Below are 117263 nucleotides of genomic sequence, written 5' to 3' on the forward strand. Positions count from 1 at the left end.
GTACACCATTCGGACGGGTTGCGGCGAGATGTGGCAGAAAAAGACGGCCGGGCACGAGGAGGGCCGCTAGAGAACTGGGGAACGCTGGGCTGAGAAGTTGAACACACGGAGTTCAGACCCATGTTCTCAAATTCCTGTCTGACGACAGCCTGAATCATCGCAATTGTGGTTGCTGGTGGATCGGGAGGCGTCACTGAGAAAGCTGGCGAAAGGCGGCCTCGAGTTCGCGGCGAACAATAGGGGTTACGTCGTCACGGGTGGTAGTCTGACGCGGTCGACCCTCACATGTCGACGTAGCAGCAGTGTTGGGTAGCCGCGGGATGTGGGGTGAGATACGGCGGCTCTTAGCTTGCTCAAGGCGACGGCATTCTTTTATGATAGCGTCGATAGTCGAGACGTTGCCGAAAAAAAAGCGTCGTCGGCGATGCCTTTTAGCACATGCGCCACTTTATCTGCTTCAGACATAGCATGGTCAGCTTTGCGGCATAGAGCCAAGACGTCGAGGATATATGAAACGTATGGCTCTGTAGGTGTCTGAACACGAGACGCAAGAGCTTTCTCGCGGCAACCTTGCGCCCAATGGGGTCGCCGAACACTTCCTGTTGTTTTTCTTTGAAACTGTCCCAACTGGTTATCTCGTCGTCATGCGTTTGGTGCCACACGTGGGGGTGCCGCCGAGATAAAAGATGACATTGGTAAGCATAATGGTTGGGTCCCACCTGTTATTAGCGCTGACATGTTCATAGATCTTGATAAATCGTCAACATTCTGTCCCTCCAGGCCAGAGAACACACCAGGGTCGCGATGTTAGGCAACCGTGACGATTGGAGCAGTCGGACAAGCCGAAGCCGTTGCAGAGGCGGGCTCGTCACCGGAAGGCACGGTGACAAGCTCGATGTACCGACCACTTCGGAGTTCCGTGGCGAGGACGGGGATCGCTCACCTCCACCAGAATGTTACGTGTAGAAAGACACAGACGAAGGAGACTATTTATAGGCTATTTACACTGGAGCCAGAGCGCCAGGCCGACAATCGCTCGCGCCAAGAGCACAGACCCATCTTCGTCGTTCTCGCGGCGGCTGTCTCTTGAGCATCTCGCGATAATATCGTAATAGTATCATGCGGTTTTTGTTTTACCGTTGTTATTTCTTCTTGCATTCTGTCCTAACGGTTTATGCATTGCCGTTTCTTTTTTGTGCAACTTCGTATAACTTACCGTTCCTTTGTAACCCACTCCCTTATACAATTCATTTGCGTTTGAGAGTATTTGGAATAAATAAACAAACTAAATAAATATGTATTCGACTGCGTACGTCTCATATGGCTGAGTCATATACGGCATACGACACCGTCGTCGTCACACGACACGTACCACACAAGCGTGCAAACTCTTTATACACTTATCTTGTTGTAGCGCAAGCTGAACGACAAGGACAACAGAAAGGCACATCTGACACACACAGCGCTGTGTGTGTCTGATGTGCCTTTCTGTTGTCCTTGTCGTTCAGCTTGCGCTACAGCAAAATAAGATATGCCGTACCAACAAGCCCCTATAGCTATCCTCATCGGCTCTTTATACACCGCACGCGTTGTCTAGCCACCTTATATGCAAAAAGCGTTTCTTAATATTTGTGTCGCTAAACTGATTGTGTTTGACCGATTTTCTGTGCGCCGTAATCTGTCGTTTACCCGCCGTGGTGGCTCGGCGTATCACGTGTCGTTCTGCTGCCGAGCACGAAATCGCGCGCTCCATTCCAAGCGGCCACATTTCGGTGAGGGTGGAAAGCAGAAACGTTTCTGTATGTATTAGGTACGTTAAATGTATCTATGTACGTACGTATTTATGTATGCATGTAGGTTAAATGTATGTATGTACGTTAAATGACCCGCGAAAGTCGAAGTTAGGAGGTAGCACACACAACGAAGAGCTCGTCCTGCGTTCTTTCCTATAATTCATCCTCGTCCGTTTGCGCGTTGCTTAAAATAGGTCGAAATTAATCTGTGTGCTCAATGAACTGCCAATTTATGTAACATGAATTATGTGTCTTCTTCGATTTTTGAGTCCGTCTTGCCAAGCCAGCTAGTCATTCTACTGAGAAGAGAGTGTTTTCACTGGTATCCCACACATCGTCGTGCGTATACCAGCTAAACTCCCCCTTATAATGCCTCTTCGAGATTTATATACATGTGTTTAGATAGAGCCTAACCCTTCCGGAACGATGATAAGCGCCATTCATAAGCACTAAAACCATCAGCCTAAAAAATAATCGAAGGAAACGATAGAAATTCCGGCAGAATCCATATGTCACGATGAATGCATGGACGTTAATGTAATTACCATTGACGCAATGTAACCAGCGACATACCGTATTGCCGACGCCAAACCACGTCACGTATGAGGCGTGTGTGCAGCCGGGCTCCTCTCTCTCGCTTCCCACTGGTCACGCTGCGCCATCTAGCGGCGCCGCCGCGAAATCTGCGCGTTCCGCGTGTGTGAATATATACTCGGACAAGATTGTCTGAGTATATACGACGCGGATTCGATTCCGCCCAGCATCGAAGAAATTTTAAAGGGCTTTTTTTGTCATTGAAGAGCGGCATACACCCAGTGGCACGTACCCAGGAACCCAGATTAGAGTCTATGTGTGTGCGAATAGTGATTTTCGAGGCCGAAACGAATATGAATCGAACAGCGCCAGAAGCGAATCGAATACTTTCCGAATGGCTTTTGAATACTGAATAGCCGTTATCACAATTAACACAAAACGATGCTCATATCGCGGTATTTTTAAAATTGGCAAGTTTCTGCCATTACATAGTACGTTTGAAGCGTTGTTTAATACAAGCACAAATGGAGCATTAGGAGCCAACAAGTACTTTCTTCTCACGCACAGGGCTCTTCAGAGAGTGCGAATGATCGCTATACAGCCTGGAAAGGCCGGCAAAATAAGTGACGTAGCCTGCTCCATTACGCAAGTTCTCGTGTTTTATGTCTATACTACGCCCGCGGGAGTGAAAATTTACCGTACGTTTCCTCCAATTTTATGTTTACTTGGGCGCAGTTGACGATTTGAAATAATCGAAAATTATTCGAAAAATATTCGCATTTATGAGTAGTGACTATTCGCGATTCGAAGACCGAATCAAAAAGTACACTATTCGATTCGTTATTCGAAAGTTTCCTGTATTCGCACACCCCTAAAATGTCTTGGTCTTCAGCTAACCAACAGAATAACGAATACCACTATTTCTTCTTATTTTTATGTCTTCAGTTACCAAATCCTTACTAAGGAAATCCTAAGGACACAATTGCGGGAACATAAGATTTTACAAAGTATGACGCTAAAGGCGCGCTTTCTTAAAGAAAAAAGAAATTTCTGTAATAGTCGTCTAGTTCGCGCTCCATTATTAACACACTAAAAAGAAAGGCCTTTTCGAAATAGAGGCATCTTCGCAGAAACTCGTTTTTGCACACCACTATTAAAGTCAAAGATGTTCATTGAAGAGGATCACGTCTGAGCGGGGCCCACCAGCTCCCACCATGTATACATACAAATCGTGTGGACTCCGGAGCATGAGTCCTTACGCGGCAATCAGCAGGCACACGCGTATACGCGGCAGGGTTACGCGGGAGGCACACGCGGGAGCCGCGAGAGGGTTACGCCGAGCAGTTCCACCCCGAGCCCGTACCATTAACCTGCACGCACATCCTACAACACTATCGCCTTTCACGAAGAACACTACCGCCGCCTCATGATGCTCTGACGCGAGAGGAAGCCGGAACATGGCGGAAACTCCAAACAAACACATATCCACATTTGAGTCTCTACCACGCCACACACCCTGCGCTGTATTCCTATAAACGCCCACATTGCGATCAATGCGCAACGGTTTACCGCGTGATATGGGCTTGCGCAAGCACACCACAGCCCGCACCCATAACGCATCTCGCCACACGGCAATGGAAGGCGGTGTTGTCCACCTGCGACTCGACGGAGCAGCTCAACCTGGACAACCACCCAATGCAGAGCGGGGGAGCTACCTACGCTCATGTGCTCTTTTGTATAAAGTGTATTCTCTCTCTCTCTCTCCCTCTACCCAGTATCCCATAACCAATAACCCAAGTTGGTGTGACAGTTGGTTTCGAACCCGGTTCCCTCCGCACAGCAGCCCGATTCTCTACCCATTATACCGTGGACTACATGGCGTGGACTATATACGTGGACTATACCTGGCGTTCCTTCCGGACAAAAGGTGCTTCACCGGCGAGCGTGCAGCTATGGAATGCCATCGTTGGTTCACCGTCTGTTCGACGACCCAGAGCTGACAAACTAAATGAGTTCTGGAACCCCAAGCTGCAGTGGGTCATCGGTCATGTCACCACTCTAAATGGCAAACATATAAGCTCCCTTAAAGGTGACAGTAAACGCCGCCTTTTCTTTAAAGCGGTAGCGACTTTCAAGACGAAAGTCCTGAAATCACTACAAGCTGGCCATTATTGAGAGCCCACTAATGGCTGTATAGAGCCTACGCCAATGACTTTCGTGGGAACAGCATCAACGCCCGTTTCACATGCAATTGCCTCTCCATTGCATGATGGAATAAAACTGGTTAATGTGCCAGTATCCAGAACGAATGTGTACCAGCGGTATCCAGCAGAATGTGTGCTCGAACATGTAGAGACTCCGACATGTACTGTGGGCCCCGATAAACGTGGAGCCCTTCTTGTGAACCTAAACATGTAAATTTGTGCATAAAACATGATTTTCTAATCACTCGCCCGTCTCTCTGAACCGGAAAGTGGTTAAAGTATCCTCATCATCATCATCATCATAATCATGATCGGCCTGTTTTATATGCACTGCAGGACGAAGGCCTCTCCCTGCGATCTCCAATTACCCCTGTCCTGCGCCAACCGATTCCAACCATAGCGCCCGCGAATTTCCTAATTTCATCGCTCCACCTAGTCTTTTGCCGTCCTCGATTGCGTTTTCCTTCTCTTGGTACCATTCTGTAACCCTAATGGTCCAACAGTTATCTAACCGGCGCATTACATGACCTGTCCAGCTCCATTTTTTTCCTCTTGATGTAAATTAGGATATCGTCTATACCCGTTTGCTCTCTGATCCAAACCGCTCTCTTTCTGTCTCTTAACGTTATGCCTAGCAATCTTCGTTCCATCGCTCTTTGCGCGGTCCTTAACTTGTTCTCAAGCTTCTTTGTCAGTCTCCAAGTCTTTGCCCCATATGTCAGCACTGGTAAAATGCACTGATTGTACACCTTTCTTTTCAATGACAATGGTAAGCTTCCAGTCAGGAGCTGGCAATGTCTGCCGTATGCGATCCAAGCCATTTTTATTCTTCTGTGAATTTTCTTCTCATGATCAGGATTCCCTGTGATTAATTGACCTAGGTAAACGTACTCCTTCACATACTCTAGAGGCCGACTGGCGATCTTGAACTCTTGTTCCTTTGCCCGGCTATTTATCATTATCTTTATCTTGTGCATATTAATATTCAACCCCACTCTTACACTCTCTCTGTTAAGGTCCTCAATCATTTGTTGTAACTCCTCTCCAGTGTTGCTGAACAGAACAATGTCATCTGCGAATCGAAGGTTGCCGAGATATTCACTGTCGATCCTTACTACTAAGCCTTCCCAGTTTGATAGCTTGAATACTTCTTCCAAGCATGCAGTGAATAGCATTGGAGAGATTGTGTCTCCCTGTCTGACCCCTTTCTTTATATGTATCTTCCTGCTTTTCTTGTGTAGAGTTAAGGTAGCTGTAGAACCTCTGTAGGTATTTTCCAAGGTATTTACGTAAGCATTCTGTACTCCTTCATTATGTAATGCCTCTATGACTGCTGGTATCTCTACTGAATCAAATGCTTTTTCGTAATCTATGAATGCCATATAGAGAGGTTTATTGTACTCTGCGGATTTCTCGATAACCTGATTAATGACATGGATGTGATCCATTGTAAATAATCCCTTTCTGAAGCCCGCCTGTTCCCTTGGTTGACTAAAGTCCAGTGTTACCCTTATTCTATTGGAGATTATTTTGGTAAATATTTTATATAATACTGGGAGTAAGCTAATGGGCCTATAATTTTTCAATTCTTTAATGTCTCCCTTTTTGTGGATTAGTATAATGTTTGCATTCTTCCAGTTTTCTGGAACCCTTGCAGCCGATAGACACTTCGTATGCCAGTTTTTCAAGCATTATGTCTCCTCCATCTTTGATTAAATCGGCTGTTATTCCAGCTTCTCACTGCCGCTCTTCCCCGTTTCATGTCCAATTGCAAGGCCTTTCTGACCTCATCGCTAGTTATAGGAGGAGTTTCTGTATCCTGCTCAGTACTGTTTCGAATGGAGTTATCCTGACTCCTCTGGGTACTGTACAGGTCAATATAGAATTCTTCCGCTGTTTTTACTATATCTTCGAGATTGCTGGTGATATTACCCTGCTTATCTTTCAGTGCATACATTTTGATTTGTCCTATGCCAAGTTTCTTTCTCACTGATTTCAGGCTGCGTCCATTTTTTACGGCTTCTTCAGTCTTTCTCACGTTATGGTTTCGAATGTCACTTATTTTCGCCTTGTTGATCAGTTTTGACAGTTCGGCGAATTGTATCTTATCTCCTGAGTTGGACACTTAATTTTTTGTCGTTTCTTTATTAGGTCCTTTCTTACTTGGGAGAGTTTGCCTACTGGTTGCATTGGTACCTGGCCACCCACTTCAATTGCTGCCTCTGAAGCCAACCTAGTTACAGTTTGAATCATTACCTGTATTTCATTATCATCTCTCTGTTCTAAAGCCGCATATTTGTTTGCAAGTGCCAGCCAGAATTTGTCTGCTTTTACCCTTACTGCCTCAAGGTTGACCTCTTTCTTCTTGACCAATTTTCCTCTTTCTCTCTTCAAATTGAGGTGAATGCTAGCCCTCACTAACCTATGATCACTGCACTTTACCTTACCTATCACTTCTACATTCTGCACTATGCTGGGATCAGCAGAAAGTATGAAGTCAATATCATTTCTTGTTTCCCCATTAGGGCTTTTCCAGGTCCGCTTTTTGATGCTACGCTTCTTGAAGAAGGTGTTCATTATTCGAATCTTATTCCTTTCTGCGAATTCTACGATCATCTCTCCTCTAGCGTTCCTAGAATCGACGCCGTAGTTGCCAATTGCTTGTTCCCCAGCCTGCCTTTTCCCCACTTTTGCATTGAAGTCGCCTATTACTATAGTATACTGAGTTTGCACTTTTCTCATCGCTAATTCAACATCTTCATAAAACTGATCTACTTCCTCATCGTCGTGACTGGATGTTGAAGCGTAGGCTTGTACTACCTTTAATCTATACCTCTTATTAAGCTTGATTACGACTACAGCTATCCTCTCATTAATGCTGTAGAATTCTTCAATGTTGCCCGCTATGTCCTTATGGATTAGAAATCCTACCCCGCGTTGCTTCTTATCTAGGAGACCTCTATAGCAGAAGACATGTCCGTTATTCAGCAATGTATAAGCCCCACCAGTTCTTCTAATCTCACTAAGGCCGATGATATCCCCAACAATGTCTGATAATTCCTCAAAGAGTCCTTCCTGCTAAGCTAGCCTCACTCGAGAGGGTTCGGGTGTTAAGCGTTGCAAGGATCAGTTTCCATTGGCGGCCTGTCCGGATCCAGAGATTCTTAGCACCCTTTGCTGCGTTACAGGTCTGAACACCATCTTGGTCAGGTGCTCCGCAGCTGCTGGGGACTGAGGTCCATTGGGTAATTGAGTGAGCCATGTGGGAGGGGGTGGCCGAATACTGCACCAGGGAGGCCAATTCCTGTTCTGGTGAGGGAGTGTCTTGTTGAAGCTTAGTGGGCCTTCCTAATTTGGTTGTAACTGGATTAGTACAGCCCCACTCGCTCACGGCATCTTTTGCCGGTGGCAGGCGTCACTCCAAGCCTGCAGATGTTGTGCACTGGAGGAGGTGAATTTCAAGCTCACCATCGCAAAAAAGAACAACAAAAAAAACCTCTTATAGCGGGATTCGAACTTCCGACTAGAGCAACCGAGCATTCGACATAGCTCAGTCAGCGAATCGCACATGCGGCGAGGCTACCTTATCGCCGAAAAGTACAGCCCCGAAGGCCCTACGTGCCAAAAAAACTTCGATTTGTCCGCGATAGATTCATTTAGCTGATCGCGATGGGTAACTTTATATAGAACGATTTCTAAACGGTTCTGGCCTCGTAGTTCCGGAATTGCACGTGCGTAGCAGGCCGAGAACCCGGCTAGGTATAAGGCGTCTCGGCCGCCTTTGACAGCGCTTAGGACGTGGAGGGGTAAGATAATGGTGGAAAACTTGCCGTTTTTCTCACCGGAAAGGCGACTAGACACGGGGCACTTCCATCTTGCGCTCCTTTGAAGGCCGAGCCGAGGATAATAGATAAGCTGCTCAGTCGTATGCGCACATGCATATACACACCTGTATACACGAAAATTTTCGCTCACGGGCGAATCGGAAGACTGCGAACCCGGATTTTTCTACGACACGGACCTCATAACGCGCTACTCTCATTTAAAAATGATAATAACAGCAATAACGTCCACTATATGCTCGCTTTCACAACAAAAGGGGCGCATGCGTCTCAGTTGGCACGCCTCGGCAGCGCGTTTCAAGCGTTTCTGCTGCCTGTTTCGTGAATCTTACGTGCCTAAAAAATTCCTTGATTTGTCCGCGATAGATGCATTTAGCTCATCGCGATGGGTAACTTTATATAGAACGATTTCTAAACGGTTCTGGCCTCGTAGTTCCGGAATCGCATGAGCGTAGCAGGTCGAGAACCCGGCTATATGTATAAGGCGTCTCGGCCGCCTTTTCTGTAAGTAAAGTATCCTGTAAGAACGTAAATCGCATTGAAAGATCGTGCTATGTTACTCTAGCTAGATTACAATAGCTTGAGTGGTGCACGAACATTTTTGCATCGTGTCGCAGAATCGTGTCGCAGAAGGGCAGAACGCAAAATCGCTCGTGTGCCGTTCTTTGGATGCACGTTAAAGGGACCACAGGTGGCCGAAATTATCCCGGAGCCTCTGACGGTCACTATGCTGCTTAGCGACGTTAAGAGGGCACCAGAGAGGAACATTGAGTTTAGCTGTAATGGTAAATCACGCTTCTGCAAATGCAAAGCGGTCAATCTTGCCGAGAGACGAAGCTTGGCAAGTCAGAAAAAGAAGCAAGAAACGAAATAGGGCGGGAGACGTCGCTCTGATGTTCTTGCACCAGCTCCACGCTCGTCTAGATAATTGCTTATCGATAAAGAAGGGCCACATTGCATTTTAAAATAACGAAATTCACAACCTAGCATGGTTCAATAACTTTTTTTTTCTGCGCGAGAATGACCAAAACACGAGAAAAGGTTTTTGAAGTTCGGCGACGTCACATAGACGCGCGGGCGCTCAGGTTTCGGTGCCTTCGTTTTCTGCAGCATTATTCGACCTTTTCCAGATAGATGCACTAAAACAGAGTTATGAAATGTTACTAGTCTAAGCTGATTTAGTTCTGCATCGCGTTTATCCCATTAAACACCATGAATCAATCAGGGCGTCAACACAAAAGTTTACTTCAGTCGATTACAGCCGTCTGTGGCATACATTCCAGAAAACATAACAATCGACAGCGAATCGTCGTGGTCGGAACACCGGCTTGTTTTGGCCTTCTGTAAGCGATGCACACAACGCACTACGTCTGACGTACGCGCGGATATCGAGAGACGATTATGAACGCAAATGTCGAAGCTCTACTCTGCTTCATATTGACCTAAAATAGATTGCGATATTCCGCTAACGGTTAGCCATTCTGTGCAGACCGAAATAGTACTGGTCACTGCGTATAAATTGTGTTTATACATATGCGAGGTGTGTCAAATTAGATGCGCGAAGTTTCTACCCTTTACATTTCTACCTTTCTGTTAATATCTGTGGTAGGTAGCGCTATCTTATTCTTACAAATTTGGTGTTCGGGGGGGGGGGGGGGGGGAATCCGGTTTTCACTTAATAGAGAAAGCGCAATGCTCAATTAGAACATTAACATTTTCCGACTAGCCTTTTCGCTACCTACTAGGGGCACCAGATTATAAAATCAAACTTAAGTCAGGCAGCGCCCAAAGAATGTGAACTTTACTACATTCCTGACCCAGCAGTGCAGTAGTTAAGACATTTCCGTCATGAACAAATCTACTACTTTAAAAAATTAAATTGTGGTGTTTTACGTGCCGAAACCACTTTCTGATTATGAGGCACGCCGTAGTGGAGGACTCCGGAAATTTCGACCACCTGGGGTTCTTTAACGTGCACCTAAATCTAAGTACACGGGTGTTTTCGCATTTCGCCCCTATCGAAATGCGGCCGCCGTGGCCGGGATTCGATCCCGCGACCTCGTGCTCAGCAGCCTAACACCATAGCCACTGAGCAACCACGGCGGGTAAATCTACTACTTTGAACGCCAAGCACGGATATCTCGAAACTGACGCTATTCCAATGTGCCTTAAGCACGTGGCTAGCTTACATATCCTCTCGTATACCATGTGCTGTAAAGTAGCCAACTAGAAATTTAATTAGTGAGACTTTGCTAATGACTCGTGTACTGTGTGCTCTAATATAGCCAATTAGAAATTTAATTAGTGATACATTGCTAATGAGGCATATGGACATTGTGAGTTTTCGCGAAAGCATATGTGCTGGCCTCACCAGTAATCGAACTGTAGAGGTGTAATAACGCTGTCTGTCATGGAAAATATTGTTTTCTTTTTTGTGCAGCTCATTTAAAGCTCAGACAGAATATTATTACAGAAACATCTGCCGTGCAAATCCTTGCGTAAACGGAAATTGGCTTAACAGAAACAATGGCGACAAAGTAAACTGTCGGGTAGTTACCGTATATAGCTTTCGTCAGCCGGTGTCATCGCCTGAATTCCACAGGAACCACAGCACTATAGAAAATTAATACACAGTTTACATTGTGACCATAGTTATAGTAGGCAGCTTGAGAATACGAAAATCATGCTGGGTGTAGCCCCAGCTTCCTCACTAAGCCGCGACCCGCAACACCACTATACACACCGCAAAAGTCTCGGAGCACGGAATTCGCGAATAAAAATTAAAAAAAAACTTATTCCCCGCTATTTCACCAGCGTCGCGATAACTTGGTAGTACGGGACAGCATCCTCTCACCTTCGAAAAACAAGGGCGGAGGCCACTTGCAACCATGTATTCTTGCGGCTCGATGTGGCGTTTGGGCCAGGAATCCACCAAGCCCATTGGCGAGTACGTCCACTAGTAGGAATGAAGGAAAAAGAGTTTATTTGACACCATTTACGCTGGCTCCATATACGGAAGCCCACCCCATGTATAGGAGCATATTAAACGACCGAGTTCACATCAGGACACGTCAGCACCAGCTCACTGCACCAAAAGCCTCCGCTTTTAAAACCGTCGTCTTCCCTAGGAGACTAGAGGAAAGGGGGTAAACGAGGGGCCCGATCTTTATTAGTCATATCACATATCACGAGAAGCCAACAAACACTGACACCGAGGACAACATAGGGGAAATTACTTGTGCTTAATAAATGAAATAAAGAAGCGATAAATTAATGGCAATGAAAGTGAATGAAAAAACAACTTGCCGCATGTGGCGAACGATCCCACGATGCGAAGGTTGTGGGATCGTTCCCCACCTGCGGCAAGTTGTTTTTTCATTCACTTTCATTTCCATGAATTTACCGTTTATTTATTTCATTTATCAAGCACAAGTAATTCCCCTATGTTGTCCTTGGTGTCAGTGTTTGTTGGCTACTTGTGATATGACTAGGAGACTAGACTTCTTCTTCATGATTTGGGAGAGGGAAAGTACGCTTAATTGACCACTTGCAGAAGTACGACTGCGCATGCGCCAAAACCGGCCGCGGGGCGGCGCTTCGTGAGCGCCGTCTCCGTGGTTGGAAAGCAAACTGCACAGCTCGGGCGTGACGTGCTGGCGAACTGCGTCGCTTTCGGCTGCACGAGCTTATGGAAATGGAAATAAAATTTCTTCAGATTTCCACCTGCGAAGGTAATGTGGAGAGGAGAAGTTTGTGGACGGCTGCGGTGAAGCGGTCGAACCCGGACGGCACGCCGTGGCAGCTAACAGTGCATTCTAGGATCTGTGGCCTGTGCAGGCGACTTCCATTTCCTTGTCATCTTCTGCCAGTTCTGCAACGCTGAGCAGAAGGCCAGCGACGTGCTGGCAGGTCTCGCTAAGGCTGTAAAATATAAAGAATGCGGTTTTCCTTCGCACTCGTCACTGAGTGACTCTGAGTATATGCGAGTACGATTAAGCGATTTGTGAAAAACGGCGCTAACAGATGCGGCCAGTCTAGGTACTTCGTGTCATTTGTGAGTCTGCGCTCGTCTTCTTTTCTTCCGTACATTTCAGTTAAGTTGCGCTCTCTTCCACCATGACTTCGAACCAATTCCCCCAACTATCTGCCTTGATGAGTATTCGCGAGTGAGCGGGAACGTACTGGCCTGAGGACGCACGCGCTGCCCATATTTAAGCTAATATAACGTATAATAATGTAGGTTGACGTAAACTTTGAGGTCTTAGCGCTCGCAAAAACACAGTCAATAACCTACCGCGTACATATAGCGCATGCGAAATTTGGAATACGGCTTCGTACACCACGAGCATGCAACACAGCAGTTTGGCGAAACAGCACGAGACGAATACCAAATTTGCAAGCTAGAACGTGTACATCTACTGTTCTATGCAACAACTAAGAGTTCAGGGAATGTGACAGGCATAAAGTACTCATCCGGCCACACATTCACAGTGCTCTCCGGCAATGTCGCCAATAGCTTTTGTGAACCATGCTGTAACCACGTAGATGCCCTACTTCGTGGATGGCGTGTACGTAGCTCGTATGAGGCCAAGTGGAGGTTCCACGGTGTTTACGTTAAGTTTTATGTTCTTAACTTAACCTTCCTTTTTTAAAGCCCATCGGTGGTGTGCCTGACAAACGGACGCAGGGTTGGCATGAAGTTAACCCCACGCATTGTCGCTCGTTATCCGGCACTCTGAGAAGTCAGTTGACCGTCCCATTTGCAAAAACGGCAAGGGAATGAAGTCATCTTCAATCATATTTAAGGCAGGTCGTATGCAACTACAGAAGAACGTCGTCGCTTTCACAAAACGTGAAAGAAGCTCAGCAAACACAACGTCGCCACTCGATGCCGCCGTACCAAAGCAAGGCTGGAGCCGGGATGTTTTCCAACCAAGCGGCGAGGCGCAAGCTTCCCGTTTTTCGCGCTAGGTGGGCCTCCGACTTCTGCAAGTGGTCAATTCTGCAAGGAAATCTGATCACTGATGGCTGGCGGCCAACCACCATCGTCGAATCGGACGCAAAATCCCTGCAATGATGTTGCACCTTCGCCCCCGCATATGGCTCAAGCGTGTAGCAATCTGGGAATCCGAGGTCGACACTGTTCCCACGGTAGCCTTCCACGCTGGCCCGTTTCATCAAAGGTCAGATTCAGGTAGGGTGGATCTTCGCGGTAATCACCGATTCTACGAAGGGCGGCGGCTGTTGTCGCCTGGAAGTGAGCCCCTTTGTTAGCGCCTCACAGTCCATGTCGGCCCCTTCGTCTTCTGGTCGCGCGCTGATGACTAGACGGGCTCGTAGTAAACGTCTAAGGAATGCTCATCGCCATATTGAGACGCTACAGTGTTCTTTCTTTTTTTTCAGCGAAGCTTTCTTTGCCCCTTCCTTCGGCTTTACCACTGCTGCTGCTGCTGTGGGTTGCTGTGGCTGCTGCTGTTGCACACACTGCGTCAGGTGTGTGTGTGTGGGGGGGGGGGGGGGGACAGGCGTGAGTCAGAGAGGAAAGGAAACAGGAGAAACTCGCTCCCGCCCCACCGCGTCGAATGTGCACAATGCCCTCTGAAGCTCCCTGGCCGTCGCCACATTAGCCGCTTGGCAGCTGTAACTATCCGTGACTCCCCTCAGAAGCATTGCAGAAGCTGCAGGGCTCTCCCCTCACCCCTGATGCTGAGCCGTGCTCTCTCAAGGGTAGCAGGAAATAGCATCATTTTCCCCTTCCTCCGAATCACTATACCACAGCGGTTTCGGGAAAACAGGATAAGCTTAAGTTCAAGGTATGGTGCAGTACGTTGCTGCTATTTCTGAAAAATAAACCCCATGCGGGTATGTCAAGCGAGTAACGCGCAGGGCGTGCAGAAGCAGAGCCGCATCAATTAGAGCGCACCGCAGGTTCCAGGAGACACTACGGAAGCGGTCGACCGTCAAATCAACACTTCTGTGCCTGCCGCGTTAGCTTTGCGGCTATGGCATTGCTAGAGGTCGTGGATTTGATCCCAATCGCGGCAGCCGCATTTCGACGGGGGCGAAATAGAAAACGCATGTGCACTTAAATTTTGGGACACGTTAAAGAACATGACGGGGTCAAAATTAATCCGGGGTCCGCCACAACGGCATGCCTCATAATCCGAGGGTAGTTTTGGCACGTACAGCCCCATAATCCAATTCAAGTTTAATACTTCTGCCACAATGCGATGTGCCATGTCAGGAAATGACAACGCTCAACCCTCTCATAGGTTATAAAATATGGCGCAGAACAACGCCTCAAGCAAACACCTCTCCCTGTGTGTTCTGTGTACTACGCAGACAAACAGCGGTGGTGCACGTAAGGTAACGTTTAACATCAACTCACTGCTCTCGTGTTAGCCTAAACGTTGAAGAAATTAAGCTTTAGCCGTCAAGATTATCGCTGATTACCGTCAAACAAAGTATCCAGCATGGAAAGCTTCGCTTACATTGATTCCCGCAGTGCGTGGGATCTACATAATTTTTTCTTCCCCAGGGTTTCCTGTAGCGAAAAATTTTGCGGTAGAGGAAGCGCATATTGTGCGACATTTTATCGCTCGCGTGCTTGAGTTGATCAATTATTTTTTATGTTCAGGTTCATATTCAGGCCACTCCAATGTCACCAAGAGCTTGACAATGCACACGCGACGATCAAGGGCCAAATCCTGTCTTGCACTGCCAAGCTGGAGTTTGCGGTGATCCTGAGCGGATGCGGTACGGGAGAGCGGCATCAGTTCTGTACATTCTTTTATTCACACAATGTTGAAGCGGTACCGCACTCAAATTCAAGTGATATTTTGTTCCCGCGAGGACATTGGATATTTAGGAGAGAGGTGCTTCGGTTTCTTCTAAAGTTCCTCCGTGGTACAGGGATAGGAAGTGAATGGAAAGCCGTATGGGTCGTCGTTGTTTGGAAAACGCGCCACTTATTGGGCTACGAGTAAACTTATTTTTGGAACCTGGTGTTGCTAGTTGTACTGCGAAGTGTTTCAGACCGTATCGCTGTTGGTAAGTTCGTTCAGCCGGTGCAGTCACCAGCAACTTGTGCAAGGCTAGATCCGCCTGCAGCAAGCAACACCCCTCTTCCTCCTCCTCGCTTACGCGGTTAAATGAATACAGAAGAAAAAAAAATGTTGCAGACACCATCGGAGGATAATTGTGAAAGTCAAGAGATAGCTTCCCATTATAGATCAGCGCCATGCTGCTGGGGCACTTCACGGTTAGTTTTGTTGGTTAAATGCCATGAGGAGTCTAAGTGCTGTGACGTATATCGACATATATCGAAGTGCACTCGGCGGGCAGTCTTTAGCTTCGCCATGCGACGAGACGAGATACACGCTGATACAATTCAACGCTTTCTTAATTTGTTTGTTTTGTTATAATTTTTTCTGGTCCTGGTCAAAGAAAGGAGCAGCCTCGAAAAGCTACTACGCTGAGTAGCTTCACGAGGTGGCTGTCACCGCAAAATGACAGCTACGGACAGTTGACAGATCGAAAGTAGGGTAATGCACAGTAAAGGGGGAATTTTGCACAGACGACCTAAAATTTCTAGGACACAGAAATGGCTAGGCAACCATTGTGCCTAACAAGCGATTATTACCTAACTGGAACAGGTTTCTGCGCAAATAGTCAATAACGTGACAATGCAGTACGCTAGCACATGAAGACAAGGTCAACAATTAGAAAAGGAAGAAAAAATTATGCGGATCCCGCGCACTGTGGGAATCGATCCAGCGAAGCCTTCTCTGCTGTTTGCTTTCATTGACGATAATTAGCGGTGACATTGTCGGCGAATGTTTAATTTCTTCAACGTTTAGGCCAGCACGAGAGTGGTGAGTTGATATTAAACATTACCCTGCCTGCACCGCTGCTGTTTGTCTGCGCAGTACACAGAACACACAGGAAAAGATGTTTGCTTGAGGCGTTGGTGTGCGCCTTACTTCATGCCCTCTGAGACGGTTAAGCATATTCGTTGCCTTGCATGGCGCAGCTCACAAGTATTAAACTTTATTTGAAATATGGCTGCACGTGCCAAAACCACAATCGGATTATGAGGCACGTCATGGTGGCGGACTCCGGATTAATTATGACACCGAGTTGTTGAACGTGCACCTAAATCTAAGTACACTAGCGTTTTTTTTTTTTTTTTCGCCCTCGTCGAAATGCGGCTGCCGTGGTCGGGATAAAACCTGCGACCTCGAGCAATGCCATGGCCGCAAAGCTACGGCGGCGGACACAGAAGTGTTCATTTGACGTGTGACCGCTTCCGTAGTGTCGCCTAGACCCTACGGTGCGCTTTAATGCGGCTGTGCTTCTGCACGCCCTGGGTAAGTTGTCCGCTTGACAAATTTTATGGTGTTTATTTTTTAGAAATAGCAGAAACGTATCGAACCGTGCTTTGAACTTAAATTTATCCTGTTTGTCCGCAACCGCTGTCATGTCCTCCCGTCACCTTATCCCCTATACCCCCCCCCCCCTTGTACTCTATCTATTGTATACCATTCTTTCTAGCTTCCCTCTGGACTTGCGCGTTAGTAGAAACGTAAGCGCTGTCAGGATTGGGGGCTCAATCCCATCGCTCGAGATCCGTTGCCAAGATTGGAGTCCGGCATGAATTCGAAGGTAGCTGGCCCATGCCGTCGTCCAACTTAAACACGCTGAGGACGTTGATGAAGGGAAGAACTGCTTCTCATCGAGAATGAGGAAAATGGGTTTATTTACAGAAATTAAATCAGTCTAACATGACTGCTTAAGAAAAAGAGTGTCAGTCCAACATGACTGCTCAAGAGAAAGTGTGTCAGTCCAACCTGACTGCACGAGAGAAGTGTGTCGAGCCTCCGCCCAACAGCCGTTTTTAAACGCTCGGTCCTTCGGCGATACAAGGCCGCGAATGTTCGTTTCGTCATCGCAAAACTAGCCGCCTCCCGCGACAAGGTGATGCACACACACACGCAAACACACAGGTGCGAAGGACTGGAGCCGACGACCGAGGGGAGTCGTTCCGGGAAGCTCGGAGACATCCTGGGTAGCTCGTTGTCCCGCCGCGGCTTGCTCATGCGTAGCGAAATCAGGTTCGCACTGGGGACCTCGGGTACAATAGTTCGTCCGTCGAACCCGTTTCGTCACAACGGCGATGGGGCTGGTGTATGGGGGCGGTTTTCAGCACAAAGCCCGCTTCTTCGAACGCAGTCTTGCTGCAGCGACGGAGAGTGGGGGATGCGCGCCTTGTCCCCCAGTCGTAATTGGGTGGCAATTTTTCCTTGCAGCTCGCCATTCTTAACAGCGCTGAAGTTTCTGCAGTGCTTTTGAGGGGGGGTCAGGGATAATTACAGCTGCCAAGAGGCTACTGTGGCGACACCCAGGGAGCTCCAGAGCGCATTGCGCACATTCGAAGCGGTGCAAAGTTCCAAACAAGTTTCTCACGTCACCTTTTCTTACTGCCGCGCTCCTACATGTATGCCCAAGCTCTGAAACACCTCTCGACGTGCTCTGCCAGACAGCTACAGCAGCAGCACCAGCAGCAGTAGGAAAGTCGAATGAAGAGGCAAAGAAAGCTTCGCTTTAAAACTATGATATCGTGGCTCTACGAAACACGAAAAGAAATTTGTCACAAGAACATGCCACACATTTCTTGCAGTAATATGATTTCCAAGCCGATCATGTTGTTTTGATTCAAAACGTTTAGCAACGAAGACAGACGATATTCAATCATTTGTTTTCCATAGTTTATGCGAAAGAGTGGTCTTATGCGATTGTATTTCTTATATGATTGACAAAGTTTTCAAATTCAGTTTCTGTCTTTTTAGAACAATTTACAGCAGCGACAAAGCCTGAATTCATAACGATACTCCATGACTAATCGCTCGAATAATTCGGCTGTGTGATACACATAAGGCACTTTGCAGACTAATCGAATAAATTCGCTTTTGTGATAACAATACCTACTTAATATTGTCATTCGTAGTTGCCCGTCATACAAGAGCACCATAATTAATAATAGAAGAAAACAACGAGTTATATGACAAAACATTGACAGATACCGCGAGTAATGATTCTTTCCACGTAGTCATAGAACTGTGAGGCTCCGGGCTACGTGCGACTAGTAGCGTCCTGGGCTCTCACTCTCGTCAAGGTGTAGAACATTGAGGACCTGCCAAAGTTTGCGCAGTGCATGTAAATAGTTGGTACCCGCTGTAGAGGCTATGGTGTTGCGCTGCTAAGCACGAGGTCGCGAGCTCAAATCCCGGCCGCGGCGGCCGCATTTCGATGGGGGCGAAATGCAATAACGCCCGTGCCCCGTGCTTTGAGGGCACCTCAAAGATTCCCTGACGGTAAAAATTATCGCGGAGACCCCCTTCGGCGTGCCTCATAATGAAATCGTGGTTCTAACGCGTGAAAAAGCCAGAATTTAATTCGAATAGTTCGCCGGTAAGTAGAGTTCCCTGAAGTTGTTCAATGCCTCCTGTCTTCTACTTCACTCCTGCCGAGCTACATTGTAGGGAATTCGTCCCTGAGCACATGCACAAAAAAGTAACATACGGCACGTGTCTCGGGAAGCGTTGCCCCTGCCACGAATTGCTTTTTTAAACATGCTGAGCTCACACGCGCGCGCGCGTCTGTGTGCGGTCTCATGCGGGGTATAACACATAGAGGCAAGACCTATACGCCTCGTGCACCGCCTATAGAGGCGCCACTGAAAGCCACCTAGCGGACGCTTCCAACAGTACACGCGGGAGCAGTAGCAGACGACAACCCTTTGCAGCAAGGATGACTGAAGTTCGCGGCTGCGATTTCTCCTTTGTTCGGGTGCCAGGCTGCTTCCTCTGCGGTGACAGCTGTGGGGAAGATGCTTACCTCTGTGCGAGCGGGTATGAACACGATGTTACCGGTGTTCGGAACAGCATGGTCCACATACGTGCAAGGTGTGTCCCGCAGACAAACGCCATGAACCCCATTTACATGACGTGGAGCTCATGTTCACTAGCCGATAAATTTTGTTGAGTGATGCGATCTCTCGATGGTTTTTTTTATTCTGCCCTTGCCGCAATGATGCTTCTGTACCTGAATAATAAGCAACCGTCGTTAGTGCAGACTTATATCAAAGAAATCCGTACGGTGCAATCTCTGCATATGCCATTGTGATTTTTCTGCCGATGAATACATCTGGCATCACCGAATAAGTGCAGTCGAAGTCGCCTCAGGAAGAGTAATTGCCAATTTATTGATGGAAACGCGTACACTAGCCAACGAAGTCACCAAACACACGGGATAATAAAAGCGCGTGTTAGTGATGTACTGCCGATGCAATTCTGCTGCATACGCCGATGAACTAGCCTTCCCGCTGCAGTTTGTGCAATTTCAGATTCCCCAAGGGAGCTGCTTGGAAACGTACAAAGCTAAAGACTAACTAACTTTTCAGTACTTTATTATATTACTAGAGAGAGGTGCCACATGATATATTTAAAGGCAGAGCAGCGCCAGTCAAAGTAGATGAGTGCTGGCGGCAAGGCCCGGTTTAGTCGTCTGCAGCGTAAGTATAAAAAAGAATTCAGTTGAGTACAAAACTCACATGCAAGAAGGGACTACGTTGTGAAACAAATCACTTGGCGTGTTAAGTTTGCTCAGGCAGCATCGAGGTGTGATGACTTCCCAAACGGGACGCGAACTTTTCAGCGAGAAATGGAACAAAAATACCATATGCAGCTGCTATTAGCAATTATCGCCCTGAACTACCTATTTTCTAAACACATTTCCAAAAACGCAAACAATATCTAAGATGCCCTCGGGCGAAAAGAATAAAGCTCTTAAAGAAGCACTTCCTTGGTATCATTCCGATAAGACACAGCGTGATTTATACCCTTTACAAACAAGGCAGGGTGAAAACTTCGCAGCTCAAAAGAATCGACAAGAGTTATGCATGGAGCAACTAGCAACAGTTAAACATGTGCAAAGCCACGCATAAAATAGATGTAAAAACATGAAGTGCGCGACAGCTGGTGCAAGGATTTACCGCGCCACATGAAACCAACAATTTCAGTTCTTGCAAACTTCAGTAGCTTTAACATACAACGCAATGCGCTCGTGCAGTCGTGCTGCCTAGCTAGCGCAACGCGGTAAAGAAGCGGAAAACAATATAACCGGCAAACAGCATTCCGAACTTTAGCGAAATGCCTTTAAACCTCATGCTGCACTGCAGACGAACTTCGTTGCTCACGCGTCTAACTATGATCGAGTGGAAAAAAACACCGACGAGACAAAGGAAAGGATGAGAACAAGAAATTTCCCTTCGAAGCGACGATCCATTTTTGCTACCGTTGCTCCCGCTGATGAGGCTTTGCCGGGAATGATTAGAACCGTATCCCCGGCACGTTTTCACCGGTATTTGAGCCCCCCACCCTGCAACAATTCTTCTTCGACATTCCCTGAAGCTTTGGCCACCCCACACGTGCGAATGGTGTTGCCTATCTTGCTCTGAAAACGTGAATAAGACAGAGAAGCACGATCAACGACGCAACAAACTACGGCGCGCGCCAGGCTCCTCTCCCGCGTGTTCGGCGCAAGGCCGCCACCAGTGGCGCGTCCGTCGGCGTGCACGGCGCCTATAGAAACTGGATCAGCTTTAGGGGGTGAGTCACTCCTTGTCAAAGATAAAGGCCAGTCAGAAATAGAACAAATCATACACATGAGAGGGTAAGGTGGAAGCTTGGGCGAGTTGGTGATTCAATATCGACATGTGTGCACAGCGCAAAAGACAAGGACTGAAGGAAGAACACAACACAGGCGCTGACTTCAACTGATCTTTATTTGCGAGATCGCCAGAATCACCACGAGAAGGAAAGGAAAAACAAATATGAACAAAAAAATAAACAGAAAGAGAGAAAGCTCCGGGGCCATGTCCTCGGGATCCTCCTCTTCGTTCTTGCGATGCATCTTGGCGAGTTTGTGCGGACGCTAGCTTCCTTTTTTTCCGTGCATGATAAGCGTTTCATGTACGATCTGCATAATCGCACGCACTTGTTTGCAGATCGCACGCGATGACGACTCAGACAAAATTTTCCGCAAGCTCCGGTCAGAGCTCGCGCTGCAATTAGCGCGAGAAACGGCAGGATCTCGCGAAGCGAGAAAGAATTTGCAGTTTGTCGTCGAGAAGGAATACATTCACATCTTTATTACTTTCTTTTTTTAATGGAGTCGGCCACAAAAACTACTACTATTTGAAGCTTTGAATCCTGGGCTATATAGCCCAGACTTTGCGGGGATTCGCCGGTTTTTTTTTTTTCTTTTCTTTTCTTTCAAATCCTTTTTCCCCTACGTATTTGCTACGACTGTATACGTACGAAGCACCAGGCGCGATACAAGCATTCTGCAAAGTCGTGAACGGCAATATGCGTGCTCCCTATAAAGTGATAAGTTTAATAGACAATCAGATAATTATTCGCTTACGCATCTCGATTTCTCGTGTAAGTAAATGTCCCATAAACGCGTTGGAAAATGTTAGGCGTGCACACACGGTCGCAACTATAGTGTACTAGAATAATGTTTATTATTCTAGTACACTATATTCGCAACGAGGGAAGCGGACAAGACAAACGCCGCTAGATCACCTCGTGGGCGTGTCTGTACGCCTAATCTTTTCTAGCCTAACTGCCTGCCAACTAGCTCAACCTTCTGGTGTTCTACTATTCAGTATATAGTGGGGAAAAAAAGTCGTAACAATAGAATTTCCTCGACATTCACGTCTGCCATAATTCGCGGCGCGTCGGGACTACTGATAAGAAAATTTACTAATCTTTCTGCGTGATTTACTAATCTTTCTGGGTGTTCTCACTCGCGAAGTGGTACGTAAGCGTATACAGTCGAAAAAGAAAACGTTAAAAATAAATTAAGAAAAGCAAACGACCTCGGCTTGCTACCCTATAATACGCACGTCGAGTCGTCGTCAATATCTAAGGGCATCATAATTGCATTCTGCTAGCAGCTGCGTATCTTGCAGCGTAAGAACGCGCAGTTTAGATAACGAGATAACCTTCACAAAGCTTTTCGTTCTTAATATCTCCTCTTCGCTAGCCCACGCCTTGTATATATATCATAAATATTTTGCGAATATCACGACTGGATTGCACCCGCATGTGCTTGCGAATGAACTACTTCGTCAATCCCCTTCGCCCTTATTTTCATTTTTTTTTAAATATTTTTAGTCTTTATTGACACTTATCAGCTACTATGTGTATACGCATAGATGGCTATATTTCTCAACTCTATCCCGATTAATTCTACCAATGAAAGCGTGGGTTAAACAGTCGCGTACTGGCATTTCATTAGTGTCATAACGTAACGCGCCTTTCTCTCACTCAAACCAGCGAGGGAAAAAAAGATCTCACGAAATTAGCATGTACTTGCAACTCCTGAAATACTGAAAGGTTTAGTACAGGTATTGTTAAACCAATAACTGATATAAAGTACTTCGAGCTAACTTCTCGCAGTAATGATTGGCTAGTAAACGATTGCACAAGTACCGCACAGTGAACCTTACCGGGCTTAAAAGCAAGCAATATCAATGAAAAATTTATCTTTTGTTGCCAAATCATTCAAAATCAACTGGTATTTCCCTATTGTTCGGCATTGGTGCGAACACGTGTTGAGCTGCTCTCTTTCCCCGCTTTTTGAACTTGAATGTACGCAGCACGATGCCCCAGTAAAAGGTCCCTTTGTCTAAAAAATCAACGCGGAGCAGCGATGTAACCATATAGCTGCAATAAATCAATTGTTGAAAGTTAGCGCTCGTCCCGTGCTCCTGCTTGTCCCTGTGTCTTTCTTGCGCTATGTATCTCAGTTTGTATGCATTGTAATTGCCTCGAACAAATAGTCAGAGAAAATTAAGGCTAGAACCAGACAAAAAGAAAATGAGTCCTTTTTTGTATTTATTTTTTCGCAACGTACCATGAGAAGTATGGCAGAGGAAGCGTTTTATTTTTCTTCAGGGGAGCTGAGGCCACAAAAACTAATTCAGCCGGACCACTCTTGTTTAATAAAGTTTATTTTCTTCCGTGTCTACAGGGGATTGTCCGGAACACGAAGAGAGAGAAAAAATCGAAGTTTCCCCTCATCACATTCGTCGATCGAGTCGAGGAAAAAGCAAACACGATGGAACCCACCATTGCCAAGACAGACTCTGCAAGCCTCTGCGAGCGGGCGCACAGAATGCTGGCACGCAATCGTTCGTCGGACAGATAACTTTCGCGGTGCGCACACTATACCACGACCCACGCTTTCCGAGGCCCCTAGAGAAGGACGGCTTTGGGACGCTCCGTCGATTATAAAAAGACTGCTCGCGCTAATGACAACGAGGAGACGCGAGTCGTTCACTTCGTCACGGGCTTTGAAAACAAGACACACACATGCATAGAAAGTCAATCCCACACTGGACAAGCGCTTCAAAAGCATAGAGCCGGAGGAGACTACGCGGAGGTCGATCGGGAGGGGGGGAACGACTAAAAGCAAAGCCCCGAAGGCAAGAAGCAAAAGCGCCCACAGTGGGAAGAAGTGGTGGAGTCGCTCTCCCTGTCACAGCAGCAAGCAGCAGCGCCGAGCCGGACGCGGGACGGTGGAGAGGATAAGAGAGGCAAAGGGAACCACCTGGCAGACAGCATTCCTCCGCGAAGTCACGTGACAACCACTCGACGCCCAGGCGCAGTGTGCGCGCGAGGAAGTAGTGCGCGTGATTCGCGCTCTCAAAAGTTGTTTTTCGACCGAGAAACGAGCTGAACGAACGTATGAGCTTTCCAAAACCAAAGTTACTTACATTTTGTGCTAGTTGGGGTAAATGTAATGCAGCGGGTAAAGTTTTAGACACAAAGGGAGGAGTTCAAAAACCTTCTTGCGGAGGTGGTTCCCAGCATGGGACGTTTGCTCGGGCGCGGACGGGGCGCGGATTAGAGAGGTAGGAGAGGAGGAAGGCTCTGCTGTCGAGGGGGTCTTCTTCGAACAGGTCTGCACTCCGCATCCCCTCTCAGTGCTGTGTCGATGGTGCTGCGGAGCGGTATGAACGTGTTCGCATCCGAGCGCTCGCGGACGATGTTGGTTTGAGTGAACGGAAGGTGTCAGCCAGTGGACCGCTGAGACTGTGCGCGTGTGAGGAGAAGAGTATCGCGTTGATGCGTGCCGGCGCGCTCTGGATTACGTGCTGCTGGATTACTGTGGCAGCGAACACTCGGCAGACAATGACAGGCCGCTGGCGGTGACAGCGAACAGCGCAGCAGAGAGAACCTTGCGATCGGATTAACTGGCGGACGGTACCGACCATGAAGCCTCGGAAAAACGGGGTGACCATTGGCCTGTGGCTCGCACTGGTTGCAGCTACGATACCAGCCGCAGTGCAAGGTGAGCAACTGTTTGCTTTTTGGCAGTCTGTTGTGATGGTGTTCACCTAAATGTACGTGCAGCAGTATCACGACGGTGTTGCTTCCCTTTTCCGAGGTTCACTCAGCGCGTAACTGACGCTGGTTTTGCGGAAGGCACTGAGTAGATCTCATCTATAATGGTCACTCAGTTGGAAAACCGATATTTCCAGCTTTGACCCATCGTTCATATTTTCTGACAGTATTGTGGTCATTTCTCACTACCTGTCAGTGGGAAATGGCCGCAAGTGCTGCCTATGTGCACGCGGGAAGTGTTGCTATACTCCTAAAAATATTACGAGTCAGTCTGCCACGCTTGCTTGGTATGCCATGGTTCTTGCGATCAGCCGCATAAGATTTCTAAGGCCTGTTGAGCGCATGGTTTTCACCACTCTTCGATGTCGACTGCCTCGCTTCCAACCACCTATGTTATCGAGCAGTTGCCAATAAATAATGCCACCACAAGAAAAATGTCAGGTTCAGCCCGCCGGCGAAACAGCTAAGCTTTTCGAGAGGCGAAGGATAAAGGAGCGATTATATTCCGCGGACTACGCGCGGCATTGCTAAAGATTGGCGCGGCTTTCTTGTTGCTGCTTCTACCTCACGGCGCTCCCCTCTTATACCCCTAGATAAGGCTCACTACTTGAAAGATTGCGCCTATCGTCAAGAGTACGCGCAACATGCGAGCATTTTGACAAGAGCGCGCAGCTCTCCGGGGGGCTCTGTATTCCTACAAGTGTGCTCCACCATCTGGCGAACCTTGCGGTGGAGCTCGTGCCGTTCCGCGCCCGCGTTTACGAGCGAGTTCATCGAAAGGGAAAAGGAACAAAGTGGTCGCACAGCGCTAACTGCTGCCGACGTCGCTCTCTGCCCCTTCCTCTTGGACGCGTGTTTATTTTTGTCCGCGCTTTCCGAATCGCCAGTGGCGACCCACGAGGGTCGCCACTGGTGTGATTAGGCCTAGTCATCGTCTGCTCCGCTGGCTGCAGCGAGCTGAGCAGGGGGGGCATTGTTCGGGCGCGCGCTGCAAATGAGCCCTCGGAGTTACTTCGCTACACAGGCTAACTGCCTCCGCAAAATGGGTGATGGGCTTGATGGCGTATCATTGCTCTGCGGAGGAAACTGTTTACCTGGCTGGCGTCGCGCTCTCGCCGAGACGCTCATGCAGGGAGGCTTCCCCGCCATGGCTAAGCCTAACTCCGCTGAGAAGCCAGTGGTTCGTAGACAGAAGACGGGCGTTTCGCGGTCGGAAACTTCGCAGCGCGCGTGAGCTGCGGCTTCTGTCAACGAACCAGCTGCCGGCATTAATTTTCTTTGTTTACATTGTTGCTTGTTTAGAAGCCACTAAGTAATTTATGTTTTATACAATGAAGCGGGTAAGTTCAGTGATCGACGAGATGCGTTCGTTTATTGCTTACTTTAGTACTCAAAATTTCGGAGCATTTCGTTCACTTATGAATCATTTCGTGAAGTCGATTGTTTTAAAGGTATTTTGCACTGCTGAATGGGATGGATAATTTCCGACGCTTACGGAGATAAACAAGCGGAAAGGGTGCGTGTATGACGAAAGGGTTTGCTTATTACACAGTTCTGTAGATAACGCTGCCGCGTTCACGAGCAGTCTTCCGCGTTGGATAAAGTAACGGTTAACGGCCTATCTAAATCATGTTGTTTGCACTTTTAGTCGCTCTAAATGCCATTAACTGTTCGGGTTGAGGACTGACCAAAAAGTGTGCTTTCTCCGTTGTCAACTGCATACCCAAAGGGTTCTTAATTCGGTGCATTCAGGAGCCGGGGCTTCAGCCTAATGTACGACTCCTCCTTTCTCTCGCATGCTGCGCGACAAACTGAAACAGCAAAAATATTAATTGCATTGCTTCAGGCCCCACGCATTCCTACCTGTCGCGCGTTCAATGGCTGGCGCATGTGCCGACGTTCCATGAACGTGGTCGTTCTTCGGACGCTCAAGCGACAATGTACATTTGGTAACAAAGTCTCACACTGCCTTGAAATGGAAGAGGGCGACAAGTCGTGGCAAATTGCGCTCGTTAAGCCAATAAACACCCCACTTGTCCCTCAATTGGGCTGGTTCTCTTTACTTCGTACTTGTGAAGAGAAAGGTAATTGTATTTCTTTCTGCGCAATGAGTTAAGCTAGGGAGTGTCGCCAACATCTTCTAGATTGAAGACCATCATCGGCTTTCTGCCAGTTGCGCTGAGAAACATCTGTCAGTGGAGCGCCATTTTGTTGATTCAGTCCTTATTCGCTGCTTGCCGCTCACAAGCGGTCGTGCCCTCGACGCCAGCCGCATGCATGCGAACACTCCTGGCGCATGTTTTTCTCTCTGAGACTGACCACTACGGACGAACATTTATGTAGGTCTCGCAATATTTAGAAGCCCTCTCGCAACCGGCGGACTATCACGGCGCGTTGCGCCGACTCTTGCTTAAAATTCGATTTCCTTCATCGCTAAACGTCGATTGTCATTGCACGGGCACCTAGCATTACCTCTGAGTTGCTTAGTTTTGTCTTAGCATATCTCCTGCTTTGAGTGTTCAAACTGTTGACACGGTTTGGGAGTGACTACGGCTCAGTTTCGACTCGGAAGGCCTCAGTAATAATTTTTAAAGCCGATACGGATCTACCTAACGCGCCTCACAATAAGCACGTTTCTCTCGTGCTAAATTGATGCGTTCAGGTTATGCTGATTTGAATGTTTCTGAGGCGTTTCTTTCAAAAGTCGACTGCATTGTACGTCAGCGACCAAATCCCTAAATGTGTCCCAGTTATGCGGGCAAAAAAGGGAGGAGGGTGCGACTGGTGTCGAGAGAGGGACGACGGCTCCCCGTCCCGGAGGAGGAAGTGGCCGGGTTCGGGACCAGGCTGGCCGAGATGGCGCGCAGGTGCGCTCCGCCACTTCCCGCACAGACGCATGAGCGGCGGAAGGGCGAGGGAGGTTCACCCCCCGAGCAGCTGCTCCGGCCGGGGAGGAGGACAGGGGGGCCCGCGCGCGGCAGATGGCCGAGACCGTGTGAACTATGCGCGAGCCGGCCCGAGTTGCCCCCCCCCTCACCTTGCTCGTCTCCTCCTTGCACCACACCCTGTTTCGCCGACATCGCGAGGCTCGCGACCAGGGCGGAGTCGCCTGGGCCCTCGCATGATACCTCAAGACAAAACCTGACGTCACAGGCTCTGCGAGGGCCTGACGTAACGTGAAAAGGCTTTTTTTTTTTCTTCCCTAGCCGCGTATGTGGCTGCTCAGTTGAGCGACTCCGATCCCCACCCATTTTTCTTTTTCCTGGTCTTGTAGTAACAGTTATCTTTGCGACCGCCTGGGTCGAAATAAAATAACGACGCCAGTTTATCATTTTCTTTTTCCGACAATGGTAGCGCCAAAACGTCAGGAAGAGACGCATGTCACGAGCGCCTATGTTACACCCTCCTGTGTTATTATTTTTTTGTTGCGTTTCTTCATTGTGCGCTCATGCCGATAGCCCTGTTCCTAGTTTCACATCTCTTTCTTCTTCATTGCTGTCACTCATAAGTGGAGCAAAAATTAGGGACCGTACATTCTAACAGTACATTTCATTTTGCTTACTTTTTTGGGGGGTAGTGGGAGAAGGGTCCCTGATATTAGGCTCGCGAGCCGACGTTGTCGTCTGGATTGGCCACTCGTCGCTACGGATAAGAAAAAAAGGTTAATGGAAAATGAAACGAATCGTTACAAATTATGGCGCGAGCCTGCATTGTTAGGGAACTTTAGAAATGGCGGGTTAAAACTTGCGACAACGTCATCGGCCCTGCGTGCTAAAGTGTCCGAAGTCATTAAGCGCATGCGCAGTACTGGCACCGCTGCTTTTTGGGTGCGCTAAGATCCATTTAGCGTGCGCTAGCCGCCTGTGTTTGCTATTTCCAAAACTTTGTTCCCTTGTTGTCCCGGCGTGTGAGCATAGCTGTCACTCTGGCGTTTGGTATTCAGCTGCTCCACAATACCATGTTCTGAAACTTACGCCCCAACACTAAAACTGACTGTTGGCGTATCGCTGGCTCGTGTTCATTCTGACCTAAACACGAAGCAGCGGGCACTGTGTAGACTGATTTTTCGAACGTGCAGCGAGAGAGCAAGATGCAACAATGGAAAACAAGAGGCCGTTCGAAAATGGATGTTTTCTCACTCTCTTCCCAACGCAAGAAGCCAGTCACTTTGAGATATGACGGAGTGTAAAGAAAACAGGTATTATTAAAAAAAGTAAAAACACTGGGTTCAAAGAGGAGGAAGAATGAGTCGTGATAAAAAAGAGCACAAACCTTAATTCTTTTAGTAAATAAGTATTTTATTTACAGTAAGCAATATTCAAAGCTCACTGCAGGGGCAGAGGCTAAAGGCAATCAAGCCTGACAAAGCATGCAATCAAGCCTGCCAATTCAAAGCAACAGCCACACACTGCGCGCGGAATACAGCGCTAATAAAACAGCGCAGCGCCTATTTCCGCCATCAAAAGACCGCCAGCACGCTGTTTGCACTATGCATACGCTGCGTGTGCATGCCCGGGAAGTGTCGCCAGTGAAGCTGCATTATGTCACGGTGTAAGCCAGTGAGAGTCGGCCGTCGCCGCACGCCCAACTTTTCGATCCTCCCCCCCCCCCCCCCCCTGGTCATTCACACCCAGGCTCGTATTGATCCCGTCCTGAGAGTTACGTTCACGATATGCGCCAACCGTAGGCGGCGTCCAAGTATAGCGTCGCCCAAACCGGGCATCATCGCACGCAGAGGCGCCGACACGCGCTCGGCTACGCGCGGAGTGGTGGTGGTTGGCACAGTGGCGCAGCGGAGCGCGGCCAGAGCACACAAGCGGCGGCCACAAAGCCGCGCGCGGATTCTCCTTTTGTCTCGGCGCCGGCTCTCTCATTAGACGCGCACGCCTCGCGAGAGTCCCGCTAATGCGCTTCTCAGCACAAGCTGCCGGCTTTCTCCGAGCGCGCGCTTTTTCTGCCGCGACTCTCGTCCCGACGCGGGCTTTGTTCTATGCGAGCATCGCCGGCGCTTGGAGGCGCCCGCGGTGCAGCTCGAAGGACGTGCTATCCGAGCCGCGACTAGAGGCGCGTACGTCTGCACGCGCCTCTAGACGCACGATCGACGTAGGTGGCAGCTACAAAGCTGCAGGAGCGCGAGCTCCTCCGTGTACTCTCTCGGCCCTCAGCAGATGCGCTTTTCTCCCCCGACAACGAACATATCGATACGTTCGGGTCTCCTATTGTGTGCAGACCCCGACCGTTTTTCGCCTGATTACACCGGTTTTCTCGTGCACAAAAAACGTAACTTGCAATGACGTCATCCTGGCCGCGAAATTTGGGTACTAACACTTAGAGAAGCTGCGTTAAACATGAAAGGTGTCAGCGCGCCTCTTGCGCCGAGCGACAAATCGATCCGGCGAACAAACGGTCACCGTCGAAAAAGCAAAGCAACGTACGCGTAATAATATGTTGCACTGACGTCATCGGGGCCAGCATGTCCGGCTATTAGCACGGCGAGAAGTGTTTTCGTAACGTCCGTTAAAACTATTTGTTGCGTTAAAGAGACGTGGGACTAGGATGTATTGCGTCCCGATGTCCTGTAAGCTTCTCGTTCCGCGTATTTTAACGCTAATTAAATCTGTCTCAATTCTCGTAACTACAAAGCTTGTGTAGGTTTGCGACAAACTTATGTATGCAGTTGCGTAAGCATTACCGAATAACCGCATTAGCCTCTCCTAGCTGAGGTACAGTGTGTTACGATCACCTAATGTGCATGACACACAAGTCATGCTATCGTGGCAATGGTTTTTGTTTTCTTTAATGGCAGTGTCAAATATAGAGCCATGTTAATGCAGGGCAACCAGAACAGGGTGAGGGGGAACGGAGTGTTCAGTTCCCAAATAAGGGCACTTCTCTGGCGTCACACACCGACGTGCCAGCGAGCTTGCTATATTAAGCATTCTGGCTGGCTCTTGCGTCCACCGAGAGCGCAAAACAGCCGGAACCGGATACCACAGGTTCACCACAGGTCCTGCTTCCGCTCATTTCCGCAGAAACGCCCGTATGGTGCACGGCATATCGCATGTTTTCCTGCCCAGGCGTTCCGCTAGATATCGAGAGTCGTCAACGGCGCCAGTCTCATCCCGTGCGCCTCGCCTCCTTTCGGACCTCTGTTCCTCTCTTATACCGGAGTTCGACTGACAGGAGACATGATCACAGCAACTTTTGTTTTCCTTTCTCTTACGTCGCACAATCGCCTTACTGCGGACGCGCGAAACGGTGCCGGCTGCCAGAAGCCAATAAAAAAAAAAAAACGCATTCTCAGTGTTTCTTCGGAATAAAGTCGCGTGTCTAAATTCGTGACGTCACTAGGGGCCCGGCTGCCGTCGTTCAGTGACAGCCCGTGGGAAACGGCCGCACGGTTCGCGAGCGTGACGGTGGGAAATTGGGGTTACAGCGCCGCGGTGCAAACACATGCTAGGGAACCGGGAGCGAGCTGAGCGCGATGTGTGCGTGCCAACCCGGCACTTGGCCGCTGGACACGGCCAAACCCAGGGCGATGGCTTTTTGTTTGGACCAATCACCTGCGTCGCCTTACTTTCTTCTCAGTGTAAAAACTTGCTTTTTATAGTGAAATCAAGCCTGAGCAGTGCTCGATCACCCTAATGACGCCGCCGTTATTTACTTTCCAGAGTGGGTAACATAGCGCGGGGGCGTCCTTTTTTTTTTTTTTTTTTAGCAAATGACAATGTGCGAATGATCTGAGAAAACGGTAGTAAGCATTTCCTATATTGAATTTCTTGCCACAACCGCAGCGCCAGCACGTCAATATGACGTCCCGAATACAGACTGGTATTGGGCCATTTCTATGAAGAAATAGTTGGCAGAATTGTCGAGGATGTCTTTGATACCTTCAGTGTGCAAGTAAATGGCTCTTTTCTTTTTTTTTTTTGCTAAACAGTTAAATGTCCGCGCTGTCAATACCTATGACGTCACGAGCATCGCAAACGCAGGGGCGCTTGTACCGTTCCGCGCATTATCTACTGTATACCAGTTGCAGATAACGTGCGAAGTGTTGCGCCAGCAATCTGCTTTGAAGAACCGCAGCTTTTGTCTCTTACTTTCTCGCATTTTCTTCTCTCTGTCGGCTTCGCTTAACTTCCACCTCGGTTCTGAATTGGTATCGCCTAATGCTGCGTAGCGTGCGCCAGAGCTACTGCTTCGTGGCGCAGTTGGCTGCCTCCTTTCGCTCGAAGTTTTTTTTTTTTACTTTATCGTTTGAATTAGTTCGTGATGGTGACCGTTACAACAGTAGCAGCATATTACAACGGCATACGCCGCGAATGCCGCTGGAATATCCCTTATCACGGCCGTCGCTGCAAATGAGTTCAGCACAGGGTGCCTCAAAGACCGCATCGAGGATAAGCATGTGGATGTCTTGCCTAGATTCTGCGACTAATACAGAGCGCGCACTATGGCGACGTACTGGACGTAGCGACTTCGTGTGGTAGTGTATCTAACGCCCAAAAAGAACATATTACTGGCGGTCGCTTTAAAAGCTGTTCCGGGCACTAAAATACGCTCACGCCGAATTGTTCCGAAAAATCCCGCTCAAAAGCCTGTTTTGAGAGCGATAAAACCACTAAGCATTCTCAGAAATATCACGTGCAGTTGAGTGCGTTGTGTGATGAAAAAAAGAAAACGCTAAACGCGGCCCCGTGGAGGCGAGTCCGCGACAGCGGATTGAGGAGGGAGGCCTCGTCAAAAAGCAGTGCCGGACAGGAAGCCCCTTCTCTGTCCGCGTGGGCCGTGGAACCGGGGCGCGTACACCCCCTTGTGTTCGGCTTCCCGGAAACCGCGTTTGGCTGCTTTGTCTGCGCACGGGTAGGCGGACAGCTAGTTACGAAAAGCTGCCGAGAACACTCATATACGAGAGCGTGCCGGTTGCTCCAGGCGGTATAATATAAGGGGACCCGTGAACGCTGCACGTGTGGCGCTCGTGCTGATGCCCGAGATCGGCATTCGACTGCATTTCCCTAGAGAGACCAAATGCCAGCCTCTACAAGTTTACGTTGACTTGGTTACAGTTCAACCTCGATTCACAAGCTGTGTACAAACCTCACAAGTGGGTTGCTGGCAGCTGTTAGTAAAAGTTAGATGCAGTTCAGAAAAAAAAAAAAACATCTAGGTAAGGCGCGCGATCGCCCGGACCCACGGTGCCCAGGCTCTCGCAGCGCAGCCGCGTAACCTGCCGATGGAACGCACGGTGATCGGCAGGCGACGCCGCAAACTTCGAAAGCCACTTGCCTAGCCCAGCTGCAGGCAGCCGGTAGCTAAGCATTTCGGCGAGTGTGTGCGAACTGCGGATTTCGCTGCACTGTGTCGGTCCAGCCAACAGTGACGAGCCTTCGAGGCGTGCAGTGTCCGCCACCGCACACACCTGTGCGGCCCGAATCGCGGTCGCGCATCGACGGGCGCCGTGCGGAGCGCCCTCGTCAGCTTTCTTGAATGAAAGCGAACTCGGTGCCGGCAGAGCTCGGCGTTCGCTTTCAGCGGGCTGTCCCGGAGCCACGCTCCACGTCTCACCCACCGTCTACGCACGCGCTTCCGTTGTTTCACGGCCGTGCTTCGGATAATTTCGGCGCGGCGCACCACAGCACTTGTTGCGCGCACCTGTCGACCGCCGTCGTCATTGGCGCATATCACACCTCCACGGCGGCGTGTTCTGGCGGCTTGCCGTTACATCGGATGCGGTGCGAGCGAGGGTCTCTTACAGGCATTACGTTCTCCTGCCTCTGGATCCTATAGTTGCATGTCCTTAGCGCCTACGAAATTCCACTGTGCGCTTAAGAAGTGCACCGCAAGTTGACATAAGATCGTTAATGTACAGTGGATTTAGAAGTGCTTATTTGGGCTGGTTGGTACATACTGGAACGTGAGGAACACCTCGGGGATAGGACGAAGAAATGAGACGATCATCGCTTTTTCGTTCGTCCTTCGTCCCATCCCTGCGCTCGGGTTTAGGGAGAGTGTGCTTTTCCGCGTAGATGATTCGTTTCGCCGTGCTATTCGGGGCCAGAAACGCATTCGATGAGCTACGTTTTCGTGAACTTGACAAAGTCTGGGCGAGTCGTCTTGTCGGACCAAAATCCGGTTGTCGGTTTCATGGAAACACAGCGGGTCGGGCCGAGTCAACCCCATTTCGAGGGGGCGGGTCGACTCCCCCAACCCGCTTGGCGAAATGCATGCAAACGAGGACGGGTCGGATGCGGCCTGCGCGACTTATGATTCGACCCGTTCACGTTTACTTAATGTAAACTAAGCTAAGCACAAGGTGTACTTAGGGTGGGTGGCCACTCTGACGTCTGGCCAGAATGGAAGGTCAATCCACCTGGCCCAAATAGGCACTGAGCTATGGTTTTGATAATTAATATCCGCGCGCATCGTCTCACGTTAGTATACACCATGGCAAATCAGATCTGTGGAAGCAGCGCAAGGTAGAGGAAGGTTCAAGAAAGGGAAGAGTCCTCCGCCCGACTTAGCACGAAGCTACAACGGAAACCGAAACTGGTTTCTCTGAAACACTTCCTCGATAGCTTCGTGCTACAGTCGGGTGGATATTTTTTTTCCCTTTCCAGTATACGACATGTACTTGAACGAGTTGATAGTACAAACCACTATTGTACTGGCACAAAGCCAGTACAATAGTGGTACAGTAGGTACAAGGCTGGGATTATGAGAAGCAAGGTCGTGTGCATGAATCATTGCATCCAGCTCCAGATTACTCTGTTCCAACGAAGATTTGACGACGGTAAAAATTGGAGGACTCAACTCACTGCGAAGACACACCTGTTCAGTGAAGGCTGGTTGGTGCACGTAATGCGGGCCTCGAGCGTCGGTTTACATTATACTCTATCTGAACTGCCTTTACGCTCTCCCAGCACACGAAATGTGGGTCACACAACACTGTGACTTGGTTAGTCCTAACCTCGCATCGTCTCTAAGCTGTTATCAGCCTCAGCATACAAGCGACACGAGGAAGAAGCACGCTACACAGATCGTACGTCGTCGCAAGAATCTTCGCGCGCCCGATGGCCGCCTTGACAACAACGCGAGCTTTGACAGACCTCACGCAGTGCGACGTGGACTCGCACTACCATTCACAACGTCAGTTGGAGAGCAGAGAGTGCAAGCGATTCGAGAGAGCGTAGTGTCCCGTGTCAGTTGCGCGCGACTGTTATCGCTGCGCCACTGAAACCGCGAAGCTCAGTTGGCTCAGTGCAGCGCGACACGGCTGCGGTTGCCGAGTGTGTTGCTGGCGAAGAAGTGAGGGACGCCGAGACGCGCTGCACTCGGCAAAGAAAGGCTTTGATGCGCCCGCGAGTGGCGTTACTTGGGCCTCTTTCAGATTATCGTTTCTCTAGATACGTGCGGAGCGAGCAGTACGTGCCGAGGCGGCTTTGTGGCCAGCAGTATTTGGTCTTCCGTATTCATTCTGCGTTCACATCGAGCTTGCGCAAGCCCCCACCAAGTGAGCGACAGGCTCACTTCCGCTCGTGGGTTAGTCCGTTCTTATAATTACCGTCATAATAATCAGTGATTACTGTGAGTAAAAATAATAAAAGTAAGCACGCGGCTCTGATCGTGAGGTCACACAGGCGTTGAAACGCCATTCGCAACAGCTTCGACCATGCCCGTTTTTTTGAAATGTTGACTCCAGCTTTCCCTTGTTCGCCTATACTGTTAATCACGTCGGAGTTAGCGCCATCCTTATCGCGGTCTGGAGCAAGCTGGTGTAAATGTCATTGATTGGCTAAAGTGGTAGCCGACGTTCGTAATAAACAAGTTCACTACCAGATCAAACATAATACAGCGAATATTTTTACTCGCGGGCACTTTCGGTACTACAGTGATGACGTGATACTCGCGCGAGGTTTCCACTTCATTCAGCAGAATATTGGGAAAACCTTTTTCAGTGTGCGCTGAGAAAAGTTCGAAAGTATTTGGTTCGTTTCAAACCGTTAGCCTTACATGACGCTCGACGCACCTGGAGTTTTAGGTAGTTGGTGCGTCGGTTGCTTCATCGCACCAGCTAATCAGCGTGCGCAGACCCGTGTTAGAAATTTCCCCGCACTGTAGCATCTGTTGAGCATCACCGGAGAGAAGCGCAACGTTCTTTCTTTTTTTCTTTTTTTTTTTTTTGCCCGTTCGGCAGCGGCGTCGAGCAGGCGCCTTGCGTCATCGTCGATTCCCAAGCGAGTGCCTCGAAAAGCCTCTGTGGAGCGCCCGGATTTCCCCTGACACTGCCGTGACGCGCGCGCGCGCAGTTCCGTCGGCGGCGCGCATCTTGCGTTCCGCGGCCGTCGTCGCCAGATGCGCCATTCGGGGGCCAATTTTCCCACGTTACCCTCAGTGGCGTCTTCGCGTGCAGCCTCCGAGGCGCTCTTGGTTGGCGCGGGAACCTCGCGTGCGCGCCTCCGCTCTTCTCGACCCATTTGTTCATTACAATTTTTTTTTTTTGCCCCCTGAAACTCCACTCATCCCCAAGATGTTGCTCTGCTCTCCTGTTATATGTATTTTTAAGTTTTCATCTGCCCAGAAACCGTCAGCAAACACCATATGTCCGTGCGTTCGTTTGTGTTGTGTATATGTATATATTTTCTTTCCTAAATTACGCGGTCGTGATTCAGGTTTCTCGCTCCGCGAATACGGAAGCGCAAGTCCGACAGATACCCCCCCCCCCCCCCGACTTTCTTGTCTCCACCGTCGAAGGAAGTAGGCATAGTAGTAAAACCCCGGCAGCGGGGCCATGCCAGCAGTTGATGAGGGAGCTGCGGGCGGGTGGCGAGCTGCGGCTGGCGTTCCAAGCGCGACACACGACGCGCGCACATGTGGTCGCCAGTCCACGAATAAGAGCTTGCGCACTCGTCTCATCGGCAACAGCAGAGGCTGCCGGCAGTCCTGAAACACGACACCGCATCGCTCGGAAACATCTTGCGTCGCGCCTCTCGGGGCCCTCCCGTTGGTGCTGCCAGTGGTCCTAGCCTCCACCGTCCGTGGCAGTGGCATTAGACGAGAGAGAACTCGCGGGGAGTGGCACAGGGGAAAACAAGAATACAGAATCGTTGTAGGAGCTACTGCAGAGCGCACACTGTGTAGACCCCCTCCAAGCTACCCACCGCCCACGCACCCGCAAATTCCTTTCATTATTTTTTTTGTTTTTTTTTTTTCTGTCGCAGTAGCGTTAGTCACTGCAGCTCAATAACGACGGGACATGGAAGAGCTCCGTTTCGTTTTCTTCGAGCCCTTTGGAGCGCGGTCCCCGAACCAAACGCGCGTGCGCTCCTGAGAAGCAGTAATTAGGGCCTCCGGAGCAGCTTCTCTGCTGGCGGCGTGAGAAGGAAACGGTTGACGCACGGTGGCAAACATTTATATACACAGACCGCGTACAGTCAGCCGGCTTTAAGTGCGTGCGTGTGGTGGTGCGCGCGCATTGGCAGATGCCAAGGACGCTGAAATCCAACCCTGGGAAATTAAAGAAAGAAGAAAGGAGGGGGGGGTCTCCGTAGTGCGTTTTCGTCGTTCGAACGAGAGGGGAGCGCCCGATCGAGGAGGCCGAACGCGGTGCCAAGAAAACCCGCGCGCGCTTCCCACGGGGCTTCGATTGGGCATGCGCGTCTGATCACTAGAATCGCTCGCGCGCTTCCTCGCATGGCAGCGGCACTTCTTGCTTCCAGCGACACTGCGCGCACTCACGTCAGCCGGTTGGCACACTATTTCTTCATCTTTGTTCGTAGCGAAAGAGGAGAGAAATTTAATGGCCAGGGGGCGAGGGGACATTCTCATCGTTCTCAGCAGCGAGAAAAACTGATGAAATGTTTGTGATGCGGCTGCACGTTCTGGAGGAAAACCTGTTGCTCGGTTAGCGTGGGAAGATTCGTTAACCAGAAGGGCGGCCGTTGCGCAAGCTCCGTTCTTGAAGAACGCGACGCCAGCAAATCCGCCTCATGGGAATGTTTCGGCCACATAGCGGCACGTTTATAAGTGGACACGATACCAAGAAGCCTGAATCTACGCAGGTGTGTTCGGTGCACAGCAGTTGCAATAGTTAAATAACACGCGAGGAGAAGAAAAACGAAACAAGAAAGCAAAGCGAAGGAGAGCCGTCAAGGTTGACAACGACAACGCCGTTTCGCTACACCCTTCTGAAATCTGGAATAAAGAACTGAGCCCCAAAATCGTCAAAACAAAGGTCTGACCGCCGCGCTTTAATGTGACCAACGATGCGTATCAGAACCGCACTGCACGACCCGATTTTGACTTGTACGCGACATAACTGAATTTGTCTCTCGTTTGTGTTAGTTGTTTGCCGTTTACGGTAATAAACACACAGCAGAGCATGCTTGCGTGTCGAATGTCCGACGTGTTTGCATTCGACCGAATTCCCGCAACCACCGTTCTTTTTCCTTTTTTTTTTTGTTTGCTAAATCTTCGAAGAAATAGACTTGGTAGAATCCGAACCTCCGCGAAACGCACCAAGACAGCGAAGAAGAAGCATTAAAAATAAAATTAAGGGGGGTGGGAAGCAGACCGGCGGCGAACAAGTAACGCAGTTTCGGTCTCTCATTTGTCGCGTGGGAACAGTTCGCGTCGCCTCTGCAGAAGAACGGTCTTCCTTTGTCTTAGCAGTAGTCGATGCGGCGCTCTTTTGTCTCCAAGACGCGCACTGCGCCGACAGGGTGGGAAGAGGACCCCGGGCGTACAACTCGTCCGCTGTCGCCGCCGCACGTCATATCACCGGAACACAATGCTGGAACCATTTGCATGCGCCCGGGCGCCGAGCTTTCTCGCAGTTATTTAACGCCGCCGCGGTCGCCAGTTGAGGCCCGCCGTGCGGGCTCGGCCGAAGAACGGGTTTTGCGAACACGCCTCCTTTGTGGATCGCGTGCAAGCTTTGACCGTCCGCTCTTGCGCCGCGGAGCTTTTCTTCTTCACCTTTTACTCGCGAGGAACTACACACAGCTCAGTCGTTGCCTCCTTTTTATCTTTCCCGTTTTTCTTTTTCGTGGCGCTCTTAACGCAAGCTTTGAGTGAACGTACTACCTACACTCACTCCCGATGTTTGACCACTATACGTCTTTGTGTTCGCAAAAAAAAAGGAGCCTTTCACTTCTACCCCCATTTGTTTCACCACGTCGCACGCAGCCGCTTAGTGAAGAAGGGGTTGTTGAAAGGAGGTTGTAAACTAATGACGGCGACACAACGGGTGAAAAGCGCCGTATCTCAACGCGCTGCGTGCGTACGTCGAGGAGGAAATAAAGAGAGAAGGCAGAGATGTTAACCAGAAGTGTGCCTGGTTCGCTACCCTACCCTGGGAGACGGGAAAGAGGGAATAGAAAGATAAGACAGAGAGAGGGAGGGGAGGAAAGCCGAGAGTTACAAATCTTGGCCGAAACCAACCACGTAAATAAATTCCGTCCGCAAGCTTCTTTCGCAATGTGTACAGTACAAATTGCCAAGTAGGGGATGGGCTTGTGTTTGACAGTTCCTTTACCGTTACCGCTTCGAAGCCCTCGGATTGTGCCGTGTGCGGCGATTACCGCGCATGCGCAGTCGGTAAGGCTTTGTTGTGTTGGCCACTCCGAGACGTTGGGACAGCTGTTAAGTTCCAGAGTGGAGCAGTCACACAGTTAGGCAAACAGATCCGTTGACACGGTCCGTGCATGCTTTTCACAAAGCATGTGTGAAAAGCATGCACGGTATATACTATGCGTGCCGTATGCATATGCAGTCGCCTGACATTTGCACTTTGCACGGGAGAAGCGAATTCGCTCGATTGTGCGCAGACGGCGAATGAAAAAAAAAAAAAACGCAACGGGCCGCATCGAAGCGGCCGTTTCGTCGCTGGCGGGTCACGGAACGCGTTGCGACCTGGAAGGCGGACGACGTTCGTTCGGCTGCTGCGAGCGCTACTTACGGGGCTTTCGCTCCACGGCTTTGGTATGCGTGGGTATTGGCCCCCGGAGGTTTCGCAGCCTCACTTTCCTCGATTTCTCGCAGCCCTATGATCCGCCGATGAGCAGGCGTGGCGTATGAAGCGCTGTGGCCACTGCGCAAAGGGGCGGCCGACCGGTGGTCGCGGAGCACGGGCGATAAGATGGGGAAAAAAAAAGCAAGATAAACCATTGCGGAGCACTCATGGGAACCATGTCACGCGCAGAAGGACACACAGGATGAGCTCGTCCCCTGCACCGCGTGAGAAATTAGCCGGCGGGGAAGGAAGCGAGACGCGGCTGCCTCCTCTCCCAGCACTGGCGGCCGTCATTATGGCGGACAAAATGGCCGCCTGCGATGCCCTGAAGCCAGCCGGTCGGTACCTGCAGCAGTAGCGCGCCGTTGCCCTCATTGCTCGCCGCGGCCTCTTCGCCGACCGGGGCTCGGCTTGACCGAACTGCTGGGCTCGGCTAGAAAGCGGGCTTGTTTTGGGGCGGAGACACCAAGCTCTTCCGTACGCGCACACGAGGTGCAGGCGTGGCGGCGACTGTATTTCTGTGTTGACGGTTACCTATAATGCGGTCACCGGCTTCCACGAATGCATATGACCATCGGCGAGTCAATATACAGTGTCCTTAAGGAAGTAGGTAGTCTCGTCCGAAATGCCAAGCGATCGGATACCACTTGAATGTCATAACGCTGCCGTGATAAAGAGCGCCGGCAAAGGCGAGCAATCGCTTCGTGCTGCCTCTCGCTTCACCGTGTCTCCGAAATTTGACATTACTCAACATTCAACAACAGGCGCGCGAGAAGACAGCGTGCATGAAGTCATCTCGGCTCACCCGCAGGCTTTGCACCCGCCGCAGAATACCTCCAACATACGGCGCGCGGGACGCGTATGCGCCCAGCCCGCGCGACAGCCATGGGAGCCACAGCCGTGCTAGAGAAGGAGACGCACTCTCTCCAAACCTAGTGCGTCCTTGATCACGCGACCCTCCTACATTGGGTACGCAGGAATACGGCGTGCATCAAGCCACCATCCTTCTCGGCTCACACTCGCTTGCTTTCCCTTGCGCCCACAGTATACGCCGCACGGGGTGCAGTCTTATCGCACTTGGACATACGGAATATCACGGCAACGACGAAAATGACAGCAACCATTCGCATGGAGCGTCCATATGAACGCTGTCGCAATAAAATTTTAAATACTTTGCCTCGTCTATACACCGAGCACCCGCAGCGTACAGTGTACCAAACGGAGCGCTTGTCTTGACCTCCCTACCTTTTCTCTGCTGGCTTTCCCTCTATATAAATGCATCGAGCAGAGCGGCAGAAACATGGCTGCCACATGTGCTGGGGAGTCGCAGCATACTTTAGAACTTCCCTCTCGACTTACTTCGACCGAGGTCCGTAGTCAAGCTGACTGAATCAGCTTAGTACGCAATGCCAACGGCTTGACCCAGCGTAGCAGTTTTACCTAGGAAAGCTTTTCTCTCTCTCTCTCTCTCTCTCTCTTTATATATATATATATATATATATATATATATATATATATATATATATATATATATATATATATATATATAATCGACGACACCGGCTCCCATCTAAGGTCAGATTCTCTCAAGTGAACTCGCTTGCAGCATTTTTAGCAAACGCGCCGCGTCGACTGACCCGACCACGGCGCTGGCGTGGCGAAATCCCGCACCCGAAGGGCCGCACAGATCACGCATGGTGCGCGTGACACAGCGTGGCAGCACCTTGTTGCAGGTCGGCCCAAATTGCTGCTTCGTCATCGAACCAGCAGCGTCGCGCCCCAATGCACCTCGTGCAAGCGGCAGCGCCCGGATTAGAGGCACAGAAGAACGCAAGACCAGCGGACTAAGGACGGGACTCTCCCGTTGACGCCTGCGCGCGCAGGGGCACACGCATGAGCGCGCGGAAAATTCGGGCACTCCACAATTCTGGGGCCACTTTGCCGAGAGGCCTGCTGGTAGCCGCGTTTGGTTCCCAATCGAGGTCAGCGCCGGTCGCATCGGTGATTGCGCCAAAATGCGCTCGGAAGCGTCGCGCTGTGCTCCCACGGTCTTCGCGGCATGCGTGCAGCTGCTGCGACTCCGATGTTTCGCGGCGGTCGGCGACGCACAGTATAGGCAACGCGGCCGGCTCTGTGCTCTGGCGCATGTTCGCCTTCAGTTCTGAAACCTCGGGAGTTGCGGCTTGGCGAAGCTGTCTGTGATCCGAAAGTCCGTTGGTTACTTGTTTACTGAGTAAGCTCTATACGAGAAAGGTTTTACTACCGAAATGTTTGCCGATCAGGCGGTACCAGGTGTAAGCTAGTGAGCCTGAGAAGTGACAATACATGCGTATGCAAGGCGCTGAGAAATATGCCTCGCGATAGTCTTTTCTTGAGCGAGATGGAACGCTTAACTTTTTCCGTACCGCGCCCATTGGACATCGTTAGCCCGCTATCGATGGTTTTAAACGCCGCTTTCGAGATCTTCCGCGACGCTCACGTACACGCTGCGCTATCCCACGTGAAGGAGGAGAACAATATTTTGGTTTTCTAAGCAGATCGCTTTTATCCCCGGATGGTGAATTTTGAACGCGCTCCGAAGTTTTTGCGATCACCAACGTAGAAAGCAAAAATGGCCGCCTCTGGGAGCGGCGCGCGCGCTTCGAAAGACCGCAGATCTCGCGATCGCGCTGCGTCTGCGGTTTATTTTATCGATGGATCGAGCAGCAGCGAGTCTGACGATGCTGCCTTTTCGTCGGACTGACACTGAACGCGACGACGACGCAAGCCAGCCCCGAACACCGGCGACTGCAGCCCGGCACGCCAAACTGTAGCGCTTGCACTTAAATTTTTGTAGTGGAAAGCTGTTCAAAGAAAATTAGATTTTATCGGAGATAGTGCCTATTAGACGGCAGAACACTTTGTACATCGCAACTTTTTAAATTTTTTTTTCTTATTAGATACAAGCGTGTCTTTACAAACTTTGCTCAATTTTATCCAAAAATCTTGATTCTGGAAATTTATGACATAGATCTCGTTAATTAAACTTTAGTGGTTATATATATATATATATATATATATATATATATATATATATATATTCACCGTTGCAAATATTGGAGCTCGCAGGAGGTTTGAGTTGCAGCGAAAAACCCAAGCCGACTTTGAGTTCATAGGTACGCAAGCCGCTTGCATCCCCTAATCTAAATATCTATCTCTATTGTCGTAACGGTGCTATAGAAGTGGCGAAAGCAAGCTCTTGGGGAACACCGCTGAAGGGTCCCCATCGGCCAGCCACAGACAAAGTGACACCGCACAGACAGACAAGCCTCCAAGAAATAGCGATGAGAGCACTGCGCGTGCGCGCAACCAAAACTATATTGGGCGCAGGGCCTATAGCGTTTGGTTAGTGTGGGTCCGCTCTTTTTAAAGCTCCGCGTTGAAACAACCTTCGCAGCATCTTTGTGCGCCTAACAAACCGCGTTATACCCAGACGCCATCGCACTTCTCGGTCGGTGCGCCGAACGTAATTAGAACCGATTGCCAAAGCGACGCCTACACAGCGGTGTACGTCCGATGCGGGTGAGAAGTAGTATGGTAAAATTATGGCGACGGGCCGCAGATATTCTGTCGCTGTAGAAGTTCTGAGACGCCTGTATGCGTGCACGCGTCTGTCGCGTCATCCCTAATCGATCTCCTGCTTCTGCCGCGCACCTCGCTCGGGCGCCATCGCCCAGTGTGCTTGTTCACCGAGGGTCCGGTGCCCTTGCGGTGACACTAAGCTTCGTGCGTTGGTCTGCCCCTTGAATAGTGGTCCAGTGGCCCTCCCATTCTCCCCCTTCCAGCACGGCTTCCCCCCTCTCTCTCTATTCGCTGCCCTGGACACGTCGCCGAGACGCATTCGTTCTTCTCGCCTGGATAAAGCGCAGTGAGAATTTCTCAATATACGCGCACCGTTTGGCGTGCTCTGGGAGCCTCATTTCGTGAGAGCGATGCAAGAGAAATCACTCGCCCCGAGTAAGAAAAAAAAAAAAGTCCTGTTTCGTGGGAAAAGTGCAACCGCAAACTACGAGCTCCAATCAAACTCATCAAGTTGTTGACCTTGTGCAAAGACGGCTCCCTGCTGCGGAATCGAAAACGACTTTCGAGCCGGTTTGAAAAAGAAATAATAAGGAGAGAGAGAGTGAGTGAGACTGAAATTAAAACGTGTACCTCGTTAAGACTAGACATTTTGCATCCGCCGCCGTCCTTTCTGGCCAGATTACGCTGTCAGCATGTGGTACTTGGCTTTGAACAGCGAGAGCAACCGGTAACATATTCGGCTGCTTCGGATGTCGGAACGCCGCGTTCTACCGTTACCGAATTTGAATTTGTCTGACTGTACGAAGAAGGGCAATGTTCAACGATGCACTGTGTAAGGGGCTGGAAGTTTAGTGAGTGAAGACGTAGGAGGAAGGCACATAGGAGGTCTAGTATTCGCTGCTTGCACCCGCTGCTCTCTGGGAGAGCAGACCCAGAAACCAGAGCGCGCTGTTACCTTGCGCTATTGTTCGTAACAAACTTCCTCGGATGCATTTTGGCCGTTTGAAGCTGACGCGTGCATTGATGGGCCTGCCGCACAGTCACGCGAGTATGGAGAGTCGGCATTGCATTTGACGGCTGGTAAAGCATAGCGAACCGAAATATGGTTGGGATCCCAGCGGCCAGCCACGCACACAGGGTGACGCCGCACACAGAGACATGCGACAGAGGGAGCCGTCAGTAGCCGCCGGGAGAGTGGGGCCCAGGAACCGGAATCGAGGGAGAGAGGCTGGCGGCGACAGCCCGCGCGGTGCGCACCCCGCCACCGAGACGAGACCCGCCGGCTCCCCGATGGCGAGCGGGAAAGCCGAACAAAGAAGCAACGCGCTCGGGGACTTTTGCCTCATTCGCGAGCAAAAAACGCCGCTACGGGACGGTAAAGGTCGCATCTGATGCCACAAATGGTCCCTCGATTTTAATTAGGCGTGTTCGTAGAAACGCGCACCAAGCGGATCCAGTAAGAGTTTTTAGCGTTGTCACCTACCACCAACTTTTTTCCCCGAAGTAATGTTATCGGCGACGCACCTAAATAAAAGTAATGTGAAGGAAAACTTGACAGCTGGCTCGTTGGTTACACATACATTCGTGAGCAAGAATAGGCGTCACATGCGTGTGTGTGCTTTAGCGTGGTTCTCTCGTAATTTTTCTTTTTTTCGCGCATTTGTTCAGAAATGTAAGGTGAAACGATTGCACACCACCCTCGTCAAACTTTGTACGGAACCGCCCGGAGAAGGATCTAGACTACTCACCGACGCGAAAGTGCGAGTGAAGCGGAACACCGCGCCCCTCTGTGTCGCCTGGCAAGGGGATGACGCGCTTGCCCGGGCCCTCGCTCCCTCCCACCGATCGCGTCGCTCCATCGGCACTGCTGCTCTCTGTGGCGCCGCTCTTTTTCGTCTACGGCGCGGCCTGCTTTCTGTCAGCCGGACGTCTTCGCTATTTTCCACGTCGGGAGCTCGCGGGCCTCCGTGAGTGTGTGCTTGCCCCACTGGTGACTGGCACTTTGTTTCGAGCTCCCCGAGCTGCTGCTTCGTGGAAACAAGAAGCAGGGAAAGGAGCTTGGGAGGCAGTGCGAAGAACAAAAAAGCAAAAAATAAACATGAGCCGCGCTTTGTAGGAGAGTGACTGGCATACAGACGCGGCGAGCAGCAGATATGCAACGACAGACTTTTTATTTATTTATTTATTTATTTATTTATTTATTGTACCCTCAAGGCTTTACAGCATTTAAAGCGCGGTGCAAGCTCGCGCGGCGAGTGTTGCACGCAAGCGGTCGGGAGGGGAGCTCAAGGCCGTACTCATAAAGTAGAGCGTTTTAGTGCCGCGAAGTCGCCATACATGGGCGGCAATGCATCTGTGCGAAGATAGAGGCGAAAACAGGCAATGAGGTACTTTTCCGGCCTACTCGGCTTTGGACGGGCTTTCTGTCCGTTTCGAGGCATTATCAACAGGCACAACAATGTTGCAAAGAGCTGCGGATAATTAATCTGACTCAGTTTTACGCGATCCCGGACTGGGGACTGCCGTAAAGCTGCGTAATTCAAGCAAATGGAACCCCACTTCATTTTGCCGTGAGACACGTCTGTCGACACCGTTACTTGCGTTGAGTGAGCAAAACTGCGCTCTGCGCGAATCCATGTTTAGTGTACGCCATTGTCACTTGTTGTTCGCTCAGTTCGTGACACATTTCTTCCTTTATTTTTTCGTCCCTTCTCTGTCGCAGCTTTCGTGTCCTGCTCACCAAATCCGTGCAAGAATGGAGCCTCCTGCGTGTCGTCCAACCCAAGCGGCGAGTCTCATTGCAAGTGAGTATGCACGCAAAGCGTCTTCAGGGTGCGCACATTAAGTATGTATGATGGCTTGCCCAGGCTAGGAAATATGGTCAGATGTTACGCTGCTGTCTTGGAACTGTAACTCACAAATGCTAGCCTCAAACTATAATTGTTGGGCTCGAGACACGTCCTATAGGTTCAATGTTGTGGCGCTTCCCAGCGGCGGGGTGTAGTAGAGCTCAACACATATATGACAGCTAGCTTTGGGATCGGTGGTAAGACTGATGCCGGCGCGAGCCTTCACGCAGTAACTTTTCGAACAGCGCTGCGGGCTCCAGCTCGCACATTGAAAAATCACCATAAATATGGTACATCATTCAAGGGTTGAGATGGAGCCCGTGGCCAGAAAAGGTGGTGACAACATTGTTGAACAGGTGAAGCCTACTCAAAAACCAAATCGGCCGAGCACTGTTAGCAAAAAGGTGACAAAAAAAAAAAACGGAAGGAGAGGGAAGAGAAGGTAAGCTATACTTTTGTTCTCGTTAGGTTGTCGCCGAGTGTCGCGTCAAGCTGTAACGAAGTCTGAACGCGCTGAGAAAGAGCGTTGAGATTTGGTTGTCGCTTTCTCTTTTATCGTCGCGCGCATGCTCCGAGCACGCGCTCGCGAAGGCAGTGCACGTATACATGCTTGCAACGATTTGCTTTTCATTGCCCGTTGATATTCGAGCTTATTTCAAGATATTGGCGCGATTCCACAGCATCCAGACGTGTCAGAACGTTTCAGAGGATAGAGAGAACCGTGCCTCGCCAATGCTTCTTATTGTGTGAATCAGCCAGGGCGTCGGCAATACACTGGACAGCTGAACCAAAGCGCAGCAGGGGAAGCCAAATGCTGGAACAAACACAATGGACAAAAGACAAAGGAGAACGGCAATAATACGATGGTGTTTGTTTCGCTCTCGGTTTTCTCGGTCCCGTCGACTGCGTGATGGTTTAGCCAATCTTACGTGATGCTTGGAGTAGGTGTGTAGCTCCCATCACTCTCGCGAGTGAGCAATCTCTTGCTGAAGCGACGCCCGCTGCATTTCCTCCATGTGCGTGTCTGTTGCAACTGCATGTGTTTTTTTTTTTTTTTTCGTCCATGTTACGCACGCGTTACGTCGTTTATGAACTGCGTGGCGAAAGTGAACGCAGACCGCAAGCGCACACCTCGTACGCCGTGTCCCCTGAGCGAGCGCGTGCGGCTGCCGCATTGCGACCCGGCAGCGCCGCGCAGGTGAGGCGGCCTACGCTGCTGTTGCGCCACTTCCCGCTTCGTGGTTCCGCGCCCTCCACTGCCGCGGCTGTCTTGACTTCCTGAGCGCGCCCGCGACCTCGACGAAAGGGTGTCGCCGTCGCGTGCGTCAGAGGGCAGGGCAACCGCGGCCGTTCTCGGGATCAGTATCGCTGCGGGTACGGGAAATCCACGCTGCGATTCGGTATCGCCAGCCCGCGAACGTACCACGCTCGTTTGCTGCTTTGACCGAGTAAGTTGCGTCAAATGCGACACGGAATAGGTCCACGTGGAGATAATGTAACAAGGAATAGAAGGTTACACTTGGTTATGATCACTACTTAGAGCACGCAAGGAAAAAAGTAATCGAGGCTAATATAATAAATGAATGCCGGACATAGAACAGATTAAATTCGACGAGGGACTGCTATGGGAGCACGCGAAAAAAAAAAAGAAATCATAGGTGATGAGCTTCTTGCATAATGAAGGCGTTGCCATCCTTGTCTCCGCACGATAAGCAGTGTTACGAAGACGGGCTGATAGTGGGAAGAGAAGACAGAGACAATGCGGCCGGAAGGACTTTTCCTCGTTTCCTCTTACAAATAAACAACCATCTACTACCACTGCTTTAGGGCGCTCGCAAATGGTTTAAACTAAATAATAGATGGGCTTTAGTTTAGACATATTCTTGCCGTCAGCTTTCCTGATAATTAGCGCTAACTTGATCTGTAGGCTGCCGAGTAGTCACAGCTAACGAAAAGCACCTGTTAACTGCGTTTAGAATACTGCGATTTCGCATTAAATCCTGGAAGTAGCATCAACATACTAACTTACCCACGCGATGTTGCACCTTCATCTCTGAGTTTAGACAAAGAATAGCGTTTTTTTTTTTTTTACGGAAGAAACATGAAGACATTACTTTCTCCACGTACGTGTATAGATGTTGCATTCAACATCTAACCAGAGTATTAAAGAAGAAAGGAGGGGGAGGGCGGGGTCATGTTCGTAATATACCGGTCAGTAATAACAGACCTGAAGAGCGAGAACATCCCTTAGCTATCATGTTCGTGTCTGAGGAGATTAAAGGAACTCGGTAAAGCACTGTTTCAAGTTGGGTCGTCAGGTACGCAGATCTGCGCGGGCGAAACTCGGCTCGCGTTTATGAGTCGCGAGCACGGATACATTGATGTCGTTAGGTTTCAGCAGATTACGGTGCCAGGCATGAACAGTAGGCGAGTCGCTGTAACATAATGATAATAAGCATAACTGCACCAAATAAACAATAAAAAGCACCATTCTGACGGAGTGCTAAAATGAACTCGAATTCGCTGAGCTCGGCTTGCACTACTCTCGCCTTGCCCGACGAGCGCCGTCCCAGAACGGCAGTTTAAATGACTACAGCAGTTACGTGCGGTGCGGCACCCTCCAGGACGAATGCCTGGCTGCACAGGCAGACGACGCGAGGTGGCGCCTCCCGAAGTCGCGCCGAATTATACGATCGAGCGCCGTCGCGCGACAACAGCACCGAACTGGCACCTGGTGCGATACAACCGCCGCCGGGCGCCCGCGGCTCGTGGAGACGACGGAGCGAGCGAGTGGGACATTTAATGGTTAAAGACGCGCTGCCGCCGCATCGCGCTCGTTGAACATCTGTCGCTGGCTCGGGGCGCGATGCCGTTAGCGGTCACGTGACAGGGCAGGTGCGCTGCGCGGCGGTTGGCGTTTGCCGGCTGCCGACCGAGCGCGGATGGGGGGGCTCCAGCCGAGCCCTCCTCCTCCTTTCATGGCCGACCGGGGCACCGACCGTTGGCGGTGGGGAGCGACCACCCTCCCTTTACTGAAGACCCCATTTTCCCTCGCGCTGCTCCCCACCTTGACTTGGCTGGCAGGCAGGGAATGTCGGTTGCGCGGTGTCCGCCATAGACGTTGGACAACGCTCCCGACGTATCCCCATGGCGTTAACAACGAGCGTCTGGGCCACTGGCCCTTTCGCAGAGGCCCTACCGGCTCCGAGAGGCTCAATACGCCAGACCGGCTAGCATTTGGGCAGCCCACAAACAAAGTGGCCGGCCATTGAGCTAGGCATTGACCTAGGCATTGTGAGTGCTGACGTCACCGCTGGCACCGCCCGCCGTTCCGCGAGCCACGAGTGAAAACATAAGTATTTCCAGTGCTTTTGAGAAGGAAAACAGATGGAACGGGAGAGAAGGAAAGCTCAACTGTTGACCAGCGTTCATTCCTTCATGTTCCCTTACTTTTCTTAAGAGTGCCAAGAACATTCCATAATGTGAAGTTCCCAATTATCCGATTTTACTGCGTTAACGACACTGCTTAGACAGGCTTGACTGAGCGTCATCTGTCGGGGCTGTAATTTCAAGCAATGCTGCGTATACTACAGTCATAGTTCCTCAAATGGAACTACGCACGGTTTCGTGCGGCTCAACGTTATAGTTCCGCGAACGCCTCACACATGGAAGAGACACGTTAATCGCCTTCTGGTCAAATGAATGCACGGTGGGCCACCAGACAGTCCGCACGACGATTGCGGTCTTTAGTGCGCCGCCGTCGCTCTAACGACTTGCGAGGAGAGCGGACGGGAAAGAAGGCCGCGGGCGACGGCGGTGAAACAGGACCGCGACGAGTTATTTTCCCACTATCTGTGCGGTGGCGTCGCGGAAGACGTAAATGCCGCCTTGCGGCGGTCAAATTACTGTCGACGTCTGCGTGCATTAGGACGCGCAAAATTTCTCCAGGCAGTCGATTAGAAAATTGAGTCCAACCAAAGTTCGGCAAAGCCACGCTGTAGAAATAGTGCCGGACGCAGGCAAGACGCTCTTCCACATTAATATATATATATATATATATATATATATATGAACCGAGTCGAGTGGCTATGCGGCAACACCACTTCGAACAAAGCTTTCCTGCTTCACGCGATCATATTGTTGAGTGTGATACCAAGAGCTATTTATTCTTTTTGTCTATGTATAGCGCCTTGTGCCGAAAATATAGGTGACAAAAAATTTGGCACTCAATTATTTCATACTAGCTAATGGGCAGTAACGCGCGACTCTCGACACTGACTAATCGTACATCTTATATCGGAATCATAACGCAACACTGGCGTACCACAACTAGTTTTCCAGTGGGGGTATGTAAGCCGCAAGCACTCTAGCCCTCTCTCTCTCTCTCTCTCTCTCTCTCTCTCTCTCCAAATAACCCCACCCCATCCCCATATATATATGGCCTACTCGTAGAGGCGGACATCACTTGCAAAAAAATTGAAATACACAATAGACTAATTAATAAAAATTCACCAATTAAATGTTTAGCTAATTTCCTTATGGCACATATTGCAATTTACAAATTCTAGCGGGTGAGACTGCAAGGCATATCCATTTCCAAAGAATTGTGTGGACGACACCATTTACGAGATATGCGCCGTGAAACTTGCGGCAAAGAATACTGTCGTTTCACTTACTCTCTTAGGAAAATGTCGTTTTATGCATTGAAGCACAAAAGTAACTGGAATGCCAATATAATTATATCGGGAATTTATATAGGGAAACTGGTGTCACCCCGAGAATTCGTTCAAAGTGGATTCGCCTTGCGCACGCCCAGTCTAGATTTTTGTAAAATGGAATATGTGCCGTAAGGCGATTAGTTAAGAACTTAATTGGTGAATGTTTGTTAATTAGGCAATTATGCATTTCAATGTATTGTGTAAATTACCTCCGCCTCTTCGAGCAGACCAGCTCAGGGACTAGAACTGTGCTATCTGCGACTGGCAATTCTTTCTTTTTTTTTTGTATTTGAAGGTTTTCGCTGAAACACCCGGTATATTGTTTTGGCGGAAACTGTTCAGCGGCAGCCTCCTCGGCAATCCAGGTGTACCTTCATTACCCAGAAAATATATAGGTAATAAGGAAGTATTAGTTATGTGGGCTGCTATTCTGAAAGAAAACTTGGCATTAACTGTTCTGTTAAAGTTGCCGGTGTGTGACTCACACTACCCGCTTTCAAAAGTGAAGGAGGCGGGGGCAAATCGCATACTTTGCCTTCCCCCCTCCCTCGTTACTGACAGTTGAGGGAGGGGGGCAAGCACCCTCCTTGCCCCTCTGGTAAATACGCCTTTGTAACGCAACTAGGCGTAACTGAGCATGCTTTGCAGCGAGGTTTAAGGGCAGACAAAGGAAAATATTAAGTCGAGCTAGATTGAAAGATCAGGCTCATGTAATGTATTCGTCTATCTATTAAGTATTAGTTTTTTTCAGCTTACTGGGATGCCTGCGAAATACAAAAAACAAAAACAAAAAAACACGCCCCGCGGCATGCCCGCTTGCGCATCGTGATAGCACTGAACATAGCATTTAGCCGGGTGTGCTGCCGCTGCGCCTGGTTATCGCTATCGTGAACCGCCGCGAGGGAAGCACATCGCTGGCGTAAATCGCGCAGCCAACGCCTTCGTCACTGCCTTGTCGCCTTTTGAGCGGCAGCACGCCCTGCTAGATGCTACGTTCGTTTGTACGCGGACAGTTTTGGGAGCGCTGCAATCACGGCAATCACGGCGCGCAAGCGGGTATGTCACGTGGTATTTTTTTTTTTGTATATCGTGGGCATCCGTAGTAAGCTGAAAAACACTAATACTTAATAGATAGAAAGTTAGAAACTGTTTATTCAGACGTTTCGCAAAGCGCTCTACAACTTTCTAATTTGAATTTTTTTCCTAGCGTCGTTGCTTCAGAGGTTGGTTCAATTAATATGGCCTAATTATCTAATTGGAATCGGTTGCCGCAGCACAGGGATAATTGGAGATCGGAGGGAGAGCGAGAGAGAGGCCTTCGTCCTGCAGTGGACTGTTGATGATGATGATGAATTATCTAATTAAGCAGAATACAAAAATAACGTGACGCTACACACAAAAGTGAGCAACATGCATTCGGTCGCGCACTCGCCGTGGTTGCTCAGTGGCTATGTTGTTGGGCTGCTGAGCACGAGGTCGCGGGTTCGAATCCCGGCCACGGCGGCCGCATTTCGATGGGGGCGAAAATACCCGTGTACTTAGCTTTAGGTGCACGTTAAAGAACCCCAGGTGGTCGAAATTTCCGGAGTCCTCCACTACGGCATGCCTCATAATCAGGAAGTGGTTTTGGCACGTAAAGCCCCATAATTTATTTTTAAATTTGGTCGCGTCGTCTTAGAGTGCATCTGCATATTTTTTTAACTCTGGCTAAAGTTAGCTGGAACACCCTGTATAGCGCTGACCGCTCACTAAGTGCTGATATTTGTTTCTCTTTACGTGCGGCAGTACGAATATTTGCGCCACAGCACGGAGGAAACAAGGAACGGCGTTGGCGGAAGCGCGACCGAGCGTCTATAGGCACGCGAGCCGTTCAGGCTTGCGTCACTGATCTGTGCGAGCGATCTCCCACCGTTTAGACGCTGCGGGCGCTCCGCAATGCCCCGTGCGTGACCCCATCGCGGCGTGGAGCAGACGGCCGACCCACGCAGAGCGCGCGCGCGTAACATTTTGGCTGGCTCTCATCGCTGCCGATGCATCGGTAGGCGGCCGGGCGTCGAGCATCGCGAGAAGGTGCCGCGATGTTCCGGTCTTCGGCGGCGTTCCTGGAGCCAGCTTCGCAAGGACACACCGGCACAGGCTGACCCAATTAGTGCCGCGAACCGGCCGCGCGCTGCGGAGAGTAAATGTGCTGCGAGAGTCGACCGAGGTCAGGCCGCGAGCCAACGGCGCCCAGGCGCCGTTGGATCGCCGTCCCTTCGATGGGCGCTCGCACTCGCTGCAGGGATGGCAACGCAAATCGAGAGGACTGTGATGTCGTTGGACTAGGCTCTTGCATTTCTTCGAGTGTGGTGATCTTGCACATCCCATGTTATCTTGCGCCGTCGCTCTTTTCTATTTCCGTTCGGGGTAGGAGGTTATATAGAACTTGCGTGCTGAACTGCCACAGAAGCTTCGTTTTCATAACGCGAACTGGAATTGTACATCAGCGTTGCGTGACGCTTCGCGACGGGCCTTTCTGGTGTATGGCCAGAAAGTGCTGTTAGTACACCATTGTGGCGTTGTGCACAGAGCGTGGTGCTCGCAGAGGCGAAACCCTGGGAACTCCGGTGTCGGCTCCGCCCGACTGCCTTTCCTTTTTCATTTTCTTCCTTTCTCGGGGAACACACTCCCCAGGAAAACTCGCGGGGCGCCGCTGCAGGCACAGCTCCGGGCCGCAATCGAGTTTTTCCAATTCCTGCTCTGACCCCTATGCCACCACAGTCATCGTCGGCAAACGGAACGGCGTTTTCGGAAATGAATCCCGCCGTTGTACACGTTTTGAAAGGCAACGCACGCGCGCTTGAGTCCCGAGCCAAAACTCCCCGCTTCCCTCGGTCGCGTCTTGGAGTCGTGGCCTTGGGAACCGAGTGGGCATGGTGCGTTTGTGAACGGCCGTGCCCATGCGAGGCGACGTGAGGGGAACGGCGCACTCGCGCCCGATCTGCTTGGCTGACTTTGCCGTTTGGCCTTGGGGGCTCCACTCGCATTCATTTGTCCTGCTTTGATCCGCACGCTGTGCGACGGCGTCCTTTCTCCCCTCCATTCTTCCCCCCATGTCCCTGCATCGGAGAAGTAGGGACCACCAGGGGAAAAGAGAAAGCGGTGCCTCACTCCCTGCTTGCGAATATATATATATATATATATATATATATATATATTCAAGCCAACACGATTCTAACAGAACCAGGAGCTCTGCAAACCGCCTATAATTTGTGTCGTTGCGACTGCCAGGCTTGGTCGTTATCGAACTGCTCCCGGCAGGCACCTTTCACGTCAGGTCATGTGGTAGAATTTGTGACGACATTTCAAGCAACTGTCTCGACTACTAGACGTGTTGTCGCATCAACCCGTAAATCCTTCCTTTCATTATTAATTTTATTTTTAGTTTGCTTGTTTTTTTCCACCTCACTTTTACGAGTCGGCGGGCGCCGCATGCCGTGTACGATGGATATTGCCGCGACACGACGGCAAATGTAAAGCGTGCTGTCCCCTGCCGCACTCCGGACTCGCTTTTCCGATCTCCCAGGACTGGCGCGTGAGCGGCCCCGCCCGGCCGGCGAGGAGGAGCAAGCCTGACCGCGGTCGGCCCCTTTCGGCGCGGTCTTCGTTTCGGCCTCCATTGTTCGAGAGCGCCGCACATCTCCAGGAAGCTCGGCGCTGAAGCGCGCGCCTCGAAAGTTGGCCTCTGCCGCACGCGCTGTACAGCCGAGTCTAGCAATGAGCGACTCTGGGGTCTAAGGCCACCCGCGACGCCTCGCGATTAGGAAAGTGCCGCGGCTGTGAGGAGACTCCGCTGTCCCGTCCTGATCTATACAACGCCCCTGCTTGTGTACAATCTTTGGGGCATCGCTGGTTGTGGAATGGAGCTACAGCCGTTGCCTATAGACTCGATTAATCGATTGTGAATGTCATCTAGGAGATGCGCGGGAGCGTTCGTTATACTTTCTCTCGTTCATTATAGTTTCTCTTAACCCTCAGTGTGAAATTTCCGCGCATAACTCTTTCAAAGCAGCGGCGTCGTAAGCTTCTCTAACGATAGGCAGGCAAATTGTCGCCTCAATGGACGTTGGTATCTTACACGTTTATTCGTTTAATGCTGTTTTTTTATCCCCCGCCTCAAACCGCTCCGCGAAATTTTTTGCAATACCAGCACCTCGGATCCCCCGCCCTCGCTAGTGGACCGGGCGTCAAGTCTGCGCTTTATTAGCAGGCGCCGTCACTTCGGCAGATATCACACCCGTCATCCTCATTGAGACAAACAGTGTCTCTCGGTGCCCTACGGCTTTCGTGCTCCTTGACGAGGATCTTATTTTTGTTCGCCTTAAGGGCCTGTGTGACGGAAATGAAGCGCCCTCGCCAGGCCCTGCGGAAGCCGAGGGACTGCAGCCACAGAGAAGTGCAGCGTTTATTAGGACGGCAGAGTTAAGGGGGGCCACGGGAGCAGACGGAAGACCGAAAACAAGGTCTAGAGGACGAGGGGAACACTGGCGGATGAGCGAAACGAACAAACTGGACCGGGATGGCCCACCCGAGCGTCGACGGCGCGGACAGGATGGAAAGAGGGGTCCCTGCGTGACACGGCTACGCCAATGAAAGAGAGGAAGAGCGGCCGTCGGTCATGTTCCGGGGCGACGCAGGAAGGCGCCAATTAGGCGCAAACAAGGACGGACGGCCATTCGGCGCGCCTCCAGCCGACCTTTATTTTCTTATTCCTGTGCCTCGCCACGCTGCCTATCCCTCATGCACGACTCGACATCATGAACTCGAGCGGATCTTTTTGTTCATTTTATTTTAGTTACTTATTCTCCTATCGTTTGCATGCAACGCGAAGCTTTTTCGCCACCGGCGAAACGAAGTGCGATGACGACAGGTACAGTACTCATACGCAGACCGTTCTGTATGCGCTAAGCGTCCCCCCCCCCCCCCGCTTACTTCCTCCCCTCTCCCTGCAGACCTATCTTCTTTTTTACTTTTTTCACTGGAAACTTATAGCGTGTTGCGCAGTGCGTGCAAATGCAAGGACGGGGTGCAGGCGGAGACTCGACTTGGCTCGCACCGACTTGCGCCAATAAACAAAGACAGATTGGCGTCGTCCTGTGGGACACGGGAGACAACGCAGTGATACGGGAAAGCGGAAATGGAGCGCCCTGCCGCTGGTCAATCGCTGTTTGTGCAAACGGAAGAAGCGAAAGAAAAGGCTGCGCTAGCGCCCAGCCGTTGCACCGTGAGAAAACCGGAGAATGCGACTCGGGACACTCCATTGGTCAGCTTGCGTTGCTCGTTGTCGGAGAAGCCAACCGGATCCGCTCTCTCGCGCGCGCGAGAGCGCGCTCCGTAGCCGGAAGAATACGTGATCGAGCTGCTAATTTGCCTCGCAGCGACGCATTCGGCGATCCGCGACCGGCGAACGTCGTGTCTTGAGACCAGCCCTTGTGAGTGCGCGGAGCGGTCTATCGGCCGCCCCATCGTGTCGCGTAGCAGCGGAGGAGTCCCCGCGGTGCATCGCGATTCACTAGGAAAATTAAAATGAGACCGCGACACGGCTAGCCCGCGAAGCGGTTTGTTGCCGTCGACATTCAGCAAGGATGGCGCTCACGTATACACGGCGCCCCTGAAAGCAACGAAAAAAAAAAACATCGAATCCTCGAGGCGCGGGAAAGACACTTAGTTTGCGAGAGAAACAGGGAGTCTATGGCGCGCATCTAAGAGAACCATCTCGACATCTGCCGAACGCCGATCGAAACCAGCTGCGGTCTCAGAGCGAGAGGAAAAAAAAAAAAAGAAAACTCTGGATCTGTGCTTTAACCGCGACGATAAGAGCCCACCTCCTGTTCTTTCTCGTACTGTTGCGCAACCTGTTGAAGGCCACAAGGCGAGCACCCGGGTTCCGCACTTCCAGTAGGGAACTCGCATTGCATTGTGAGGCTTTAATGCATTAGGAAACATGACAACCAGGAAATGAATAACAGCAGACTAGAATGAATCGGAAGTCGCCGGAAAGCACTGCATGCGTTTTGTGCACTGCACAATACCGTTCGCTCACAAAAGTAAAAAAAAAATAAAGAAAGAAAAAACACATGATATGCCTCAAGGGTTTTTGCGTCCAGTGTCGTTGCACCATCGGGGAGACATATGCTGGGCGTGACGACTCCCCTGTATGCCAGGGCCCTTTCGAGACATTTCCGTAGCAAGGACTCGTGCAAGTACTCAAGGACATCGGGCGAGGCAGCCAACGGAACGACAGCCAGAAGTACTTTCCGCGGGGCACGGAAACAACATGCCTTCTGTTTGGCGGGAGGTAAAATGGGTGACCGGTGCCCTTTAATGTGCTCCGCGTCTGGTGATTGCAGACGAGCGGTATGGATAACTGGCATTGTCTCATCACCTAATAAGCGAAGAAGACACTTGCGAAAAATAACCACAATATTAACTGCCACCACCGCGGGCCAACACGTACAAGAGCAATGTAGCCCTGCCCTGGGAATAGTCTGGGTCGAAGCATGGTCTTGCGTCCGTTCAATGAGGCCTGCATCGCGAACACGATGCACGGATGATCCAATCGGAGCATGCCGCTGTGCAAAATCCCGCCGCGTTACGTGTTGCAGATGCCACGTAACAAGGAAGAAGCGGGCCTACGCTCGGAAAGTGGAGCAAAGATGGTTCTGCTTCTCATGAGCAGCTCACCCCCTTCGCATCTTGGGTCGCCCGGCGCGCGTCTCATTAGCAGCGGCGGGAAGCAGCTATCGGCGCCGATCGTCGCCACTGGTGGGAACGGCCGCCGATGCGCTCCTCGGCGCCGTCCATTTGCATGCGGTCCGCGAGGTCGTTCCGCTCGCCGGCTACCGCGGGCGCGCGAAGCGCCCCGGCGCGCTTCGAGATGATGGCGAAACCACGCTCGGCGGACGGACGGCCTCGCTGCGGCGATGGCGAGTGCCCGCCGACCTTACCGGCCCTGAGCCACAGCCGCTCCCGCTGTTCCTGACCTGTTCTTTTGGTAAAGGTCTTGGATGCGTCCTAAGCGATGGTTGCTCAGAGGTGCGCCGAGGCTTCTGCTGCTTGATGCTGCTGCGTCCGTGTGAAGCGCGGACGAAAGTTCCCGTTTGTTGTTCCATTCGACCATGCTCTGAGCAAGACTGTGAGGCGATGGAACCTCTTTTCCACGAGAAGATATAGCGTACGAAGTCATGGGCGGCAGGCTCTTCGCGAGGCTGAACGAGTGACGTCCCTCTCTGACCCGAGCCTTGAGAGACACTCGTACAGCTGCCGGAGCTTGTGCCGTGGCGCCATCCTGAGCTCCTTTACCACGGCTTTAACATGCAGCATGCTCATCTTTAATCAACCGGACAAGGAAGAAGAACAGAGAGAGAGGGAGAAAACAAAAATAAAGGCGAATAAGATCTGAGTCGATAGGTTCGTAACGTGACTGGCGTCTGTTGGAAACTCGTTATGGCGTCGTGACTCGTGAAAACACGTCGCGTGCAATAAGGCACGGCTTTAAAAGCTCGCACTTCCGGGCTCGCGGGTTACTTTCTTCCGGTCACGTGAGGACTCCTCCGAAGGCGCCACCGTGCCGACCGCACGCGCGTCGTGTAGTAATCGGCCACAACGCGCGCGCGCTCGTGAGCGGCGTCTGACGACGCACACAGTCCTTCGCGGTTCACCGGGGTGGGTCACGAACCGGATTCGGTGCGGCCCCCGCCGCCGCAGCCAGCAGCGGGACAGCCGAGCGAGAGCCTTCCGAGGAGGGGCCACGCACTGCACGCGGAGAACGAAATTATACGGGGCCAGCGTCGGGAGTGTGGCAACGGCGGGGTCACGTGGCCTGGCTGATGGACAGCATTCCGGGGAAGGAGGCTGCTCTTGCTGCTATTGCATTGTCTCGCTGCACACGTCCGGCGGCGACGAAGACCTCTGCCGGCCATCCGATACGCAACAAGAGGAGAGAAAGTGAACGCGTTCTGCAAAGATTTAAGGTGGGAGGGAAAGGAAGAAAGAAGGACAGGCTGCCATTGTAACGGACAAAAATATTCATTTTCTTGGGAGGGCTGCGTTTTTTGAACGCAGTTCTTGGAAGTCACTGCTGGCCCGTTGCGAGGCAGAAACTGATGTCGGGCGAAATATCGCGTGCGAAGCCTACATATTTTCTCTCACACACATACACACACGCGCGCGCGCAAGCACAAACATGCGCAATCCCTAGCTGTCCGCTGACTCGCTCACCATAGGCCTAGTTGCTGCTGCTTTTTCTTTGTTTTTTTTTTTTTTTTTCGTGCCACAACAGAGCGCGGTAAATCCAATACAAGCTGGGCGACACTGTTTTTGCTCGCCTGAAGTGCACGTGATTGGCGTCGGTTAGCTGCCTGCAGGCATATACTGGCACGGGAACGCCGTTCACCTCGACGAACGGCAGTGGCAGTGAGAAAGAAAGACCGGCGCTGAACCGGAGCGAGGTTCTCAACGGGAGGCGCTCATCGTCCTTTGTTGCTCTTTTGATGATGCCACGGGCCAGCAACGCGCCTTCTAAGGCACTTCAGCATTGCATCGTATAGTCCTATGCTCTGCCAGGTGACTTGGGGTAGCCAAATGCATATACAAGACCGCGAGCTGTCTTAATTGATCTTGATTACAACGAGCTGAGTATAATCAAGAGACTCTAATGAATAAATCAAACAAATCTTTAACTGCTAGGTACTTGTATGGCCGCGAATTTTGCGCCTATATCGAAGTGACAGCTATAACGAAATCGTGGCATTTGGTCTTCCGCGCCCGTCAAGTAGTGTCGACGTAGCGTTTATAATTCATAATGCAAAAAAGAGTAAGGCGTGCAGACACGGACACAAGAGAAGTAGACCACACGAACGCCGACTATCAACTGAAGGAAGCACTGAGGCGAAAAAAAGAAAGAAGACACAAAACTTATCTGCACATGCTCTGGAATGGTAGCACCACGTGTCAATCGGGTACACGTGGTACATCGGGTACACGGCTCGCCCAGTCGGCGTTCGTGTTGCCCACTTCTCTTGTATCCGTGTCTGCACGCCTTGCCCTTTTTTGCATTATGAATTCTTACCAAATAGCTCAGCTTTCTGTCGTTCTAAGCGTTTATAATGTTTGCTTATAACAAAACTCCCCTCCATTTCCCTCCAATTTTGTTATAACGAAGTTTGGCAAGTGTACGCTGTAGTTCTTTTATCGCGCCGTTGCCTGTTGAGGCCGAACATTCACGAAACCACGGACGCGCAGAGCGAAAAGCAGCGCACTTCTGTAGTCGTTCTCGAAGACGAGCGCAGTCATGTGCCAGCGGCCTCTCTGCGCGACGATCGGCGAGGCGAGCCGCGGGATGTGCCGGCGACCTCTCTAGCTGCGTTGCCGCCAAAGACAGATGCACCGCGGCATTCCAGCGGCGTGGAGACCGGTTGGCGAGGTGCGCTCCCGCTGACCGGCATCGCCGTCTCTGCATGGCGATCACGCGCGCCCTGGGCCGGGATGGACGCCACGGTCGTCTCCCCCGGCGGGTTTCTTCGTCGCGAGAGGAGCCGCCAGCCAGCCTGTTTGCTTCTTCGGCGGCCTGGGAGAGCGCGCGGGCCTTCGCTTATCTCCGCCGCCGTTCGGTCGGTTCGTGGTGGCTGCATGCAGTCGCGCCCTTCGGCGGCCGGGGGTGCCGCCGACGTGCGCCGCATCCCAATCGAGGCGACGCCTATTTGGGACGCGCGCGGATTTCGCACACGGCGGCGACGGGATCGGTGTCCTCGCGGCGGGCCACCGGTTCCCTATCTTGCGCCGTCGTGGTAGCGACTGTCCTCCGGCTCGATTGCCTGTGCGCGCCGCGTGCATGTGCTGGTGTTTCCCACCCAGCCTCCGCGACCGCCTCGTCGCTGACGGTTCTTCAGTGCGTTTCCGCTAGGTTAGCCGAGCGAAGTGCGGACAAACCTGCTACGAACAGGGCTACGCGATCGGCTGGGGGCGCGTGTTTATCTAAGCGTTGTCAATAGTTTATCGCTGCGAAGACTGTTTTTATGCGCTCCTCTGCGGAGAACAAAGCAAGTCTAGCAAACAGGTCGCGCCTCCTCGGCCTCGCGGGGAATTTTGGTAGTCGCGTGCGAAGCGGCACTTGTGCTTTCCGTCGTTGCTTCCGAGCCTTGCGCGGACATGCAGCACGGCGGGGGTCATCCCTGCGAGCAGCTCCTGGGAAACAATGAGCGGCCGCCTCGGTTGGAATCGGGTCGTTATACATCGGAGGCCGGCCAAATGGTCCCCGCCGCTCGGCATGATTCAAGCGGGCGCTGTCTCGGCCGCTCCGGTCGATCGTCGTGTTAGGCGCGGTCTCAGGTGGGCCTAATGCGTCCCTGTGACTGCCCACGGGAGGATTCCAGGACAATGGGGCTAAAAGAAACCGCGCTCCGGCTGCTCAGCGGTGCGCCGCCCCTGCGGCGTCCCTGGGAAGTCGCTTTGTTTGCGGAACCACTGAGGCGGCAGCGCAAGCACCGCGGTCATTTCGCGGAGAGGATCGGCTCGCCCAGAAACGACCGCCGCTTGCATTAAGTCGTCCGTCCATCCAGTAGCTTGACGGGACATGCGGATGCAGATTGTGGGTTCGACGTCTGCGGCGAAGCATCTCGGCATCGGCGTCTATCACCAGTGCTTGAATTCCGCCCACTCCATTAGACTTTATATACCATCCCTGTCCGAGCGCTAAAGCAAGATCCGCGCCAGAAACCAGTCTGACAGCGCTCGCACAACGCCGGAGGTGCGCATTCGGCCCTGCATAACTATATGCTTAACTCCTACTCAAGATATCACGCGAGGCTCGCAAATGCTTCGCCGTTACATACATGCAGTAAGTAACATCGACTGCGACTCTCGACAGCATTGCAGAATTGGCACGCCCGGCCTGTGAGAGCGGAAACACCGCCCCTTATTTCGCACAGCGCAGCGTGCCAGCGCGCACGTGTTTGGCGGCACTAGCTGGCTCGCAATGCGAGGTCGTCCGGCCCACTCTTGTGGCACGCCTATACGGCGCCCGCGTCGTGCAGCTCTTGACCGGTGACTGCCCATGAGCAGCGCTTTGGCGTCGCGCTGCCGTGGGCACACGTCTCCCGTCTTCAATCTGCGGGGCGTACTTCAGCGGCCAGCTCGCGCACGGGCACTTCTAGCGTGCCAATGCCGGAGAGATGGAGAACACTCATTACTCGCATTGATGCCGCATAAATACTCAGGCGTGTGCGAGAACTTAAGAAGCGTAAAAGTGAAACATCGATGCCCCGAAGAGTAAAGAAAATATCAAGCTGTTCGATCGAAAGTTCCCAGATTCTCGAAGGCCCGTATTCGCTGTTACGTTTGGATTGTTCGTAAGAGAGATCTTGAACTAATCCTGATGCCTTACATATGAGCGAATATGGCCAGCCAATGTCAAATAGCACTTAGGGATTAAAAGGCTTGTGAATTCGCGTTCTTAGCCCAGGCCCCATATTAATGAACGATGTTTGACAATTGGCTGCACAATGTTCGGAGAGGCAGTGTGCTCGTGGAAAAGAAGCAGTAACAAGAGAGTTAGCCGTGGGAGATGTCAGCCACCCCTCAGCCGAGCATAACTCGGAGAAAGCAAAACTAGCCCGTTCCACGAGGAGAATGCCCTAGAGGCGGCTCATGTGTTGCCGATTTTCGAGCCGTCCCGCACGGCCGCGACGTACTGCATCTTGCGTGCGCCCCCGGAGATAGCGATCGGAAAGTGATCGCCGAGCGCTCTTCCGTGCACGACTTAAGCGAAGCACACCTGGGGATGCGCCCCAGGGATGGCGAAGCACGAAACGCCCGACCGGGCCCTCCTTAACTCGGTGGGCATGTTTTGGAGCCCGGCATCATCTCGAGCCATGACGTGGGCAGCAGCGCGCGGAACGCGAGCCAGAGCCGCGCCAAGGCCGCCGCTTGCCAGCTATGCATGCGTTCCCCTCTCCCTCTGCCGCCCGGTGGCCAGGAGAAGGCAGCGCCCGCCCCGAGGCCTGTCATTAGGTTCGCCCGCAGCGGCCTCCCGGTCTTGTTCATTTGCCGCGAGGATGCTGGCATCTTTACGGCTCCCGGTTAGTTAGCCGACGGCATGCGAGTGCTGCTGGAATGCGCCTCCCCTGGGCCCTGCCCCTGCGGCCGAGCACGCATGCCGCCGTTCCCTTTTCCCCTCAGAGTGGCTGTTCTTCGCGGTACCATTCTTCGTTCAGTGGAGGCGTGCTCAGTGGAGCGCGGCAGCGAGCGCCAAGATGGCGCTCGACGGGATTCGGCGTTGCATGCCGCCGCAAAATTGCAGTGCCTGATCGGAGCCACATGACGTGGCGCACGGGCCGATTCAGCGCACTCCATGTATATAGCGGACGAAGCCCCCTTGCGGTGTTTAAACTCTCCCATACCAGTGGCCGATAGGAGTTAATAAGCTGATGCGGTAAGATAAGGTAGCACACGCACGGCTATGTGAGCGGCAACTCTGCCCACTAGAACGTGTGCCGTTTGAGGAACACCACCTTTTGGCGCCTACCTCCGTTTAGGTTGTTTTTGAAGGTGCTAGCCTCGCACGCGCTTCGCGTCTTCCGAACAGCAAATAGGGAGGGGGGCCGCCGCGTGCATTTCTTTCGTAGACGGCATCCCTGTAATAATGCCGAAGGATTGCGCTTGGCAGTGCATAAGTATACATCGCATGTGATGTTAGAACATGAGGTCACTGCTCCCTGCAAAATACAGTTCAAAAAAAGTTTACAACAGAGAACTGCACGACGTAGCCAACAGTATACGTACACCTTCCATTGCTCCGTTCCATATATTCGAGTTTCAATGAAGCCGCGGAACGCTACTTTCGTGGATGGCTAGAAAGCCGCCGCGCGGCTGGCACTCGCTTGAATCCGAACGTTGTTCTTCGACCGTAGCACGCAAGGCATACGTCAAAAGTAAAGGGCAATGCGTCGCTTGGGGCGCTGCCGGTGCCCCGGGGCACGCTTTCATTTCAGCCGAGACAGCCTGTTCCCAGCGCTTTGTGCGCTACCAGTGGGAGCGGAGCGTTCGGCGTGCGGGGCTCCTAAATGGCCCTTCGACTGCCGTCCCACGCGTTCCCGTCCGAATACTGTTCACTTTCCGCCCGCTCCGGAAAAAAAGAAAAAAAGGGCACAAAAAAAGCCGCTCGCTTCCCGCCTTCCTGATTGCCTTTCGTCGCCTCCCACCTTATGGCTCGTTTCTCGCTAAAATTGTCTCTCGCTTTGAAATTTATCGGTGGCAGCACTGCTGAAAGTTCAGGGGCGCTCTTTGTTTTGACTGCGGGCCGTGTGGGGGCGCTGAGCAGGTGTTTTTGTTTGTCGTTACGCGACCTCCGTCGTGCGTGTCGCGCCTCGGAACGGCGTCTTCAAAGCAACTTACCACTACCGCGATGCTCCTCTCCGACACTATCCCCCCCCCCTTTCTTTTTTCCACCTACCTCGTCCTTTGTGAGCTGCCAACGCGGCTGTAACATGCAAAGACAAGGGCCGCAAATGCGCGATTTGACCGTCAGGGCGTAAAATTTCTCACGATTCTCTTGCCGCTTTGGCTTCTGCCGAAACGCTCGGTGTGCAGTTTTCTGGTTGTGCACTGCGGTTCTCACAGTTCCCATGCCTCTACTTTTGTTTAGGGCCGCTTGTTTTGTCCGTTGTAGCGTTACGCGCTGGCGCCTGATTGTCTCCTGCGAAAGGGAGTACACGTGGTGCGAAAAGCGTTGAACGCAGCTGTCCCGCACAGAAGGTCGCCTGTGAAATGTCAGCTTCAGTATATATATTTTTTTATTCTGCTCATCGGTTGCTGTGTGTTGTCGTGATGGGAACAAAAGTAAGTGTCCGTTCCAGAGTCGAAGCAGGCATCCACCGACGCGGTCACAAAGAGGTCAAGCACGAGTAACAAACGCCCGCGGCCGGTATACTGACGTGTACAGTTTGAGTGACGTCGATGTCGAGCGGCGGCTCCAACTGTCTTCTTTTGTCTCCGCAACCCGTCTTTGCGTTCTCGTTGTTGTCATCGCCGCTTGGTTGGGCCAGTCCCAGCTGCGACTAGAAATCGAAGTGTGGCTCTACGGTCACGCTGAGCACGGCGCTTCGCTGTGCGATATAAAAAGACGCTCCGCGGTGGAGGAAGCGTGCTGCCTCGCGGCGAAAGAAGGGGGGTGACGGCGAGGAGAAAAGCTGCAGCGCAAGGCGCGCGTGCGCGCACCTAAATTGGCGCTGAAAAATTGCGGCCACAGCTGTGTCCGCCTGCGAAATTGCAACGGCGCGACGCACGCAACATCGCCGCGCCGGCAATAATGGGGATCCGGACTGCAGCGGAGAGCCGGGGCACACACACACAGTCGGCAACCTAACGGAACAAACAAAAGCGCGCTCGCAGAGCGCCGGGAGGAAGCAGGCATTCCTTCCGTCAGGACTGACAGATGGCGCAAAAGAAAGGGCGGCCAGAGACGACAAGGCGTCTTTTTGCGGACGATGACGGAGGGAGCTTCGCCCGAGCGCACGTTTTATTATGCGCGCACCCCTCGAGATGAGGCGGCCAGGAGCAGAGAGAGAGAGATGAAAAAGGAGCGCTCTGGACGACGGGCGAAAGGGGGATGAGCAAAATGAAAAGGGACGCGGCCATCGCTGGGCGCGCCTCGGCGGCAGCGCGCAGCCCGGGCCGGAATAAACGGTGCCGCCGCCGTGGCAGCAATCGAACGAGCAAGCTGGCCGCGTGGATTCGTCGACCTCGGCGGGCAGGGCAGCGGCGGCAAACATGCCTGGATGGGCGTCGCTCCTCTTCTGCGGCGAAGAACCCGTCCGACCGGTAGACCACACTCGCCTTCTCTTGTGCACGCCCTGGGACGGGCCTCGGCAGCCATAACTCGGGTCTGTCCTGCGCGAGGCCGCCGAGAGCATCGCGCTTGAAAATCTCTGTTCGCTCGCTATCCGAGCTGGCCTGCGCTTGAGCACACGCTACTCGTGGCGAACGGCTCAGAAATAAACCGGTCCCCGCGGTTTCTCTGATTTGCGTGCGGGGGAACACACTGAGCGTACGTGTCGTCGTGGTTGCTGTCTCACAGAGCTAGGCGGAGTAGCACTCGAATAAGCCATCAGCGTGCTTCTCGAGTGGTGCAGAAGCAGAGAGGGGTATGCCACTCGGTGGATTCGTGTACCCATCCCCTGACCCCCGCCGGCCGGGTAGCGCACGGCCGCGCCCTGGCCGGTCCAGCGACTGCACGGGTGGGGCTCGCGTATATACAAGGTGCAGCAGCATGCACGCCCAGCGGGCGCGGCGACCGGGCCCGGGCTGGCGATGCTTTAACGACCGACAGCCGTCGCCGCGAGAGCTGGCCGCTCGCGTGCCGCGTGGATCGCCCGTCGTTGTGCATGTCAAAGAGCCCTCTTCTTGGTCCCAAGCGCCTTTCGCGCAAGAAGCCACGGGTTCGCATGTGCCACGGCGAGATCTGACCACAGGACCTACTCAATTATCAACTACACGTAGCACGCCACACCTGTGCCGACCTCCGCAAAACCAGCTGCCGCCTGGCAGGTTACTGAAAAGCTTGGCAACCTCTCTCGAAAGCTGTCTCTCCATTGTGGCGCCGTCGATACCGTCGGGGTCAAGAACGGAGCAGGTCGCGGACGGTGTTGCATGAGCGCGCTCCTGGACAGCGGTGCCGGCAAGGACGACTGGCCGCTTCTTCGGCGGCTTCAAGGCTGGGAGCCTGGCTGCATGGCTCGGGCGCCTGGTCGCACATCTCGGCCGAGGACGCGCTGCGCGTGAGAGAATCGGCACACGCTCAAGGAGGGTCACGAGGGCACATTGCGACCAGGTGTCCATACGTCACGCGAACTGAAGCGGGCGCTTACTGCCGGGCTGCATGCGGTGGAAAACTATTCATAATGCGTGGGAACAGCATTGGCTTGACAGGTAGATGAGAGGGTATCAAAGGTCGCGCGGTCGATGCAGATGACCGTAAATGAGAATGGAGCGATGCAGAACACACATACTTTGTGATGACGCAACAGGAGGGAGCACTGAAGAAAACTGCGGCATGCAGCGGCTGCCTTAAGCTAATCACCGCACAGAATTACAGTTTGGCACACATGTGCATTGTTTAATCACCGTTAGACCTTAAGTAGTCTTCTTTAAGAGGGTTTGCGCTAATATAGTTCTGTCCTAATCATTGAATTTGGACTTTTCGTTAAGGAGCTTTCATGTAGCAGTACACGTGCACCCACCGGGCGTGTGTGATCGGGTGTGCGGAGGGGGCTCAAAACGCGACTCGAAAGGAAGTAGAGTTGGCGCCAGCGGATCCCGCTTTTGGCATGCTTGCTTTTACATTATTAAATGAAAAATCTAGACGTATGTTCATTTTCTATTGTGCACCAGGGCGTCGTCATCCTTGCATTTTTGTTTCGGTCTAATAGAAGCGACACGAGGTGTGCGCTTTTCCTATTTAGCCGCCTTGAAGGCAAAGAACGAGTTTAGAAAAAGTGGGCAGACTAGATACCGCCAAGATTGACGGCTGTAATGAGGAGATCCAAACATCAGAAGACACCGCCCGCAGGTAACCAGGCTTTGTTAGAACTTAGGTAATTGACAGCTAGCTCAGCTAATGCGCCAGGCTAGCTTTTGCGCTCCCATGTGTTGTACCATCGTCTGGGTCGGGAGAGCGCTCTTGTAAACGCGAAAGCAGCTCGTTTCCCCCTCATCTTCGAAGAAGGGCCACTGCTCTTGGCGGCTCTTGATGCTCAACGTCTTCCCCCTAACCACCAGGCGCTTTCCTGGCTGAAGGAAACGGAGCTGCCTGCGTCGTTCAGTCGTGCCCGGGAAAGAAAGGCGACCAGCTTCCCCCTGCGTTCCTCCGGCGAGCGCTCACTTCCCGGACGCGGGTGCGCCCCTCGGCCGCCGCTGCTGCCGCCCGCGGCCATGCAGTGAGATAAGAGCGACGTGGAACCGAGCATCGGCACTGTTCCCAAATTGTTTACCTACCCCCCCCCCCCCCCCCCCCCCCCCCACTACCACCACTGCTGAACGGCGGGGGTGCGATTCAGCGGACCTCCTCGTTTCCCTGTGTGTGCACAGTCTGCGGGACGCCGTTTCTTATTTTATTCATTTATTTTTTTGCCCGCACACCAAATAGGCTGCACTCTAGAACCCCATTCATGGGACCCCAGCGCCCACAAATTGTACGCACCATTGGCAGGCGGCTGCCCTGATTGGAGCCGCTGCTTTCTGCATGGGACAAGAACGTTGAGGCGCTACTGCAAGACATACGCGTCCGCACCGTTGTTGTAAGCACGTATCGTTAGCCCTACAAAAGAAGAGACTTCATGCCTTTATTGCTTCCAGCACACAACGTAGCTCATTCATTTAATCTGGGACTGTTCGCAACTACGACGCTAGTGGTACAAAGTCATGTACAGCTTGCCTGCCCACCACCTTCGAGGAATGGTCTAGACCGATAGGCGGGCACCAGCACCAAATGCAACCCTTGACTGTCTTCTCGACGACATCCAAGAGTTAAGACACACCGCTCCCTACCCGTATAGTGACAAGACGCTTGTCATTTTCGGAATACCGAAAGGTACGCGTGCTTGCCCACAGCTGCACATCTCTGCTGAAGCGTTTGCAACGTGCCCCGTAATGGCATGGACGCGCTGGCGGCACAGCGTCTATCTAGGCCGTCCGCCGTTGCCGGATGCTGACAAACCACGGTCTTTCCGCAAAACGGCAAAATTTTCCTGTAGGCGAGCGAGTGGGTATGAAAAAAAAAAAAAAAAAAGTCGGACTTGCACCTTTCGAACGAACGAGTTCAACATGGAACCAGTGCCCGACCACCTGTGCACTCAGAAACGGCCAGTGCTGTAGGCAACGAAATACGTTACTCTTTACGTTAAAATAAAAGGAACGCGTTACTGCCGTACTTTACCTACAAATTAAGGAAACCCGTTACCGTTACCAAATTAAAGCAACGCACTTACTTGGTCGTTACTCCATGCTAAGAAATTTTTCAGAATGGGTCATCGTTCCTGGAATCCGGAAGAAAAATTTTATAAAGGTCATATTTTACATACAGCAAGCTTTGACCCTCATCAGTGATTTAGCGAGAGAACATTGAACAAATCATTAGTATTTGAGTACAATTATTAGTCAAATGTTGCTGCGTGTAGTTACACCCGATGACTTCCCCCTCTGTGTCACGTGGTGGAGCCATTTCTTCAACGTGAAATTAAACACAAAGCAACGCTTCATCCTCAATGATAACTCTGAAAAAAAAAAAGACGACTTTGCAGATCACTCGGCAAATTTACAGTAGATGGGGAAAATGGCACGTTCAAAAATCTTGAACATGCTTCTTTCTACTCAAGAAATAAAAGCACAAATGATGTAGCATTAACGACAAGCATGAGTCGCGCGTGGCAGTCGTACCGAATGGTTCCCAAGGCCTTTCTAGTTCGCCGTTAAGCTTGCCCTCCAGGGCCGCTAGTGAGATGGGTACATGAGTGGGTTATTTCGCCAATGAAATGCAGGTTGCCATGTCAGTGTAGCAGGCAAGTCTTTTTAGCGAACAAATACATGTAAGACGCATTCGCACCGATGCCGTGACTGTGACAGCTCGCCGCAGGCGGGAGAAACGTTCCTGCAGGTGGTTACACCACGTCCTGGCCGACAATGACGGAACATGATTTCATGATCGCGGCGAGCGATTACAACAAAGCCAACGAATCGATGGCTTTGTTGGCCTTTCGGTCGTTTCTGCGTTAAAGTTTTTCGACGTTTTCCTCGGCGCGCTCCCAGTTCTAAAACTGAGAGCGCGCGTCATTAACGGAAACAACCTGCACGCGCGAGGCATTTCATAATTGATTAAGGATTGTCCATTTCCTGCCAATAAGGAGAACTGGCTATCTTATAATCGCCGTGCTCGATTTGGCGATAAACAGTGGTTGAACATCAACGTTTACTGCGACAGCAGTTGAAAGATCGAAAGTGAGTTTGCGGTGTCAGTCTGTCTTGTCTTTACCGTTACGCCGCCGTCATCAAGCCACCTCCTCAGCTCTATCTTCATCACAAAATGAAGAAATGGTTGCAGAAACCACCGAAGATGGTTGCCAAAGTAAGCGAATAGCTTATGCGGACCGCAGAAATCGATTGGGCACACTAGCAATACCAAGTATACTGCTGACGTTGATAAAGGTGTTTGATGATGGCGGCACAAATTGTCGTCGACATGTTCTGGTAGACCACGACAGCTTGACGGCGACGGAGGAATGATGACAACGCAATGAAGACAGCGAGACGAAGATGGCATGACAACGGCTGCGCACGTGAGCTTTCTTCTCCGCTTGTTCACTCTACGGAAGCCGGATACTCCTCCTTCGTCTATTCGCTTTGAAATCATGGAGATCCCACGCACTGAGGAAGTCGGGTCTGAAGCGAAGCTGTGGTGAGCCGGCAGGACGAAACGGCGTATCTCGACAAGCGAGGCGCAGCTGACTTAGGCGGTGAACGCGCCTTCATGCTGCGGCGAAACGCGCCACAGCGCCACCACCACCTACCACAGCATTACAACCTTTCACAAATCTCTCGTGCGACATCACGTGCGCCTCAAAGATCGAGTTGGCGTCCGGCGACGAACGTGCCTCCAACAGGTGCTCTTAGCATCGGCAGAGGAAGTCCGACCACGAAAACAGCAGAACGACAATGGCGCCTGACACCATCCTGTCTAATTAAACGGGATTGGCTGTGGCGTGAAGATCTATCAAGTCCTTTCTAATCGCGCAGCCACCATCGGCCTTGGTCAGACAAGATCTAACACAGTCGATATGCCGAACGAAGGCACACCGCAAGACGCAATATTAATATCCCTCCCATTCAATATAGGTATGAGGAGCCCGCAAATATACGTAAAACTGCCGCGCGACTGGCCGCTCGAGGCACTTCGCGTGTATTCGCGGGCTTCTCTCACGCTCGGGAACACGCTTTTATGTAGCACGTATCCAGCAACATAAAGCTGTAACGGGAAGTTTTTCACGTTGCTCGACAATCTTTTCATTGACATTTTTCATATAATTATAAAATTTGAGGAGTTGATTAATTAATTAAGACTAAATACCTAATTATGCGGTGTGCAAAAAAAATGAGTATCTCCAAGCGACGGCAAACAACATTACCTTAATTCTGTCCAGCTACGTGGGACACCCTCCGGTGCAACTGGGAGCCAGACGCGCCAACATTCGCGCATGACAATTAGTGCGAGGTTTTGTACGCCGCGCGTATTCTAAAAGTGGTGGTGACTGTGCATGTATTTTGTGGAGGTCACAGCGGGCGATAATGCAGGGATTAAGACGACGTTGTGCGCATCACAATATTGGCCTTGGAAAGATGACGGCGTCCCTTAAGACAGCCTGCTGGTGTTAAAGTAAATAAGTTCATAGCATAGAGCAATCGCTGAAGTCTGCTAAATTTCCGTCTGTCCGGCAGCATGGCCCAATGATTTGTTCGCCCAATTCGAAACAAAACAACGTTAGCATCAAAGATCCACGGGACAAAAAACAAACAGCACTCTTTGGGAAGTATCTCGCGGTGCATAGAAAAAAAAAAGATTTGAGCATGTCTACTGTATACTGCAAGGGCATCGCATTGTCGTCACACTCTGAAAACAGTTGCACCCTTTGGGGTGTATATTTGCCACACAACGACAATCGTCACCTGTCTTGCTTGCGTTTCCTTTCTTGAAAACTCTGCGCGCGTTACTTTGCTGTCGAGAATGCTCTGTCATGCTGATAACGCGCATGCCGTTCGTGACTTGGAAGTGCCGGGCTCGCAGCGTTAAAGAAAGGACATGTGGGCAAGACAGATGACGATTATCGTTCTGTGGCAAATATACACCCCAAAGGGTGCTACTGCTTCTACACCCTTAAGCAAAATTACACCCCTTTGCCACAACGATAATCGTCATCTGTCTTGTCCGCATTTCATTTCTTTAATGCTGCGAGCCCGGAACATTCCAGTAACGAACGGCATGCGCGTTATCAGCATGACATAGCATTCCCGCCAGGAAAGTAGCGGGCGCGGCGTTTTCATGAAAGGAAACGCAAGCAAGGCAGATGACGATTATCGTTGTGTGGCAGAGATACACCCCAAAGGGTGTAACTTTGCCTAATAGTGTAGAGTGCTGCAGGCAAAGCTTAAAGCAACCTTGCCACTTTCGCTCTTAAGCTCGCCCGCAATGGCACCGTTATGTAGAAAGTAGCAGACGGCATTCCTTTCCTCTCGTCACGCATGACGTAGTTGGGTTAGCATTGCCTCGGCTCGAGCAAAACGATCTTCAGAAGTTGCGAAACGGCTGTAGTTGAAACACGCTTACACGTGAACCAACCGCATTTCCGAAAGAATGCTATCAACAGCATCTAACAGCGACACGCATAAGTAAAGACAAACGGTTCCCGCGTCGGATGGGGCGCGGATGATCCACGGCGCACACCTGCTCCGCACATACTGAAGACGAAGCTTAGGCGAAGGAAACAAACGTAAATTAAAGGCGCTGTCTGGCGCACGAAGCAAATCTTATGGGAAAGCTAATCACCTGCTGGCGTCTCTGGTAATGACAGGAGATCTATGTGGATATGACGTTGTCCTGCGGACGCCATATATATCGCCCTAACTTCAGCTCTTTCGTGTCTGCTTGGCGGAAAGACCCCATGGACACAATCAGTGGCTGTGGGCTCGTGAAAGACGCTGCGCGACAGGACAACGAGACTTACAAGAGATATGAACAGCTTTCCAAAGTATCTCTGCGCGTTTGCTTTCTGCTCTATAAACGGTTCAGAATAATGCGACGAGCTTTTTGGGCACAAACGCAACGCAGGATCACAATCAATAACGAGAAATCTTTCCGTTATGCCAAAATTAATCGTCCTTCAACACGGGATGTCCGGTTGAAAATTTCCACTTCAGCACTAGTGGTTCATTGAACGATAATTATAATTATTTTACGTTAACAATTATAGTATAAGAGCTTTTGTTGTGAATACGGGCCTTCGTTGTTCGGACTGCTTAGCTGCTGGACACGAAGTTGACAGAAAAGCTGGGCTAGTTGGTCAACCCTTTTTCTATGCCTTACTCCCTTCCTCCAGTACTGCCAACCACGGAACCTTCTTTGGTTAGCGCCTCACCACTCGTAACTTGCTTTATCCTTCATCATGCCCTTGTATTGTCGTTTTTTTTTTGTAACGAAGGTGAGAGGCTGGTACCTGTAGCACCAATAACTGCAACGGAGAGCAAAGGGGCAACAGGCAAGACGCAAAGGCTATAATATGGTCAATGTGGCGGCCGAACGGCAGCTGCGGAGACGAGCGAGAAGAACACGGCCGATTGGCCGCGCCTCGCGCTGCTGCCCCCGCCACGTCTACCGGCTCTGGCGAACTGATCTAATCCCCTGGTGGATATCCATTTATTTCGGGGCCAGTCGAGGATTCCTGGCCGGATTAAGCAAGCAGCGGGGGACCCCCGCGGTGAGCTGCCACGCCCGACGGGGACGAGAAATCCGTCCTGCTACATCCCCCCATCCCGCATCGCGACTCGGCAGACGCGCAACGTTATTATTATTCCTGGGGTGGACGGCGGCTGAGGGCCGCCCTGTCCGAGGCGATTTAACGCTCGCTCGATCAGCGAAACGAATGCCTTTTGCTGCCTCCTCAGACGACACGCAGTGGGGTCTCCAGGCGCCACGAGACTCCTTAGCCGCCAGCCAGACGCTGATTAGTCAATCGTTGCGCGACGTCTACGCAGTGAGTCGAAACCATCGGTGGCGCAGCAGACGAGCATCCGGTTTCGTCGTGTTGCAGCACCAAATCACGCGGCGTGTGCAAGCTTAACTAGCACGAATAGCATTGCCATCTATTTTGCTACCGTTGTCACTGCGTAACACTAGGAACGCTTTTGAAGGCTGCGTGACAGTGCCCACAGAAACCGTTTGTGTGTACGTGTGTGTGTGTGTTTTCATTATCTTTTTCTTCATTTTTTTTATCCTTTTATCTCTCACCTATCGCATCCCTTTGCCCCTCCTCCACCACAGGGCAGCAATCTTTGTTTAACCTACCTGCCTTTCCTTTGCCACCCCCTCTCCCTCTCTCTCTCTCACTCTCTCTCTATCTATCCCTCTCGCTACCGTTGTATTCACGAAACAATGAACCGTGACATTGAATACATTTTGTTACCTTCATATATATCGTTTTGTGTCGTAAGTGCGCCTTATAGGGCTGCTAACTTTCGTTCACTTAAAAAAAATTAAATTCTGGGGTTTTACGTGCCAAAACCACTTTCTGATTATGAGGCACGCCGTAGTGGGGGACTCCGGAAATTTCGACCACTTGTGGTTCTTTAACGTGCACCTAAATCTAAGTACACGGGTGTTTTTGCATTTCGCCCCCATCGAAATGCGGCCGCCGTGGCCGGGATTCGATCCCGCGACCTCTTGCTCAGCAGCCTAACACCACAGCCACTGAGCACCCACAGCGGATATTCGTTCACTTCCGTCGCGCGCGATATGCGCCGGTGGAACGCTTGCTGCAAGCGAACGAAGGGCGAAAAGGCGGAGCGTCGGCGCGGGGTCCAATCCCAGAGCGAACGACCCCGCCTCGAGCCTTTTTCAACAAGTTGTCGGGACCATTCCCCCGCACATTCTCCCCCACTGGGCCGATTCCTAATCTATTGTGATCTTGCAAGCTCGGTCCTTCGCCAAGGTCTAGCAGCCGACTAGCCGAGTAAAACGGGCGGCGCCAACATTCAGGTGGCGGTTTGTGGTACCGCATGCTGGCTACTCTCGCAGGGTTCGACCCTCGTCAACGCCCGCCGCGTGCCCGCAGTTCGCGAATCGACAAGGCAGGCCGCGGACACTTCTAGGCGTCGGAGAGCTTTTCATAGTGTCTAAGTTTAGGGGGTGGGGGGAGGTATTGGTCCCGGTATGCGCGTTAAACACCTTGGTCGGAAAACGCGACAACACTAATACTCTCTATTAGCTAAGACGTCGGCAGCTATATGTATAGCTGAGAACAACAGTCTGCAGACGACCTCGCTACTGGCCCAGCGGTCAAGTGCGGATTGTATCTTTTATATGAGGCATCTGGAGACCGGTCGGGAAAGAGGCAGCTTGTGGTCAGGGAATTTTCTGACCACCACTTCTGAAATGGAAAAGACAGATCCCATTTTTTCTTAGCACAGGGAGGCAATGGCCAGGGCGTGCGCGCTTGTCACGTTTGTTGCGGTATGCAGCGCCGTGTTCAAAAGTTGCCTGGCTGCGCATTGTTCCTTGTAAGCACAGAAAGCGTCCAACATGATGATCGCATAGGAGATTCAACGGCGCACATCTCTCTTGCAGCTGTCCTCCGCTCTACGTTGGCGAGTACTGCCAGCACGCGAATCCGTGCCACACCGGAGGCCCGGGCTTCCGCTGCCAGAACGGCGGCACGTGCAACGTGGAGATGAGTGTCACAAACGGACCCAAGTTCTCGTGCACCTGTCCCGTGGGCTACACGGCCACCATGTGCGAGATCAAGGTGCCCAATGCCTGCGACACGCAGCCCTGCAATAACGGGGCCACGTGCCAGCTGCTCACGCTGCAAAACTACACATGCTTGTGCGCCAACGGCTTTCGAGGTGAGTGTCGCCAAATAGAAGACATGTAAAATAGTAGCAACTATTTACAGTTCGTGATTGTAGGGGCGCCACCTTCGCCTGCCACACAGTGACCGACTGATCCAATCATTGTGCATAGCTCATAAGCGCGTTCGTGCACTGTAAAAAAAAATAAAAAAATGCGCCGTTGTTTTTACTGGACGTTTCCCAGCAGCATCGGCTGTCAACTCTTTCCCGTAAAATGTACAGGCGTCTTCCACAGCACTGAAATAACGCGCCGTCATATCTACAGTAATTTCCCGTAAAAAATACAGACGGCTATGTGTTTTCATTCCACGGCACCGCAAAAGATACGCAGTCACATTTACAGGAATTTCCCGTAAGCAGTGCTGAAGAGGAAGCTTTAGCTGGGGCCCAACTGCGACGCGGCCTATTCAAATACATGTAAAACGCAAAAACGTTTTTCTGAGATAACCTGTGGACCGATTTTAATGAAATTTGTTGCATGTGAGAGAGAAAGTGAAATTCTAGTGACTGTTGGAAGCGGAATTTCGATTTAGGTCCTGAATTTTGTTAAAATAATTTTCAAATATTCGAAAGTATGAAAAAAATAGAAACACGAAGTTTACAAATTCATAGCTCTGCATCAAGAATAGATATCGCGGTTCTGTAAACGGCATCTATGAGATCATTGAAAGCGGACAAATTTGATATGTCATTTTCCAGCGTACGTGAATTTGTTACGTTGTGTACGAAGGTTTTGCAAAATCTGTATTTCCATATTGCTACTTTTTGTGAGATTCATGCGTAACATATCAATTTTGTCGGCTTTAAATGTACTGTTAGATGAAATTCACTGAATTGTATTATCATTTTTCGTTGCTGAGTTAGAATTGTAAACTTTATAGTTTCATTTTCTTTAAATTCCGATTTTTGCCAAATTATAATAAAAAGATCAGGACCTAAATTAAGAATTCGAAACCAACAGTCACTAGATTCTAAGTTTTTCTTTTAAATGGAACAAACCTCGTCAAATTTGGTGCAGTGGTTGTCGAGAAAAACGAATTCTCCTTTTACGTGTACTTAGATAGGAGCACCCGAGCTAAAGCTTCCTCTTGAAGTTGCGACTCAGGACTCGGTCAGACTCGGGGGAGGGGGCTCGATTATTTAGGGATGGGTTCGACCCCCCTCCCCTCTCCAGGTCAACAGTATCACTGCGGCATCCATTCGACAAGCGCTGGAGAGAGAGAGAGATGATGAAGAGGAAAGGCAGGGAGGTTAACCAGATATCAGTCTCCGGTTTGCTACCCTACACTGGGGATGGGAGATAGGGGTTAGAAAGAGGACAGAGAGGAAAGCGTAAAAAAAAAAAGCACGCACACACGGAGGTACACACACAAAAGGCATTCCAGTTAAAGATGTTCACAAAGGCCGGTAAAGCGCAGGGGTTGATTTTATTGCCAGTAGTGCTTCGTGCTGGACGATTCTAACTACAATTTTTTGATTAATGGTTTAATCCCGATTACTCGGTTGATGTGGCATGAGCAAAAGCAGATATTGCACTGCTGCACGCATTTTCCCGAGGCACTGCACAAGATGGTGACCACTCTTTTTCGACCAAGATTCTTGGCACAGCATACTGTTTCATGAGTCACCTGAGCATGGAGCTACCTGCTGGTGTATCAGTGAAGGTTAATCTTGGTGTATTTAGGTTAGCAGTTCATTTTCATTCGTTTAGTTGTATATTATGAGTGCTCCGTTATACCAGGGACGCATGCCTTTTGTCCACTTTTGTAGGTAAGTAGGTGTGAAACCATAAAATATATTGTTCTAGTTCCTGGGGTTGTCAATGAAGCAAAACAACTAATGTTCTGTGTTGGAGCTACACTTGTTTTCTCTGAGATCACATATCTAACCCTTTCCTTCCCGAATTATCTTGGGAAAAAAAATCCAATATGCCACTTTTTAAAGTGTTTCATTGAATCGGCAGATTAAATAAATGCCCGAGGTACACTCAGAATAATATATTTATTTGCAGAACACCCATAAAATTTGGTTAATCTACACCTGCTTGAAATTGGCTTTTTTCAGCACCAAATAAGTAAAGCAAAAATAAACGTCACAAACACAACTACTGTGGCCTATGAGAGTTGTGACGAAACCGACTGTCACTTAGAATCGCATTTAGTCATGCAGGAGGAAGGCCCTAGTGCGGCAGACACGAAAAATAACTTTCCTAACGTTTCGGCAGGTGGTCCTGCCTTCATCGGAGACGAAGGACCACCACGTGTGTGTGTGTGTGTGTGTGTGTGTGTGTGTGTGTGTGTGTGTGTGTGTGTGTGTGTGTGTGTGTGTGTGTGTGTGTGTGTGTGTGTGTGTGCGCGCGCGCTATACTAGTCGCCGCTCTATGAGAGCCCCCCCCCCCCCCCCCCCTTCCTCTGAAGGGAGACTTTGAGCCCTGTCCGTAAGAAATACAGACGTCTATGATTTCATTTAACGGCACCTTAAAAAACACGCCGTCACATTTACAGGAATATACTGTAAAAAATACAGCGAGGCTGTAATTTCATGCTATGAGACCGCAATGCATTACATGCCATAACTTTACGTAAGCTACCGCACGGTAACTGATCTGGGCACACCTATCGATCGATGCAGGCAAGTACTGCGACAAGGTGGACCACTGCGCCTCCCAGCCTTGTCTAAATTACGGCAGTTGTCAATCCAAGGAAGATTCGTATTCGTGCATCTGTGCGCCGGGATACAGCGGAGCCTCGTGCGCGGTCGACGTGGACGAGTGCCAAACAAGACCCTGCATCCATGGAAAATGCCTCAACAACCAGGGTTCCTTCAGGTAAGCCTCAGATTAAGCAAAATACGGCACGTGAATTATTCTAATTTTGGTGTTGAGGCAAACTTTCAGGGGGCATGGACAATAATGCTTGCTTCCTTGCAGTTGCACTTGTGAACCCGGCTACACGGGCCATCTCTGCGAATCCCAGTACATTCCGTGTGAGCCCAGCCCCTGCATGAATGGCGGAACCTGTCGACCCATCGACTCCCTCAACTACCAGTGTTCGTGTCCTCCTGGTAAGGCTCGCTCGACGAGCACGCGATTCTCCGTCGTGACATGGACGGCACTGACAGCTGTTTATTGCGCAGGCTTCACGGGGACCAACTGCGAGACGAACGTGGACGACTGTCCAGGCAACCTGTGCCAGAACGGCGCCACTTGTCTCGACGGCGTCAACTCGTACACGTGTCACTGTCCGCCCACGTACACGGGGCCGTACTGCACCAAGGACGTGGATGAGTGCGCCATGCGGCCCAGCGTGTGCAAGAATGGCGCCACGTGCACCAACACGGTAGGCGGCTACTCGTGCATCTGCGTCAATGGCTGGACGGGCGCCGACTGCTCGGAGAATATTGACGATTGCGCCGTGGCCGCGTGCTTCAACGGTGCCACGTGCCACGACCGAGTCGGCTCCTTCTACTGCCAGTGTGCGCCCGGCAAGACGGGCCTGCTGTGCCATTTGGACGACGCGTGTGCCAGCAATCCGTGCCACGCGGGTGCCATCTGCGACACAAGTCCCATCGACGGCACATACCTCTGCTCATGCCCCAATGGGTTCCAGGGCGTCGACTGCACCGAGGACGTGGACGAGTGCGCTCAGGGCTTCCCTTGCGAACACCAGGGCCTCTGCGTCAACACGCCTGGCTCGTTCCGTTGCAACTGCACCCGTGGTTTCGCCGGGCCCCGATGCGAGGTGAACATCAACGAATGCGACTCCAACCCCTGCCAGAACGAGGGCACCTGCCTGGACGAGCGTGGCGGCTTCCGCTGCGTCTGCATGCCCGGTAAGTGTGCCCCTGTCCACTGTAGAGTTGCTGCGAGTATTTACGGTGCCTGCAAGCGGTCTGAGCAGGAGCATTAACTACTGACCTTGCTCCTGCTCGGATGCTGAGGACTGACCCAATCAAAACAAAGCTTACGTTATGTATCTCAACCGTAACAGCCGTCATTTGCATACATACGCAAATATATTGAACATTCGACGCTGAGCTGCTCACTGCCTTTCTTCTCTTCTGGAGTTACACCGAGAGCATGTTTGCTAAAGCTCTGCTAAAATATGTATGAACAAGGTCATTTTTAAAGACATGGAGAGCATGAGGTTGATATTCTTGCTTAAAAAGAGCTTCGTAGTAGCGTGTTAGTTTACATACTAGCAAAGAGAATATGTCAGCTTCATAATACTAATCATGATGATGATGCTAAGGGCAGTTGGGTCTGTCTGTCTGGGACATTGAAGACGGAATCGCACCAAATTGTCTCCAGGCTTTTTTTTTTTTTTTGCAGCTGTAGGTAAGTTCATGTGCTCCTAGGTAATTTAACAGAGACACTGAAGGCAAAACGCTACGTTATGTACGTTATTCCCCTTTGCTCTCTCTCCCAACGTCTTCGCACGCGCGCTTTTGAAGGGCATTTCGCGAGAGGTATACACACACGGGCCCCACTTTCGATGGCTGTTGCTTTGCGGCGACCAATTTTCCTGCTTCAGTGTGGCGTACGAATCTTTCTTTCCCCCTCCTCCTCCAAATGTTGATCTAACAAAGCTTCAGTGTGCAGTGCCACACCAGCGTCGTCGGCCGGCGTTATAAAAGTCGGTCACAGCGCCCGCACTGCCCAGTAGTTAACCACGCGGCGAGCGCAAGTTCAAAGCGAAATGAGCAAGCCCACGATAGAGTCTGGGTTTTGCATAAATGCGCGGTCCCGGAAGTTTGAGTGCCGTTCTTCGGCGAGGCTGTCGGGCTGCAGCGCATGGTCCGGTACAGAGGAGGAGGTCGTGCCCCGGCGTCCTGTCAATCGGACCTCTGACATCGGCGGCACGCCGTCGCCAGGGCGGGCATGGTGTCGTTACCGTAAAGCAAAAGAAAAAGGCGCAAGATGACGCTGTACGTGTATGGCTTTAGGACAACTACCCACAGCGTGTCACCAAAGGCAGATCGTCCTTTCTGAGTATGAGTTGGCCAGCAAGTGGCAAGCGCGTCACGTGCCTTTGTCTTTTGAAACACCAGAAGATGAGGAGCTTGACTGGTACTTTCGTTCGCCGGGAGACTTTATTGTTGTTTAGTACAATAAGACTACATAAAAAAATACGAACAGGAGTGTGGTGCGTTGTGTAATCAGCTTACTCAAGTGCATAAATGTATAGTACCTGAAAACAGTGTGCAATAATGCGCGAATAAGTAACATGAAGGCTCGATATGGACTTTGCCGCACAACAACACAGAATAAAGATTTTCCTAATCGCGATCTCTCCCTCTCACCAAGAAATATTAGCACTAATCAGGAAATGCGTCATCAAGGGATCGTCGGCACAGAATGCAGAAGGAAAGTAAACGCATGCGCGCACACGTGCAAGCGTTACCCCCCTTCTGCTTTCACACACACATAACACACGCATGCAGTGAGCTCGAATGCTGGACGCGACTCGCAGCCAGGTACGACTAAGCCTTACGCTAAACAAACGTGCACGTGCGCGTCGCAGTTCCAGTAAAAAATTTTAGGAGAAAAACAGCGCCGACAACCCAGCAGCAGCGAGCGCTCTCAAGTTGTTCCCAGAGCAATCTTCCCACGTCGGGACCACGCGAAGAAATAATCGTTCGTTTCTTCGCCACTTCGCGTCACTCTGGCTGGAGTCGCGGCGCAAATGCGATTACGGCGGCGCCGACGCATGTACACACACACTGGCAGAGAAACAAAGTTACTAAAGAAAAAAAAAGAGAGAGAGAACACAAACAAAACCCTGACTGCAAGCAGTTCTTTCAAGTCCAGTGCACACGGTGTGAGAAAACTCGGAGCATCGGGTAAACGAGAAGAGTTGCGAAGGGAGGACGTGAGAAAGGTACGACCACTGTTCTCGCTGGGACTGTAAGTAACGCGGGCCATAGAGCTCACGCCCAGTCGCGAACGTGCATATAAGCACCTCGCAATACCAGCGGTGCCGTTGTTAGGGTTGTTTCGCTAGTGCACGATTCCACCTGCTGAAGGAAACTCATTCTTGGGCCGACTGTGAATTCTGGCACGAGTCGTCCTTGCGCACGAACAGCTTTGTGAAGATGCGTCCTGGCCCGGACTTCACAGAGCTGTTCTTACGCAAGAACACTTGGAAGAAACGAACGCTGTCGTTCTGTCGGCTGCTTTCTTTTGGGATCCCTGCCTCTGGGGAGCTGTAATCAGCAGCTCTAAGAAAGCAAAGAGCTTGCAAGTACTAACCACAAATTTACACGCTCGTTATTTTCTTCTTTTTTTTTTTTTGCCAACAGTTTCTAGTGCTGCACAAAGGCGCATATCTACAGGAGCTGAGTATTGAAAATGCGTGCCATTCAGCTCTCGCGCGTTCAGATTGTAGCGCAGGTTCTGTCACGCTGCGTTCGTGCAAGCCACTATAGTGGCTGCTTTGGCTCGAGTGCGTGCGGCTTGATATCGGGGTTTTCCAGTATTTATTTCTCGCTATTATGCGGGTACCTATCAGCATTCATTCTAAACTACTTTTGCATTTCTCAACAGCTTTCGTTTTTCTTTCTTGCTAATCTACATTCCCCCACCCCCGCGCTACATTTTTTTTTTTTCCTCCGTGAATAACGCGTCAGCTGCGCACAAGCAGAGTGGTAGCCCTTGCCAGCATGCTGCTCTGCCCATTCTGGATGAAGTCTGGCTTACACGTATTTACATTGCGAAGCAAAAAAAAAAAAACATTATTTTCACAAAGACAGTGGCGTACACGCAGTTTGAACTTGTGGGAGGCGGCGCGAAGACGTAGCCGCCGTAGCCACGGTTTATTTAGGCCGGCCAGCCATGGTGCCGCGGGATTTCGGGAGCGGCCGACACCGCGTCAATTTTAGTTTATTCTCTCTTCAATAAGAATGAATAAGTAACAGATAGTATGCAAGCGAGGGTCCCAAAGTCATGGGGAGTCTACATAAAGGATGGGCATTTAAAGGGAGCCAAGACTGAACTAAAAGTTTTCGATAACTTTTGCTTGGCCACAACGACTCAAATACGAGAAAGTACATTGAAATTCGAGATGTCACACTGACGTGTGCCGGCGCTGAGGTTTCGGCGCGAAATTCAACGAAGCTTCGACCTTCATTTTCGTTTCTAATAATCAAACTCTTACTTCGAAGCGAAAATATAGATTTTAAAGAATACCTTATCAGACTACACTAAGCTTCTTGATCGGCGGTTGTGTCAAATGCACCACCCAGCCTTCCATAGTTGTGACTAGCATATCCCGTGCGCTCTTCTCGGCGTATACCAAATTCCTAATGCAATGTAATCGACTATTCGTCCTCAGCATTTATGATCGGCAAATACCGGAAACTGCAAACCCCTGCGTAAGCATATACGTAGGCGGTGACTAACATACGAATCTGCTAAGGTGGTGATAGGGGAGGGGAGGGCAATTCTGTCTTCCGAAGACGGAGGAGGAAGCGGGCGGCGCAATCGTGAGTCGACAGAAAGCGAGCCGCTCGCGGCGTCTCTCTTTGAAAAAGGCTCCGTGCACCTGGTCGAGGAGGAGACCCGGCGGCTCCCGTGGGCATGGGAAAACGACGAGGGATCCGCGCCTCCTCTCCGGGCGGCCTTTCATTCCCGCCAGATCCGACCGGAAGTGCCGGCACACCACTGCGGCAGCCTCCTCCTTCGGACGCAGATGTCTCTCGCAAGAGGCCCCCGCGCTGCACGGACGTAGTGCAGATGTTTTCGCGCTCCATCGTAATTCATGACCTCAGACCTGCTTCGCGTTAGTCGCACCAACGTGGCCGACACCGCACACGTGGCGACGACATAACGCGCCGGTCGAGGTGAACGGGCCACAGGCGTGAACTTCAAGCAGTTGTATTTTTTTTTTCTTCGTAGAGGTGTTTTGAAAATGCTGTGCGATGCTGTCAGACGTCTAGCAGCAGGACTAATAGTTTCTGCGGCAGCCAGGCGTTCAAAGCACCAGCGCTAGCTTAACAGAAGAATGCATTCACCGCTGCGCAGACGGCCAGCTGATGAATGTCGGCACGTAACACCGCTGATAGCGCGTGTGTCGCAGCATCGCAGTGTCAAGTCATAAACATTTAGGAAGTTGCGTGAACATGCCGACAGCAGAAAAAAGAAATTAGTCATAACAATCACGGCGCATAAATTCTGAACACGGACGGAAGCGAATTCCACAAACCGGATATATTGTTGAGTACCTGAGCAGCTAACGTGCTGATTTAAACGCGCGCATATAGCGCCGGTGATTAAAGCATTCCCCTCATTGTTCCTGAAGCGTATTTAATTTCTCTTGCGCTGTAACGATCGACTTGACAGAACGCCTTTGAAATAAATTTCCTACAGGAGGCTTCAGTTGAATTTAGTGGTTTGTTCAGCGCGTGCCGCAAGGGCGCTTGGCCTAGTTTAGCCGCCGAGAAAAGTGAACGTTAGAGCGGCAGTCGGTACGAAATGTTGCGTGCCAAGAGCAGCCACTCAATACCGCGGCAGTAGGTTCGAAGAAAAATCGCACGCGCGCGAGATGCTCAAGAAAGAGAGGCACGGAACTGGTTTTTCGTTTTTGGACGGGGCCGCGGTGCGGTGGTCGCTTGGCGCCGTCCTACCTGAGGCCGCCTTCTCCTTTTTCTGCAGCGTCGCCCTTTCCATTGCTTCCTCGGTCATGTTACGCGGCGGCTGTGTGAAAAAGAAGAGGGTAAGGGTCTGCGGACTGATCACGTGGGTGAGCAAGGGCAAAAGGTGTGGAGGAAGAGAGTGGGGCGCAAGGCTGAAGATGGATGCGGCGACGGCAGTGTGCCTCCGAGCAGCGGCTGCAACTGGGCTGCGGCGTTCCCAGCCCCCAAGTGGGGCTGAGCGAGCAAGGCCCGCGAGAGAGGGGGTGGGGGGGAGACCACTCCCATGACCCTTGGCGGCGGCTGCCGTGTCTCTCGAATGGAGAGAAGGGATAGAGTCTGAGAGAAGCGCATGACAAACAAGTCCAGCTCGATAATTTCCCGATTGAGGTGGATTAGAGCGCGCCGGCCAACGTGTGTACACCGACTGCGGCGAGAGAGGACTGCTCAGAGTCAGCGCAACAGGCCAGCGTGTATGAAAACGCAATGGTATCGGAAAAGGCCCGCGATGGGGCCTTTCTCTCCCCAAAAGCGAGTGAGAAAGTCTCGTGCAAAGACAAGGAGGAAAGAGCCGCAGCGGCGGCAAGCATTTTCGTGAGAATGGAGATGATGCTGATACGGCCAGTTGCGTACGCGACCCGGCGTGAGACAGGCAGTCCAGCTACGTACGACCACTGAAAAAACACGCAGCCGGGGAACACTGGCTGAACGGCGTTTTAATACATGTAGGCGTCTATTTCCTGTTTTCCCATGGTGGCCATTTCATTCATAACACGATCGCTGGGGCGCCTGCAGTGTTACGTCCAGTACACACGCACACGACTGGTTCATAATTAGAGAAGTTATTGCATGAGTATACTAATCGGGGTATTCAAATGTAATGCAAATGATACGCGCTTATTTTTTTACCCAAAATGAGATGTGTGACTGGATATCTCTCTTTTTGTTTTCTTTTTCTGTGGATACACAACTGTCAATGTTTCCATAAATGCATATAGACAATGAAGCAGTGCAGCTACATGATCATTAATATAATAATAATCATGTAACTGCATTGCTGTCAATGTTGCCATAAGTGCATATAGACAATGAAGCAGTGCAGTTACATGATCATTAATATTCACTGCATTGCATTGCTTCATTGTTTGCATTGCGTCATTGTCTATATGCACTTATGGCAACATTGACAGTTGTGTATCGACAGAAAACAAAGAGAGACATCCAGTCACACATTTCATTGCAAGAAATAGCACTGCTAGGTTACAAGCTGTCAAAGAAGAAAAAAAAAAAGGGGGGGGGGGTAGCATCCACTTTGTCACTAAAATTAGTCTGTCAGAATGACCATGACTGAAAATTATTAAAATGATGGGTGGCCATTTGCATAAACCTAAGTGAGTTGGCAGGTGAATTTATACGTGTAATGGAAGTCCATCATATTGCATTAAGCATAATTTTCTAAAGAAAGACAAAAAAAAATAATAACCGTTTGTTTACTTGTTCATCACTTCATGAGCTTAAAGAAATACATTGTTTTTAATATTTGCACCCTGGAACTTCAGGTTCTGTGTAGAAGTATCAGAGTTTCACCATAAAGGCAAAGCAATGAATGCGATAGCAAAATGCTAGAATATTACACGAAGTGTAAGACTCGTAGCTGTAGTGGCAGTATGAATTGAAGTAATCTTACTATGTAAACACAAGCTGTTGTGCTAGGGGTCCTCTGTTTGAATCCTGCCATCGGACAATTTCATTTATATTTATTAATTAAAGTCAACGTCTTTCTTAGTGACTTTCCATATCGGGCATGTTTCAAACCTCCTTCTTAGGCCGATCCCTGAGGTAGTGCACAGCGGCGCCAATAAAATTACATCATTTTAAGGTTTGAGCTCTATTGTTTTGCACTTTTAGCATTTAAGTCTTGACAAGATTTAATATGAAAGGCATACACTGTTGGTGTGTTGTTTTATGACATTTGTTTGTGGGCTGCCATTCTCAAAATTCTGGGCAATAATTTTGCCAAGAATGTAAGACCTGGTAGGAGAAACTTTAGTGATGGAATGTGTGGCAATATAACCTGCATATAGCGCATGTAATATAGCATGGTGTGGCACATAGCATACATATACTTCAATATATTTGAAACCTCACGGCGATGACAATGGCAAAAATTTGCTTGGAGGGACCGTATAATTGCTATTGCAACAATACTCTGCCTTTTTTCAGCCTTCAACAAATAGTGACAGCATATTTTAATTGTTTTGATGCTTAATTATGAGAAGGGGCACATTAGAAAATACAGCTACATGCAATATTTCTAGTTCATTGCTATGAGAGCTGACATTAATATACACCAAGTAGGTGTTGCTTATGGACAGACAAGCATACTGTATGCCCATCAGGAATGCCTTGCAGAAGTTGATCACATTATTCACTTATATTAAAAAAAAAAAGAACTTGCAAATATCAAGAAATATTTTTTCATAGGAGGTAAACTAAGTTATTTCACTATAATCTAAACCTCCAGAAATATAAGCGCCACAAATAAGACCATTGCCCTATGCTGAGACCATGCAATGAACCATGAAAGAAAGTATGCTTATTTCTAATCATTTTCGTCTACACTTCTTGTCTGAATGCAGGCTACCGGGGTGTGCACTGTGAAGTGGACATTGATGAGTGCCTGCCCAACCCATGCCTAAATGGAGGAATATGCAGCGATCGCATCAATGGCTTTCAATGCCTCTGCCCTGTAGGATTCTCAGGCAAAAAATGTGAGACCAATGAAGATGACTGTTCCTCATTTCCATGCCGTAATGGAGGATCTTGCCATGATGGAATCGCCAGCTACACCTGCCACTGCCCACCAGGTTTGTTCCCCATTCTAGGCCAGCTTTTAAATTTCAGCAACAATCTGCTGTTTTCTTTTCCGCATACCTTGACTTGGAAGGTGAAACAGTCAGTGCTTAGTTGCTCCATGAAATTCATGCAGAGCTTAAAGGGTGCATGCTCAGTGATATGAATAGCTATGGCCAGTTTTTATTATAGTAGTGCCTGCTATACACAATGAGCTCACATTTGCCTATGACTCATCTTTAAAATTGCAAATCTCATAAAGATTAGAAACCAGTTTAGGTATAGTGGCTGTACAGCAATACTTGAAGGCCAAATCGCTTTTGGTACCTTATGTTGGTATGCAGTGCTAAAAAACAAAACAATACAGAAACCAACCACCCGTTGTGTGTTTGGGGTTGTATCACACAGTTGGTAGCCGATTATTGTGTGCACAATGCAGCAGACTGTGTCATAGATAGGCTGCACTGAGCCGACACTCGTGCATTCAAACACTTTTTGGTTTGAGCATAGCATAAAAATCTGTGTCGGGTGTTTCTTGCACAAACTTCTGTTGAGATGACAGCAATGTTCCTAGTTGGTCAGACCAAATTAGTGTAAATAAATTCATGGCAGACTCAAAATGCCTTGCAGGTTGTTGATTACTGTAAAATTCGAGCAGACAAGCGTTTAATACACTGTCTTTCACATGATCCATATAGTGATTGTGACCATGAAGCAAGTGGTCTGCTTCATAATCTGATGTGGGGTTGACTAAGGGCACTGACATTGGTGACAAATGATTGAGTGTGCACTTAAGTCGAGATACTCAGTCAAGTTTATTCGACTGCACAATTACTGAGACCATCCACACAACCACATAATTGTGTTGGTCATGTCACAAACATGCATAGGTCCTTGCACTGACACATGCCTCACTGCACACAGACACATCCACAAAAGAATAAATATTATGATAAGCTCAGATGCAATATATTGTACACCATGTTGGGCAAAAAACTTGGAAAAACACACAGCCTTAAAGCACACAATATTTTAAAGAAAAGTGCTCATTGGCAAGAGTCCAATGGTTACAGCCTAGGAAGCACTATCAGACAGATTTCTTGTTTTTTGCAGGTTTTACTGGAAGCAATTGCGAAACTAATATGGATGACTGCCAGTCCTCTCCGTGCCACCATGGAGATTGCATAGATGGCACAAATGCATTCACGTGTAACTGTCACCCTGGATACACAGGCCTTCTCTGTCAAAACCAGATCAATGAGTGCTTAAGCAGTCCATGTCAGCATGGTGGCACATGTGAAGACCTTGTAAATGGCTACCAGTGCCGTTGTCGCCGTGGTACCTCTGGTCCAGATTGCCAGTTCAATGTGAATGAATGTTTCTCAAACCCATGCCGAAACGGTGCAACATGTGTGGATGGGATTGACTCTTACACTTGCGAATGCCTTCCAGGATATGCAGGTATGTAAAATATAAACATTGTCTTTCCATTTACTTGTTTTTCATGTTTTACTCTATGTTGTGCTCCTCCTTACACAATGCGCATCAACTGCCACAGCAGCACTTCTTTTTATAGCATGCCTTCTGATGTTTTCTTACGAAAATATGCAGCTGAGCACCCCAATTTTCAAAATACTAGTTCATAATAAATCTGTCAATGTTTTTATGATCCCCACAAGAGAGTTTAACACAGTGAAAACACTTCAACCATAGGACATCCGAATTATGTAACAATGTCCATGCATAATTTTGGATACAAAAAGGACATCTACTGGATGTCCAGTTTCATATATCCTGTTACGAATGTCCCAAGGATATCGCACATGGACCTGTTTTGGATATCCTACCATGAATGTCCCAAGGTTATCCCACATGGACCTTTTTTGACATACCCAATACATGAATATTTGTCCTCAAATTGAGGCTTTGTCTTGAGTTTCCTCGTAACAGAATTACATTTTCTTGTATGTTTGAATTACAATCTGAAGCTAGGATGTCTGCAGGTCATCTGTATGTTGTGCTTAAAAATTTTCTGATGCAATTTGCTTTGAAAAGTTCAACTAGTTCAATAAGCCACTTGCACTTAGCAAAAGGCCTAGAAGAATTAGGGGTATGCTGCACCTCCACACATGTACGTGCATGCATGATGTGCACACGCAATCTATCTGTTCTTGATGTGTGGGCGCTCTGCCCGTTGTATCTGTTGCGCAGTGTCTGCTGCAACTGTAATAGACAAAATTATGGCAAGCACTGTGCAAAAGGACCTAGCGTATGTCCGTAAAATGTACACCGCATGTCCCCATGATGTCCCTTGCATACATGCAAGGGATGCCCCCAGGGTGCAGAAAGTGCGGTCAAGCATTCATGTGAGGGATGACCACAGGACATATTTAACACATCCATAGGATATCTATGTTCTGACAGAGCATGTTATCTATACGGCATGATTGTTGTCACTGGGGAGTAACTCATGATATGCTGTCTATTTTCAGGTATTCATTGTGAAACAGACATCAATGAATGTGCCAGCAACCCTTGTGCAAATGGAGGTGCTTGCATTGATCTCATCAATGGCTTCAAGTGCAACTGCCCTCGCGGCTACTTCGATGCTCGTTGCCTGTCCAATGTGAATGAATGTGCCAGCAACCCATGTCAGCATGGTGGCACCTGTGAAGATGAAGTGAATCATTTTGTCTGTCACTGCCCTCCTGGCTATGGTGGCCATCGCTGTGAACAAGACATCGATGAATGTCAATCTAACCCGTGCCAGCATGGAGGCAGCTGCCACGATGCCTTGAATAACTACTCATGTGCCTGCATAGAAGGCTACTCTGGGCGCAACTGTGAAACCAACCTGGATGACTGCAGTCCGAACCCTTGTCGCAATGGTGGAAGTTGCATTGACTTAGTGGGCACATTCCGCTGTGTGTGCGAAGTGCCTTTCACAGGACCGACATGTGAGGTTGAACTGAATCCTTGCTCGCCAAATAAGTGCCGAAATGGTGCACAGTGCTCACCATCTTCAAATTATCTAGATTTTGCCTGCTCTTGCAAACTTGGCTTTACAGGCAGGCTCTGTGATGAGGACATTGATGAGTGTGCTGTATCATCACCATGCCGCAATGAAGCCACATGCATCAACACCAATGGTTCCTACGAATGTGCCTGCACGAAAGGCTATGAAGGCAGGGATTGCCTAATCAACACTGATGACTGTGCATCCTGTGAGTTCTCTTCCAATGCATTTGTCATTGTAGGTTGCAGTGTAGGTTGCACTTAAGCAACATGCACTGATCAGCTGTGAAACCATTAGTATTTTTAGTATGGCGACATGTGTTTGAGTGTTTCTAACAGCTTTTCAAACATTTACTACTTGTACTTTAAACAGATCCATGCCAGAATGGAGGCACTTGCCTTGATGGGATAGGCCAATACAGCTGCCTTTGTGTGGATGGCTTTGGTGGCAAGCACTGTTCTGTAGACATCGATGAGTGTGCCAGCAATCCTTGCCTCAATGGTGCAACTTGCAATGACTATGTCAACAGCTATGCCTGTGCATGTCTTCCTGGCTTCAGTGGCACAAATTGTCAAACAAATGATCAAGACTGCACTTCAAGGTGAGCCTCCTAAATTCATATACTCACCAGAGAATATAAATGCACTGTGAATTCTTAAACACTACTCATAACAAATCTGCTTTATGCCTCAGTGGGAACATGTTTAGGTCTTAGCCCAGTAAGCCCCACTTAAATGTGCTGCTATCAAATCACGATCACATCACATCACATTACTCTAAAAAAATAATTAAGCAACACCACGTCCGGCTGCGGTTTGGAGGCCACGCTTAGTGAAGCTTTCTTTCTTTCAAATTCAACAGCTGCATATTGCTCCCATTGTGACTTCAATCATGACTGCCTAAGAGGGCCTTATCAGCTGCCAAGCTAGAACAGGCTCCTCATATGTGCAAATTGGTAACAAACCCAAAGGAATAGAAATCTGAGAATGAACACTACAGATTCTAAATAAAGGTGTCTTTACCAATACCTTGTGTTGCTACATTACTTGAAGGCTAATTGCATTAACATTGACAGTCTTTGCAAAATTAGTTTACCAGTAGCTTTAATTTAAAATAATGTAATCTCAGAAATACTGGTTTTCATAGAGGGAGTTCACGGTAAAGTTAAGTAGGATGTGCTTTATTTCAAAAGGCACATATTTACTTTTAGCACTCTCAACATATATTGAGTTATGCTAACTATAGAATGGCCTTTTAGATTGCATAAATTTGTGCACAAAACTACGAAAAGGCCAGATTGAAGGAAGTACACAAACACATGTAGTACACAGGACAGGTGCTTGATGTCCTGTGTTTGTGTACTCACTTCAGTCTGACCCTTTCATACTCTTGCGTACAAATTTTAAGTATATAAAGAACTAGCCAAGTGGTAAATTCTCCCTTCAGATCATTTAAGATTTCTAATTTCCTCGCATAATGCTCCCGCCAGAAGATGCTTTCTGCAGTTATGAGCCACTCAACATGTAAAACACCTAAAGGGCCCCTGAAACGATTCGGACAAATTTTGTAGACGCACGCCGTGTCTACTTTCAGTCCTCTAGGAGCGAGTGCGTGAAGCCTCTCCAAACTCTCTGCCAGCTACTTGGCAGTCGACCCCAAGCGAGAGCTATCGAAGCAGTGTGTGTTGCGAGCATTCTGTTGCAGCGCGGAATGTATCTGGTATTCCAGTAACCACAAGCGAGATGGGCATTTCGATGGAACAGTGGAGGCATAAACCCAAGCTGATGAAGGAACTTTAGCGTAGACATACGTGAGTGGCCTGATCGGTCTGCACGGTCCAACCACCGGTTGGCGCAGAGGTTAACCAGCCAAACAATGAGCTAATGTTGCTCTAACCCAGTGCAAATCATTTTAAACATTTACAAAAACAATGTGTTAATGGTTACGCTCCTGCAAAAAATTTACGCCAGCAGCAAAAAGGAATACACTTCGTTAGTGCTACTGTGTTTGGCTCAGTTCTGTGTCACCAGGTGGCTGCACCATGCAGACCATTCACGTTTGCGCTTCTGCTCATCCCGTGAAACGGCATGGTCAAACGGCCAGGCCCTGTCCCCATACGCTTGCATTTAACCGAATACTGGACTCGGGAAACGCTATTGTGGTAGTAATCCTCCATTGTAAAGTGACGGCTGCAAACACGCAAATCCTGGCGCCGATCGGATAGCAGCAGTCTGATGCGCTGTAGTCACTCCGCTCATCTGCTGTCTTGCAGAGGGACATGATGTCACAGCTTGACATATTGCCAGTCGCTACGTTTACAGCCCACAACACAACTAAGGCGAATCATGGTGCTCACGAAAAGACAGACACTGACCGCGGAGCTCTCGTCAAAACAAAGCACGTTGTAACACAAGCAGATGACGCTTGCTGTGTGCCGGAAGTGCTTAAGTGTTGCAAGAAATTGTTCTTGTGCATTCTTTTTCTGTTACTTTCTTTTTATAGAAACAAATTAACTAACATTCCAACTATTACGAACAACATTTGTTCACCATAAAGTTGGATAAATTATTGAAGACGTGCCCTGGGTAGCCAATCAGATTGCTCTACTAGTGTCATTAGGGCAATTTACGTCAAATTGTTAGGGGCGGCTGAAACTTCAGCCGAGCGGTGTGCTGCAATCGGCAGCGATGTACATTTTTAAAACCTTATAATAAATTACATGCTTTACGCGGAGCACTTAGGTGCGCCAATGAATGATCACAAAGACCTACTCTAAGGACTCAGTACATTTGTACAAAATTGTCAAAATCATTTCAGGGTCCCTTTAATGCTCACTTTTAAGCATACTATTGATTATAAATTGCTGATTGAATAGGCATACAGCATGAAAAAATGAGCCTGAAAATCTAAATTGCATGTGTACAATTTTAGATTTGTGATTGAACAAGTAACATAACCTATTCACTATGACATATGTGCATATGTTATACATAGCATACATTGATGTTTCCACAACTCTAGGTTGTATAGATGCAGCCAGCAGTCATGAAGTGGCTCAAGAAATATTAGAGCAAAACGCAAGTTCTAGCTTAAAGAAGTACTGACAAAATTTTAGAGATGCTTGTTCATTCTCTACACATGGATACCTATAACCAAATAATGACAAAGAAACAAGCATACATCTTAATTTGATGGTAAAGACAGCTGCAGCTCCTCATGATGCAGCATGATGCAGATGACAGTCCAATGTGAAGGGAGGTATGTGATGCAAGAGGTGGCATTCAGAATGGAGCTCGTAATGTGTGTCGTAGTGCCTGAACCATGCCATTGTTTCTAGATGATTTCCTCTTACAGACTAATTTACTTTGGTTATAGAAAGAGTTATTTCTTAATAGGAAAAAAAAATATCTTCAAGATTATTTTTGGCATTACTGCTTACGCAAAGAAATTTCAACCCCTACAGAATCAAGAGGAACTTAGAAGCTGTGGTACTGCAGCTGCAGCTCAATATTTTATGTTTGTGTAGCTACAAAGTTTGGGAAGAACTGGCTTATGTGAAGGAGGGCATGAAGGATGTGTTTCATACAACCAGCTATACATTTGTGCATGTTTAGTTAATTTGACATACTGTTTATAAGACTGTCCAGTTGTACATTCCCTTTTTATATAATTTACTCAAAAATTTAATCTGTAAAGGTGCTTTCATTGAAATAAGGGGACACATTCTTGGACGATCACTTTCAGCGATACTACTGTTTCGTGTGATGTGGTGCTCAGCCAGCCAGTAAGCTCATCCATTTTTGCTCAACAATCCAATAAGCGCGCATTGAAAGTGATATCGCCAAAATTGACTGTCTGAGAATATGTCCCAAGCTTACTGTAGCTTGGGAATGGTACTGTAAAGGATATTTATGTGCCTTTGCTTTCTCCTGTGCAGCTCATGTATGAATGGTGGAACCTGTGTCGATGGTGTAAACAACTATACCTGCCAGTGCAGTCCAGGCTACACAGGCTCAAACTGCCAGTACCACATCAATGAATGTGACTCCCAGCCCTGTGCTCATGGAGCCACTTGTGTCAATCACATTGGATACCACACCTGTCACTGTCCGTTTGGCTACACGGGACCTCGTTGTGAGGTGGGCTGTGACACATCACTGTTTTCCTGAATTTCATGCTAAATATATTTTCTTGAGCTACTGCATATTAAGCCTGCATCTATTAATAGCTTAAACTGTTTTTCATTGTGTAGAATACACATTGAAGCAAATGCTTGTGGGATGTGCTGCAGGATGTGCTGTGGGATGTGTGCCATTTGTAGATGGAAGGTAAAGTCTTGAGTGACTGATTCACATCGCTACGGTTCAAGGCCTGGCCTGCGTCTGACGGAAAGGGGAGCTTTATGGGGCTAGCCTCTCAGCCTCTTAATTCCCTTTTCGAACCCAGCAGGGACTTTTCAATATATTTTCTCTCTCTCTCCCCCTGTGCTAAATAGTTTGGCACTCATAACAGGATTCGTTTTCATGGTGTGTGCTTAAAAGAAGGAAAACTTCGACAACTCATTTAGAATTTTTTATAGAAGAATAAATGCAGTATATCATATACGTCATTATTCATAGTCTGGATATGCCTAGGAACGCACTATGTGGACCTACTACAGCAACGTAAAAAAAAAAATCTTGTATTGTTGATGTCACTGTAGGTTACTGAAGAGCTTCCTTTCACTTGTAATTGCCTTTTTAGAAAATGAAAGTTATAGGTGAGGTGATTTTAAACTTTTTTTTTTCTTTTATAGACACTAGTGGACTGGTGCGCCACTACACCATGTCTCAATGGAGCTACTTGTAAGCAGTCCAATAACACATACCGGTGCATCTGCAAACCTGGTTGGACTGGTCTACTTTGTGATGTATCCATGGTATCATGTGAAGATGCCGCATTGCAGAAAGGTCAGTCTACATTTATGGAACCACAGTGCCTAAGAACAAAACACTTTGATGAACTCTATATTATACTGTTGTCATAACTGTTGTCATAACTTTGCTTTGTTATGAATATGTGAAATCCCTCAAAAATTCCCATGTTTGTGTGCAGGTATCAAGGTATCAGACCTGTGTGAGCATGGCGGCATGTGTGAAAACATCGGGAATAGCCATCGCTGCCTCTGTCCTGAAAGCTATGAAGGCAGCTACTGCCAACGCGAAGTTAATGAATGCCTTAGCAACCCTTGTCAAAATGGAGCAACCTGCCAAAACCTAATAGGCCAGTACAAATGTGATTGCCCAGAAGGATTCCAGGGGCTCAACTGTGAATACAATATCAATGACTGTGACCCCAATCCATGTCACAATGGAGGTACCTGCCATGATCTTGTTAACAAGTTTGCGTGCTCTTGCCGTCATGGGACAGTAGGAATCTTGTGTGAACACAATGTCAACGAATGCTTTGAAGGTGCCTGCCATCATGGTGGAACATGCCTTGATAGAGTTAATGGCTACGAATGTGAATGCAGGCCAGGATACGTGGGACCACGGTGTGAAGGAGATGTCAATGAGTGTCTCTCCAAGCCCTGCGATCCAGTGGGCACACTCGACTGTGTCCAGCTAATTGATGACTACCGTTGTGACTGTCGCCCAGGACATGCTGGTAGGCACTGTGAGCTTAAAGTGGACCCATGTTCATCAAACCCTTGTTTGAATGGTGGTATCTGCCATCCTGGACCTCGTGGACCAATGTGCATCTGCCAAGAGGGTTTCCGTGGTGAGACTTGTGCCAACCAGAGCTGTAGTGAGAAGTGGCCATGCCGCAATGGAGGTCAGTGTCGGGGCCACTCTTGTGTCTGCCCCCATAGGACATCCGGTAGTCTGTGTGAAATAATTGAAGAAGAACTCAGTAAGAGTGCCTGCACATTAGGGGCTTGCCGAAATGGAGGAGTTTGCAGAGAAGTCACAGGTGGCAGGATAGAGTGTGACTGCCCTGCCAGGTGGAAAGGACTACGCTGCGAAGAGTACGATGGTGGCTACAGAGGAAGTCTGGCACCACCTGTGGAAGGCATCTATGACTTATTTTTGAAATCCCTCGAAGAGGAAAAGAAGCAGTGCACCATGCGCCGGTGTGAAAAGAAGGCAGGCAACCGCCATTGTGATGAAGAGTGCAACACGTATGCCTGTGACTTTGACGGTGGTGACTGTTCATTAGGTAATTTCAGGCTGCATGACAGCATTCCTTGCATCAAGCAGTCACCAAAGAATATTTTTCTGTGTGCTTTGACATTTCTGCACTAACAGTGAAATTTTTATGCCCTGACTAGGTATCAACCCATGGATGAACTGTACTGCTGCGATCAAATGTTGGGATGTGTTCAGAGATGGCAAATGCAACATGGAATGCAACAATATTGACTGCCTTTTTGATGGTTTTGACTGTCAGAAGGACCTTCAACCTTGCAAGTAAGCATGGTTTGTTTACTATAACAGAAATACCAAGAAAATCAAAGTGAAATTTTCGAATGCTTATAGTTTATTGTAGTCTTAGCAAACTCCACTTGTCTTAATATAAATGTAACTGACATACTTGTTTCTTTTTACAGTGAACACTATGACACTTACTGCATGAGGAACTATGGTAATGGATTCTGTGACCAAGGCTGCAACAATGAAGAATGCAACTGGGATGGCTTGGACTGTGAAAAAGGACCACCATACCTTGCTGAGGGTTCCATTGTCATCATGCTTTCCATTGAGCCAGAGGTTTGCTCCTCTTTGTTACTACCCAATAATTATTAGCATACTAAATATTAATTAAATGTGTTGGAGCAAAATGCAACACCAAAAAGCCCCTGCAGGCCTGTATCAAACTACAATGCAGTCGCAGCAGCATCTGAGGTGCCAAGTTCTATCTTGACTGTTGTGTATTGTTGTACTACTACATTTTGTAGTGAACCGGTGGTGATGTTATGATCATGTCATTAAGCAGTGTAACACCTTGTATATTGCCATGACATCTGTGCATCAACCTGGGTGGTGTATCTATGGTACTCTCCCACTTTGTGCAAAGACAGGTTCTTTTTCAAACATTCGGTAATATTGATGGCGTCCTCAAATGGCTAAGAGCTCATAACGGCTATTGCTGTAAGAATGCTCATAAAAAAATGGAGCAGGCCTAAAATTACAACTCTTACGTTAAACACAGTTTCACTGAGCTCATAACTAAACAGTTGTATTTCCATATTGCAGGTTTTCAAGAACAACACTGTAGCCTTCCTTCGTGACATAGGACATGCACTACGCACCAATGTGCTGTTCAAAAAGGACCCTAATGGTCGGGCCATGATTTACCCCTGGAAAGCAACAGAAGGCCAACTGCCCAACCATTCTGTCCTTCCTGTGCCGCGCACAGGGTAAGTATTGATGACCTGTGGTGCTTCTGCTCATGCTACCACCAGAGTATTGTGGCACAAATTCTGAACCAAGTTCTGTCTGCTTTTTCAGAACACTTGTGCATCTTGAAATTGACAATCGTCGCTGCCTCAAGTCCCAGGGAAGTGAATGCTTTCAATCTGCAGCCAAGGCAGCTGAATTCTTGGCAGCAGCACAGGCCAGACATGCCTTAGAGACACCTTTTCATATCCAAGAAGTACTAGGCTCCGGTACCGAGCAGGATGGTGCTGGAGGCGAAGGCAGCCGTACTAGTGCACTTCACATTGTCATCGGCCTCATTGGTGTACTGCTAGCTGGGCTTCTTATCGGTGTCCTCTTCACCACCCAGAAGAAACGTGCCCGGGGTATTACGTGGTTTCCCGAGGGATTTCTGAGCACCAGCAGTGGCCAGAGACGCCGCTCAAGGCGCAAGGGTCCTGATGGGCAAGAGATGAGGCAAGTAACAAGCTTGGGATCTCAAGCGTGCAAATAAATGGGTGCTTGTGTATGTTTGCCATGCCTGTATAACTATGTCTGCTCACGTGTATGCATGTAGTTGGAGTGGTTCATTGGTTAAGTGGGGCACTCATTGAAGCATTCGTATTATACCTGTTGTGCCACATTTTCTGTGCGCTTTCATCGGCGATGTTCATTTATGACTCCTTATGATTTAATACTTTATAACTAAATCTTTGAAGTCTTCATATCTTCAACTAACTTTATTGTCCTCTAGCTTTGATGCAGACCAAATCTGGCTAATTAAACAGGTATATTATAAATGGATATGAATGGAAGGAATGGCTAGTTGTTGACTTCTCATTGGCGAGCTGCACAAGTGCTGCTGTTTTTACATTCACAACTAATTTTAAACTGCACTGCAGAGTTGCTCAAGCAAATGGTGATGGACCCCCAGAGGCATGGAGCGATGATGAGGGGGAGCGACCTCCTGCAAAGCGTGCACGAGGCTCGCCAGACTCTGGATGCGGGGACACAGTTGTCTCGGACTACGAGGATGAACGGGACCCTCGACCATGGACCCAGCAACATTTGGATGCTGCAGACGTGCGTCTGCCTGAAGTGTTGCAAGCACTCACCCCACCACAAGGCAGTGATCTCGACCACAATGTTGACGTCAGAGGACCTGGTACGTATGATAATTATCAGTCTTCAAAAGTTTCTTTGCATTGAGATAGTACCAAATTCAAATCCTAGGAATATTAGAGGAAGAAAAGTGCCTTGAAACACTTATACTAGAAAAGCATTACTGAGTTGTTTGTAATCAACAGGCTGAGCAACTGTGTTCATGGGAACAACAGGTGGCATACAGGAAGGCACCTATATATTACATATATGGATCGAAGTGGATACGCTCAAAGATGGGCATTATGGAGTGGATTACCATAAAAACCTGCACATAATTAGAGGATTTGTTTTTCTTTTTTTCAGATCATTGCATGCAAATTTATTTTGTTTTGTGCTGTATCCTACACATTTTATTTTTTATTTACCGTACTTACTCACGTATAACCAGCCCCTGCGTATAACCCACACCCCCAACATTGAACTCCACGAAAAAAAAAAGCAACCTCGCGTATAACACCCACGTTTATCTCGTGCGGGTTATATCTTGCGTTACATCATTTTCAGAACATTTATTCAAACGACCACCGCCACGTCACTGGTTATCCGAGGCTTCATTACCACTCTCAAAGATGTAGTTGACCTCGGAACCATCCAAGCTGTTACTGATGGCAAATTTTTTAAAGCTTTTACGCACCAAGTCGGCTGGTATCGCTTTCCACGCATGCACAATCCACTGGCACAGCAATGGAGTATCGGGTCTTCGCATGCATCCTGTTGGTGTGAGGGCGTAAGGGTCGTCGGCCATCCACTGGGCATACAGCTGCTTCACATGTGCCTTGAACGGCTTGTTCAGGCACACGTCGAGTGGCTGTAGCATGGACGTCATGCCGCCAGGTATTATAACGAGGTCAGTGCCGTCTCGGTGAGGCAAGCCTTCACCGCATCAGTGCAGTGGTCTCGGAAGGAATCCAGTACGAGCATCGACCGGCGTGCCAGCAAGGCACCTGGTCTTCGTTCCCAGATTACTCGAAGCCAGTCACTGACTAGGCCACTGTTCATCCAGAAATTTTCTTCCACATGCACAACAATTCCTGGGGGCAGTGGGGTGCTAGGTAGCGTCTTGCATTTGAAAATGACATACGGGTGCAGTTTCATGCCGCCAGCCAAAGCACATAACATGACTGCGCAGCGCAGCTTAGCATTTCCGCCGTTCCGCACGCTGACTGATTTGGAACCCCTTTTTTTCCATGGCCATGTCCACTGGCATCTCAATGTACACAGGTGTCTGGATCAGCATTTCCTACCTGAGACAGCAAAATAGCTGTGCTCCTTCCGAAGTGCGATGACATATCGTTGAAAGTTCAAAAATTTTTCTTCGTAGGCATCAGGAAGCCACTGGCATATGTTTGTTCGCCGCTACCGCATAGAAAATCCACAGCTTCGCATGAAGCACTGAAGCCATCCACGGCTTGCATGAAACTCGCGTGGAATGTTCGTTTCATCCAAGTTTCATCCCATCATCCGGTTTGCCCCTCTGGAAGGCCCTTCACAATCAGGTTGTTTCGCCTAGATCTGTTCTCTAGGTCATCCAAAGTGCCCGATAGGTGGTCTATTTTTATTTGCAATGAATTAGTCATTGAAGATATTACTTATTTCCAACCTGTCCACGTCAGTTTCAAGAGTGGACATGTGTTTGGCAAGGTCATACATTTTTTCTGCAATGCCATTCAGCTGATGCTTGGTATCCTTTTGGAAGTCAATATTTCTTGCGTCAGAAGCTTCTAGTTTGGCGAGAATAGCGTCAAGGATTTTATCATCACCAGGACTGGGGTTGGGCTCAACGTCACCAGAGCACCACAACAAACTTGTGACAAGGCAACGTGCACAGCGTGCATAATGCACGCTGTAGGAACAGGGCAGAACAAAAGATAAGTGGTGCAAACATTTGACCAGCGTAAGACGTTTCTACAATGAAAACTGGTAAATGTGCCTATATGAGAGCGGTAACTAGCAAGATCGTTATGATGATTAGCAATCCGCGTTTACTAGATGCAGCAAGCAGGTGGGATTTTCGACCAAGCAGTACAAAATCAAGGTGGATGAAAAAAACAATTGTTACCCACCTGCAGCAAGTTGTTTTTTCATCTACTTTCATTTCCATTAATTTATTGTTTCCTTATTTCATTTATTAAGCACAAGTAACTTCCCCTATGTTGTCCTTGGTGTCAGTGTTTGTTGGCTTATATGACTAATAAAAATCGTGTCCCTTGGTTACCCCCCTTTCTTCTCGTTATGGGGTTTTACTGTGTTATAAATGTAGCATGGCAAACTGAATTTGTGATGTAGGCTGGGTAGCCAGGACACTCCATTCAAGCAAGGTGATAAAATATATCTAGCATTACAATCTCACTATAGACAGTTATTCGATCAGAAATGCCAATTGTGTGTAGGTGTTGGTGGGCACTGGACATTGTGGGTTCTTGGGAACTGCACATAAAAGCTAGCTGTGCTATGACAAAAGGTCTCTTTTAAACAAGGGAGCTTAGAACCCACTATTCTCAGTGTCAACCTAAGGTATGCATTTGACTCTTTTCAACTTGGTCTCATTACAAACCTGCTGCCACTGGTTTTTCTCGCGCTCTAGCCATTGTGGTTTTGCACCACTAATGACAAACTTTATCAGTCAATTATTAACCATTAAAACTTCATTAAAACTTCTTTCTGGGCGAGTTGGTGCATACTTGACATAAAAATTGTAACAGCGCAAACACATGCAACCACAAAGAAACGAGGACGAGACACAAGCGCTGCGTCTCATCCTTGTTTCTTTGTGGTTGCATGTGTTTGTGCTGTTACAATTTTTATGTAAATTATTAACCAACCCTCTCACAAACCACTCAGTGAAACTTTTCACAGAACAAAGCAAGAAAGGCTGCCACAATTTCTGGGTTTATATGCAAGCACTAAATGTCAGTGCTTCATGACACACATGAATGCAAAGGATGCTTGCCATCTGCTGTGACTGTGTCCAGGAACAAATGCCACATGAGAGAGTGCTTTGATGTGCCGGGCTACAGATAGACTAGCCTACAGACTATGAAAAGTTAATTGAGGCCACTTGTGCAGCTTCCTTATAAAGAAGGCCTGCACACATATTTAAGTATATATAATATAATATGCCATGTGAAATGTGCAGGGTAAAGAAAAAACAAGCACGCTTGATGGCAGTGAGGGGAAAGCGTTTTGGTGGAAGTGAAGCAATAATACAAGTGTGCCTATGCAATGTTTCAACATGAATTGGATCTCCACATCGTCACTTGCACCAAAGTGAATATAAAGAGATTCAGTGACTGCCGTGATTTGTTGATGAATATGTACGCAGTAGGCTATAAGGAAGGCACATTACATTTTGCAACTTCTTTACAATGGTGAAACACTTTCTGGGATATGGGTACTTCCAGAACAACATACATAATCACAAAATTTTCACTACATCAAAAGGTATATTTTGGGAGTTAAAACTGAGGAGATCTTGGAAAACTGTGGCATGTAATCATGGGTAATTACGATGCTCTTGGTGGCTCTTAATATATTTTAGCATTGCTGATAAACTTGTTCACGAGGGCATGATGGGATACTGAATAAGTTTGCCTGCATGGTGACGTCATGGAAATTAGCTAACATAACTGACTGGTGCACTTATATAAATTCTCTTTTAGTTGAACTGTGGTGCATTTGCTGCTTCATTCTTAGATTGCTTCCAACTATGTAATTTCATTTGGTGAAGTTTTCTGTACTGCATAGGCAATTTAGTGGGTTTCATTTTGATGAGTGGAATATTGTCCTCTGTAATTCTTTATTTTAAGTTTTCCCACTTAACCATTCATAATTATTTGTGCACTTCTCATTATAATTAATGGCATTGCAGACCAGTGCAATTTCACTAATACTTGAAGCAGTGGTAGCTATTACCTGCCACAGGGTGGCAATAGGGGACAATAATAGGCTCTAAAAATTTGCAAACCTTTGCCATCTGTGTGTAAGAACTAACATCTCAAGGAAGTTTACAATATCTTTTGATGTCTCTTGAGAATCTGTAAAATGCTTCAAACATCCATTCACTGCATCACCTTTGATGTCAATGTAGATTTGGGGCAGAATGAAACTGATCATAATTGAATTCAGTGGTCAGTAGCTTGGCAATCGTAGATTTTATCTATATGGCAGTTGTATCACGGGATAAACTGACAAGAGCATCGGAGATTTCTGAATAGTTACTGCATTGTTTTGTAGAAATATTGTCTTAGTACCACTTTCATCTATATTTCCTGCTCCTCTTGCATGATGTTTCAAACTTTTTAGTCATAATGCTCACCTAAATAATGCTGCACTCTAGTAATAATATGGCAATGTTTGTACTTTTTGTGATTTAGAACTCTGTTTAAAATTGGTTGATGCAAATGATGCTTTCTGCAGGTGGCCTGACGCCTTTGATGCTTGCTTCATTTCGTGGTGGTGGTGTGGATACTGGGGAAGAGCCAGGAGAAGAGGACACTGGATCTGCCAATATGATTCAGGACCTTTTAATGCAAGGTGCCCAGCTTGGCAGTACTACTGAAAAGACTGGCGAAACATCGTTGCACCTTGCTGCTCGCTACGCCCGGGCAGACGCTGCCAAACGACTTCTTGATGCTGGAGCTGATGCCAATGCTCAGGACAGTTCCGGCAGGACACCGCTTCATGCAGCTATTGCAGCTGATGCTGTAGGAGTGTTTCAGGTAACTATTTTTCAACATAACTAGTCCTGTTCTTTTGCGCTTATTTTTAATGTAGGGTAAGCTTTCAGATTGTTATTAGAGATGTAATTTATGTGCTGCCATATTATTTACTGTGTGAACAAGATGTAGTAGTTATCACCTGACAACAGGCAATTGCTACTCTGAGGCATACTCAGAAATGGCAGCCACCATGTAGCCCGCGAAACCTGACCTAAATGTTCTTCTTGTGTGTTGTTTTTTTTCCCCAGCAGATCCTGCTGCGAAATCGTGCCACAAATCTAAATGCCAAGATGAACAATGGGATGACTCCACTTATTCTTTCCATTCGCCTTGCTATGGAGGGCATGGCAGAAGACCTAATCAATGCAGAAGCAGACGTCAATGCAGCAGATTCTGACTCGCGTACACCACTTCACTGGGCAGCCGCTGTCAATGATGTTGCTTCAGTCCGTATGCTTTTGGCTCATGGTGCCAACCGTGATGCTCAAGATGTGCATGAAGAGACTCCTCTGTTCCTTGCGGCACGTGAAGGAAGCTTGCAAGCTGTGCAGGCATTGCTTGACCATGGAGCCAATCGAGACATCACCAACCACATGGACAGGCGGCCGCGTGATGTTGCTCGTGATCGCATGCACCTCGATATTGTCGACCTGCTGGACAAGTATGTGCCAAGCCCCCATATTTCAGGGCTCTCCAGCCCACCAATCCTACTGTCTAGCCCAACAGTCATTGGGTCCACTAAATCTGCCAAGGGCAAGCGACGGCAGCCACAGGCCAAGAATGGTGCCAGTGCCCTGCAGCAACTTGACATGTCAGCCACATCCCCCAAAACTGACACTGCTGCGGTTGCTGTTCCAAAGAGGAGGACACCATCTATTAAGAAGTGTAGGGATCCGCCTCCATTGCCAGACATTGCACACTCGCTTGACTCGCCTCACGAGTCACCAGGAGGCCCTTTGTTCTTGCCTCAAGAGGCTGTGGCCACCTTTACCAAACAACCACCATGCTACGAGGATTGTGTGGGGCCTGTCTATGCTGGAGTGTACGATCTACAAGCCTATGCTAACACAGGTCCTGCTGCCATGTCACAGCAACAACAGCAGCAGCAGCAACAGCAGCAACAGCAGCATCAACGCCAGACCTCTGTGCCCTCCAGCATGAGCAGCTATAGCATGGCATCTTCACCTGCCAAGCAGAGACCCTCACTTCCAACATCGCCAACTCACATGGCTGCCATGCGAGCTGCGCACCAGCACAAGTTGCAGCAAGGGGGACCAACATATGACTACCCGGTACAGCCAGCCTACTACCACTACCCTACGCCACCATCTCAGCACAGCCATGGCAGTGGGGCTGAGGTCACACCTCAGCACTATCTTCACCCTGGTGAGACCTACCTGACGCCATCACCCGAGTCACCAGGCCAGTGGTCGAGTTCTTCACCCCATTCAGCACAGTCTGACTGGTCAGAAGGCATTTCCAGTCCCTTGGGACAGGCACTGGGTGGATCAGCCGACTCCAAGCAGCAAACTATGCAGCAGCCTGGACTGACTCACACTGACTCTGTATTTATCTAAGCCACTGTGCAGTGCAGACTGAAAATATATATATATATTGTGGGAGGTGGACTACTCAACTTAGCTTCCCAAGGACACCATGTGTGTTGTGCTCTTCAGTGAAAAACTGACCCGCTGAACATTTTTCTGGTGGACTACTTGCAGATGCTCACAAAGATGCCATGTACACAGGTTTTATTTTTTTAATTTGTAGGTTTATAGATTCGCTATGAATAGAAATGCCCAGTCGTGTCACACCACATACATGTTGGAGAAATGCTCTTGCTTGCTAATTAATTTGATGAAAGTCAGAAGCACACTTCAGGCAGCGAGTGCCATGGGCATGAGGTAGCTCTGTCCCAATACATTTTAACATAGTCAGCCTCCAACATGTGTGTTGCAATCATGTACTGAAGTTCTGTGTGTATGGCACAGCTGAATTTGAGATCAGAGGGCTATTTTTATACTTGTCGCTCACAACATGTTTAAAAGGAAAGCTGGTGGGTATGTTTTTATCTAGCAGCACAGAACATTATTTATAGTAAACCTGTTTTGCAGCTTTGCCTATCTCTCATCCTCAAAAGGGCTGATTAACTTACATGCACAGCATCATCACTTTCATTTAACTAGGACCTATTTTCTTATGGGGTCTGTGTTTCTGAGGAGTTTTGTTCACTTGCCCTATCAGTCATCTACTCATCTCTCAGCTTCTTGATGTTTCAGTCCTCCTCAATATTGTCTTGCCACCAGAGTTGACTTTCATGGCATTCTTGTCAATATCCTCTACTCATTAAATGGCCAAACCATCTCAAACTTTCCTCTTACATTTTTGCTGCAACTTCGACCATTCCTCTGCACCTCTTGCTGCTACTTTGACAATACTCAGATATAGTCACTTAAAGCTCTCTTTTCTTGTCACTGCACAGGTATATCTCGGCATCCTCATTTCAGTCACCTTTATTTTCCGCATTTTTAAGCCTTCATCATGATTATTTTCAGCTGTATACAACAATGCTGGTCACATTACTGTCTTGTAAACTAAGCCTGCCAACATTTTTTGGTATATTCTCATACAGAAACCCTGAAACATCCTCTCAGTTCTTCAATTCTGCCTAAATTCTCCCAATGCCTTTTGCCCTTGTTGCCTTCTTCTTTGACCCCTCAACAAAAATACCTAAAATGAGTGGTGCTGACCAATTTTAAGTCTTTGCTGAAGTGATTGTAGGCCATGCAGTCCATTTTGCTTCTGCTTATCCATAAACTGCTTCTCTCGCTTAGATTTCCTCCAGCACTTAAACATCACTTTAGTACTGTGTTTTGATGCTGCACACAAGACTTGAGTTATCTGTACAAAGAATGTTCAAAAGTGTTTCTTCTGTACAATACTTAATCAAGCAAGGGGTTTATGGCAAACCTTGGTGGAGTGCCTATGGTCACTTCATAGCTTTCGCTCTAACGAAGGCAGCTGGGAACCTTCATCTTTGCTTTCTCTTGTATTTCCTTGACAAGCAGACATACTTCTCTGATGACTGCCAAATTTACCGGTACCTCTTCTTTGTTATTTGCAGTCAGCAGTGAAGTGTGTGGTACATTAGTCTTTATTCTTGAAGGCTGTATTAGTAGATACCAGTCCATCCATCATTTGCAAAGCAGCAAGTGATTGTATATCTAATGACGGTGCATTAGAAAATACAATGTAGGTTCAAATGAGTTTATTTTGATTTTTCTTAAGCTCGTTATTGAGCTACCTATGTACAGTTTCTTGATAAGAACTATGGTTCTAATAATCTAAGTCTACTGTAATGTCATTACACTCTAAAAAACCTAAATGTGGGAAAAAATCTGGATCTTGCAAAGTGAGTCAAGATATTCAAATAAAACCCACACCTGATAAATTAAAGATTTAGATTGCATGCAAAAATATTTGGCATATTTTGAATCAAACACCGATTTCACAGTCACTCAATTTGAATTTCTTGTAGCAAACACATACTAAGTTGCTCACAGTTACTCAAGATTGCAAGAGTGTGTTGTGTTGACAGAAGTTTAGCTTAAGACAGACCACTATAACTTTTTCTTTTCTATTTTTTTTATTACTATCATTTGTAAATAAGAATGTGATAATAACTGATGGCAGCAATTCAGATGCTCCTTGTTACTAACAATATGCAGTGAATCAGTATTCAAATTTTTCAACAGCTCACCATGGTCAGCACATATAGGTGTGGAAGGCTTGTGAATGTGCCGAGAATCATGAAAAAAGTATAACTATTCCTTCCAAGTAAGTATCTTCTGTGTGTGCTGAATCTTGCTCAATCCTGGAGAACTGCCAGTAAGCTATGGATTTGTCAGATTTAGTACTCCAATTTTGTTTTGTCATTGCAGCATATTTATTTCACAAGATGGGGCCAAAACAATGTGCACTCTTGCAGCAACAACCCTCGCTACTAACTGGCAATGCTGATTGCTCTGTAGGCTCGTGAAATGCTACATTGATTTAGATTGCAGAAGGACACTCGGCAAATAATGTTGTGTTCTGTGTTGTTGTAAATAGGTTTTTTGCTGTGCCTCTGCCTTATTGTACGCATTTGACTTCATCTTAAGGCTCATTTTGACTGTCCTGCCTAGAGAGCTTGTTGCTACTCATTGGAAAGGCTGAAAATGTTTTTCCACAGTGTGGAAAGCAGGCTGGGCATGAGGAATGCACTGTACAATATGTGATGTGGGACTATGCAAATATATATATATATATATATTATATATATAAAATGTATACATATGTACAAAGTCCAAGAGTGCGACAGCATTCAGAACGAGGTGGAAACTTAGCAGTGCATGTACATGCAATCCTGCCAAATAATGCATATGCATGATTCCTTTCATTGCCAATACCAGAAGAAAAATCGTGTTCATAGCCTGGTTGGTCATTTTCATATTGTTCAGCAGAAACATGCACAATAAAGACAGTTCTTTGAATATATTGTGTTATCATTGCTGAACTGTGTAATTACCTGCAGAGACAGACCAGCACAACATGAATCAGTTCCTTTGATCTGGTGGTTGAAGACATTATCATAAAATACGCTGAAGCCTTTATAACTTTTTGTGATTATTTTGCAATTATAAATACCAGTCAAGTAATCAGTCGGCCTTGGTGAGCCTAAAGAAAGCTAAAGCTCTTTCCGAGTAAAGTTACTGTATTCTTCTTGCAAATACAGCAAATTCTTTTTCATATACATTTTATGACAATTTTCTGATGAATATTGAAAATTTATCAAATCGAATACAAACATTCAGAAAGAACTTCTATAGTTGGCTTCAAATATGGCATCTATTACTGAGTAAATTTTGTAATGGGCAATTGGAGGAAGAAAGGTCAAAAGAGAGAAAAAAAAAAGCTGCCCATTAAGGGGCCATGAAACGCTTAACGCGACTTTTTGCAGCCTGGGATACACAGCGCAAGAATGGCACAAAGACGAAGCAGGAACACGGGACGAGCGCTAACTTTCAACAATTGATTTATTGCAGCTAATGAGCATATATATACCCACTGGGATGCCACTGCAACAGACGCACTGAATGGAAGGAGGAAAAGCAGTCCTGTGACTACTACGCCCAAAAAATCAAGCTCTTTCTTTGATAAAAGAACAGACGGCGTGCTAACACAATCGTCACCTGCTGTAGCTATCTCAGCTGCTTCGACGATTTCCCTCGTTATCTTATTCCTGTGGCGATAGACAACAGTTTGTTTTAAGAGAGGGAAGCATGGTGCCTTCGCGTCACATTTTCTACGATGGGCAGCCAGATGCTTATCTATAGCGATGCTCTCCACTTTATTACTATGCTCCGCCAGACGCACGTTTAAACATATGCCCGTCTGGCCCACGTAGTACTTCCCACACGAAAGTGGAATCTTATACACCGCGTTGCGAGTGCATGAAACAAAAGGATCCTTGTGCGCGGTAGCGCAACCTGGCTTTCGTTTCCTCATGGGACAGCTCAACACACTCAACTTCAACGAGTTTGTTAGATGCTGTAAAAACGACGTTTGCACCAGACCGTTGCCCAACCTTTTTTAGGTTGTGGGAAACCTTATGAAAGTAGGGAATTACAGCCACCTTTCGTTTGTCCCTTTGTTCTTTCCTCTCTTTTTCCTCATGCGCTCATACGTGAAATTAGCTTCTTTCGACGATGCAGGCTTTCAGCAACCGAGATGATATGTCTCGGATAGTTCACTGCTTCCAGACGAGCCACCTGCTTACTAAGGCCTTCATCCAGCAAGTGAGCACATGACTTAGAAAGAGCGCATGATAAGAAAGAACTTACGATACTTCTTTTTATGAGTTTTGAGTGTGCAGAACTGTACCTCAAGGGCGGCTTATTAGCTCTGGGCTCATACCCAACACACGTGTTCAGCTTTGAAATGCAACCCCAAGTGTAAAAACCTGATATTGCCCTGCGCAGGAAATTCAGTGTTGAACGTAAGTGGCCTATAATACTCATTGAATGAGGCAAGAATACTGTCAACAGCAGGGTTTGAATAGTCAAAACAGCAATCTACATGAGAACTAGCGGCCGGAACAAGTAGTGATCTATTTAAAAATACCAAAAAGAATCATCTACATATCTAAAAACCTTTACAACACCCAAGTCGTCCAACCGCGCAGAAAGAGCTTTGTCACACCGAGTTAAAAACAGGTCACTTAATATGGGTGCTATGCATGAGCCTATGCAAACACCCTGCTTTTGCAGGTAAATGTTATTGTCAAATTCAACAAAAGTAGACCGCAAATAAAATGATAAAGGCTCTAAAAACCTTGCCCCACTAACACCACAAGCGTTAGAAAAAAGGACAGCGCCGTGCTCGTCTATTGCCGCCTCAACGCTGGACAGCAAACCCTCGTGTGGCAAAGAATAATACAAATCTTTTATGTCGACAGAGAATGCAGTTAAACATTCGCCGCCGGCTACATTTAAAAAGTTGATCACGGCTGAAGAATCTTTGGTAAGGAACAGATCCGCCACGTTCAGGAGTCTCAGGTTATTTTGCAGGAATTCTGCGACGCACTTCTGCCACGTCCCGGATTCAGAAACAATGACACGAAAAGGACAGTAATCCTTATGGGTCTTGGCGGTGAAAAACATCTCTAGGCAGTCGCCGTCAGTTCCATTGATTTTCTTAACAACGTTTGCCAAATTAAGATCTTTACACATCTGCTTAGCTCACATTGCAGCTCGGTCTCCTCCTTAAGAGGAAGCTTTAGCTCGGGTACACGTATCTAAATACATATAGAAGAAGAATTCGTTTTTCTCGGCAACCAATGCACCAAATTTGACGAGGTTTGTTGCATTTAAAAGAAAAACTTAAATTCTCGTGACTGTTGGTTTCGAATTTTTCGTTTACGTTGTCAATTCTTTAATAAAAATTTTCAGAAATCTAAACTATCAAGCTTAAAACTATGTAACTCGGCAATGAAAAATGATATCACAATTCTGTGAATTGCACCTAATAGTACATCTACAGCGGACAAAATTTCTATGTTACACGTGAATCTCAAGAAATTTAACATTATGGAATTACGGCTTTCGTAGTATCCTTGTACACAACTTAACCCCTTCACGTAAGATAAGAATTGACACACCGAATTTGTCCGCTTTGACTGTTATAATAGATGCTGTTTACTGAAAAGCGACAAGTGTCCTTGACGCAGAGCTATTTGTTTGTAAACGTCGTGCTTCTATCTTTTTCTGGGGGGGGGGGGGACTTTCGCGTTTTTCAAAATATTTGAGCAAAGTTCAGGCCCTAAATCGAAATTGCGCTTCCAACAGACACTAGAATTTATCTTTCTCTCTCAAATGCAACAAATTTCATTAAAAGTGATCCGGCGGTTATCACAGAAAAGCGTTTCTGCGTTTTACATGTATTTGAATAAGCCGCGTCGGAGTTGGGCGCGAGCTAAAGCTTCCTCTTAAAAAATTTGTCTGGTAATCAAATACATGAATAATAACTGCATTGTCATTGCTAAAGATGCTGTAAACGAATTCTTGAACGCTACGCACTGTCAAAACAAGTAAAACAAGTATTTCTTCATAAAAGAATATACTTGTATGTGCCAAAAATTGTGCCCAAAATAACCGATATCAATGCTTCCATGTTTTTTTCTCTTTTTAATAAGTAAATAAAATATCACACGAACTTTAGAACTATATCAGTTCGAAACCAGCAAGGCAGTGCATGCCGCTGATATGAAAAATGTAAAGGTCATGAAATGAACAAGTTGAGGACAAATATTGTAAGGAAACTTTGTCATTCAAGAACCTTGTTTAGATTCTTGTACATATGCAACGGCCAGTGAAAAATCTCAATGACGCTGTCATTTGTTCTAGTGTATTACGCAGGAGCAGCTGTCACCGGTCGTATATCGTGAGTAATTGCACCGAAATTATTGCCGCAACAGTAAGCATGTATAAGAAGCAGGAGTTCTGCAAAATAAACGAGGGCGAGTCAAATGAAAGTCAGCCAATGCGAATATATGACAAACGGGTTACCTCATTTAAAAGTAGTCTCTATGATCATTTAGACATTTGTCCCGATGTCTAACGAGTCGCGTGATTCCCGTCTCATTAAACTTCTTGGGTTGCTGCTTCAAAAAGTCTGCAACTGACTCTTTCAAGTCATCATCTCACACGAATCTGGTTCGCTTTAGCTGTATTTTTTAAATGCTCCAAAAAGTGGAAGTCACAAGGCGACAGGTCTGAGCTGTATGGCAGATGTTGCAGTGTTTCCCAGTTGAACATTGCCAGTTTTGTATTAACCACATCAGCGACGTGGGGACGGCATTGTCGTGGATCAAGATGACCCCATTCGTCAATTTTCCACACGTAGTTTGTTCTTGATTGTGACACGCAGCCGATCTGGCGTTTTATAATAACGAAACAAACTGATAGTCTCTCAAGATTTAGCAAATTCTATCAGCAATGGCCCATGACGATCGAAAAAAAAGTCAACACCTTCCCGGCGGAAATGACGGCCTTTCCTTTCTTGGGGGTGATAAATTCGAATGCTTCCACTGTAAGCTTTGCTGTCGTGTTTCAGGTTCGTACAAGTGGCACCATGGTTCGTCCCCGATCACAATTGGAGACAAGTCGTCGTCACCCTTATTGTGATACAGGATCAGATGAGTTAAGGAAGCACTGAACTTCTCGGTCTTCTGGCCGTAATTCAAAATCTTGGGCATCCATTGCGCACACAAGAGCGGATAACCGAGATGTTCATGAATTATGGCGTGAACCGAACCGTGACTGATGTTCATACGCTCTGCCAGTTCATCGATGCTTATCTTCCGTTCTTGTCTCATCAGCTCTACAACCTTTGCAATTTTGTTAGGGGTGATTGCACGATGGCTTTGGCTCGGTCTTGGATCGTCCTTGCAACTTTCACGTCCTTCTTTGAATCGTTTGCTCGAACGCTTCACAGTGGCCAATTAATGCAATGTTCAACGTACACGGCGGCCATACGGCGACTAATTTCTTTTTGGGAAATACCTTCAGCTGTCAAAAACCTCAGGACACCACGCTGCTCAACTTCTAGAGCGTCCATTATGTCGCGCAACCATGTTCAACCCAGTGCATGAGAGCATTAAACAACCTTGATACTAACACCTGCGTGTCACTTTTGTAAATGAGAGATACCTCTGTGTCACGTGCGTGCCTCGCAGATAATGGACCGAACAATTATTGCGCAGGGTGGGTTGGCTCACTTTCATTTTACTCGCCTTCGCACATTAGAAATGTGAAGATACAATGAAATATACAAATGCGAAGACACAGCTTGATAAAAGGCAAGAAAGTCTCACTGGAAACAAAGTTCACTGCACGTATACACAAAACCCCGCAACAATATATGTAAATATACGTATAAGTCTCCAATAAATCTACGTATCTAAAAAAAGTCACTGTATACAATGCGTCAAACGAGGCAAATAAACATGTTGCGCAATCAGAGATTAACAGAATCCTAGATCCCACCCCCATTCCATCCACTCCCCTAGATGTATCGCGCGCGACGGAAGGCGGCGCGCTTGCTTCCCGCTTTTCTCTTTTGCACACACAAGACTGAGCCACCACCATCGTCGTCTCACCCATTCCAGCCCCCTAGCCCCCTCCCTACGCTTTCACTCGCACATACAGTATGCGGCGCACGGTCACGATGTTATCGCCCTTGGACTTTATACGAAACATGAGGGCGACGGCAGGAATGCGCATGGAGTGTCCATATAGTTGCTGTCGCAATACTATATAATAAAGCTGTGCGGCAACTGAAGCATCCCGTGGCTCATTACTGTCCGCAAAAGAAGTAACAAAATCGAACTTTCACCAAAGGATAATTCGCTGCGTCACAACAATGTCTTTTCTTTTTCTTTTGTGGGGCCGGGGCACGGAAATGAAAAAGCGTAAAGTATTGGCCACAATCAAATGCCTACTTTGGGCACCTAATGTACCTACCAAAAGAATATCGAAGAAAACGTGAGACGCTTGGTCCACCGAGAAGCATACGCATACTGCTCGGTATCCTACACTGGCGAGACAAGACTTTCCGGAAAGGTTGCGCTCAAGCGAACGCGGTGCAATTCGTCGAGTCCCCACAGTGATGGCGGCGAGCCACGATAGTTTCTTTTTCTCGTCTGCTAGCCAGAAAGTGCCCAACACTCTGCCAGGGGAAAATGCACACGGCCAGAGAAAAGCGAACGCGCACCGAAGTGCGCCGCGCGGTGTTCGGGGTAACACCAGTTTGTATAGATGTTCTGTGGTAACACGAGAAAAACGCATGCGCTCTGGCTGCCTCTGGCAGCCTGTGGGTAGGGTAGCGAGGACCAAAAAATTGAAGGGACTCAATGTGTCCTCGCGAATAAAAGTCGGAGTAGAAAAAATAAATAAGAAGGTAGTTACCTTGGCTGACTTTAGTGTCTTGACATGGATGCTTTGGCGTAGGTGCAAAAAGAATGTTGATATTTTTTATGTCATGACGGCACAAGTGAACCACCACAACGCTTCGTCTCATCCGACCTCGCTGCTGGCTTTGTCAACTTGTCTGATAACATGTTGATTTCGCTTGTTTCGTTGTATGGTCCGATGTAAGACTTTAGAAAAGTCAATGCACTTTCGGCGTCTAATATTTACAGTAACATCAAACCCACAAAGTTCGAAATTGAATATATAAAGCACAACTTTGGCAATGTCAGTGTACCTTTCACATCAAAAGTTTATGAGAACTTTCTAGCCATAAATTTCGGAATTGACATCCATGCGCTGCGTAGATTCCGCAGCCTCCGCAAGATGCCGTGGCGAGCCCGTTCGCCATCAAAACGCCCTTGAAACTTTGTGCTCGGATGGGGCTGCTTGGCGTTATGTGACTCCCGGTGCATGGGCGCGGCCGCGAAATCCAGCCCGAGTTCGCAAGGTTCGCGCTGAAATCTCTTTTCAAACGTGAAAAAGATATTCTAGAGAAAATTCAGAATGATTTTCGGCACCGGGGATTGCTTGGGTGGGCGGTGCATGGACAGCACGAAAAAATTTCGGGGGGGGCTGTAGCCCTATAAGCCCCCTGGCTACGCCCCTGGGTCGCCTCGCATTGGGCGCTCACGGGAAGACTACAAATGAAGCTGTGCAGGGTGATATTGGCTGTACTAGTTTTGAATTGAGGGAAGCTCGCAGTAAAATTGAGTATGAAGAACGGCTGAGGAATATGGAAGAAAGTCAATGGGCTGGGAGAGTGTTCAGGTATCTGTACAGGAAAAACATTGATTCACAGTGGAGGAAAAGAACTAGAAAGCTTACCAGCAAGTATGCGGCCTGTAGGGTGGGCAACACAGCAACAAAGAAGGTCAAGCAGAAAGTCAGAGAGGCTGAAATAATCTCATGGGTGGCGGCAATGGAAAAGAAACCTGCCATGAGTAACTACTTAAGAGGAAAAAAACGAAATCAGGAAGAAACCATTTATGATAACTCAAAGGGAAGCTCCTTACTTTTCGAAGCGAGATCGGGAAGTCATAGAACACGCACCTATAAAGCGAGATATAAGAAGGAAGAAGAAGCATGTGCTTGCTGTGGTAAAGCTAGGGAAACTATGGAACATGTTTTATTAGAATGTGAAGACGTCTACCCAGCGGTCAATTTAGGCACCACTGGCCTCCTTGAAGCCCTTGGGTTCAGAGGGAGCAGTGGTAAAGTAAACATGTCCGCAATAGGCATTAGTAAGAGGCGATTGGAGGATTGGTGGAAGTAGGGAAACGACAAAAGACGGAGACGTACAAAAGCACAGTTCGCAATAGGGGATCAGAAAATTTGGTTGTGGGAGTTCACAGTGTTTTTTTTTTTTTATTGTTTAACCTAGGTAGGACATTAGGCAGTATAATAGCAAGAGCTTGGTGGCGCAACCCACCACCCCGTTCCAAAGGGGTCGCTCATAACATCCATCCATCCATCCGTCGCTGCCCACACAAAGAGGCCGCGTTTCTACCAAGAAGCTCGTCTTTGCATAGCGTTCGCCGCCAGCGTTCCCCGGTAAAAGTTATGATTACATAAGCTGAAGTTGCCGGGAAGGGTGAGAAGCAGTCAAGGATGTCTGAATGCTATCACGTTCCACTCTTATGGGCAAAGCTTAACCTTCCTTCGTTTTTTTTTTTTCTATCATGGAATGACTTCGAAGGACATCTCGCAAATTTCGTGCTGCAATTCTTCGAATTCACTGATGCGGCGCTTTCCCTCTCTCTTCGTCTCCGCTAGCGCCCTGGAAGCTACTCGGCGGAGAAGCCAAGAGGGCAAAGCACCCGCCAAAAGTTGAATATCTCGGCGGCAACTGGGCTTAATTGTTGCGGCAGCCCGTGGCGGCTACTGTACAGTACGTGGAAGCCCGCAGATACATGCAAAATTACCGCGCTACTGGCTGCTTGAGACACTTTGCGTGTATTCGCGGGCTTCTTTCACGCTCGGAAAAACACTTTTATGTAGCACGCATCGAGCAACGGAAAGCTGTATCGGGTGTTTTTCATGTTACTCTAGAATATTCTCATTGACACTGTTAATTGAATTATAATATTTGAGAGGTTGATCTCCAAGCGGCGGCAAACAACATTACCTTGGTTCTGTCCAGTTACGTGGCATTTACATATTTTTAATGTTTGACTTAAGTTACGTAGGGCACCCTGTATGACCCTTTTAGCGAAGCAGTTTGCTCTAGAGAAACGAGATGGCACATTCGGCGGTGCGCCGCCGACAGTTGGCGGTAAAGTACAATAAATTATAAAGGTAAGGGGGAGAAAGAATTCACTCATATAGACCGTTGACCAGGCACGTACCCAGGATTCTTTTTTTGGGGGGAGGGGGGGCAGCGCAAGGTAACTTTTCTATGCAATAGAGGGGGGGGGGGGGCTACCTTTACTAGTACAACTACGAATAATGCCCACCGGCAAAAGAGAAATGAAATAAGGTGCATCTCAAAACAGGTACGCCTAGCTGTGAGAAACGACTCTGCTTTTCTTGATAAACAAGGAAGCTGTTGGATACGGACCCTTTTCCTGGCATCACTCAAGTTCCCCGACCACATCCAATCGCCGTCGCGTTCCGATTATGGTGCGCCGGGGCGCGTCTACCACTTTACAGGACCCGTCAGACAGGTTGGCGACCCCCACCTCATGCGCCCCACGTCGAGCTATTGTCTCGCCCTTCTGCTTGACTCTTCCCCAAAGTGCAACGGGAGGCTGGCACGGTTCCAGGTAGTTGATCTTGGTTCCGAGCAAAGCTGTTTTGCGGCTACGGAGGGTCGTTCGAGAACAACTCTTCTCCTCCAGCTGAGCGCTTCCAGGCGAGGAGGCGACGCCGGAGGCAAGTCAACCCTCGGACAATGGAGCCCTTGGAGCGTCGCCATTGGCCGAATGTGACGGCACTTGCACGGGTGCCTACCACTGGAGGAAAATGACGACACATGAGCTGGCTCGACGATTGGCCGAAAATAACGTGACCCCGGGAGACCGAAGGGGTTAAAAGCGAGAGACAGGGAGAGCTTCCTTTTTCGTTCTTCTTGCCACGGGCCGCAGCGTCCGATTTGCTGCCGGCCATCGATGACTTTATGACTGTTCATTACTTTTTGTTATTGCTATACATAATGTAAATAAAACTTCAGTTCTCAAAATCAGTGGCGTAGCAACAGGGGGGGCCGGGGGGCCGTGGGCCCCGGGTGCACGG

At 49.0% G+C, this 117263-nt stretch overlaps 1 protein-coding gene across 2 annotated transcripts; it reads left to right on the forward strand.

Moving 5' to 3' along the window:
* Positions 1 to 24398: 24398 nt before the first annotated feature.
* Positions 24399 to 107996, forward strand: N (neurogenic locus Notch protein). 2 transcript variants are annotated; one of them, XM_050195631.3, is made up of 20 exons: positions 24399 to 24795; positions 46142 to 46223; positions 75405 to 75682; positions 78320 to 78515; positions 78618 to 78751; positions 78824 to 79519; positions 86956 to 87183; positions 88283 to 88630; positions 89662 to 90393; positions 90558 to 90786; positions 94123 to 94324; positions 94981 to 95134; positions 95280 to 96383; positions 96496 to 96634; positions 96775 to 96934; positions 97421 to 97584; positions 97676 to 98059; positions 98485 to 98747; positions 103163 to 103464; positions 103713 to 107996. In XM_050195631.3, exons 1-20 carry the CDS (start codon positions 24717 to 24719, stop codon positions 105039 to 105041), a joined length of 7203 nt encoding a protein of 2400 aa, XP_050051588.1. In that variant the 5' UTR covers positions 24399 to 24716; the 3' UTR covers positions 105042 to 107996. The 2 variants fall into 2 exon arrangements, with proteins under 2 accessions (XP_050051588.1, XP_050051590.1); XM_050195633.3 differs by having other exon boundaries at positions 103716 to 107996.
* Positions 107997 to 117263: the final 9267 nt, after the last annotated feature.

The sequence above is a fragment of the Dermacentor andersoni genome, chromosome 1 (assembly GCF_023375885.2).
Source record: "Dermacentor andersoni chromosome 1, qqDerAnde1_hic_scaffold, whole genome shotgun sequence".
NCBI lineage: Eukaryota > Metazoa > Arthropoda > Arachnida > Ixodida > Ixodidae > Dermacentor > Dermacentor andersoni.

Excerpts from the sequence above, each read along its gene's own strand:
- N (XM_050195631.3), top strand. The coding sequence starts at position 24,717 with ATGAAGCCTCGGAAAAACGGGGTGACCATTGGCCTGTGGCTCGCACTG. Across the intron at positions 46,224-75,404 it reads AGCGGCGAGTCTCATTGCAA|CTGTCCTCCGCTCTACGTTG; the intron begins GTGAGTATGCAC and ends TCTCTCTTGCAG. Across the intron at positions 103,465-103,712 it reads ATGCTGTAGGAGTGTTTCAG|CAGATCCTGCTGCGAAATCG; the intron begins GTAACTATTTTT and ends TTTTTTCCCCAG.